This window comes from Dicentrarchus labrax, unplaced genomic scaffold (genome assembly GCF_905237075.1).
Source record: "Dicentrarchus labrax unplaced genomic scaffold, dlabrax2021, whole genome shotgun sequence".
Classification (NCBI taxonomy): Eukaryota; Metazoa; Chordata; class Actinopteri; family Moronidae; genus Dicentrarchus; species Dicentrarchus labrax.
In genome coordinates this window covers 7,756,634-7,885,363 of record NW_026136709.1, presented here as the reverse complement: position 1 = coordinate 7,885,363, position 128,730 = coordinate 7,756,634, and the positions used below count along the sequence as shown (strand labels likewise).

The following is a 128,730-nucleotide window of genomic DNA, read 5'->3' as shown; positions in this document are numbered from 1 at the left end:
CATTGCCTGCAATAATAATCAGCATTATAAAACAGTTAAAAATGAATCCTTTAATTTGCTGAAAGGCTTCCACCAAGTTGTCTTTAGCCACACACACTGAACACATTCTGCTCCTACTTTCTCTCGAGAGGGTACATAAAGAACCAGTCCTTCCTCCAAGGTCAACAGGTACCAGCGGCGAACTTGCTCCACAGCTGAAGTGAATATCAGTCTAAATGCACTAAAATAAACAACAGACTTGATAAAAGCATCTTTAACAGGAGTCACATGTATAGTTGATACTTGCAGCAGTTATATTAAGCTTGTGTCTGCGTTCAGTCTGTAAATAAATACTTGGGTGTGATGACACCCAGTGTCCCACACTCTTTTTCTTGGTGCATGATTTGAGATTCTTTGAGAGAGAGAGAGAGAGAGAGAGAGAGAGAGAGAGAGAGAGAGAGAGAGAGAGAGAGAGAGAGAGAGAGAGAGAGAGAGAGAGAGAGAGAGAGAGAGAGAGAGAGAGAGAGATTCATTTATGGCTGGCTGCATATTGCTGTATCCATTAAATATGTGTATATTCATCAGTTAGCTCTCTATGTATTGTAGTAGTTAGAGTTGTCAGTGGTGGAGTCTGCCATTCCTGCACAGGATTCAAATGGTGTGCACAAATTCAGGCCCAGAACATTTGCACCTTGCACATAATTTTTGCACATGCCCATATGTCATGTGATGAGACAACCCGGAAAAGCAGGACAGCTGGCCCCAAGAATATTGAAGAGGCACATGTGTGGCAGCACAAGCTGCAGCAATTTACAGAAAAGACAACATTTTCACAAAACCATCTAAAAAGGTATCCTGTCGCCAGGCATATTTATAGCAACTGAGTTTGCAATACAAATATAAATACCCAGGACATGGGTATATCTGAGTATAGTTGTTTGTACAGACAATAACCAAACCTTCTGCATCCTTGTTTCAGATGAATTGTGTTGATTCATGTTCTTTTTTATTCATGAATTTGAACTTTTCTAATTTCAGTTAGAGGTCCTAGTTTGACCTTAACAGCTAATGCTGTTTAACTGAAGCTTACACATCATTACCAATTAATGTTACAGTAGTTTCCAAAAGTACAAAATGTGTCACACTGAATTATTGCAAAATGTACATAAAGGCTCCTAGAATTTTCTATGTGTAAAAGTAATATTGCCTTAAGGCTCTGTTGGGACAACCAATGCAGAATATATATGGGATGTGACTTAACAATGTGGAAATGTGTTATCTAACTTTTAAGGCAACCTAAGGGAGAATTTAAAGAGACATTTTGGATAAATGAACTGAAACTGATTACTCTGTAGAATTTTAGACCTTCTGACTTGTGTTCAGGAAATGTCAACACAGTCAACATAGGTTGCTTCCACGTATCCAGGAGATGCTGGAATTCGTCCGTCCCCTGTGGTTTGTATACGGGACACTGGACCTCACACTGATCCACTCCAATTTGGCAGAGGAGATGAGCGAAACTATCACTCTGTATGGTAAAGTACTGTCTTGGTTACATTTCATTTGCCCCTCTGTTCCAATTGCATCAGCTCATCATGCCTTGTATTATTGAAGTGGGACTGGAAGGATTTTCCAGCATCATAAACCTTGTGTTACAGGATTTTCACTGCTGATACGACTAGTGCAGACAGGCAATACGCCATGCCATTTGCCTGAAATATCAATATCTACATGACTATCACATTTCTAATTTGGCATGTTAACTGCTTGAATATTTGGTTTGGTCCTGTGCATGTGTTGTGATTGTGGGGATGTATTGTTATGCGTGAGCTCAACACATTCCCCAGTGCATCTGGTTTAAATGCTAGATAAGTTTATTTTATTATTTATTTATTTTAGGCGCTGCTGGGAAGCTTCACATTCATTATTTATTTGGACTGTTTGTGCAATGCATAGAAATTACACTTTACAGTGAGCATGAGAGTTCAAATCTGGAGCACTGTACTGTCTCTACAGCCTTTTTCTCAGTTCCCTGCCTTTGCAAACTTTTTTTTAAAACCCTAACCCTTTTAGGCTGATTATAATCATTGTCACAGACCTTACATAAAACCTTACATAGACTAGAAAAGCATTCTGAGAGAGCAGACCTCTGCTAAGGCCAGTAGTCCAGTCCTCTATACAAAAATGCCCACCATTCACTCTAATTATGACCAGTTTGCACAAATCTGGAATTTCAGATTATTCTGGAAAAATCTCATCCCTGATTGCTTAGGTCTTATATACAGCAGGTACTTGTTTCACAGTGATCTTTGAGGCAGCTTTTGTGTTTTGTTGTATGTTTAGTCAAGGCCAAAATATTTATGAAATATAATATGTGTATCCTGTGATTGGGATCCATTCTAAAATTTTATGGGATCTTCCTTGATCCATGCTACACCCCATGTTTGATGGAAATTAAAAAAATAATGAAGAAATGTTAATTAACTTACCTTGCAAGTCACACAATTGTTGAATATCACATTAATACATGAATATCTTTTAGTCTTTATTGGGAGAATCATAAAATAAGATAATCAAAATAATGTGCTGATCTTTAACACAATATCAGCCAAGCTTTAAATACACTATAGCTGTATAAAATGTGTGGATGTGTCTTACTTCACACACAGCTGTAGCCATATTTGTTTATTCTTTACTTCCATACCGTAGCTCAAAGCATAGTGCACCATAGAGTTCTTTATATTATGTATACATACTCCTATTTCCCCATTTCCTCCTGTGTGGCAGCGGGATGATGGAGATGTGGGAGGCAGAGCTTCTATTTTGGGGTCTTAGAGGCAAAGCAAAGAGAGAGCTCGACTCACTCTTTCCCTCCTAACCTCAACTGGCAATCGTGCCATTCGCAGTGTGCCCATTCCCCAGTGTCCCCTGAAGCACCTCTAGATGTATTCAGCTCCCATTTGTCATTCCTGGGAATGTGGTGGCGTCAGCAGTTATGTCCCAACCTCCACTGATGGTACCACACCACCACTACGAGGAGTTTCAGCCCCGCCTGAGGTCACCCTACTCCCTTATTACAGTTTTATACCTTCACTGTGATGGATAATGATGTTGTTGCCCTATTTAGTCTGCAGTGGCAACCACGCTCACGCATCAATTGCTCATTTCAGTTGCATTATATGCTGGCTCTCTTCTTAAAGGTCTGTTAGCTACACTGGTGCATTTAATGCAAGGGAATTTGCTGAACAGAATTCATAAAAATAAAGATAAAAATGTAAAAACTGTTTTATGATAAGTGACTGATGCATGTAAACATAACTGAGTGAGATTGGTACAGTACGAGTGCAACTTATAAATAGTTTCACAGCAGACAAGCTTCAGGCTAACTGTAGCTTTATTTAGCATAGATGTTTTGCTACTGTATAAAAACTGTATGTTTGTGTTACCACCCCAAGTTGACCTATAGGAGAAGGGATTAACATAAAAATAAACTAATAAATAAACTGGGCTGTCTATGCAGTAGAAAGTTACAAATCTTCTTGAAAATGACCAGAGATAACAAAGAAAAAAGGCTGTGTTGTTCAAAAAGCTAAAAAAAACAAAAAAACAACCACAATGCACGGGGCTAGGCCGCTTCTATTGGATGAGCTTGACCAGAGCTTGCTGGATGTAGAAGTTATTAGAAAATGTCTGTTCAAAAACATTTTAGTCACAAAAGGTGTCTACTTGCATTGTTCCTGAGTGCAAGGACTCAATGAGGCAACATGACTAACTCTTTGTTTCATTGTCTTACAGAAGACTGGTGGACCTGGCACCCTCCTCTGCATCCTTCACACTCCTGAGGACGCGCACAGTGGGGCCCTCTATGTTGACACCAGTGAAAATCCTTCCATCTGATCAAGGACAATCTGTAAAAAATAAGTTTTCTAACAAACATTTATAAAATACTATAATATAAAATGGTCGGTTTTATATTTGAAAAAGTACAGTTAATGGACGAGTGTGTAGGATTCAGTGACATCTAGCGGTGAAATTGCAGATTTCAACCAACACAATGAATACACCTCGCCCTTCCAAGCATCTACTGTAGCCATGAAACTTACAAAAAAACAACAAAAAACCATCAGGAGCCAGTGTTTCTTTTGTCCACAATGGGCTAATGTAGAAACATGGCAGACTCTGGAAGAGAATCCGCTCTGTCTGTAAAGTAACGAAAACACAGCGCTTCCTATGTTCAGGTGATTATACACTAATAAAAACGAACCTATAAATATTATATTGTCTGCCATATTCTGCAGATAGAGCCCCCTAAATCTTACATTCTAGACCTTTTCCACCACAAGAACTCATTGTCTGTTTATAACTCATTAAATTCTGCTCACAAACAAGAGATACGATTTGTACGAAAGGATTTTTACATAATGAGGAATCCCATCAGCTGGTGAGAGAAGATGTTGAGGCCTCCAGTAACTTGTTGAGCAGCTAACGGCGGCCCTCATTTGAAACAATTTTGACAGCTTGGCTCTCGTCCCTCGTAGCTACAACGTTCACCTACGGAAACACAAAGGCCCAGTGGCAGCATACACTGACGACGATCTAATAAATTAAACTCAATTAATTACCATGTTTAGCATAATTCTGGAGTTTAACAAAGGTCTTTGTGGTAGATGTATACATTACAACAATTATTCATTTTGATGAGCAGGGATTATAAATGAGGCAATTAACACGCTGTCAGATTGGCGGGGAAAGAGCCTCGCTGCTCATTCTCTGAATCCTATTTTTTGCATGTAAACTTCAGACTTGAGTGCAGTGGCGGCGGCTGGTGTCAGGCTGTCAGATGGGGAGGGCTTTAGGGTCAGCTGGGCACTGGAGTGACCGGGACAGCAGTGGACAGTTGACCCCATCAAAACACAGAGCGGCTGAGTTAAAGTGGAGATGCTGCGTCCTTCCATCCACTCAGGTTAACCTGATTTAACTCAAACACACACACACACACACACACACACACACACACACACACACAAACACACACGGGATATTAAACCCCTCCTTTCGACACTTCACATGGACACAGACACACTGAAACATAGAAACAGAGACACACACACACACACACACACACACACACACACACACACACACACACACACACACACACACACACACACACACACACACACACACACACGCTGCCAGCGAGTTAAGTCCCCAGGCGAGAGCTGGGGCTGCAGAGAGGGGGAACACATTAGCCTAATAAGGGCCATCTGGTGGCCATTCATTAACTTGACCATCCTTGAAGTCCCCGACCCAAAATGTCATTTTTCACTTTGCTGAGGAATCCGTTAGGTGACAAGATGAACTTGGGCCAAATTGCCAAAGATGGAAAACGTGAGAGAATAAAGGAAGTCAGTGAGAGAGCAGAGACAGAGGTGGGATGTGAAGAGAGAAAGGGAAATAAGAGAGTGGGCTGACAGAGAGTGGGAGCATGAGTGAGGCAAGTTAATTACCTGATATTGTATACACTGTGGGCTGATCTGACGCATTAGTGACAGTGATCTACACATTAACTAATTCTTATAATCATAGACACCTATTCAACAACAAAAATTCCATTTTAAAAAAAATGTCAAAAGAGAAAATCTCATTACTTTATATTTCATGGGGGAAAGTACCAGTGAAAAAATACCTTAATAATATTCCTTTTCTTTTTCACGTCCTGCCCAAATGTCCATCAAGGCGCACAAAATGCTTCTTAAGGCAGTAGGATTAATGAAAAGACACTGTGACAGATACATATATAGTGCATTTCAGACCTTGACTGACACTCATTTACCATGATAAGTGATTCTTAAAAGCACGTACGCTCACACACACACACACGTGAGCTGCAAAGCCCTCCTACAACAGGGGGTCTGCACAGGTTTAATCAAGCTGTCTGATTAGACGTGTGCACGAAGAAGCACCTTTCTGTCTCATACCAAAACACTCCAAGGTCATATGCAAATGCTGCTACTATTTCTTACAGTCTTAACTTCTTTCAAGTGGTAATGTAAGTGAGCCGTAGTTTTTTTTTTTCTTATCCTTGGTGCTAAGAGGTCATTGCTGTTCTGTTTTCGCTCTGCAATTCTCAGAGATCAGTAGCAGGAGAATTAATGTGTTTTTATTTTAAACATTTACTGCTACATTCAAGGTTATTAAGAAAGAATGGAACCATTTCTGATATAGCAGTAGGACTGTTATACATTATTAGAGCATGATGGGAGCCCTTATGGCGGTAGAATGTTGCACATCTTCACACCCACCCACCTACTAATGTACATTGAGCAAACTCTAGCAGATGGAGCACTAAAAAAAGAAAAAAAAAAGTCCAGATGTGGTACGAGCGAGGTTGCAGTGACAACCTTTCATCAGCCTTGTTTCTAGTTGGAAGACAAACCTTGTCCTTTGAGGATATCCTTATGAAAAGGGTGCTGTGGATCATATAATATATAGCATCGTCAATGCTGATGTTCGCGTCGCTTCCAGTTAGGTTTATTCTTCTTCTTCATCGAAAGAAGAATTTACATACAGGTTCAACACTACTTTCAATACTGTATTGTTATGTTGTTGTGTACAATTAATGAGTGTGAGCTTCTGAATGTGTTCTTGGTACATCTTTGTCCGTGTTCTCAGTACTACATTCGATCTGTTTTCGCTTTCCTTTCCACAGCTCAAACAGACTTCCTTAGGACTCTTCCTGGATGCTCTTGACATCCTCAAAGCACCTTGAAACCTGGTTTGTTTTGCATTACCAGTCACATGGCATGGTGAAATGCAGGGTGGGAAATTATATTTTTAAAATATCCATCCACTGACAGATAAGTGTTCAAATTCTAAGTCTACTAGCCACTTTCACATTTTAGCAGCATTTGGCTGGTGGATGCTGCTAATTTCCCACCCTGATGTACAGGCTGTGCATGTGCACTGATACATTGATTAACAAGGTGTACATAGTTATAGTTAAAATCATTGCCTTTTGGGATTTTACAGCCACGCTAGCGGCTCTCCAAGCCAGTGAAATACAATGCTCACAGTGACAATGCTAACATGCCGATGTGCAGCAGGTGTAATGTTTACCATGGTCATCATCTTAGTGTAGCATAACATTTACAAATCAGCACACATTAATGTTACTAGTGTTAAAAAGGTATTTGGTCAAACTTTTGGACATTTACTTTTGACCTGATGGTGATGCTAGATAGAACGGAACAGTAGGGAAGTCTAGCGAATTATAATTCAAAGCCACTGGAACTACTGCGTAGCCAAAATGTTTGAAAGTTCTGTGGATTTTAAAATGGATTTTGTTTTTGGTGAAAAGAATAGTCTTGAATATCTTCAGCCGCTGAAGGAGGCCTTCAGTTGCAGTTTACTACCAATATGACTAAACCATTCATTGTTTAATATGCAGTAAGTGGTTAATTATGTGGAAAACTGTTCAGACCATTTCCACCACACAAGCTTATACAGTGGTTTTATAGTTGATTTAATTCTGGCACCGCTTTAAAACAGGAAACCGTAACTGTCATCATGGTGGGTTCAGATATATTTATATCTTCATCACTGAAGTCGCAGCAAACCAAAGCTGTGCAGAAGCCTTTAGAGCAAACATGCCCTGCATAATTATTTCACTCACACACCTGTTTGTGTCCTTGGGGATAAGTGAAAGCAAAAAAGGTATTTTCTAGTGCTCAGAGACATCTTCTTAATGAAGGTCTTCCTAGGCAACAATCTAGGTTACCAACTGCATTTGTTAATCAGTGCAAAGCAAATGAAGACGAGATTCTGAGCTGGTTGGACAGGAGTTTCAGGAAACAAAAATGTATTCAGTCATTATCCCTCTCTACTAAAGGCTTCAAATATACAATGTTTGAAGCTAAAAATGTCACTCTGGTGTCAATCCTTCTTGCACTGTCTCCAATCTTCTAAAATTGTTATTTTTAACATCTATATGGAACTATTTTACTCACTGTCTCTCAGCATTGTCCCACGTTCGTTTAAACTGTCGTGCTAGCACTGACGTGGCTTGCTCAAGGGCACTTTAATTTCAATAGATGAAAAACAAAAAGGGGGAGGTTTTCATTTACTTTCCCTGGTTGTAGCTGCTGAGCTGCCAACCAACACACTGTGCTATCCAAGCCCTGGAGGTTGCCCAGTGGTCCAATTGCCAGGCCGAAGGACTTTTAGCCATATTTGTCTCTTTACCATCCAATAAACGCCTTTTGTTTGAATGGCTGCCAGAGCCTTTGCTGAGATATTCCCATTAGTAGGGCTGGACCACAATACGGCTGATTATGCCATCCTTATTAAAGCTGCAGGGATGCCAGCAGTGGAGCAAACTGTATTTACAGCACCAGAGATGCTCTTTTGTTCTCCCAATAAAAGGGAAGATACAGGAATGCTGGCTAATGATGGCACAGATGACCATCTTGGCCCTCATTTGTAGTTAGCAGGCAGCACGAGGCATCACTCTCTCCCTCAGACATCCACCCTTTTACTCCCATCTCCCACTACATGGTGTACCTGCAGAAACATCAAAGATAGCAGGAATTAGCCTGTCCCTTTGAAGGTGAACAATGCTACAGTGATGGTAATTCTCTAACCTCCATCTCCTTTTCTTTAAAGTGAAAGAAACTTCAAATGAACATATCGCTATCTGTCAAGTGTGGCCTTATTTTTTCTCCTAAACAACCGAAGAAAACCCACAGTAAAGTAGAGGATTGTTGCACAGTCCTGTGACATCCATAGAGCTAAGACTGATGGGTTTTCTATCATTGACTGCTTTAATAGCACACTGAAAATCAGACAGACAACCTCTGTTATCTTTTCCTGCTGTGGGTTACAAAAGCTAAAGCTAAGTCTCACATGTCTGAAACGGTTTTTGCACATCAGATGTTTTGCCACAGGCATTGCACCAAATCAATTCTATTTCTGACGAGACAGCTGTCTCTGGTCTTATTAGTGCAAGACAGACTAAAAGTGAATAGAACTGCCTTTAAGAGAAGATATGCAAATGAATACCTGTTGCGACAACAAATTACTGTCAAAACAAATCTGCCCTCAGTGACAATAATATGGCAGAGATAACTTTCACTTACATCTGATTCATTTAATTAGCTGGTTATTATGCATGACAACGCTTCTGACAAAGAGAAGTTCACACTTAATTGTTAATGTGATTAATGCGATCAAAAGAAAACAAAGAGTTAAAATCGAAACAAGAAAAGCGTCACAGGATTGTTTTTGGGGCATGTGAGCTGTGTGATTTTTTTCTTTGACCCTGCGTTTGTTCAGTCTATCAGTATATCAGAGTGTATACACAGTGGTTGCACACGCTGTTTGTCCACAGCACGCTACATCTGTGGAAAACGGCCAATGTGTACTCAGATTGATACTATACACACACTGCAGGGGAAGAGCATGACACAGAAAACAAACAATCTGTTGCTTCAAATCTCAGCACTATTCTGTTCAGTCATTTGTTTTATTTTTGACTTTGACATGAGAATACAACTGAGTGGAGTGTGACTGGTTTGCTTCATTTGTTCTCGCAAAACCTCACAGTACACATCATTAAAGGGTGGCTGTACTGCTTCTAAATATGTAAATTCTAGCGACGTGCATTTCTCAGCCTGTAAATGGTATCAAGAAATGTGGAGCTCTCTCGTTTTTTTGTTGAAAATCCCATCATACTCTACAACACTGAAAACAACACACTCCAGAGCTCTGAGTTACTGTGACACATTGATGAAAAGGTCAATCTGTTGTGACTTCTGGGCTCTTTAAAGGCTCAGTCATGCTCCACCCACACAGGTGTCTCCACTTTAGCCTGATAAGACCTCTTTCCCAGACTGTGTGGGCATGTGCAGGCTGATGGACGTCTTCCTCACTCTCCTGTTGCACATGTTAAGGCAGGGGAACGTGCCCCTCTATATTGATGATTGTAAAGTCAAGTTCTGGCAGGTCTAATCAGCCAGAATAACTCTGAACACCTGTGACAGGGCTTTTAGAAACAGCAGTTTGGGCTGAACTCCTTTTCAGAGCTCACACAGGTGGCTGTGGTTAGCAGGAATGAGGGTAATTGGTTGGATGGACAATGTGCAACAAACACAGCAATAGGGAAATTATGGTGTCCAAATCTATGTTTATCATCCTCACAGACTAACGTAAACTATTATTTATGTCCTTCCTTATAAGAGTATTTAAAGTCACTCTGAACCTAAAGTTTTGCTTTAGACTGACAGTGTTGGTAGTGGTTATTTGATTGGTATGATATCTGTCTACTAAAACAATTAATAATAAAATGAATGATGTCTGAATTCCATTTTGCTGCTTCAGTTTCCGGGTCCTGGAATTGGGCACGCTGGCTCACTGTGATTGCCTACTGGGACACTGTGACTAGAACAGAGCCACTGTTAATGTTATGTGTTATTTGTGTTAACGTATGTTAATGTAAATAAAAGGCCTGTTCGAGATGATAATGCAATGGAGTGCAAATGTAGGCAACAATAACTTCAAAAGATCAAGGCTGTATCGGACACTTTGAAGTTTGGTTTTATTAACAGAGTAACTGTGTAGTCAGTGGTGACTTATCAGTCTGAGAGACTGAATACAGCCAGTATCATATCTTATGAACATTAGGAATATATTTCTTAAAAAATTAAGCAATACAAAACCGTTGCTAACACGTTGGGTATTTCATGTTGTGATTTTATTTACGTAGTTTGAGAGGCCAGCAAGTCTGCAGCGAGTCTGATCAGAGGATTTATATACATTATATATGATTGCATGCATGAGAATTCTACCTAATTGGATCTAACAGGGTGTAAACACTGCTTTGACTTCCTGTCGAGACGAGTGAAGGTTGCTGGAAACTGTCCAACTTGACTGCAGCCTTTAGTCACTGCCCCCTGCTGCTGCTGCTGCCTGCTTTTCTCCACCTTCCAAGCGAGGCGCAGTTCAGGCCTAATGTCTGCTGTGAAAGAGCCTTTTAGGGGTTGCACAAATACATAATGTTAGACAAACTTAAAATTGTTTAAAAGTTTGTTTAATATTATCACCATTGAATATTGTGTATTATCACCTATTATTTCTGAACACACTGACTACCTCTAAGCCCATACGTTTTTAAATGTCTTCATTCAAATGTATTCCCACTAAAGTGGTTTTAAGTGACTAAATATCTTAGTTGTATACAAATGAAAGACAGCCTTGTCCTTTTTGTGTTTTAGATTTGAATCACTATACAAAATATTTACAGCTACAAAACATCTATCACACAAATTGTATGGTCTCTTACCAATGTCTGCGGAGACGACTGAATGGCCCATATCAGGATCACTCTTCAAAAACGACCAAAAATGATTTACCTGTCTTATATCTCCAGGATTGCACAGTATTTACTATAATATCATATAATATCAAATGTTCCAGTCTTCATTAACTTATATATATTTTGTCCTTGTCAATATTTGTTGTCCACTTTGTATGCACAGCTATAGCATTTACCAAGGTTTCAGCAAGCATTGCTATCATCAATATGATTATATCACAATCCTACATTTGGCTGTGGTTCCCAGTTACAGGTGCACCGCTCCATGGCACAGGAAACAGTTGTCATTGCCACACTGTCACATCAAAACTGCACAACTCATGTATGGGTTCCCCTTCACTGCTGACTCTCCCTGGCATGAGAGCAGTGTTTGACATCCATCAGCCTTGTTGAGCCACCATGGAGTTTCACTCGTTACATTTCAAACATTCCCCACTCACAGCTGTAAAGTCGTCATGAGTGTCAAGGATTTTAAAGTACTGGGAAAAAGTCTGATCAAGCCTGAATCCCGATGGCTTAACTCTGTGCCACTGCACAATATTTTCACTTCAACAAGATGTCACCCCTTAGTCTCACTTCTCAGTCACTTTGTCTCCCATGTGTTGTCTCACTCTGCCGTTATAATGTGGCCAAGCACTGAGTAAACAGAAGCTCACAAGATAATGAAGAAATATTTCATTTGTTCAAGTCTGCACAGCTATGGCACTGCATACAGAAAAGAAATGTGTGTCTAAAGTTTGGGTTTTTTGAGTGAAGGACACAATACCACTTCCATAAAAGCACTATAACAAATACTGACTTTGTAAAGCTAAAAATGTAATATTTTGTTGAAAGTCTTCTCAGATTGTAGTTTTGTGGTGTTGGAGAATAGGATTGGTTTATATTGTGTAAGGCATAAATGTGTTTGTCACGATGTCTTGAATATGTATCAAAGTTTTGGAAACATCAATATAATGCTCTGAATATTTATTTTATATGACAATGAAAGGTTGTCTAACTTTAAGAATGTGCTGTGTTTCCAAACACCACAGGAGCTGACTATTTGACATTTCCCCCAAGAAAAAGGGACACACCAGTATGTTCGAGCCAGGTAAGAATCCTAGATGTATAACACTTAATCACCAGCAGAGAGACATATTACCCTGGTAACATCACTGTGGAAACTCTCAGGTGTCTTGCTCTCCAAAGGAATCTGTATCTTTGAAAAATGGAGCCTTGAAAGTATTCATTAGTTAGCCAAGCATTGAGATTACCCTGCTAATGCTAGTGTGATTTAAAAAGGAAAAATGTAGGCCAGAGAAAAAAAAAAAAACTTTTTGCCACCTCAAAAGAACCATTTCTAAAGGAAGAAAAAGGCATGAAAGTCAAACAGTTTCAGTAAAGCTCTATGGAGGCTTCTAGCTGAGTAGCAGCTTTAGCATCCGCTAATGGACATTCTGTATGTGGAGAAACCACTCAGTGGCCACTGTAGGAAAAAGAAACACTGATCAATAAGTGCTGTGTGTGGTTCAATAAGTGCATTGATCATCACACAAAACAAACACATCACAACCATAGCGGGAATAAGAGTGCTGGGGCAAGGTCAATACCTCTCAACCCGGTCTAATGTAAGTCTGCCTAAACTTGTTTTCACTTGCCCTCTCACAGTTAAATAACAGAAACAGAGTGTACACTAAAAGTTCATGCTCAACATGTGTGCTCTTGTTGAAAGATACTTTACTTTAATATTTATTATGTTCTATGATTATGACTGATTATTTAAGTAAATTGTCAAGAAAATGGAGTGAAAGAATTTTAGCAACCAAGAATAATGTCTCCTGCAGCAACTCCGTACATGGGTCAGCAGCTCTACTGACTGAGATAACTGGGCACCCAGGATACGATTCTTTTTATACACAATGCACAGTCCAGGCCCACGCCAAGGAAGAGTTTTCAGATTCCTCTACAATTCAGAAGTATTTGTGTGTCCCTCATGATATCTACAAATGGTAGTTTTTTAGAAAGTCCTGGATAGAAAACAGAAGGATGTGAGTCAGACGCTGTTGTCTGTAGAACTGTCTATATCACCATAGTCTTGAATTTATAGTAAAGTCCAGGTGAATCAGATTGTATGCCTTTAAAGTGGATATAATCAGTATTCTCATATTAACAATGGATCACATGACTACCTGTCTATGAAAGCTTATAGTGATGAACCCACAGATGTTTTCAATTAGACAGTTATAAAAACTAAAAACATAGTTAGCTACAGGCTAGTGAACCTAGTGGAGCATTTACAGGTTAAAGGGGCAGATATTTCCCAGCTGGAAGAGAAAAACAGAGTTTAAAGGGAGGCGAAGGGATGGCAGAAACACAACTCCAAATGAAGGCTAATGTCGCTACTTATTTGATAGATTGGTAAATATCTATCAAATAGGCTAGCGGTTGCCTATCAACTTGTTTGTACAGATTCTTTCAGCTGTCTCCAAGTGCTCAGACAAATTAGGTGATGCTTTCTTGCTGAGAGTGACATCACTTTCACAGTTATCTTAGTTTAGCATAAAGATTGATACAGGGTGCATACAGAAAGGAAACAGCTAGAAAAAGAAAAGCAAATCTGCCCACCAGCACCACTCTAAAGCTAAAATGATTAACACGTTATATCCTGTTAACTGTGTCTGGCCAAAAAATAGTTCAGCCTAACTTTTCTTAAAGGTCTAGTGTGCAACATTTAGGAGGATGAATATAAGATTCATAGGTATTTTTATATTAGTGAATAAATTACCTTTACGTTCACATTCAATTCAATTACATTCTATTTGTATAGCACCATGCCATAACATAAGTAATCTGAGGACATTTTTCAAATAGAGCAGGTATAGACTGTACACCACATAAAATAAAAGTTTTGTTTTCGTTACCTTCCTGTGTCTTCAGTGGTGCTATTTTCTGATGCTTTCTGACTGTAAAACAAAAGAATTCAAAGATGGTGGACGGATAAAATTCCCTAAAGACTGCTTGAGAACCGAGGACGCATTAGATGGCATTTTAACTCACTAGCAAGTGGGAAACGCCTCAAGATTCACTGCCGGAGTGCAGCATTAGGTTTACTATACAGAACTGGTATAAATAGACAGGGGAATGGACAGTGTTGCATCATCATTGATTGTTAAATGGCAACATCAAACACAGTCCACCTCAAAGTGTAAAGCTCTTGAGCCCACTTGAGCAAGTTCTAAGCTGTTTAGATATCCTACACAAATATAAATGTTTAAACTTTTGTCAATATGGATGCTAGACACTGTGGATCAGTTAGATTCTCCACAATTCAATTGTTCAGTTCATTTTACGGAAACTATCAACACCAAAGCATAATTCATTCAGACCGGCATTGTAAACAAAACAAGAGAGACAGAAAAAACACTAGAACTGGTCATAAAGTCCATATGGTCTGTGTCCATCCCTCCATTATTTATTATTCTTTAGTCCGTAAGGGTCCACCGATCAAAAGAACTAAAGGGTTTCAATAAAATTAATCCAAGTTGTATATATTCTAACGTGAAATCTGTTGCTCACTGTCTGTATGCTGGCTGCAGTAAAGCTTCAGCTGCCCTACAACGACATTTACGTTCAAGTGTCAAGTACGACCTGAAATTTACCGTAAGCTGTTTGTTGTCAAATTTGCTGAACAAAACTCAAGAGAAGCAGCACAGTTAGAGAGTATTTCCCTCTGTGCTGAGCAACAGTTTTGTGCAAAAGGAATTAAAAGCTTGCCCAAAATAGACCCCTGTCCCCAATAAATGCACAGGGAGTTCAGTGATTTAAGCAAATAAATGGGCTATTATTAAAAGTTTTCTACGGTATAAGAAGTCCTATACAAGTTTTGGGTTGTCTTACTGGATTTGACTCAAAAAAAATCTGATGAAGACGCTTGTCCCATTGAGCTACGGTGGCCTGTGAGAGACTCAAACAGTTTTAGTTCTCGCTAATTACAGCACAGACCCAAAGAAACATGCACTGCCTTCATCGTTGAAATACCTTTGTTGAGTCTATTATATTCCAGACTGTTTTTGCTACAGGGCAGAAATAAAAAATAACATACTCATTGCCCCTTTAAACACTTTTCACCAGTCATTCCTTTAAAGCACATTACAGGGGGGAAATAATCCAGTGGTGTTGGATGGTTTGCTCCGAGGTATTTCAGTGATGCTTCGTGGTCGGGTCAGCCAACAGCTGCTAGAGGTGAGCTATCTAGGATGAAGTCCTCTCCCCAAACGGCGTCAACTCTATTTTAATTCTCCACACAGCATGGTGCATTGACACCTGGGCTGAACACATGGTTAAAATTAGGGCCACTGTAGGGGACCTTGACAAACAAGTGACTTTGACTGAATTTATCACGGCGTCCCTGGAGTCCGACGCTTCTCTCACACACAGCAGTGGTCGAGGAAATAGAGTCTTGTTTTAGTTTGTGGTATCCATAAACAGTTTTACTTACATGTGATGCAAATATAAATACATAGCTGCATTCAAAAATTTTACTTCCCATCGGTCTTCTTGAGAAATGTATGCTAATATTGGCATTTTAATGATCCATAACAAATAAAACATCAAATAAAAGAGGCACTATTTCCAACTCTTTTTATTCAAACTACTCCTGAGCATTATAGTAGCAAAAATCAGACACATCAGTTGAATTAAATAAAATGTCAAAGAAATCAAATAAAATATTAAAGAAAAAAAGTTTTGCAAAGAAACCACAACACTTACAGCTAAATATCTAAAGTCAGTAAAATAAAAACTGTCTTTTTTTTTCATTTCATAAAGGTGCTACAGTACGCTGAAGATTTTTTCAAAATCTTAAGTTTTGGGTTTAATATGTTTTGGGGATTTGGATTTGGAGGTTCTGGATCAGACACAAGGAAGAATATGAAATATCTGAAGCAATTAATTTGGGATATAACAGAGAATATGCAGGGAAACAAAAATCTGTTAGGACGTTTTTCTGTCCTGTTATCACACCATAAAAAGCTGAGAAGACAGCAAACTCACAGTGGCACGCAGCATTTGAATGTGTTTATATTCCAGATCATGTGATCAGATTCATGTGTACGTGATGTTGCCTTTTATTTGTGAAACTAGTGCTAGGTACGTTACTGGGGGAAAAAAGTCTAGTTGTGATCTCAGTTGCTAAACGCTGTCCATTGAAAGGTACATATATAAAACACATATTAGCTATTAGCATAACAATCAATAGTCCTAAATTCTTGTACTTCCTCTGAGTCAAACTTTTAAAACAGCAAAAGGAGTCTGTTTAGCCGGAGCTGCAGTCTGAATATTTCAGGTTATGGATGAACTGTCGAGTATCTGACAAGACCCACTATATAAACTTTGAACACAGGCACTCCGGGAGACATCGATAGTTGTAAATATTTAATTCAGTGCCTCCGACAATGCATGCCACTGAAACAAATCTTTACCAGATTGAATTCAAGATAAATAGCACGGAAATATCACCAAAGCTGATACAGAGATTTTTATGCCATCGTTTTGTCAGGGTGGCCTTGTTGGGGGTTTCTGTTCCACAGATCGCATGTTAGTTTGTCTAATGTGTCAGCACTTCTGAAACAGCACCTCAGGTGTTTGTAGCATATGCAAATGTAAAATCAGATAACAATACAGTATGTAAAGGCACTTTAGGTACCTGGAGCATATCTAGAGAAATCATAAGCTAAGATTCCTTATAAGTAATATTTCATCTGACAGAAATTATTAGTTTTACACAGAGCTTTATGCATTTGGTTAATATTAACAGAAAACCAAAAAAGCTCCATATTACAGGAAAAGTTTCTGTTTTCTTAAAGCAAAGCTATTCTGAAGTTGTGACTGAAGTTCCTTTGCTAATTTGACTGTATTTTAATGAAATGTTGTACCCTCAGTATGCTGTGCAGCTGTAATAGGAAGGAAAAAGTAAACAAAATACTGTAAAAACATTTCAAGCTGGTTTATTGCAAAACATATGTTTCCCTGCTGTTATCTGAAAGTCGAATAATTAGTCCAAAGTCGTCTCATTAGTTGGGAAAATGTTAAACCAGTCACGATGACAAACATTACAGTTCTATCTACATTTTCTCAGTTTGATAATTAAGTTCTTCGTTTTTTAAAAGGATTTTTTGGGGGCATTTATTGTCTTTAATTGATAGTGATAGCTGAAGGGTGACAGGAAAGGGGGAGGGGCCCACAGCAAAGGGCCACAGGTCGGAGTCAAACCCGTGGCCACTGAAGCAAAGACTCAGCCTTGGTACATGGGGCACCAGCTCTACCAGGTGAGCTATACATTTGAGTTCTTAATTTGACACAAAGAACTTATTACTTACTTTTGTACCATACTTTCTACAGTATTAAAATACATTCCTGTATGACGGTTTATAGTTGAAAGGTAATGTATTATTTAAGAGATCTGTACTTTTCTAATAACATTTCCTGGAAAAAAATAGGCAAAATAGCGTTGACCTTGATGGAAAAGCTGCATTTGAACCCAAGTAGAGCTGAGACTATTCATTATTCATCTATTATTGGAAATTGGAATCTCTATATATTTAGAATTGTACGGACTAAATTACACTCTGGGTTACTCTGCAGCACTTAATTTGATTTCATTACTTGGAAATGTACCAAGTGAAGACTGTCTCTAGTTTCAGTATAATTGGTACCAAATTAAATAACTGTAGTTCTTTTGAGGAAATGTCTTTTAATTTTTAACTTTTTAATTACTGGGAATTTATTTAGAAATTATGGACCTGTGGATAAATTAATTAAATGTTTTGCATTTGGTTGGCAGATACTCAATATTAAAAGACTTGGATCAGGATCAGGGGTAAAACAAATAAATAAAAAAACTCAATCAATCCAAAAAAAAGTCTTAAATTCACATCCCAGCTCAAAAACAACGATGTACCTACCAGAACAAATGATCAACACAGTTTAATTTTTAAACTTTTATTCACTTAAATTCTCAAGTGTTAAAGCAAGAACAAAACATTTATAATGTCCTTTGGTGGGATTTTATTACACTTTATTAATACTGTATATGTAAACTGATATTCTTTGATGCCAGCACGTTGCCAATACAAAGGAAAATCAACTGCACAACTAAAAGTATTGTAAACAAATAAAATAAGTGAATGAAATAAATGGAAATCAAAAGGAAAAAAAAAACATAGACAACTGCTTCCGCATTTGGATGTCTTAAATAGATACATTAAAGATTGCCTTTTTTCAATCACAGTTCGGCAAAGATACAAAATGACTACATGACTCTTTTTTTTTGTTTGCTCTGTCGAGAAAAGAACTTGCAAATACACCGATGGTTTTCTATGCGCTTCTCATCTGCTCAGGTGAAAACTATCCTCCGACCATGATCGTAGGGAGCGTGGTGGCTCTAAGATAGAAAAAGAATCAGACAGCTTTACTGGAGTATCTTTTTTGGAAGGGAGGAGGGGGGGAGGGCAGGGGAAGAGGCTTCTTACACATGTGCATCACTAACATCGGACAAAAGAATCTTTCAACCAACAAGGGTTTACAGAGTAACGTTCACGAAAGCACAGGTCTGTGGCAGCATGGCGAGGGGATTGGGGACTGGAGGACGGAAAGGGAGGGAGGATGAACAGGAGGGAGGATGAGATAGAGCTTGAAGGAGAGACAGAAAGCTAGAGAGGGATCGACATGGGCAAGGTTTTTGTGTCACAAAGTGGCAGTCCGGACAGATTCCCTTCTATCCACAATGCACTGACAGCAAAGAATGCTTCCTGTGTTTTCTCCTCTTATTGTTTTGTCGTTGTATTGAAGTATAACGGTTATGTTTCAGAGGCCAGTCTTTGCCGTTCAGCGAGGGGGGACAGTTTCTTGGAGATTTCTTCGGCGTCAGTCCAGCCAACATTAACTCGCAGAAGCATCCCGGGGGGAATCGGCGGCCGCTGTTGGCTCGTGCGAGAGCTGATTGGTCGCAGCTGTTGTTGCCGTGGCAATAAGAGAGGGAGTGAACGAGTCTGTCATCTTCAGTTATCCCTTCTCAAACTGGAAGGAGCTCAAGTACCTGGTATGGCTTAGAAGGGGAGGGGGGTCTCATTGTTCTTTGCTCATTTTACTCTTATTATGCGCTCATAATATCTGGCATTTTTAGAAGTATATGTTTTTTTTCATTTCTATATATTCTTTGAAATTAAATGAAAAGTTTTTGCACTCATTTGTCTGGCACATTCCCTTTATCGTCAGCGCGAGTGTCCATTGAGTCTGGCGGCGGAGAAGCTCAGTACATTTCAGTCCAGAAAGCTCATGGTTGCTCTTTTTTAATGGTTGTTGATTATTTGAAAGGGGGGAATGGGGAGGTTAAGGTGGAGACGATGGGGAGTTTATCAACTCCCACCAGGTCATGGGTCTCTTTAGAGTGCGGCGGGCCAGCAGGAGGCCTCTCTCAGCAGCGCCGAGCCCAGCAGCAGCAGCAGCAGCAGCCTGGGGGAGGACGGAGGCGTCAGGGTGGCCTGGCCCGATTCGGCCCCTCCGCAGCCCCCCAGCTCCGACTCGCAGCGGGGCTTCTCACACAGCAGGCCCGAGTAGGTTGAGGGACAGTTGCAGCGGATGTTGTTGACACACACCCCGCCATTTTGGCAGCGCAGGAGCTCGTTGTCACACACCCGGGCTGCGGTGGGAGCAATGTAAAGACAGGAGAGAGGAATGAGAATCAGACATCAAGAGATTTTTGGGTGAGACTTTACTTGAAGTTTGCTGTGTGAAGCACATCGTAAAAGCTCTCATTATCACATGCCAGGATTTCATATCACTTAATTATCTACTCATTTTCCCCATTAAGATAGGATGAAAAAGATCCATGAGGAGAAATTTGGAAATCTCTCAGATCAAAAACTGACAAATGTTTTCTTCAAGTAAAGTGTTACCGCATTTTATTTCAGATTCCAAATTTAAGTCTTCTAGGAGTACTTTGACATTTTGGGAAACACAGTTATTACAATTCTTAGCTTTCTTTCTGCAAGCTAGATAAGAAGATCCATACCACTCTCATGCCTTATAACTCTTTTGTTTAATCTGTGCAAAATCCGAAGTGTAAAGATGACCAGTAACTTCCTGTATTCTCTGCGTGTGCCTGGTCACTTCTCCAAGTTACAGAAGGCACATAAAACCCCCGTAAAATGGCAAATTTCATACACTAATCGGCTTTTGCCTCCATCTTCATATCTACTGTACAGATGAGAAAAAGAGCGCTATCAATCTCTTTGCAATAAAGCAAATTAACATGTTTCCCAAAATGTAGAACTGTTGCTTCATCATTTCAATATGCAATTTACTTGATAAAAGTCCTTGTACTTAGTTCCACTAGTAAGTAACATATACTCTGCAGTGTATGCATCATAATTACATCAGGTAGAATTTGCATATATCATGTTATTAATTATTATTAATTAAATATTAATGTTAATTTAAAAAGTATACATTTGTAGTTAAACACACACAATGTGTAGTGATTTCTACATGTGGCGCCCCCACTGGTAGTATCAAAAAAGACATGTATTTTATGCCATCACAATAATTGTGGTAAAATATGGTATAATAACATAAGAAATATACATGTAGTGGCTTTTTACCATTCCTAGTTTAACAAACTTTGGATAATTTAAACTTCCCTTTGCGACACCTTACATACATTCACAGTTCATAGTGCACATAGCTTTCTTCCTTTAAAAAAAAAATTCACATGCTCCTATAATAATATAACATGCATTTGAACAAAAAAAACAAGGCCAAAACACCCTTTATAGATACCTGCCAACCAGTTTCTACTCATCTTTTGTATATAAACGTAATTATTCTGTCTGTAGTGTGAGCAAATTCCTGTTTAATCATTTCCATTTCTGTAATAACAAAGTTAATTAAAGCCCTGTCCTTTCAGCAATGTTGCTGCAAAGAAATCCACAGTTTCCTCAAAGCCTGAAAGGCTTTCCCCCAAACAGCAGTGACTTTAGACAAACTGAACGTCAGGTGAAAATTGGTGTATATTTAGAGCTGGGACACCGAGGCCACTCTATTCCCAGTGGAGGCAAGCTGTCAAGCAAGCTGGAGGCAAACAAAGCAGCGCCGCACAAACTAATAAACCAACAGAGACAAATAAACAGTGATAAACACAGGGGCCACTTCTGCCCATTTCAGTCCTTTATGGGAGTGGAAAACAATGTGGTGAGCAATCTATGAACTCTATGGGACATAAATATCACAATAACAAATATCAGGCCCCTCTCCTAATACTCAGGATTGGATGCATGCTGTCTCTCAGGAATAGCCAAATAGGGCTTTGATGGGAGGCTTGTTAAGAAACATTGACTCCGCGAATCCTATTTGTGCCACTGTTTTGTTGGAGAAAAGGGAGCTGCTGTTTGGCTCAGTAAGTTTTGCTTCTGGCCACAGCTCACCAATTACTATGCACAACCAGATCCAAATAAGACATCTGAACACTATCTTTGTCTTTTTTTCTCCAACTGACATCTCATGACCAATTCAACCACTCAGCAGAAACTAAAGTAATGAGTCAATATATAAACTACAACCTGTGTTTCTTTCTTTGGAAAAGCCTTTGTTCACTTGGTTCTCTCCTCATGATGAGCCTGCTAAACTTGGTAACAAAAATGTCTCCTCCAAGATGACAAGGAAGAGTAATCAAGTGTATTAATTAAAGAATCATGTTATTCCCCGAGAGGCCTTGATATGATCAGTACACGGGAGAGTCTCCTTTAATTAGACAATGACCTTTCATCTTGTCCATCTTATCCTTGCTTTCATTATAAAATTCTAACATATTGTGCATTTCTAAGGACAATCAAAGTGGTTTCCTGTTTCTTGTGTTACAAAATGTATCATAAAAATACTTGCAGTTATGTGCAAGACAGCATTGTGTGTGGACTCCCAGGGTCAACTGTATGCAACAGGCTAGAGCATGAGGGATCTGAAATACTTATGCTATGCAAAGAAATATAAAAGGATGGTATTCTTCCACTGCCCTTCAAAATAAAACATATTGAATGCAAAAAGAACTTTGTGCTAACAGCATGTCATATGAATTGCACTATGTTTGATTTCCACATGCTTATTTCCTATTTGGAAAACAATACAACCCCTGACTTGTTTATTGAAGTCAACATAGTAAGTAACTTTCAGCAATGATAGTGGTCCATACTGTTGGATAATAACAATAAAGTTCGTTGAACAGTGTAAGAGATTAGCTCAATTCACTTACTGCTAGCTTGAGCTGGGAGCCAACAAACAATATAACTCAAGCAAGTCAAACAAGTGCAAAATGTCAGTGAATATGAATTCAGTTGAGTTGGTTTAGAAATAAATTATGGCTAACAATAGCTATGTGGGATGGCTGACTGCTAATAGCTATCATCAGCAGCAGGGATATTCTCCTCAGATTGCATTTAGCCTCAATTTAACTGGTTCCCTGACTCCAGAAAGTAGGCTAAGCCCAAACACAGCAACATGCGAATTGGGCGAAATTACTTATTTATTTTTGAACTGGAAAGACAGAAAGATATTTTTAAAGACATGGGTCATTCAGAAATGAAAATGTTGTCATTTTGCAGCCCTTGTTATCTTGGTAATGTTTACCTCTAGATACTGAGAGTGAATTTTGAGGTGAAACCACAACTTTAAAAATGAATCCTGCATGATGCTCGACACTGCATAGCAAATGTTCATTTGACTTCAAAGGAAAGTTCGGGTAATGGCCGACCCCTGCCGTCAAAGTGCTTCATTGGCTGCCAATTAAGCAATGCTAATGGCCAAAATGAAACAGACGTATTGATGTTTAAAAAGAACATCAATAACAAGTTTGTTAAAGATTTATAGCAGAGTCAATGTAGAGAGAGCAAAACCTAAGGGCACATAAAGTAACAGCGTAGGGCATTATGGGTTATAAGCTGATCCATGGGCTATATGTTTTAGTACACCAAAAGCTAGTGTTCTGAAGATGAGTGAAAAATCAGGTTGAAAGCCTGAAACTGGGGAATTATTCTCTGTACCTCTATCTCTCTTCAATCTCTCACATTAACCATTTCTCCGCATGTAAACAGAGCCAGCACAGGCAGTAAATGACAAGATTTGTAGCGTTTGCTTTTGATATGAGTGATAATATTTAGAGAGGGGACTGATGAACTAGGTGTGCCTGTCTGGGACTATGATGTGTTTGACGAGAGATTTGAGTTTTTAATTGCATTCTTCTGTCTGCATGGAGATAAGAGTCATGTCCATGCACATAAATACTGCAGTAGCGGGGAAAAGCAAAGAAGGTTGAGACTGCAAAGTTTTCAAACTATTTCAGTGGTGGAATAACTCGGCATTAGTAGTTCCTTGGGCGGGCATTATTTTAGTTTAAGCTGTTTGTGGAAAACATATTGTGCAGCCTATGTGAGAACAAATTCACCTTAAAAAATTTGTATTTTCCACTTTGGACCCATTTGCTTTTAAAGTTCTTTTTCTAATTCCCATGGAAAACTGGCTTTTTAAAGTTACTGCTAGAGCAGTGAAGGATTTCTTTCAGCTACTAAAACATTAACAATACACAAAGAAATCCATACTAGAGGCAGAAATACTCATTTCTCCATGGTAGCCTCAGTAGACCAGAATGCAATGCAGTCAGGGCTTTCATCTTTGCAGGTTGTCAGTATAGTAGAGTGTAAAACCCAGTGCACTCTTCACCAGGGCCAAATGAAACACCACACCGTCCTTCTTCCTTTTCTCTTCCTGACATTACTGTCACACTAACACTCTTGCTTTGGGTTTCCCTGAAAGGCATTCTGGTAAATGTGGTAAGAAATGTTTACAGAAATAGACACAGATTGAGGGAAGGAACACCAAGAGAATAAATTCTGAATTAATTACAAAAGAACACATATAACTCGTGTAAATAGAGAAAGAACATTCCAAGTTGGATTTTTACACTCATTTTCATCTGTTGCAGCACTTAAACCTCTAAAGTCTAATTATAGGAAGAGTAAAAAGTTTGAGGCATGCTGATTTAGAAATTTTGAGAAACATACAAATAGTTCACGCAATAATGTTTATTTGATTTTCTAATCGCTGCTTCACAGCTAATCTGACAAATAAAACTGCTGATCCATTCTGTGCTCTGTCTCGCTGTATGTAACTTCCCATCTGTTTGTCTATTTCTTTTTTCGTTGTTACTTGTTTTACATTTAATTACTGCTGTTGTACAGCTCAGCATTCTCAGCATTTCACCAAGTAATGCCGCAGAGTTTATATATGCATTCATGATAAGATGACACGAGATGTGAGCTGTCCCAACTTATGCCTTCACTCCTTTCTTTTGTGTAAAAATGGATTTGTATCCATACTTACAGTGTGTATTCACACTATACACACTGAATATATTAGTCAAAAACAGTGCATTTTTAATGAACATCGATTTGTGCCAGGAACTACTAAAATAAACCGATTCCTTTACACCAACTTTAAATCATAATGCACTTGACTTTAACTTTTAAACACTTTTATTTAAATGTTGCAGACTAACAAAGGCCAAATAATAAATAAATAATATTATTTCTAACATTTTAGTGTCAAGATGCATATACTGCATTCTGTATTCCAGGATAATGCAAAGAAATTTTCAGATGCTTTAGAAGCCAATCACATTGATATTTGATTTTGAGTGAGAAATCCTCACTGCGGTTGATGCTGATATATTTTATCAAGCCAAATTCTTAATTTTCATTACAAAGTGTTTGCATTTACTCTTTAATGAAGCCCTTTTTTTCTCAAACTTGTAGACAAAGCACAGCAAGAGGTGTAGCTGCAGTACATTGTGGTTTATTGTGGCTGCTCTCAGAGAAGAAAACTCTGATCTCTTTGGCTCCTTGATGATAGATTTCTCCTGTTGAACACCAGGCAGCTCCTGCAAAAGGCCTTTGTGCTGATATTTTTAGGGACTGATATCACAACCTCTCATTTACCAGTTTAGATGATAGATCAATAAACAATTGTTCAACATTATATTGATTATACATTGTGTATATGTAATGTGGTATTGGATATTTGAAATGCGTCGCCTGTGAAGACAGCGCATTACAGCATCTCTGTGTTCTAAGCCTTTAAAGCCTGCGCACATTTAAACATATTCACTTTCATATTCAAGTGGCTTCTCATTCTTTCAGAGCTGAAATATTTTCAGAATAGTCTGTATAAGGGTGGATTTAGTTCATGTTTGTCCAGTTATCTTAAGAAATATACACCACACAAACTGGCTCCAGCAACAGATACATTTCACAAATAGCTGCCTGATTTAAATGTTAAAGTTCATTTGCATTTCAACATTGAAAAATCTAATAGAAAAATTATAGTAGCCCTTCATTTTCTGTATTCTGTACAAATCAATGTATTGAAAATACATGACAATTTTTTTCTGCAAATTAGGTGGTTCCTCCTCTTTACATTCTTCCTGATTATATTTAGAAAGAAAAAGGGCCAATTTTCCCTTAATAGACACTATCTCTCTCTACTTGAATAATTAATCACAAAACAGATGAAGCTGTCATTTATTTTTTCTTTAGGTTTCTGCATTTATTGTGCTGTGCCTGAGTTGGGTGTTTTCATATGACTGGTCACATTCACAGACGTCTGAGTGGATCAGAAAATATTACATAAAATATGTCATAGGCAGCAGACAATCCAGCAACAATCTCTGACATTCTTCATGATAATACTATAGTCTGCTTACACTGGCTATCACCTAACATCCACAGGAAGAAACAGAGGCCTCCGTTTAGAAATTAATCCCTCAAAATCAGTGTTCAGGCACCTTATTTAGGAAGCCTTTGTTAACCAGAAAAGAGATTAATGTGGAGTTACAAATGGATGTTTAATCTTTGTTACAAACAGTGATATAGAGACGGGTCAGGGTTGGTCAATGCCAATTAGCAGCAATTATTAGCTGGTCTGACAATAAGTCAAATAAGAGAGCTAAATCATCTGTGCCCAAATTACACGTGCAGTAGTAAAAGAACTATGCAGCATAAACACCGTTTGCAATGGTGGTGCGTATCTCCTAGTTAGAGTTCTTCCTTTACTGTCAAAGAGTTGAAATCCTTCATCATGTGGTGTGTACCCTGTGACAGCTACCTTCTGTAGGTTTGTCACTGAAGTTTGAGTTGAAAAAAAAAAAAAAACAATGAAAAATTGGTGACATTTGAAAAAAAAAAGACTATACGAGGCATGCATTGCAAAATGACCTGGGGGGAAATATAAACGGTCGACAGTAATAAATGGGCTAGAACTGAAAATGACCTGCATTCTCTTTTTAATAAATGTTAGTGTTGGATGACATTGTCCTGCTGTGGACTGGCGAGGGGGTGATGGCTACTCAAACAGATCATAGGCAGCCTGTCAAGCAGTCAATATTGACTCAGCTGTTGTTTTGTTGGTGTGCGACATGGCTGAATAACTGAGTTACTGAGCAGCATGCATCCTGCCATGCCATTGCCTTTTTCTCCGTTTGAGCCATATATTGTAGCGCGCCTGCTGATATGACATTGTTAATGCAGCCGCAGCAAGTGTGAAACGCATGTTCAGTTAGTCAGTCAAATGGCTTAGTATATTGGGTTAGCTCGTGTTATGGTTTAGGTCTGTATTTGTCAGGGCAATTGGGCAGTCCTGCGCATGTGCAGCACATTCTTCTAGCCAAAGCTCAGGAATCACACAGAGAGAAGAGAAATCAGATAGATAGCAGAGAGAGACAGAGCTGAGGGGGAGAACAGTCGGGAGCTGCGTGGTTAGGTTTGCGGTTCTACTTACATTTGCAGCCATCGTCCCACAAATAGCCGGGTAGACACTCCTGACACTTAGGCCCTGTAGTGCCCTCCTTACATATACAAAATCCTGTGCCATTACAGCGATCACTGACTGAGCCAAAGGGATTACAATTACACTCTGGAAAAACAAGACACAAACATACACACAGGCTGGAAACAGGGTGGTTGCTTTGACTTCCTGGCACACATCTAGGATTTTGACAGTGCGGACCACATTCCTCGAGCTCAATTATAAGCTCAACTATTACAACAAGGCGCTTGATTATTTTTAACTGGTAAAAAATGTGATTAGATTTAAAGACTCATACAGAAAAAAATGCTACCATTTCAACTGTAATGGAGACAGAATGAGAAAAGAATGAAGTTGATTATAGATGCATGAACACTTTGTATTCGTTACAGCATATTTGTAATTATTTAAACATTTATTTTACTGTTATATAGGTATACAACGTGCAATGAGCAAATATGCAAAGCATTATCAGTAGCTTTGACTTAAGATGAACAAAGTGGGCTAATCTGCACATGCTTTTCAAAAATCTGATTCATTCATTCGCGTAGAGATAGAGAAAGATGGAACGAGGAGACAAAGAATGTGATGAGTAGGTACCAGATGGATAATGGCATGAAAAGACAGAGTCAATGTTCAGGTTTTAGAGGAATGAAAGTACATTGAAATGGGCATTGTCGTAATATGTTCTTTAATTCTCTCTAAATATCAACTGATGCAACTTAATGTTATCCTTCTCAGGAATTGTCTAAGATTTTGGCATCGGATGCCTCTGTACCATTAACAGAAGAGAGTGGTCATTAGTCACACTTAGATTTGAAATTACTTTTTAAAAAAAACCTTCCCTGTGATAAAAACAACTTGTCAAGTCTCCAGTGTCCTACGCTCAACTGACCTTCCAGCTGTCCACAGCGACTGGAGCACTCTGCAGTCAAAGTGACACCTATTTTGACAGTCCCTGACCATCAACATTGCACCTTCTGTGGCTGTGCTGGCTGCACGTGGCTGCACCCGAGTCACATCCGTGGGTCAGGCAAGAGGAGAGAGGTGACGGCAAGTGACAAACGGGGGGGTCAGTAAGAGGGAGGCAGGGTGACGCCGAGTTTGGCACGAGGTAATGCCTCGGTGCCTCTTAACGCCTTGTGACGGTTTTCAGCTGCTACTCCTGAGGCCATTTCATGTATATGACATATGCACTTGCGTGGCACCTCTGACTGGCGGTGTGACTTCACTGCGACATTTCTCTAAGAACTCTTGTTGCTTGTCAGACTCCCCCCTCAGGACTCACAAATGCACCTGGCACTGAGTGCTGTGAACTCACACTCCACATGCTAGCTAAAGAATCCAATAGGGAACCAAGCTATTGCCTTAGGAACTATGTGAAATGCAATTTTCACACATTTTTACTCATAAGAAAAACAGATGATGCAGTGTATGAATGCCTGCATAAGGTTCATGGACAAAAAAACAGAAACATCAGATGAAAATGGTCTTTTAACTTTTATTTATTGATCAAATTTAAGAAAATCACTATTAAGCAACTCACTAAATAGTAAAATAACACATTATGATTTTGACATTTTTATAAGCAAATATGCTTGTTAGTTTTCTTGCAGAGAGTTCAATGAGAAAATGAATACCACTCTCATGTTTGGATGTTAAATATGTAGCTGGATCACAGCGAAAGTTAGCTTAGCTTAGCATAAAGACATAAAATCAGAGTAGCCTGGCTCTGCACCAAGGTAAGAATATCCTGAAGTCTTCACTGGTTGCCTGGCAACCTCTGGTGACAACAAAGCTCCAATATAGTCCTGATCATAACCCCTGGGAAACACTTTGTTTTTTGTAGGGCTAGATATAACGTGGTAATCTGTGAGCTCTAGAGGTGCGAGTTGGCAGATTTTGTTAACTTTGGACAGAGCCAGGCTAGCTGCCCCCTCTGTTTCCAGTCTTTGTGCTAAGCTAAGCTAACCAGCTTCATATTTGCCCTATGAGAGTGGAATCAATCTTCTCTAGGGTGTGTCCCAAATATCAAACTCCTCCTGTACTATGGCAGGGGAAGTTGAGAGAATATTACAAAAATAAAACTGCCTTATTTAGTTAATTAGTATTGGGCTTTAAGATGTTTATTTTTTATATTTTAGGTGTTTCTATTCATTTGTCCATATGCTATATTCTATATCTACCTGCATATCAGCTTTCTAACTTTAAATGAATGCATGAAGCTGTCAGTTAGAAACCAACTGTAACATAGCCTCCTCCATTAACAAATACAAGCTAGAAACTAGAAACTAACCATAATACTGTGTCAACCCTGAACAAGTCTGCATATATTCAAACCATACCTGAAGGGAGTGACTGAAAATCACTGAATCACTGAAGCAACAAGCTCGTGTGTGTCTGACTAAAGCTGAATATCTAACATCCTCCGTAAAAACACTCATTCTGACAAGGAGGTTAATGAGTAACACCATTGTGCGAAAGCAGAAGAAGCAAAAGAGGAAGATGTGGAGACGACTGATAGACATGGAGGCAGGAGGGTGTACGGGTGATGAAGCGGACGGGGGTGAAAGGTGACACTTTCTCTGGTGACGAGTCAAAGACAGGAGGTGAGGCAAGGAAAGTGTTTGTGTGAAAGCAGGGCCGGGTGGGGGACTAACCTATGCACACATTTTCATCGTCCAGTTCAGCTGAGGCATTGCGGTAGTAGCCCAGCTTGCATAGCTGGCAGTGCTGGCCTCTAGTGTTGTGCTTACAGCTCACGCAAATGACGGTGTTTAGCAGCTCGATGTAGCTGCATCGGTTGGAGTGGCCGAAGCATTCGCAGTCTTGCAAAGAGAGAGGAAGTGTAAAGGGAAGAGAACAGAGAAAGAGAGAAAAGGAAAGAGAAAGAGACGCGGTAGGAAGTGTTGGAATTGTTTCTGTTGCTGCGAGTGCTACGGCGGAGGGGTTAGCAAGAATTTGAGCGAGGCGCCATGGCATGCGAGGTTAAAAATGGAGACTGCGTTGTGAGGGAGGAGAAGGAGGTGTTAGGGAGGACATGAGAGGGAGGGTAACTCATGATTAGTCTGGCATGGGCACAGCCAGAGTTAGAAAAAGACATCACATAAAAAAAAGCACGGCGTTAGTAGGACTCAAAGAGGTCACATCACTTCAAGCACACCACAACATGAGGCGAGGAAGGCTCCAAAATGATGGCACAGAGACACGGTCACATCGGGAACACCACACAGCGTAAGGCAGGTCAAACCATGAATGAAATGGATCTTTCAACTCAGGGAATGGAGTGGGGGAGTTTTGAAATTGTTGTCTAATTGATCTCTTGAGTTTCATGGTCAATCTGGGTTGAGGTAACGAGCCAGAACTTTTAATGCCGCTTCATATCACAACCCTCTGTAATGAAATGGATGATGAATTCCAAATCTGAGAACCCCCTTAACTCATCCAACAAACAATTCTAAAGAGGCCGGATAGTTGTTTTTAAAGGCTAATTACATCCCAACTTTTAAAGTCAATAAGGCAAGTGAGCGTATGGTGAGTTGCAGCTGGGAGAGAGTGTGTCATTGCCTGCTATGCAGTGTTATGTCATGCTAAATTAGATATTTGGAACTGTAGCTGGACTGAAAAACCTCATGCTGCAGTCTATGATACTCACTGGCAGCCCTGGCCTTAGGGGTGCAGGATGGGAGGGGGCAGCCCTAGCTCAGCTCTCTCTGAGTGAGGATCAGTCTGCCACGCTGAGTGACCACTGACACCATGTGTCACAGCGCAGACAGATGTGACCCTTAAGCCTCACTGGCAGCCGCTTGGACAGAAAGCCCACTTACGGATCCAGAATAGGGGGGAGGTTGTGGATGGGGCTTTCGTCCAAGGGATTGTGGTTATTAAGGATCTGTATTGAGGTCAGGTCTCCCTGTCCGGCCACTAACAACCCGACAAGGCTTGGAAATGAAGGAGCAGCAAGTCCAGTCCACTCTACCTTTCACCTAAAGGAGAAAGTCTTGTCTGAGCGTAAGCTAAGATCCTCTACATTAGATGGCTCAGTCTCGCAGACATACTCTCAGAAGACAAATAATCTCTCATTTTCAGAAATAGGCTAAGGTCATAAATCATGCACGCACAGGGAATAAAAAGTCTTGAGTCTTGGAAACACGTTCCCCAAAAATAGTTGTAGTCTCAAGCACCCACTGTATTTGCACTGAAAAGGATATGATTCCAAGGGACTTTTATAGTGTTTAGAAACGATTCCATAGACGAATGAATCCTCAATGTGCCCTGTGCAGTGAAAGCCATCAGTCCAGCACTGAGCTGGAGATATGGATACAGAGGACTCTAGCATTGGGTTAGTGCTGCAAGGGTTAGGGGGCTTATAGTTAAACAGAAACATCAGTTCAGACAGTGAAAAGGCTTGGGAGTCATCTGGGGGGCAATGTATGAATTCCAGAGCTCCTACCTCGCTTGCTGTTTGCAACGTGGACAGAAGGGGCAGTGGACAATGCAACTTGAGGAGCTACTAGACAAATTAAAAGAAGAAACAAACAAAAACAAAAAAAAACATGATATTGCAATTAAACAATAAACATGTAATGTCAGAGAATTAAGAGTACTGAGCATCGTGCTTAATAATAAATGTAACAGTAAAATAATAAAGGAACATACGCAATAATGATGAATGATGGCATTGGGAAATTAGGAGTGACATTGCCAAGTGAAGTTGGCTGCATGTAGCAGCATCTGTTACAAATGCTTAAGATGGCGAACAATCCTAATATTATGGTCCTTCTTTTATGCTTCATTTCATTAACAAGTGCTTTGTATAATTCAAAAGCCTCTGTGTATGTTTCCCCAGACAGAAACTATCCCCTGACAAACTACTCCCCACCTCAGTGGAGGCAAGCCAAGAATTTTCACCTTATAAATTTGTGCACAGGAGCGTGGATAAGGAAACTGGCTAGCAGTGAACACATCAATCCCTTGATTCCTTTCCGGTCATAAAACAAACAGTGGGAAAAAGAAATAATAGGCCCAGCCTCTGCCATTGTACTGGGTGACATAAGCCCCTGACACATACACTATGTGCGCTTGGCTGCAGTCATGGAAACACAGAGCTGAGGGGTTGTGTGCTAGTTGTTTGCGAGGTGGCTGCACATCACATCTTCACGATGGATTAAACTAAGATGAGCCTAACATCAATCTGCATAAAAAAACCCACCATGAAACCTCTTCTGCTTTTCTTCCTGATGCGCTAAGATGGGACCGAGAATCCCTGGAAGCTCTGTGCCTAATTAAAATCGAGTGTGTGTGTGTGTATCAATGTACAGTGCACTCATTGAGTGTTTGAGTGGATAATGTACGTCACTGCAGCATGTTGCAACATGAGTGCTCCATGAATACACAAGCTTCCACTGAAGGAACCGAAGCCCTTTATCATGAGCAAGATTTGTCAGGAAAATAATAATAATAAAAGATTGGGAGAGGGGAAGATACTACCCACAAATACTCTTAGCTACCAAAGAGTCCTTTTTGCTCACTATACAAACACCCCTAGGTAAATGGATTAGTGAAAAAAACATAGTTGTTGCATATTCTTAGATGCCTACCTTCTTTTCGGTTAGCGACACCTAGGGATGAGACATTCGGCCGAACTGCGTGCAATTGAGAGAAACCAGGAGTTATTCATGTGCACTTGTGTGATGTACTTCACAGATAGTCTAAAGGGGGGACTACGTGGTGGTGGACACACACAACTGGGGACACGAACATGTCCAGCATGACTCAAATCTGTAAATCAGGAAACAGCAAATACAATGGGGCAGGGCTGACATGGACGAGCAAAGAGAATGCATCCAAAGACCCATTAAGGTCATTGGAGAGACGTTGTATGTAATTTGTGTGACTTGCTGTTTATGTGTATGTTTATGGCAATGGCAATGATGAGTGGAAAACTGAAGAAAAAAGATAAAAGCGTCTCAAAGTTAGTATTTAAGTCATGATTTATGCAAGCGGGCCTAAACTATGTATAGCAAATTAAGAAGTTAGGGAGCATTTTGTTTAATTCATCACATCGACTATGTAATCAATATCTAATTACAGTGTATTTCTGGTGGAAGAATAACAATGAATAAATAATGGCAGGTGTTGGGACTTGGAATGACGGACTGCTGTGGGTAGCATAACCTCATAATTACATACAAGTCGGTATTTCCGTGTCAGGGAAATACTTTGCGGTTGGAAATGGAGAGGACTCAAGCACAGGGAGGAATACGGATAAGTTTCCTCATCGTGCCCCTATATCTCTTCACTTGATCTTTCTGTCCTTTTGCTATTGACTCCATGAATCATGCAATCTTGGGTAATTAACGTCCAGTGGTGTCTTGGCAAGAAGCCCATTTCCCTAACAATGTGTGAATAGAGAATATGAGTTCTGTTTGTAAGGCCAAATCATTTTAAAAATGCATTTTTTACACACGCAATAATACCTTTTTTATTGATTTGGAATAAATCATAATATTAAATTTTAGCCTGGCGGCTCTACACACTGTGACAATCACTTTTAAACCCCCCTAACATTACCAGTCATTGATTTCCAAACAGCTTGAACAAAAGACTATCATGCAAGTATCTCCTGTCTCATCCTTGTCTTTATTTTATTTATTTTAATCTCCCCCAAAAAATGTTCACAATTGATCCTGCTTTGGGGATTCTGGCATCAGTGATGACTGCGACATCTCCTGTGGGTTAAAATTGCTTGAGTCACTCAATGAGAGGCTCTTTTAAAATGACAGGTTAACAAATAAAGGGCACACAACATCACCACTCAAACTCAAGTCTCATCTCTTCAAGTCAAGTGCCTTGTTTTTTTCATCTGAGTTTACAACCTGGTGGTGAAGCTGTTTGCTTAAAAGCAAAACTCACTTGCGAGGACATGAACAATAAATTTATGCATCAACACAAAGAATGCCTTATTTAAGAAAGAAATCAAACACACATAAGAAAACCGCACTGTCCGGCTCTATAATATCTAATTGGTAAAGTAAGTTAATTTTTAATTATTCTGTGTTGGCAATTGACTGAATGTAACACACATCTGGGTTCCATTAATTATTTTGTTATGGGGAATATTCAGGTAAGGCGAGCTAAATGAGTGGTGACGGATTTTAATCAATGCCATACCCATAATGAAATGCAATCTTGCAGAGCCAGAATTGTTTTTTAAAATATTAATTTCATTTTAATGGTCCGCATTAGGCAATTCTGCCTGGCTTAATAAACTTGAAATAGAATTGAGAAAAGTCAATAAGGAATTCAATTACCTTCAAAAACAACATGAAAAGTGTTGTGTTTTCTCTCCCCACCCACAGTAGCCTTATAGTCTGCTTAACAACCTCAAGGACATCCTAACCTTTTTTGGTCCACTCTATTCTAACTTTATTAATAAGGCAGACATTAAATTGGTTTGTGTTTGCACTGAAAACAGCTTCATCCTCTTCAGTGTTCAGTTTGGTTTTTAGGGTTCTGTAGGAGTGCTGCTGTGACGAGACAGCCATTCGTGAGAACTCTAAATCCCTGAGGGCCAATCTGGATGAGAAGTGAAGACTTTGGTTTGTCAGAGTGTCCTTTCTACATCACCCGGCCCCCCAAACACACACTCACACACGCAACCACACAGTTATCAGCATGCACACTCTCCCCGTAAAGGATTTGAGGACAGCCTTTGGACATGGTCTGGCCTGGCATTAGGATGGGACAGAAAGAGGACTGATGTGAATATGTATGCATGTATATACAGCATATATGAAGAGCATGCACACACACACTGAACTCCCGGCAGGCCGTGCATGGAGTGGAAGCATAATTTCTACGGTGTGAGGAGGTGGTGAGGGAGGCAAGCAGTGGAAGATTGGGAGTGGGGAGGTTTGGTCTTCTTGGCCACATGTCCATTTCTGACTCATGACATAGCATCAGACTTTACAACCAGCATTGACTTTGTGCATAAGCCACCGCTCTAAAGCCTGATTAAAAACCACCTGGGAATAATCTGCTTTCACCCTGTGTCTCACACAGCACGTTTTGGAAAACTTGCCCAGTGATCGTCTTAGCCCTTAAATGATGAAAACAAGTGTGCATGTGTCATCCATGTGTTCCTTGGTGCATATAACTTGGCTTGGTAACACTTGGGCATTAGCACTAGATCTTGAGTGAAAGTAAGCCACTGGTATTATACTGAAACTGAAAACCAGCACTTACAACAGAGCTTAAAAAAATAGTAATTATTAATTGCATTGCTGAGAGTTGGATGGTACCATCTTCATGTATGTCCTTTAAACGTGAAGTTAAAACCAGGAGACAGTTAGCTTAGCTTAGCATAAAGACTTAAAGCAGGGGAAAACAACTAGCCTGGCCCCTTTTTACACTGCAGTTTTTATATTGACTAAACAATATTGTGTTTATTAGTGAGCTTTAAAGGTGTTGATTTTTTAACCTTTGGGCAGAGCCAGAGTAGCCACTTTTCCTAAACTTTTCCTTTAAGCTAAATTGTAATTAATTTGCCATATATTGATCTGACAGTGCTGTGTATAGGGGGATTGGTAAGATTTACTCAAAATGAAAGGACACTGACTTTACAATGTATCTTTTTTCAATTTCATGAAAGCCAATAACAATGTCTTACTACTAAAGGTCAGTTGTCTTACTTTGGATGAAGGTAATCGACTTCATCACTCATTCCGGTGTATGCTAAAGTGTTAGCATGGAGCACCAGAGCCAACAATATTGCAGCTACAGTATAAATGACTTCTACTTTCTGTTGTTTTCATCATCATTTAACAGGTAAGTTGATCACTGGGGCCAATTTATCAAAAACTTGCATGCCTGTTTCACTCTCAGCCAGGATCAGACAGGGAGGGGCAATTAGCTAATCAATCTGCTGCCCCAGGAACAGAGGGTACTCTCTAAGAACAGAGCAATGGGAAAAAAAGATTAAGGAGAATTGAGCCAGGCTGTGAATGCACTTTGACTTGTTCAATACAGTCCTATGGTTCCTGCATCACACAGCCTTCCAGGCAGCGGTAACTTGAGACGTGGCACCTCTCTTCTTCCTCCCTCTCCCGAGGGGCTACTGGTTGACGAAGATAATACCAGCTGAGGTGGTTGCGGCTTATATTAAAATGACCTCCTGTGACTTTATACTGCCAGAGAGGTCTTGGCACTTTAATAAAGTCTAGATGCCATTTATTTATAATGCATGGGAGAGAGGAAAAAAAACAAATGACATTCTGCATGCAGAGCCAGGCAAGTGTTATCTGGTTGAGTTGAGTCTGGATAAAGTAAATTAATATGCCCACATCATGACAATATAGCCCCTAGCTATAGCTTATCTTTCTTCCCAAAAAAAAGTTAGTCAACAGTTATTGGGTGATCCTTTGTAGGAAGATTAGAATCAGAAATGAACACTTGGCACCAAGTTCAGGGTTGTATGGTGAAGGTTGGCACAGTAGACAAAGCAAAGCATCAAGCATTCATATAGTTCCTTTGTAACTGTTTACTTACTAACTGGACCAATGTTATTAGGAATACCTGCAAGAGAGAAAGAGAAAAAGAACAACTTAAATTATGGCATAAAATTGACTTTAAGGTGACACTAGAAGTATATTGTCAGTCCTGCCATCTTCCCTCACAGTTGATTGAGTTCGCACCCTAATACTCATGATTCATCTTAATGAGCTGTATACAATTTAGATGCCACATAGACTGGGACGGAAGTGGCAGCTAGTCTTCCCTGTGATTTGAAAGCTGCTGTATGTTTAGCCTCACGAGTCTTGGGTTTCTTCTTCTTTCTTCTTCGTCCATTATTTCTACTTTAAGAACCCTGTTGTTGGTAGTGCCAGAAAAGGTCATTGCTGCCCTCTCCCACAGCAAAGGATACACACCTGAAAATGTCCCAATATCACTGAAAAAACAATTTCAGCAAACTCAATGGTCAGAGACTGTAATACTTTATTTATTTTAAAGTTGAGAAAGTTGCATATTTTTTTAAGACGCTTCTCAGCACATATTTGCATTGCCAGAGATGCATAAGACAGAATTCTCATGCACATAGACACACAATCATACACAGCATATCAAAGGACATCATAGATGGAAAACTCTGCCTCTGACGCCAAAGGAGGACATGTCTTATCCTGCTGCCTGCCTGTCCATCCCTCCATCACACATTCCCTTGTGCCAGACAGCCACTGAGCAGATAATACAGTCTGTCTCATCCCCATGGTGACCAGATCTCTCCCACACCAGGACATTGCCAGGCTGGGGATCTGAGGAGATTGAGACGTTCATAGACTTCTTGTGCCGATCATTTTGCCATCTGAACCAACCACAGATATCTTGTTTTGGGTATTAATTAGGACTGTGAATATAAATATATGTGTGTGTGTGGCTGCTTCAGACACCTTGAAGCACAGACAACGTTAGAAAGCACTTTGCCATTTTTCTCAGTTTGTATCTGTATTCTTCAAAGGCACTTGAACACACTGGCTGTGTATTTTTGGTCGGCATTCATTTTCAGAGGAATTTGCTTTCAGGACATTGATGCCAGCTCCACTTTTTCTAATCATCCGTTTGAACAGAGGCCCACCCCCCCTTACGCTCTACCCCCTGCCCTCAATAACGCAGTCTGCCCACAAAAACAAACAACCTCTTCGCCATGGGAAGAGGAAGCATGCTGGGCAATAGGAGAAATGAGCCCACGTAAAACTGGAAAAGAAGAAATGAAATAAAAATGGTGCTTTCTTCCTCTCTGGCTCACATCTCTCCCATCATCCGCTCACCACCACACCTACGGGTGAGGAAGCTGAGGAGGCAAGAAGGCATCTGTGCAGGATTTTTGGGTGGGGGCCTTTCATCTAATGGAGCCGTCACAAAATATCTCCAAGTGCTCAGGGGAAACATGAGGATTTCCTGAGTGTGTGCATGTGCTTGTGTACATGGACTTTGATCAAACTCCTGTCATTCAATCACTCTTCCTCTGATCTCTGCCTGCTAGCTGTATTTAGGAGCCAAATCTGTGACCTGTCTGAGAGCTGTGAAGTGCAGGAGGCTATGCTGACATATGGAGGCGGAGTGTAATGGATGTCAAACCTCAAGGGGGTGGGCAGATGCTAACCAGGAGACAGGAAGGACAAGGGGAAGGACAATCAGAATCACAATCACCGTATTCACAAAGTACAGTTGTATTTGGCTGTGTCCAAATACAACTGGAGTGTCCAAATACGATGATAAAACAAAGCAGTAAAAACGGTAGTATGGAAACTAGATATCAATGTAATAGTAGAGTAATAATAGAGTTTGATTATTGAGGATTTTGAAATTTAATATCAATTATCATCAATTATCAATTATATTATTAGACTACAGCTGCCTGTAGATGAAACTTTGATATTGGTAATTTGAACAATTTCTTTCTGGGTGGACAAGCATCTGAACCAACCGGAAATTCAGACTAAAACAATTTATTATAAATATTACGCATTGATTTCACAGAACAGCTCTGTGACATTGCCTTGGTGGCACTCTTTTGGTCCGTCTTCCAATCCTGGATGCAATCAGGAGTTTAGGATCACATTAGCGGCTTTTTCCTGTTCTGGATTGGGTTTTTACACTATAGGAACCCCAGCCAACATTATCCGTGATAATGTCACGTTTAGTAAACCTTGTGGTTAGTCCTCATCCTAAAAGCCCTAGTAAAAACACATGTATGTAGCCATCATATTTGATCATGTAAAAAAACATTAAATAATTCAACCAACTCACTGGCTAATGGCAGCTTTATCCTGCCAGCGACAGTTCGCGTAGAAATGCGAAGCCTGCTTTTGTCTACCACTGTCTGAAATCAAGGACCAATTGTTTCCAAAATTAGTGGTAAGTGGTAAATCTGTCCCAGTAGTATTATTATAAACTGCATAATGTGCTGAGAGAGAACAGAAAGCTTGACGGGAATAAGCACCAGTAACTAGAGAGGGCAGGACTTTGCAAACAGCATATTATGTATCTATTATTAATTATATATTATAATTATGTAATATGTAAAACAGTAAAATGTGTAACCAATCAATCTGGATTATTATATCAGATATGGACACGATTATCATCTACTAACACTTGGGCTACTGCAAACTCTATTTATGCACACACTGCCGATCCAAACATGCACTATACAAGGTTCCTCCAGTTACTCACAAAGTCAAAAATGTGAGACTGCAAGTGTTTTAGCTCTGTAACTGAACTGTAAAAGGTGAAAAAAACACAATAACGCAGTGCTAAAAAGGGCCTGGTAAAGTAGCTGACAGAGCAATAATACATAAGCGCTATCTACATCTAGTCTGGAAGATTAGCAGGGGACTCACTACATTAAATGGAAAGGGTTATAAATATAAAACCAGAGAGAGAGAGAGAGAGAGAGAGAGAGAGAGAGAGAGAGAGAGAGAGAGAGAGGTGACTTGCTGTTGTTATTGTAAGTTCAAACTGTAAGTTCACAGTTTGAGAGGAGAGAATATTCTTCATCACAGTGTTTGGAGAAAATATTCAGAAAGTGCTGCACTGTACCAACTGCATATGCCTGTTTGTCTTCAGCTAAATGTCAAAAACACATTAGCAATGTTGCTGTTACTTGAGTCCACACGCTTCCAGTACATGTTATGAACAAGACATTTATTTACACATAAAATACTTTCTGCATAAAAACTATCTAGCTTATGATGCCTTAATAAACTCCTCTATTTATGATACATTACACTTTCCTACACAGTTATGTTAATATAATGTGCTTTTGACGTGCATCACGTTCTAGTCATTTTGACTACTCAGACAATTTGTCTAGTTCGGGGCCAAATAACCTTTTCCTCCAGGTCATGATTTGGAACTCCAATGGCCTGTCAGTGCAATTATTCGCCACTTTATGAACAACCTGTGGGGTTAGAGCAGATGTCCAGGATCCCATGTCGGGTCATTCGATTAATTTACAATCACCGTCATTTCCAATCCCCTTCACCTGCCTGGGCCCGCCATTACAGGGCACGGCTGCAATCTAATTTTGTCCTATCGCACAGGAAGAGCATTAGGAGCTGCTTATGTTGACGGTGTGCTCCATTGATTTTTATGAGTTGTGCAGGGATCATGGTTGCGAGTCGCTGGGTGGTGAACATGATCTCTGAGGGGTGTGTGCGATTCACTGAACATGATCCGTGTGCATGTGGGTCGGCACATGCGACAGAGCACACACACGCGCACACACAGACACAGAAATGTGGGCATTAAAATACAGTAGTGAGCCTAAGTCATGTGGGACATCAACTGATTTACAATAAATCTCATTTCACAGCGCAGTGTGGTTACAAGTCCCAGTGCTTGTTGTTCATCCTTCACTGGTTCAGTTCCAGTTATGTTGTCAACCATCCAAGACCATTACTGTAACCTTGCTAATGGATTATCAGAAAGCAATAATAAAATGTTCTCTCATGGATCTAGGAGCTTCAAATCTCTGGCATACATCCTATTTTGTCACTAAGCAAGCTGTCAAATATCGGACATAAAATTTGCCATAGCTTATGGTTCCTCGATTCTACTGTTAAGAGCACATTCAGTTGTTGGTGTGGAAGTATGATTGTGTGCCTTTTGTTTTTTGCGTGTGTGTGACTCTGGGTGTCATTACATTGTTTCTGTCAGTATCCATTCTGCTTTGACCTTCGATGTGTCTCACCTGTTTACCTTGGCACTACCTGGACTGCTCTGGAAAGGGGCTTATCTACTGAATTTCCACCGCAGGCAAAGTTGGTAATTACTTTCTCTGGCTGCCATCGTTTTATAGCAATCCATCATTATCTGGAGCTCTTTGGCTATATAGAGCCCAGTGATGGTGACAGGCATTGCTAACTGGTTAGTAGCGGAAAGGCTGCCAAAACACAAGCACACGGCATGCTGACTTGATTGAATTCCTCAGGAGCAAAATTACGGCTTGCCTCGCCGGAGTGCCCGGCTCGCTTGCTCGCTCTCAATGTGTACATCTGAATTGAAGGTGGCAAGTCTTAAAGTGCCCAGGAGCCAAGTTGGAAGAAGCACAGTTTAAGATTTTAGGGATGAGGTGTACGTCGGTGGTGGCAGCAATGTGGGAAGGAGTTAAAAAAAAAAAAAAAAAATCTGGAGATGGAAGAAACAAATATTTGAAAGAAAGATTACCGTCACAGCTGCACAGAGCTGAGATGTGGAAAAGACAGAGTAAACAAGCTCGGTCTCTGGGGTGGTTGGGGGTGTTGTGGGGGAGAGAGAGAGAAAGAGAGAGAGAATGCGAGCATGAAACAAAATCAAGAGATGGAGCGAGAACAGGCGGAGGCAGAAGAAGAAGAAGAAGAAGAAAAAGAAGAAGAAAAAGGTGGTGGGGAGGTAGGGCAGCAGGAGCAACAGAATGAGAGGATGCAAAACAACAGGCGATGAGTTTAACGGAGAAAAAAAGAAAGAGAATGGCGCTAAAATGGAAATTCAAATAGCTCCAGAAAAAATAATAAAAGCCTAAATGAGTGTGGTGCTGCGTGTGTGAGAGAGAGAAGGTGGAAGTGAAGCTATGTGTGCAGAGCATGTGTGTGTTTATGTGTGAAGATGAATAAACACATGGCACTAATTGAATACACAGTATAGCTGTGAGCCTGATGAAAAACACTCCCATTTTACACAGATCAGTCTGTCTCACCAGCCTCACCGTATTAAGATTTAAAGAGCAATGACACTCAAATTAAATGCCTTCTTTTTATCAGGCTTTTCAAAAGCATCAAGCATTCATTTTGTCGACATTCTAGATGGAACACATTTATTGGCCCATGTGTAATGTGATTACAGTAGTGCTTTATTGGAGCATCATTAGTAAAGTAATCTGATTACACTAATGCATTAGTTACTCATGTGCTACCCAGGGCTCAATAAAACATGCTTTCTCAACTGGTGGGTCACAACCACTCATTCTAAAAAAAATCAGCTTTAATGTCTGACTTTTATTTTGACAGAAACGCGTCCACAAATGTCTGTTATGTGTTTTGCAGTTAAGCCGTGTGAAGTTAATTTTATTAATATTCATAGGTATCAGCAGCACACTGTTGTGATGTTAATACTCAGTTTATTATTAGAATCATGTGTACTGATTGCAGGGATGAATTAATCTGTGTATATATATTTTTTTAAAATATTTTGTGTGTATACTAGCTGTATTACTACTCTAAGTGTGTGTGTGTGTGTGTGTGTGTGTGTGTGTGTGTGTGTGTGTGTGTGTGTGTGTATAATGCCAGTCATGGCAGTGTGAGTTTATGTGTTAGTATGCAAGGCATTCGAATCTAACAACACCTTCTCTGAATGCAGTGATGAAAATATGTCTATATTTTATGTTAAGAAAAGGTCCTGATGACATCGTATATGTGTTTGCTAGCCTATTTGGAATTTAATGACCAGGGGAAAATTTGTGTGCCGAGGTGAGACCAGTTGAGAACCACTACATTAAACCATTTCATGCATTTTTAAGATGGTTTTGTGCAAACCATACAAATTCCAGTCAAACCACTGAATCTCTGTCACTGACATAATATAAGGAACGTGTCTCAGAAACCCAATATAAGGAACACGTCTCAGAGACCCAATATAAGGAACGCGTCTCAGAGACCCAATATAAGGAACGCGTCTCAGAGACCCATATACAGTAATAGTTGTTTGTGTTCCCTAACAAAAGAATGAGATTTATTCTACAGTGGCATTATCCGCTCCTGTGGGACTTGTGTTGCCATTGAAATATGTATAGAACCCTACTTCCTCTGCACAAGAGAGAGCATTAATCAGACAAATCTAAATGTATGTATGTGTGCAAATAAGTACGAGGCACCCTGTGTGTATGTTTTGTCACATTTCCATGATCAGCACCTCCCAGTTGGATGAGAGGACTAATAATAAGACTGTAGCATCTGGCAGCTCTGCATTAATGTACACTAATTAGAGAACAAGAGCAATGCAATTTGTAAGTAATATAAATTAATATTTGTGGCTGGTGTGACTGTCAGCTCAAGATATGATAGCACTTCTTTTCATTTTCATCCGGGACCATGAAATGCAGGGTTTTCAGTCAGACAGCGGAGGGCTAATGTTGATCTTGTCTCCAGGCAGGGGATGAATCATTACAGTGAAATCCACTGCGTGTCCAGGCCTTTAACTGCTTTGATCAAAGGAGATCCATAAACTTTAGCTGGCTTCAGCTAAATCTGAACAAGGGTCTCTTAATCCTGCCCTGACAAGGAAATCTATTCAGCTGCAAATGGAACAAATGAAGACTTAATGTCTAAAAAGTTTCTGAAATTGGGAGAAATTTTAATTTTACTGGATATTATTATTTGCAAAATTAAAAAAAATGAAGGCCACATTTTCAGTACTACACAGTTCAAATAGATGGACATATTTGGATTAAAGGACATTTCAAGTGTCAAAATACTGGCACCAAAAACAGCCAAACATCATACAACAAGAAACTCTTCTGTTCAGCCCTAAACAAACTATTTAGATTATGTACATCATGTACAACTGTGCAATCATTATAACAAAATAATGACAGCAACGGATTGGAACGCAACACTTGAACATTTACAAGGCTGTCACCATGCAGCAAGGTCATCCTCCTCTTATACAACTTCACTGCTTATGTCACCATGTAAAAAACAGGTCATGACCTTCAACAGCTTCTCTCTTTCTGTTCCCACAATCTCTCAGCTTGTCTTTCACTGGTGATCATTTTCTACATTACCCTGGATGGATCTAATTGGATGAATGACTATAAAGTTGATCATCTGCAGTGGGATTTGGGATCACTGCAGTTAATAAACTGGTTAAGCAGTTTTAAATGACGAAGCTCCCGTCTCCTGGATTAGCTGACTGATGATTTCAGATGTCACCCAAGACGTACATTTGTTTTTGGAAGGAAAATGCATTTATTTTCTTTCTTGCCTAGAGATAGATGAAAAGATCAATGACACTCTCTGTACACTAAATATTAATCTACAGCCAGGAGACTTGGCTTAGCATAAAGACAGGAGCCGAGATTTCTTGGAGTTTGGTACAACTCCCGGGAAAGAAAGAGCACAGGACATAATCCTCCTTAAAACAACAACATGTCCTTTTTACACAAACAAGAATGAAATCTAAATTAGTGAGCTTTAGAGGCTTTTTTTTAATTTTGGACAGAGCCAGGTTAGCTGTTTCCCCCATTCTTTCTTGTCGCCTAATATTTAGCATACATAGACTGTGGTGGTATCTTTCCTACTCTCAACTTGTTTTGTATTTGATGCTTTAAGATTAGGTATATGCATGCAGTCTCATTGCTTTCCGGTATCTGTATGTTTGTGCGTGTAATAGTTTGATGGGTTGAAGCTACTTGAAAACTTTGTGGAGATTTCCGACTGATCCCATAGACACCCAGTATATCTTCTTTAACCATAGACACTGCAAGCAGGCACACAGGATGCAAAAAAATAAAAATAAAAAATCTCCAAATCCAGTTATTTATTTAAAGTGCATTTAAGGATTTTCCTCCTTTAATAAAACATTCAGGATACATTTTTAGTGTTTGAAATCAACTTTTCAGAGGCCACCCATTACTGCCGCCCTCCACCGCCGGCTCCTATCTCCCTCAGCATCCTCAGCCCTGCAGTGAAATGAACTGCCATGGTTAATTCTCAAACTGATCCCTCTCCTTCTGTCTCCACAGAGGGAGGAAGCGAGAATGAGTGAGGCTGAGAGACGAGTGAGGGCGGGTGGGAGACATAGATGGAGAGAGGGAAAGCGAGAGAGACAGAGCCACCCCAGAAGGCTGAGTTAGCTGTGACAGAGAGTGATGCCCACTTCCCCTCCCTCTATCTTCGCCATCCTTTTCTTTCATCATCACTTTTTAAATCCTGTTCTTCTTCCTTGTGCCATTGTAAGACGAAATATCAGCCCCCCCATCCCCTCCGCGGATGATGATTCATCGATCCTGTTATCGCATCAGACGACTTGATGGGCATAGTAAAAAGAAATTAAATCTTAATTAAATTTTCATCTTTGACAAATTTGTCTCCGAAGAGCTGCCATATGCTCACTGGGTTCGAGGGAAAACACTGAGGGAAGGAGACTTTTGGAATTGGTGTTGAATGGGCTTGAAAATTACAAAAATCACAAGGTGCATTTTTCTGTCAGCCTTGTGCATTTTTTTTTCTATTCAGGAGGGATAGCCTTGCATTCCTATAGATTTTTCACAGCGTTATTACATTATGGATTTTTTCCCCTCCAAGACAAAGTATAATAATGCACTTTATACTAAGACTGTTTTTCATCACTTGCAGGGCAAAGGGAGTGTGTATGTGTTTGTGTAGTAGTTATGAATGTTTGTGCGTGAATGCTTTGAGGAGGGTGCATGGAGGTCTGGATGAGCACCTGTGTGTGTGTCTGTGTGTATGTCACCTTTTTTAATAATGTGCTGTCAATCTGGGCTCTGGGAACGGCCATTTCACAAACCCTCCCTAAGTCTCATAACACGGATCCTCTGGGAGGGAGAATAAGTCATCAGCCGGTGGCCGAGAGTCCTCGAGCGCCGTCGTGAAAGGCAGAAATCACAACGGATGCAATAAGGGGACAGGGCGGGATAAAACTTGGGCTTTCAAATTAATGCCAGCTCACTCAAACTTATAGCACTGCCGCTCATCACGCTCTGCTGGCTCAGCTGATGTATGGCAGGCAAACTGGCCCGGACAGGGGTAGGATGACGTTGACAATTTTTATGTCTGTTCAGAGTTCATCTATTAATGAATTCATTCATTTATTAACTGACAACTTATCTGCCCCCTAGTGGCCATTAACAGTCATTGCAAATGTTTACACACACAAGGCATTGGACCTGGATCATAGTTTAGCTCCTCACTTCAGTGCCACTAAACTACTGTACGTAGGGACTACTGTGTGACACTGTGTCCTTGTTTTGTTCATACCCCAGGAAGAGCAGCTGTTGCTTTTGTCTGCTGGGGATCCAAATAAATAATAAACAGCAAGAGTGTGGGTATGTGCAGTAGAGAGAACCTAGAGGAAATAGAGAATATGATATATCCTAATTTTGCATGGCTTGTAAAAAGGCAAGTTTATCTGTATAGCCCAACAATGGGCTTCATTCAAGACAATTTTTAAATGCTTATAGTACATTTTACTCTCCTCTGGGTTTATTCATGTTCAGGATTGCTAACTCTTTAAATTACTCAAAGTTGTGCTAAATTGCTCGTTTCAACTTGATGAAAGCCACCTGTTCACAAGTAGGTGTGCATTCTAGAGATTTAAACATATCTCATAAGGGTTCCTTCCCCTCTCTATTCATACGAGTGGTTCTTATGGGCCTGTTAAACCCAGTGAGACAAAGGTTCCCACCACAGCCTTGGCTCCAGAACAAGACAGTGAAAAATTCCTCACATGCCATGACGTCATCACAAGACATTAGACAAAAAGGAGCTGGCCCACTTTCTTCAGCTCAAGCAGGAGTAAATAATTGGTTCTATCCTACATTGCAGCTGCAGCTGGAGAACATTATTTATTAACTCTAATACATTTAGTGTATTAGTAAAGCAAAGTGTGTCCCTACATTAACAGGCACTTAAAAATAATAATAATGCAAGATTGCACAGTCAGCTGCTAGTTAGAATGAATGGATACATGGACTCATGACAATAAGCCACTATAACTCCACACAGGTGTACTATAGGTTTATTGTAGACCATTGTGTCGCTACAGTTTTATTAATAACATCCCCTTTGTACATGCCATTTTTCATACAAAGACTTTGTCAAGAGTGGATGTCAAAAATCTGGAAAAAAGTGGGAAAGCTTTCTGCTGGTAGGCATTTCTAAATCATGTGTTGTTACTGCCAGGAGCAACGGCTGGCATAAGGCCACTTATTTTTAACCTAAACTTCTGAAATCCCAAGGAATTTGCAGATGACACAGCCTTTTTTTTATATTTAATGAACAAGAAAGCAGCACAAAAAAGTCTAATCTAAAATCTAATAGCATGGATGGTCCATGGTGAAATAATGAACAATCACATATAATAATTTCTGTTCATTAATATCTCCTAAACGCTGTTCTCAGTTACTACAGCTGAGGCAAAAGTTTCATCAAAGCAGTGTTTATTTCATAAGATCTAAAGTGAACTCAAATCCTGACCCTGCACACTCAGTTTGTTCACACACAGACGAGAGAGCGTGCCTGGTCTTTTTCTTTCGAACCACTGACTTGATGTTGTGGGTGTTTTGTAAAGGATAGGAAGACGGTAACGAAGAGTGAAGTCAGACACAGGGCATCTGCTGCTGTAACTGCTGCTTACTCTTGTTTTGACACGGGGGTCAGGTAGACAAATCAGTTCCTCACAGATAAACCTACTACACCTACTGTATGTGCTGTTTTTCAGTCCGCCGATTCAACTCATAAACTATGCTCAGAGATTAAATTCTGCGAATAATTTTGATGTATTTAGAGGCTCTGCTTTTAAGAGTGTGATTTCACTATGTAGGCTTATTGCCTGCCAACAACCGCTTTAGCAAAGTTTGTCATGAATTTGCAGATTGTTTGTGTGATTTATTTGTTGATTCCAGCTACTTTTGAGAAGATTTTCATGTCAAAATATCCTTATTTCATCAACCCTAGTCACAGCTTTGTGATACGTCAGAGGGGCTGAGATGTTTTTTAATCTCTTCTGTTAAATTACATTCTGGTCTTTGGTTTGGACACATTTGTTTCCACAGGACATGACAAATCAAATACACAAAAAGTTGTATGGTCCCCACTGTATTCCCTTCTCTGCCTTTTATCTCATTGAAGCATCTTTAATTGCTTCACATTGCTTTGAAACCTCAATATATCACCATTAATGTGGTGACTGTCAGAACTCTCTAAGATGACACACAGGATACTGCTAATTGGGATTCAGCTTTTATCATTTGTCTGTGTGGATGCCTTTGTTATTTTGATTCACACGTTCATGGGAAATCTCCATTATTGTGTCCAGCACTTGTATTTTTGTCTATACTGTGAGGTGACCCATCCTTTTAATTACTCAACATGTCTGTGGTGTGTGTCTGCGTGTACTCACAGATATTAGCCGTGCCCTTGGGGATGGGCAGGTAGGAGCCAGCACTCCATGCTCTCCCCTGGTAATTCCTCTTACAGCGGCCACAGTCAGGCCCGGTGGTGTTGTGTTCACACTCGCAGCTCAACTTCTCTTTGTCATACACACAGCTGTTGGCGTGAAGGTTGCACTTGCACCTGTCACAGAGGGAGAAGGGTGGTCGGAGGATGGGGGGAGGGAAGGAGGAAGGGAGGGGGTGGAGTTGAAAGAGGACAACCACGTCAACATGAGTGAATTTTTCCAGCACTGAATGATACAACAGCCAGCTCTTATTGTGCTGGACAATGCGGCTGAAGGGCAGCGTGTCCTTGACTAGTGGTGGCACTGGAACACAGTCAGAACGACTAAAACAGTTGCTTCCTTAACTTCAAGAGGAGCTGGTTCAAAAAGAGTCAGGCAATTGCACGAACAAATCTGGCATCATTATTTCCTCCCCTTTCTTTCTCCCTCCCCCCTCCGCTCGGGACGGTAGCTCAGTTTTAATTGTCCCACTGGAGGATGCATAATTGCGGTAAGGTCACAGTCGATTGGCGAGGGAAGATCAGGAGGGAGAGAGGGACAAAGAGGTGCAAGGGGGAGGTTGAGGAAAACAAGCCAAGTTAAATTGTGGAACAAGCACTGGGAGAATGAAGGCAGCGAGGCTTGGAGCTCTGCAAGGCGATGAATGGCCCAGAGTTAGCCAGAGGGCAGCATGGAGCAACAGCACGGCTATGTTCGCTATGACAAATGAATATGAGATGAGATCTCAGAAGCATATTTTCAGTTTGGAAAGAGGGGGTCCCTAAAGGTGCACTAAATCCTCACTCACATCCTGCTCACCAGAATCTTCATTTAACAATAAACTCAGCAAATTCATTTTCTGTTGCTGCTAGATGAGCATTGAGGGGATATATACCTGTTAAATTAATTTATGATCCTCATGCAGCATAAAGTACTCTGAGGAAAATAGAGAACTTTGAATTGCTAGACTGCTTCTTGAAAAACTTTGCAATAGAGAAAAACATGACTGAGTGACTCCGCAAAGGTCGTGATGAAGCTTTGTGACAATGCATTTCAACAGTCCAATGGTTTTTTATAAACTTTATTTAACATCAGAAATAGGAGAATCTTCTTAGCCCATAAACAGAGGAACTGAATCTTCCTTTTTTAATAAAAAAATTAAATTTAAAAAAATCTACATTTCTTCATCTTGTTTGTACGGTAGCTGTCTGCCTTAATTGTGATCAAAATATATCAAACTTCTGTTCCTTTTCACAGTGTTTCACATATTTTGTCGACCCATTGTCTATTTCCTGCCATAGTGGTGTACTAATAGAGAGTTTAGAAAAGAACTGGACTCCAATTACTGCTTTACATCTAATACTGAAATGTGATTGGACGTACTCGTCAAACATCAGCAAGAGGATGCTTGATTGTAAAAGTCAACCTAACAGTTTCCAAAGCATGAGTCACCCTGATCCAGTCCCAATGCCAGCACTGGCTAAAACTTTAAATAAAGACTGGAAATCAGACTTCCAACAGGCATGACTCATCGTAGATTAATGGAGCCGTGGCTATGTTTGTATATTTGATGGAGAAAATGCTGAGAGGCAGACACAATTGTAGTATTCAAGCATGTCTCCTTCCTTTGTGCCTTTTAATTTAGCTATTTTTATTCATATATTTTTGCTAAGACCCAGGTAGAAGCATCTTTCTATTCGTTTCTACGGTAGAGAAAACGAGGCGGAGGGAAAGGTGTTGAGGAGGGAGATGACACAGATAGACACAGATAGGCTCCACAGTTGTGCTCACTAACGTCTTAGTGAGACACTCCGGTGACAGCTGGCCTGTTTCACCCTGCCCATTCTGCTTTACCACAGCTTAGCTTGATCCTTGAATAAATATAATAATTTAGAGGAAAAGCACAGTCTTAAATCACTGACCAGTCCTTGACCCTGATACGGAACGTTTCTGCTATTTGCCCCAAATTCAAGGGCTGGCTTGGGTTGTGGTCTATGTTTTAGATCCTGTTCTCGGTAGATTCACAAAAAAAAGAGGCTATTATGTCATCTTCCACTTGCTCCACTATGCCTGTCTAAAGTAGAAATGCCCAAAGGAATAATAATTTCAAATTTTCTGTTATCATTATTATTATTACATTAATATTTCTCTGTTTAGTATTAAATAACCTTGTCATAATAACTTTCCTGAATAGACTTCTGATCCATACAAACCCTATATAAATCCTATCCAGAGGGCAGGCAAACCCACAATTGATATCACATGTAGACCTCTTCAGACTCACACACAGATTGGTGAGTGCCAAAAGTGCTGCGACCTTGCCAGAAGTAGCCCAATACTGTTCAAGGATATTTGGGCCTTGTTAACTATCCCGAATGTGTTTCCTGTGTTCCAGATTAGTACAGTGCAGTGCTGACTGTACTGTATATTTACTGAAAGTGGTTGAAATTTGTAGTTAAGTATTTAGGCCATGTTTGCGATGTATAAGTGGGCCACTTTAGCCTCACACCAAGATTAGCCAGTGCTTACTGTGCCATTTCCTTGCCCAAACTGGCCCAAATATGTTTTAAGATAAGTGGGCCATGTTTGCTGCATCACATTAGGGCCACTTTCGTATTACACCCAGATAAGCATTTGTCGACTGTACCACATCTTTGCCAAAGATGGCCCACATTAGTTTTGTGATATTTGGGCCACATTCACCACTTACCACATCACATTCAGATCACACATTTGGGCCACTTCAGGCTCTCATCCATGCCGGATCATTGCCAGAAGTGGCCCACATGCTATCTGGGTTGAATCTGATATGGAAGCCTGCTCATTTTAAAGACCACCACAAACAACCTACAAAACAATTAAGCTTCTAATGAGCCGCCTTCCGTAATAGGGCAAATTGGAGATATAGCAAAGCACTTTGTAACACAGAGAGAGCTTTTAAAAATGAGCAAAGTTAGATTATTTGACTCCATATTACCGTCCATAACGTTACAAAAGCATACGACAACAATGTGTAGTACGGTTGGACAGATGAATCATCCTCCTAATAAAAGATTGATGAGTATGTTTCTCCACAAATGAAAAAGACATCAACAAACTTTGACTGAGTTTTCCTCGTGACTGTGGCTGAGCCAATGCAAATGCACATGTTGCTGGCACAAGAGTACAAGTAGCATGACATCTGCACATCACCACCATGTCATCGCCCTATGGGCCACCCTACATTAGCCTGGTTCTGCAATGTAGGTTTTTTTTAAAACTCCCTAATCGTTTTTACCCAGTTTTAGCAACACAAACTGTGAGATCATCCTCACTCTGTGTCTTGTGTGAAGCATTTAGATAATATAATAATATAGTACTGACCATAGAGCTCACTAGTTCAGATTTAGTGTTGAGCAGTAAGGGGTTAGGTAAGTGGGTTCCAGTAATGTTTCATATGATGACTAATCGACTATTGGCTTTATCTAATGACTACTAGTCGACTAGGAAAGTCTTGAGTCGGGGGGAGCCCTACTGTTGATAGTCAGTAAATACCTCCAACATGTAGACTGGCTGCTTGTAAAACCACAATAACTCATTTTCTATTTATTCATGTTTTAAAAAGCCAACAGAATACATGCCTCAAAAAAAAAAAAATGTAATGAGTAAAGCAACAAATTATGGATCAGGCGTAGCCAATTAACATACATTCTGTGAATAACTAGCCCAAGTTGTAAGGTAAAAGAGGGAGCACTCTTTAGCAACACTACGAACACGGGTGCACTAAGTTTTTGCAATTTAACAGCACCAACAGAGGTAAATCAACTTAAGTTGCCAGAATCTCCCTGTTAAACATTTCATGCATATGATATTTTTCAAGCTTCTCAACATATTAGTTCTGATTTGGGGCATGCAGCATTTGGAGTGTGTAGCTCAAAATTGATAAGGTGTTCACAGAAGACTATACCTGTTGTTTGATAATGTCAGATACTTTTGTAATCAGAATTTCATATCTTATGCTGTCCATCTCATTTTCAGGGGCATAGCTACGGGATGTGAATAGTTATTAGGATGACACTCAACACTGTATAAACTGTATATTTGCCTTCTGAGCCAACAGAAGCTGATACTATGAGTTTTAATGTTGAAAGATGACCCTACACGTAAATGATTAGGGAATTTGAAAGGATTCAATAAAATGGATTCAATAAAAATACTTTCCCCATCCCAATAATAATATTACACTTAGTAATTGGTTTGACATTCACAGCTGCTTTCTGTTGCCTTATCTAGGTAATGAACCTCACATGTGCAACTGTAGTATTTCTAAAGAAATCTTTTTCCTTTCACAACCACCTGTTAAGAGCCTCTCATGGAGTCCACTTTAAGCTGTTTGACTGACATTCTTTTGTAAAACTGGAAAAATCTTCAGCAGCTATTATAGTAATATCCAGTGGACACTGAGATCAAGTGGGATTGATTGTGAAAAAGTGGTTTGAGTTGAGTCAGCATCCATTAGTAGCTAAAATCAAGAATGAAGTCCTTCACAGACCTGTTCAATGTGCCTTCTTTCCTCATCTGTAACATATAAGTCTGCCTTGTTAATGTACATATGTGTGTGCGTGTGTGTCTCTGTGTGTGTAAGATGAGTGGGTAAGGGATGTGGTGTTAAACGACTTCACATAGAGCCCTTTCTGGTTTAACCTTCAGCTTCTTTTAACCTCGCCAACATTTTAATCAGCATCCAGAAATGATAGCGCCGCCGGCATAATCATGGAGACCGCCAGTGAAGCCCTGAGGGTCTCATACCCACCAGTGCTGTTGTGCTGCCAATCAGCAGTGGCTCCTGCATGTGGATACCAGGGGAGGCTGGCTCACCGCTGCACCAGCAACAACAGCTTCAAAGAAGGAGCCAAGTAAACGTGTATTTAACAGCCTTTTAATAGCAAATTTCCTCCAGGGTTCCCCATGCGGACAGTGCTGTGTCTACATATTCTATTGGGCCTGCTTCACTTTGAAGGCTCTGTGGGTTTCCTCCTAACTTTCCATCAGTCTTTGTATCATTCTTCATCATTCATTCTTCATCATTTATTCTTCACATCTCTCTTCTGCATCCAGCTATTAGCCTGTCATTTTAACTGCTCTAGTATCTCCTATTAATAAATATTCATGGACCTAAGGCATCTTTGTTTTTGTGTGGTTCTCTCAAAGTGATATTGCTCGAGGCATTATTGAGTGTGCCAGCTACCGCCTGTGAGCTAAAGGTCCTGATATGTATTCATAAAATTACCCATGAGGCTGTGAGCTCAAATTGCTAGACTGGCAAAAAAAAAAAAAAAAAAAGGGAGAAAAAAAAACCTTGACTGAAGTTTTGATTCCATTTTGTATGAGAGAAAGCGGCAAACATATTTGTATATCTGACTAGAGTTTAAAGTTCTCCTTGAAATGTGGGAGACAGAAGATATTGTTGGGTGCAAATTTATTATATTTCTTTATCCTGGTGGAAATGCGAGCAGTGCAGCCCGTTGAGACTTAGCTTACCTGGAGCAGTGTGTCTATGACCTCTGCAGTAATGGGATTCTGATTGACACCGTGGGTGCAGACGACATATTGCGCCTTCCCACTGATGATGCTGGCAACAACAAACAAAAACAAAGCAACCCAATGCCCTGTTTCTCAGACAAAATGCCCTTTTCCTTTCTATCACTTCAGACATTATCTACATAATTTCATTCAGCCAAGTTCATTCCCAGACATTGCTTCATTTTGCTCATTGCGGCTTCAAAGCCAAAAGTATCAGCCAGTAATTAATAATAATTATCCGCAATCCAAGCCTACAACATCCCTGACGCACAAAGCTGCTGATCCCAACAAATTGAGCAGACTAAACATGGTCCTTAAGTGGGTTAACTAAGTGAAGCAATTAAATTTCAATCTAACGCCCAGGTGTTTTCATACGCAAGCCAATTGGGTCAAACACGGTTAATAAACGCTTTTTTTTTTTTTTAAAGCTCGTGTCTGCATCCAGTGTCTGCTGTGTCGGCTGACAACACACCAGGGGTTGCGAGGGGCGGGCAGCGGGGTGGGGGAGGTGGCGAGGGGCGGGCGCTTCAGAGAACACTCCGGCTTAATTATGTGTGATGAAAATGAAATAGAAACACAGGAGTGGCTGATAAAAAGGCCTTGAGGTGTATGTGTATGTGTGTGCGCAGGTGATTTGTTGTCATCGGTGGTATGGATAATTGCACAACACACGCACAGAATGAAATTTACTGTACAATATATTTGTACCACCTGATCTCCCCAAACACACACACACACGCACACGCACACGCACACGCACACGCACACGCACACGCACACACACACACCTCTACAGAGACATACACCACTCTTCCCCATTGACATGTAGTTTGCAGCTGCCGTCTGTATTGGCTTAAAACAGATCAGCCTGCCTGCTAACGTGTTACCTGCTAATTGCCTCCTCTCCCTCTGTACCCCCCGGCCTGCAGTGCATTGTGGGAAGTGGAAGGAGTGAAATCTCAGCACCAGCTCTCCTGGGATTGACCTGAGCCCCCAACCTCCCCCTAATTATATCCTTCTTCTCCATCCCTCCTTCTCCTCTCACTAGAGAGTGGGCAGTTAGAGAAAAGTGGAGGCTGTGGTGAAAAAATCATGACACATTCTCTGTATCACTCCTCTCTTAAATGTCAATTTTTGTTTCAATTTGTTGGCATGAACATATACCTTTACAGAGCCTGCATGAAGAGATATTATAGGCCTATTCAGTATACATACAGATTTCAATGTATGTGACACAATTCTGCACAGCTTAAATGAGAAGTAACAAATATAGTTGGTACATTAGCTCAGGTACTGTTTGAACACACTGTTAGACTTCAGTTTGACTTTTACATAGAATACGCTGGCATACCCTTGTGAGTATTTAGTAATCATATGAGAACATCTCCATCATTTGTAACTTCCACATTTTGGTCTTGTGAATGTGCTTATGACAGCTAGTACTTGAGGTCAAAGAAAAAGCAAGAAAGATCACTAAGAGCGGCCAGGCTGCGCAGATGGGGTATGTGTATTTTTTAAATTTGTATTTTTAAACAGATGCAGGGTCAGCCCTATCACATTCAGTCCTGTTTTATTCATTCTCCTAGTTGGCGAGCAGAGAGAGACACACAAGAGAGAAAGACGCTGCAGGAGCTGGTTCCAGGCCAGAAAGGGCAGCGCTGGGAAACAGTTTCCATTACCTCTGCAACATACAATAACAAATTACTTCATGCAGAGGAGTTAAGTCTAAGAAGCTACAGTCACAACTGGGTAGCTGCACTGCCTGACCGTGCTCATATTTGCAACAGTACATATTGGAAAAGTGATATGCTTAAGTAGCCAATTAAGCCTTGGAGTGGCACACACAGTGGTGACCCAGCTGCTGAACTATGCCAGCTAGCTTAAAAACTGCAGCACTTTAAATTATTTTAATGATTGTTTTTGTGAGCTGATGAATGGTTCTCGTTCCTGTTGTATTGTCCTCAAAATAATTCATAATGAATCTAAAATATAACAAGATCTTGCCAAACTAAAATGGCATGACAATAACTGTCTATCTTAGCAGTTCTACTGCGTCTCCGGTTCCCTGCATTGAGGTAAATGTGCCGCCTGCCTGCATCAATCCGTCCGGGCCATCCATCTATCGAATCCTCAGCATTACTAATGTATGGAGTTGGACATGCTATCCAAGCAAGAGTCAATCAAGAGGTCTTTACTGCCTGTGACATGCCAAGCCAGTTCAATAGAATCGACATGCTGGGCCTCACTGATACTGCTCTCAGCTAAAGACTATTGGCCGTGGATCCGGCAACACAAAGTGCACTGCGAAGGAGTGAGAGAGCTCCATCACTGGAGGATTGTGGCACACAGATTCAAGGCGAGGCCAGGTGGAGAGGTGATATTAAGCGATCTTGTCATTTCATAAGCGACATCACTGATTGGAGCCCTTAAAGGAAGTAACTCCCCAAAGATCTTGCAGCATTGATCGGTTTGGGTCGGTAGCTAGTCCGCAGATTGCAAGAGGTTAGACTGCATTTGACCTCTCTTCTGTGTGTGTGTGTGTGTGTGTGTGTGTGTGTGTGTGTGTGTGTGTGTGTGTGTGTGTGTGTGTGTGTGTGTGTGTGTGTGTGTGTGTGTGTGTTAGTGTGTGTGTGTGTGAGGAGAGAGAATGTGTGAATGCGCACAGAAAGAAAGAGAGCATGGGTAATGTTGGAGCATAAAACATCTGCCTCATACACAGCCACACATTTTCACAATAATAATCTAATATTTTTGCACAAATCGGTCTGTTTTGTACTCAGTATCACCAATTAATTTAATCATTTTTAATCATAGAGAAAAGAAAAGATTTATTAGTGGTGTCACTATTATATGTCAAGCGATCTCAAGCAGTGAAATAACACCATGACATTAACTGAATAACAGGAAACGTAGTAAAAAGATAAAAATGCCTTCTGTTATTTTGTTGCTTCTTGCTAATGCCAGTAGCCATTAAACTTTGGCAACCCTCATCCTTGTTACATAATCCCAATGTCTGGGGCAGACATATCCCATGGCTACGCCCACCAGGGGCCAGAATCTGAGACCAGGGTAGGGACCAAAGAGCAGGTGTAATTACAGTAAATGCTGGCAGTTTCCCAGCTAGCAGAGGGGTTAACTCTTAAACCCCGGGCGAGGGTCATTAATAACTCGGGTAGTAACCGTGTTCACTGTTGTGTTGAAAACGTGAGCCCTTGATAGACCAGAGGGGGCAATGTTTCCACTAAATTAAATGAGAGGCTGCATAGCCTCCTGCTGAAATTGGAAGGAGATGTAAAAAACTGCTCAAAGATGTGTGTAGGTGTGTGTGTGTGTGTGTGTGTGTGTGTGTGTGTGTGTGTGTGTGTGTGTGTGTGTGTGTGTGTGAGAGAGAGAGAGAGAGAGAGAGAGAGAGAGAGAGAGAGAGAGAGAGAGAGAGAAGACAGATGAGCGAGAAGAAGTGGGTTTGTGTGTTTACACATCTTAATTTATTTGTGGCAAATTCTTTGGTTCTTATTAGTCAGAAATAATGTGTCTATACTTAATATGGGTTCATCCAAATGTTTGTGTAGGTAAATGAAAGAAAATCAGTGCCACTATAAACAGCATGTTGGTTTAATGTAAAAAGTACTGGAGGTCATTCCTACACTATGTAAGTCCCCAAAACAGGAGGGAAAAATGGAAATCAATACAAATGATCACAATAGATTTATTGTTGCAGCAGGAGAACTGTATTTATGAATTAACATCTGGGAAAAGCAGGTGCAAAATTTGTGGCATAGTTATTTTATTGAGTAGCCAGAGAATAAGAGATAGAGAAGAGATTTATAAACAGAGAGGAATAAAAGGAAAAGATTAGAGAAGACATTTCAGTACCAGCTATATTATAATATAGTCTGTTAAATTGACAGAAACAGAGAATATCCCTGCAAGGTAAAAGAGACACATTAAGTGCACTTAATGGGAGCTGTCCATTCAGCACCACAAACCGCAACACAAGCCAACAGACCAACAGTACATTTATGGTCAAATTTAAGTTAATTTAGTTATTTAAATTTTTGAAATCTAATTTCAAGGAGGTCCTCAGACAAGCCTTTAATGAGCATATTTTATAATATATTTAAAATGAACCAAACTTTTTACCTGCTCAAAATTGTTTTTTTTTTTTTAAATACAAGTGATGGATTATTTTTACAAATGGTCATTAAAATTGATTTATCACTGCAGACTAACCGCTGCAGCAGGAGAATTGTATTTAATGTATTTGTATTTAACATCTGGGAAAAGCATGTGTAAAATGTGTGGGATATATTTGTTTTATTGGGCATAGAGATGCTGTTCTCATCATTAACACTTCAGTACCAGCTATATTGCAATAAAATCAAGTTAAGTGACAGAAACAAAGAATACTGCAGCAAAGAATAAGATGAAGTGCAATTTACAGGAACAGTCTGTTCAACACCACAACACAAGCCAAAAGAGGAGTAAAAGCAGTCTGATCTGTCGTTTTACAGCAGATATTTTGTCAAATCAGGGACACGAACATTTGCAGCCTAAAATATGTTTGAAAATGTAGGAATCACACGAAAATTCTATATAATTTTTTTTTGTTCAAGGAGTCTTTTTAATTAAATCACTGACCTTTTTGTGGAGTGCTGACAGCCATATTTAAGTAATCCACTCACCAGCCTTCCTTCTTGCACGAAGCATGTGTCATTAAAATTCCAAAATATGCTTTTAAGCAGAGCTTTTTCTTTTGCTCAATTTCTTTACAAAAAGTCACTATATATGTCTTAAGGTTGCAGTCCTTAAAATTGTCATCATATCAAACCCAATTTTTGATACTATTTTGGCTGCCATGTTTCCTGCTATAGACATCAAATATATCAACACATATTATTCTGTTTATCTCTGTTTACAGTAGTAATGCAATGTCCTTGGCAGAGTCTGCCATTCCCACACTGGATTCAAATGGCATGCATATGCACCAGGGATTCATAGAAAATGACACATGCATGTACCAGATTCAGAAGACAACAGTAACACTGGACTCAATATGTCGTATGACATAATTCATTCGACTCTTGAGGTAATTTGTGGACAGTTCAGTAAGTCAAACCTAATGAACTTTGCCCAGACTGTCTAATCACCATCATCTAGCATTACAATCACCATCATCTCCGTCATCACCACAAATCACCATTGAGTCATCGTGCTCCAGTAAGTTACATTACCTTGCTAGAGGAGCAAAGGTCTGGAAAATTCAATACAGCACTTTTCCTTTGTTTGATTGTTATTCTTCTCCTCTTTTGTCAGTTGCAGCTCTATTGTATGCTCCTGTTCTGCTTGAAGGCTAAAGCACCGCCGGATGGCCATACATAATGAGCGCCTGAATTCATTGTTCTCTGCAAAAGATAACTCGCTCAGAATCGCTTTTCATGACTCAATGATCCCATTATCAAGCTGTTTTTATTCATCACTCCCTGTCGTCTTCAGATCAGAATCAAATATCTTGCTTGGGGAGGTTACCACATCAACTCTGTCATTGCATGTGTGTATTTGTGTGCATACGAGGTGAATTAGACAAATAGAAACAGTATGATGACGCTGTCAACACTTCTCCCTCTGTTAGAAATTCTCTATCTGCTTCAGCTCATGAGTGGGAAATACTGCCATATGGTGTTTTCTTCACTGACGAGGCTCTCTTCTCATGTCACCCATGCCGATATGGCTAGCTCAGTGGGATGTCTGACTGCTGAGACGATGGCCAATTCTTTTTGGTATTTATGATTATGCACTACTTAACAACTCATTACCACTTTCTTTCACCTAAGTCAAGGTGAGCCCTGTAGTTACACTTGAACTTTTGAGTTGTATTAGCAGTTAGCAGCTGTATTACATAGTTATGAGTTTATACTGTAGCTAAGAACTCTTCTAGGAACATCTTTTTTTGCCTAATATATTCTTAATCTACTGTATTGCTTAACAAGAAACCCTATTTCCAGACAAGAACGTCAATATTGGACAATCCCGCAAAAGCCAGGATTATTAACGTTTTTCTTTCTTCCTTTTGTTTTATTTTTTTATTTGTAGAAATCATATGGTTAGGGTTTTGGAAAGATTGTGGTTATAGTAAATAAACTGTTAAAAAAAGGTTGGGTACACATTTGGTTAAACTTACAATACCAGAGATTTTTGGACACTTCGTGGTAGCTGAAAGAACTGTACACATTATATTAAAATATCATCACCCTTTAAGTTTATATAGTGAACTTGTTAGCAAACGGTTTACAGATTTAGCAATCCAATATCAATATCTGGTTCTTTAGCTGCTAAATGCTCCACTGTGTTCACCCACTTTGTCTGTTTGCTGTTTTCTGCTGAGCAGGTAGCGTACAGTTAGAGGTGGGCGATATATATCGTTTGCGATAATATCGTCATTGTTGTTTTGACGATGTGCAAATTTCCATTATCGAGTATTTAAATTACTTCGACAAAAACAATGAAACGCCCGCGGAAACTCCTCACATCCATTAATACACGGTGCAGCAGCGCTCTCTACAGCATGGCAGGATTCAGTCACACAACTAGTGGGCCTACGTGATCACATGACATGATCACGTGACCTCTCGCTAGCATCCTCCTTGCAACAGTTTAGCAGCGCGTTGTGATGATAGAGAGAAAATGCAAACACCTCCAGTCCCTGAAGTTACCGGTACTTCAGATGATTTAGTGCCGAGACGTGGGTCCTATGGGCTTCAGCGTTCAGAGCGCTAAGCGCCTTCAGCGGTAAAAAGATGTCAGCGGAGACGGTTTTTTTTAGCGCAGCGCTCAGAGCGCTTCAAGTTGAAATCTGTTCAACTTTTAACACCGCTGGGCACTCGGAAAATGAGTTTTTGAGCTCTCTCAGCGCTGTAAACGCGTTTGGTGGACACAAGTCCAGCTCAGACAATTCTAATCACATTTTAAAGGATATCGACTGATTATCGTTATCGCCAAAATCCCAAAAAATATTGAGATATTATTTTTTGCCCATATCGCCCACCCCTACGTACAGTAGGTATTAAAAGCTTTTTCACTGAACATAAAAGAGTGAACAGTGAACTAAAACAGGGGGGAACTACAAAATCAAGAGATTATTCTGTGTGGGTTTGTCATTACAAGTGACAGCTGTTACTATAAACAATACTGATTATAATGGCTTTAAGGTTAGGGATAGATAATTGCTACAGTTAATAAAAAATGTTAACTGTAAATCTGTGATGGGAGATATAAATCTACCTCCCCAATGTCCTCACCCTTACTGTTTCCCTCACTAAAGGGCACACTACTTCCTGTGTTGGCACTGAATATTTGCATTGGACCTAAGTAGTGAGGTGTGAAATCATCCAATATGGAGAGAATTCCTAGCAATACTGGGCTGAAACAGGAGGAGGTTGAATTTCAGTGCAAATGGAGCCAAAGTTTTCAGAGCTGCTGGCAAATGGTGGAATGGACAATGCAAAAATGACTTTTAACATGTTCATATTAAGGTAACACAAAGAGCAAGATCTTCTTCTATCATAAAGCAACAGTGATCAGTAACATTGGCACTGTAGAGACTGTCAATTCTCTCTGGCATGTGATTTTATGTGTGATAAATACAATTAAATATGAAGGAATATATTAGTTTAAAATGGTATACATGATGCTTATTCAAATGAAATTCTTCCAATTATCTTTCACTAAAACTGTATTTAGTGTTTTATGTTTTTCCAGATGGCACCGACTATGCAAGTGTTGCCAACATCTCCCCCAATCTCTACCAGTTACCGAATCATCAGTGTGGTGGTGGGGGCTGCAAGTGAAGGAGAGGTCAATGAGGAGATTAGTCATGAAACCCTGACAGGAGGGCCCATTATGAGGGCGGCTGTAGCCGACAAAGACGGGGGGGAAGACATGCCGAAAAAGGCCTCTCCATTAATAAAATGGGTCACCACATGAATGTTGAATGTGCTCTGTCGACAGTGAAGAAGAGAAAAATGCCTCCAATATGGCTGGTTTCTGCGCCCGAGACCCCTTTCTGGCACAATAGAGGAAAATTGGCTTCCCTAACTTGGAGAAAAAAAAGGCTTTATGAGAAATCAGATCGGAAAATGGCTCATTGAGATTGTCATGGTTTTAATCTAACTCCATGGTAAACAGTTGGTGATTAATCATTTGGTTTGTATGGGGGCATTAATGTATGGTTCATGACAGGAATCAAAGATGCTGCCTGCATTATCTGTAGATGTGTGTGTGTGTGTGTGTGTGTGTGTGTGTGTGTGTGTGTGTGTGTGTGTGTGTGTGTGTGTGTGTGTGTGTGTGCGTATGTGGAGGAGGATTTCTGATTGAATTCCTGCTGAACTAGATTTGGATTTATGGAATAAAATATGGGATGGATATTGCCTGGAGGATATGCACACACATGAGATTCCATAAACACAACACACAAACCTAGCCTGAGATGCAGAAATACTGTATATGATGCCACCACATCCCATATTTAGCAGTGAAGGGCGAGTTGTCTCGTCATGCGGAGCATATCTCACCCAGCTGTGCAGTCTTCCAGTCAAAGACATAGATCCAATTTGTTGGAGCCTGTGCTGGTTACTAATCATTGTAAACCTATTGAGAGAGAAATCAATGCACAGAATATAAGATGTGCATTATCAGCAATGCAGCACTCAATAAGAAAACCAGTGTATCAAGTTGAAGAGTAAACTTCAGCTTCTGAAGTGAGAAATGAATGTTTCTTCATCCCTGAGAACGGGAAAGGGATTTGTTGAGGCGACGCGCCTCCTGTCCTCTGCTCTGCTGATAAAATCTTCATGTCACTTGTAGCTTTGCTCCTCATATCTCTGGCCTTGGTCGATTCCTCTGGCCTGTGATAAATAGTAAGGGATTGGCTTGTACACCTTCTGTGGGTTCAATGTCAGTGACATGGTGGCTTATCACTTGATTTTATTTGTACATAAGGCTTTCAGTGTTCTTGATTTTATCTCACAACTGAGCTGTTCTGTACCATTTATACTGTGCCAGGATATATTTTTTTATGTTCTTCATCACTGGGAAACACCGGCATCAGTTGCACGTTGACATTTTTTTTTTTACCCTGTGGAGTTTCTGAAAATTAATGGCGCCATGGAGTGATGTTTTTATGAGTTTTTTTAATTTTACACTATTCTGCTAAATAACAGTTAACATAGCGCTTACAAAGGCAATGAGGGAAAACACTGCAAGCTAGTAAATAATGCACGTCGTCATGTCACCATCCACTTTAAGAACGTAACGTAAAGAAGAAACTACAGTGGCCACGAAACACACTAAAACACAAATGCACTTAGCCAATATTTGGTTTGTCCGTTCTGGGCTACTGTAGAAATATGGCGGTTCAACATGGCAGCATCCATAGAAGCCAACCTGTGGAGTTTGTAGGTATGAAAGGCTCATTCTAAGGTAACAAAAAACACAACAATTCTTATTTTCAGATGATTATACACCCTTTCTGTCAATAGATCCTCCTTAATCTTACACACTGGAGCTTTAAGATAGCTGTTAATTTAGAGCTTTGAGAAGTTACAACTTACTACTGCTAGTATTAGAAAAATAATTGTATTTATTTATTTAAAATGAAAAAAAAAAATCTTTTACTTGTAGATGCAAAATGTATCTCAAAACCAACCGATCTGGGAACCACAGCAATCTGCTTCTAAAGTCACCATGGATTTTAAAAGTTTGCCACTTTCACCTTCCCTCACACAAATTACGCCTACAGAGGCAGCCTCCTTTATAAATGCTGCTTCAGCTGCAACAACTTCATTCAGACAGTAAACAACTGAAAGCAAACACTCTGCTGTTTGTGTTATGAATAATAAAAAATTAAATATCATGGGCCTCATGAAAGTACAATAGGTTTAAGCTGGATTGTCTTTGGAAAGGGGCAATTCAGCAAACAGAGACTAAGCAGTCAAAATCTATCCTTCTTTCATCCTGCCATTTGTATGTGAGAGTGGTAGGCAGCATGGGGAGAGACAGAGGAGGTTTAAAGGCAGTGAGAAGAAAAAGAAAAGGTTGTTTATACATGGAAATAGTCTAGGACTTAAAAGTCCACCTTAGCACTCACACTCATATTCACCTTCTGAAGACACGCAGGATAAATAAAATGTGCTACTCTGACAGATACTCTTTAACACTGAGAATAAACTTTTTGTTTGTTGTAACAAAACATTCAAAATTCAAGTGAATTCAAATATTCCTCTCATAACTACAGAACACTGCACAACTTGTTTTGCTTCACAAAGAATTTCATTTTCATTGGATCCATGTTTTTCCTTTTTTACTTTTATCCACATTGTGCTTGGTCTGATCATGTGATAGTTTTCCAGCTTCTAAATACCTGGAAGTAGCAGTAGTACAAAATCACACTAACATGGCACCCAATGTACAGTATGACAATTGGTGTAGAACATTAAATGCTTATTTTCTCTAACTTCCTTACATGTGCTTTTTATGCCTTAATGTCAGGTAAGATTAAATTCTTAAGATCTATTTTTCACATAAAGTGCACTGGATCTTAAACAGGCATGCAAATTTGAAGTATAGGAATAGGTTGAAAATGCAATATATTGTGTCACATTTCAGAAGTGTGTAACTACAAACGTCTTTCAGGAAATAATGTGCTAATCTTTGTATGATATGATCACTCTAATTCAAACAGACCATTTGATGTAGGAGTTACAGGTTATGAACAATTCAAACTGTGGCCAACAGATAATATGCTGCAGCTGTAAGATTATTTTAAACATAACGTTAATGTAGTTTTTGCTATATTTTGGTCTGATGGCCAATCACACCAAAGGATGTCAATGCAATGACTTCATATCAACTATTTATTCGATTGTTCAATACGGTGGTAATACCGTAGTATGGCGGCGCCACTGTAGTATTACAAGATCAGTCTAGCTGTACTAGTAGATATGTGATGATCATAAGATTAAGAGCTAACATGCTGATGTTTAGCAATGCTAACCGTGGCCACAACAGTTTATACTGTTAGTATGCTAATATCAAATACAGATGCGAGCGGTGTTCAGTTAGTTACAATCTGAAATTTCACCATTAGATGCCACTAAATCCTACACACTGGCCCTTTAAGAGATTACAACTCATGCTGCGGGGAACACCGAGGCCTGGCCATGGCAATCCATCCAACAGACATTTTGCTCAAAACTCCAAATTTCAACCTCATGGTGAAAGAGTAGAGTAAAATTCAGGGGATTACCAAACTCATTAGGATTCATTGTCTAGACACTACAGACATCTGAACCAAATTCCATGACAATCCATTCAAAAGTGACCACAGTGGTGGACCGACTGGCTGGCAACGCCATCCACAGAGCAACACTGCTGCAAGGGCTAAAAATGTAGCCAATCTCATTAATGAGAGCTAATTAAGCATCTGAACCAAGGCTTGATTGACAGCAAAAAAGTCGGCACGCAGAATATGTTTGTCTCACCATCCAGGAATGTGCCTATTTTCGAACCATAAAGGACACAGACGTGGCAACGATGGTCCAATGTTGCCAGCAGCCATATGCAGATGACTGTGCACAGGCAGCTGTGGCCTCTAGATATGGTGCACTGTGCTCCACTGCTGCCAATGCGACGCACCTCAAAATCTGCCTCCGCCTATCGCATTTTTCAAATCCGCCCTCTCCTCATATTGTTTCTTTTTTACCTTCACGGTTCACATGTGTATTGCTTGGGGAGGATTTTGCAGCTGGGAATATCCAATTAATTGGATAGGGGGGCCAGTTTCTATATTAATACCACCTCACACAGAAACACACCCACTACAGCTGGCTCTAGATGGGTACATGTTTGAGTAAATGATTGTGAATGGTAAATGCTCGACACAAGTAAACGACTGAAACACATTCCACATTATTGCTCTCATTATCTACATTAACAAGCATTTAAAAAGTGAGAATTCAAAGCAGCTGCATGAGGACAACAATGGGGGCTGCAGGTGGCTTTGTGTTGAGACCGGTTAAAATTCTACAAGGACAAATGGAACTAATAAATCATATTCTGATTTATTTCATATTTTGTCTTTGCCAACTTGCCCTCGCTTCTCTGCAGCTGGAGGTTAGTCCCAAAAACTTTAGGGTGCTCTGTTGTCCTAACACCCTTCCTCGTGCATCCTTTTCAAAGCCTTATCAAGCAGGTACTTCCACAGCATACAAACAGGGTGAGTAAAAAGTTTCTGCCCCGACTGATAAAAATTTCTTTTGAGCTCCGCAACCTGGCAGACTCAACCAGGGAGGGCGTCAGCTAGAGACAAACCGAGGGAGGAGGATCAAAAGCAGAGAGGTGGAGAAATGGCCTGGACAGAAGTCAGTAGCGACAGGTGATGTACAGTAGGTGATGATGGAAGGAAGAAGAAAGAGATAAAGGGAACGGAGAGGCAGCTGTGGCTGTTTGGTAGTGTCTGGGGCAGCGACTGACTGGCTAATTGAGTTGTGTCAGTAACAAGATGCAAGGAGATAAAGTGAGGTCAAGTGTCATACTGAGATAAATGAAGTCTCATAATAGGTCAAAACCAGAACAACGCCCCAATGACGTCAACCAAGGTCTCAAGTGTCTATTCAGAACAATGGTAGTCCTTTAGCTGCCAGGTGGGGCACTGATGGTTCTCAGTCTTCATCAGGAGTTTAATTTAACCCACTTATTCTACTGTAGATTTATTTGAATCCAGTCAAAGCGGAATCAGATTTTTCTTGAGCGGTAACCACGAACCTTCAATAGGAAGAGTGATGAGATTTCAGTTGAAAACCAGAGGTCACCAGTTAATAAACCATCCTACGCTTCCTCTCCCGGCGGAACCACCAGTGTAGGAAGGCAGCTCACAGCTTCAAACTGAACTGACTTAAAACACGGAGGAGATAAATAAAAGAAACATTTCCCTGCACACTTTGAAGTGAGAAGGAGGATAAACAAGAGCAGGGAGGGGAGAAGGCAAGCGTAGGTCGGAGGATAGGCTCAGGCCACGGAACAATTTAATTTTAGAATGTGTGTTTGTTATCTAATCACACCATTCACAAAAAGCACTGTATCACTGCAATACAGTATAAAGCAAAAAGAAAAATGATACAAAAAGAAGATCTGTATGTGCTAAAAAGCAGTGGTGGATATTTAGTCAAGTACTTTACCTAAGTACAAATTTTGAGGTACTTCTACTTTACATTAGTATTTCCATTTAAGGCTATTTTATACTTCTACTCCACTACTTTCATGAAGGAAATCTTTTGCTTTTTACATCCCTAAATTTATCTGACTACTATTTATACGATTTTTTAATTAAAGAAACATGATAACTTAAAATAGTGGCTTTTCTGTTTATTTTCTAATTGTGGCCCCCTGTAATAGTTATGATGTCTACAAGTTTTTTGCAGTGCCATCGAAATTTCAGCTCTAAACTTCTAAGCTGGCTTTATTTAAATAACTGTTAGAGGCCCAGAGAGGTTAAATTATCTGATATTTCCCTAAAGATTTGTTTTGTGTAAAATATTTTTCTTCTTCTTTTCTACTCCATTAATCATCAATACTCAGTCGTTCACAAACTGTGGCATACATTACTGCGTATTTATTAGCATATATTGTATATATATTATTATTACTATAATGTACATAGGCTCTTATTATATTTCCAATTCTTATTTTTATTTAATTTATTTTACTAATATGTATATACCTAGATATATATATATATATATATATATATATATATATATATATATATATATATTACCTAGGTTGGTAACCACTGAACTCCCTTACATAATTGAAAGAAGTTAAAACTAGCTCTACCTCGACCAGCTACAACAGTAAAATGCTATTTATGCACTGACACCTCGGTAGTATTATTACAGTGAATAATAATAATGTCATACATACTAGGGCCAGTACTTTTAATTGGCAAGTACATGTTGCTGATAATACTTTTGTACTTTTACTTAAGTAGGGTTTTGATTTCAGCACTTTAACTTGTCATTTATAATGTTTGCATTGTGGTATTGCTATGGGTAAGGACTTCTTCCAACATTGCTCACCAGTTGGTTAATGGGCAATCTGCTGCATTGCTTTACTGCACAAAGTGGAATTAATTTACGGCACAAAACTGTACAAAGAATGGTCTGTGCCTGGTCTGGTAAACGCAATATCACCTTTGCATGAGCTGGAACAGTGTATGGAAATAGTGCCAATGTGGTGACAGATTGATAAATCGGAGCAGAATAAATTTGGGTGTATGATTACAACCACTTAACAGCTTTGGCCTTTGAGTGGCAACCACATCACTACTTCCTGTATTTGCTCTTTGATGAGTCACCCCTGGATGCTCCACTTCCATTCTACAGTAAATATGACAGAGACACATACATTAGACAATTTGACTTATAGCCTCATTGACATTTGAAATACCTCACTTAACTCATTTCTGCTGAACTAACAAAAGACTGTGGGTCATTTGATTACAGCCATAAAACTAACATGTGGCGTGGATGTTAACAGATGGTCCAAGTTATCTGGACCAATCGTTTGGCCTGTCCCACAAACGCGGCATTCTCCCACACAATGAGTAATGCAGACTGCTGATTAAAAAAAAGGCTGAAATGCAGAGCACAGCGGAAGGTAAATAGATGCTTATGGTGGCACAGAGAGAGAGAGAGAGAGAGAGAGAGAGAGAGAGAGAGAGAGAGAGAGAGAGCAGACGGAGAGAGACTAAGGAGGGTAGACAAGTGGAATGACTTATTCAAGAGGGAAGTGGGCAGGAAGAAACATGAAATTAGCACAAATAGATTATCTGTCGACTACAGGCAGGCCTAAGAGCAAGCCAAGCACTGTGGAGGGAGAGCAAGAGAAAAAAAAAAGCAGATTGACTTCTTGTTTGTTCCTCCCTTAGGAGAGATCCGATAGAGCCATCACTCACCAAATTGCTGATCTGTAGTTGAAACAGCTGTATCAAAAGCACACATGCACTCAACACCACAGCAATTACATTGTACCAATAGTTTGACCCATGCACTGTGTGGGAGTAAACTGTCTAATCTTTATATTTTTTTGTATGCCTCAGATGAAAGCTTTGCTTTAGCGTACTATATTAAAACTATCATATACGTACTATGATAAAAAAGTAGTAGTAGTATTAGTAGCAGTAGTACTAGTAGCAGTAGTAGTAGTAGGAATCCTTAAGGTAATAGTTTGATATTTTGGGAAATATGCTTATTTGCTTTCTTGCCAAGGGTTGGCTGAGAGGACTGATACCACTTTCATGTCTGTATACTAAAATAGGGAAAGCGTAAAAACATGTTGCATGGTGCTCTCAGCCAAGAAATAGTCCATAACCCCTCTGTTAAGATAAGTTAACTGGCTGCTGCATGAGAGTGGTATCAATCTTCTCAGCTCGGCAAGTAAGTGAATTAAGCGTATTACTCAAAATCTCAAGCTATTCTTTTACGTAATGATAATCCATTCCCAATGATAACATAATTTGGTGTATTCTACTTATCGCAGAGGTGCAGGGCTCTTATTGCACAAAATGCAATTAAACAAAATGTATTGTGCCAAAAAGCTCAAATCCTTTGAGTGGGAATGATGACTCAAGCGTGAAGGCATGGTGACATATATTACATTCTGTGGGCGGTGGCAATGGGCATAGCAACATGATTGCTACAGATAGATTTCATACCGATTTTAGTACATATTTCAAACAATTTTCAGATATGATTCAATACATTTTGAGAATTTATCTCTTTAACAAATCAGATTGATTTTACATTTGGCAAGCACTCGCAAATGTTCTAAAAATTAGAATTCGAAATTTCTGCATTTTTTGCTGATAAAAAGTTAATAAAAACTAAAAGAGCATTGGACCCTTGTAACACTGTCAGACTCGCAATGGACAGTTTAAATTAATGCAGCAGAACAAACTGATATTTTTATTTCTTGGATTCTTCTTTGCAAAGCATATGAGTTTGGTTGCAGTTTTGTGTGTGTAATGCTAGTGGCTAATGAAGCATCGGGCCACCAGCCTCAAGCAGAGATGAGGAGCTGGCTACAGAGGTCTTCTTTCTAACTCCATACCCCTAGGATTTTCTATTATTTTTAAGCATGTAGTCTTCTAATAAAAAGAAAAATGTAAGAAAAAAGTTTGTTAGTGTTTCACTGTGAAGACATAGGACTTTTTCTCTGGGTTGGTCGCACCCTAAAGGATTTCAAGAGACATAATATAGTAGTTGAGCCCACTCTTCACTTTGTTTAACATCCAAATTATCTTTCCAAAAGTTTTGAATTGCCAAAGTTGTACTTCATGTGAGCTCATCCCTAGCAGGCTGGGTGTTGTTGACGGCAATATCCTGAGATTTTGGGGTTCTTCATCAGTGTGGGGATTCACAGTCAGTGAACAAGACTCTCTTTCCATGAGTCTGATGGGGAATCTAGACCAGAAAAAGGTTGGTGCATCTAATAACCAATTCGACCCTTCAAGTGAATTACCTGTCTACCCTGCAGTCAAAGTGACTGTGAACCGTTGAGGTTGTTTCTGACCTTCCCTGATAATGTCCTGCAGCATACATATGCTTTGGAAATTGAATCACAACTCTCACAGGTCCAAGGCTAAATTGAGAAAACAAACTTTCCTTTCCCTATCTTCTGTCTTGCTGTATGCAAACAGGGTAGAAACAAGCTGAAAATTTAGTTCATGGTATGGGGCTTACATCATCTTTTATACACTGAGAGCTGAAAACAGGTTTGGAACTAATAGCACAAGTCTGTTGCCAGATTAGGAGGTTATCCTTTGGCCTATAAAAAGGATTGTCGTGACTTAAAAGTAGTGCCAAAAATCCTTCAGTTTCTGATATTAGGTGTATTCTTTGGTTTGTGGTGGGTAGTGTTTTTCGTGGGTATGTAGTTAGAGTTTATCCCTTGAGTGGTGGTACAGAAATGAAGTGGGGCTGAGTCTTCCTCTACAATTCAAGGCAGGGACCCAGAGCCCCTTCAGAGACAAGACTACTCTGCACAGGAGAAATAGAGCGAGAGAGAGAGAGAGAGAGAGAGAGAGAGAGAGAGAGAGAGAGAGACAGGGGACAGAGCCCGAAAGAGAGAAAACGAGAGCCAGAAAGAGATCCTTTAGTAGCCTGAATCTTCTCCAGCTTTAATTACACTGTATTGATCACAGGCGGGAGGGAGGAAGAGGAGAGGGAGACTGAGCGAAGAGGGAGAGACGGTTGGCCAAATTGTAGGCTGTAGTTACTGTAAAGTATGTAAAAAAAAAAAAGAGGCAGAGCAATTATACCAAAGTCATACAGTAGATAATTAGAAAATCCTCCCAACTCTCCACACTTTCTCCTTTCACATACCCATTTAGCACTGCTGATACAATAAAGCAGTCAGGGTGTCAAATTCATTTAAGTCACCGGGCAGCATGCATTGTTCTCATCCATCTCACAGCTCCATGCTCGGTTTGATTTGAAATTCTTGACATTGATTTTTTTCTCCCCAGTGCCTTTGGTTCGGTCCTTCCTTGTAATCAACCATAATAGAATGGTCATGCATGACACTTCTGCTTTCCCTGTAACAACTTTAGCTACATGTTACAGATGCAAAGAGGTCTACTTTGGCAAAGTTGTGCTTCTTTCCTTCCTTTTCTATCTTTTCTAGGTTGACCTACTTTGGCAAAGAGCTTAGGTTCCTTTCTTTGTTTCTCACACTGTTGTGGCATGGGCAGAAAATCTGCAAGCTCTCCTACTGTATTTCCCTCCACACCCTCTCTCCTCACTCCTGATCCAAGCATATGGCAACTGGGTCCAGCAGTGAAATATGCCAGACTCAACCTCACTGCCCCTGCAAAATCGCTCCCGCCGAGTCTCACAGAACTGTATTCTGGGGGTTAAGGAGCTTATGTCTCGTATACGACGCATGGAGAAAGGGGCTGAGCAGTGATTCGCCATGGGAGGGGGAGAAGGAGAGTGAAGCCTCTCTGTGTTGAGTGTATCTCATTATGGCTGAACTGTGGGTTACCTTTGGTAAACAGTGGGGAACATTTCTCAGGCGAGCGTCACTCTAAAAGCAGCAGGCTGGTAAACGACGGCGGCCCGATGGTGGCGCACAGCCATTGCTCATATCTACAGCCCCACAGGGATGTATGAGTTCGGTCATGATTAGTCAGATAGAATAAATAATCTGCGCTTATGACAGCCCCCTTCATTTCAGTGGGTGTTGAATGGATGCCCCGTCCAACTCTTTTGTGTTAGTAAATTCCCTCCAGTTATTTTTGCTGAATGACCTTCTCAATCATGAGAAAAGTCAAAAATTCAATTTCTGAGAGAGGCATTCATTATCATAGCCCCTTGTGCTCAAGGGTACCTGCCCATTTACAGTGAGAACGATGTGTAGTATGGCTGTACTCCATTTTAATGGTGTACTAAGGAAATCATCATATTAGAGATTCATTAAGTAGCTTGAAGGTTAGTTGAAAAAACATTTGACAATATTAAGCTAAATAGTGTCACAGCAAATATTATTACAGTATGACTATGTATTAGTCAGTGTAGTGTGAGAATGACAATAACAGAGGTCTTTTTTTAATTTATTATTATTACCTGATGTGAATCCTCACATTGAGATTTGTTTTTTCACACAACCACATTGGTTAAAGAAACTGATGTTTGTTGCAACTGTAAAGGACACTACTGATGTTTCTATTTGTAGTCTAGTCTAGTCTATCTTCAGGCCAAGGCATGCTGTGACACAACCACTGAGCCAGTCTTGCAGCCTGACTGTACTCTTGTACCCATATCTTTGGATTGTTGTGATGTTCCGCCACTCTGCACAAGCCTGTCATGTGTGAAAAGCAAAACAAGAGCAATTAAATCTTCATTCCTTCACCCCTACAACCATATTCACATCTGTTAAATTGAAAAAGCACCCTGTGTAAAACAGCTCCACTTAAGTCTATGCCCCAGTGACTCTTGTAGTAGCGTCAAGAAGCAGGGGAAGCTTTTGTCGGCCTTTCCGTAACAGTATTATGCCGTCTTGTTTTCGTGTTATATGACCCTCTGTGGATTCTGTAAATCAAACACTAATTACAACGTGCAGTGACCTGACGGCTGAAATGCTACCTCTAATGTCTTCCACGGGCTAATAGACAGCTGAGTGAATTTGGCCTCCAAAATAGAGTGCTTCAGCAAGCCGTAAGCAGCTTGGTTAATTAAGACATGCTGACAACCGGCGAACTCTGAACATCATTATGGATCCGCTGCCTAATTGGAAAGAAAGGTAACGGTAAACGCATTTTTCTTCACTATTGGGTAGTTGCACTGTTTTTGCAATACAACCACAGAAAAACCACTGAGGTATGAGCCTATAGAATCATCAGTACATTATCAGTCCACCCATAGCTGGATTAACCTGATAGGGCACTCCAGGGCAAACATTTCTTTATTTTTTCTTTATTTAGTTTATTGGTGCAAATTCCCTTACAAATTAGGAATTGATTGAATTACCAAAACAAACTGACATGCACACTTCTGGGGTCCCTAGAGGTTTGGGGCCTTGGGGCACTTGTCCCCTTTTTCCAGCTGGTAATCCAGTTTCGAGTCCACCACATGGCATGTGTACAGAAGAATTCAGGTCTTACCTGCCCTGGACTTTGATGTCAGAGATGGCATAGAAGTATCTCGACAGGTTGTTCTCGTCCACTGTTGTAGCTCCAGTAGCAGGCCGGAGCAGGCGGATTCTCAGGTCTGTGATGGTAAAGAAGTCCCGCAGGTTCTTGGTAGTGTCCAGTTGGCCATATAGCGAGGCCATGTTGTGGAGTCGGGGCCCAGCAAACAGCGCAAACCGGTCCTTTATCTCAAAACGCACTGTTTTATCATACTTCCACACATAACCTCGTGAGTAGTCCTCAGTGCAGATGATGTCCAGCAGGGTGTCCTGACTGAGATCCTGCACCGTCTTGGGCTCCATGGTAAAGGCGTCTAGGCAGTCAGTGGCATAGAACTGGTAGGGCTGCCAGCTTCGTCCATAATCCAGAGACTTTTCTAGGACCATCTGTTCAGGCCGGCCTGACTCAAAGGTGAGGATGATGTCGTCAGTCAGCTCAATGGTCTTGTTCCAAGATAGCGTGATGTTGACCAGGAGGGCCTTTGGATACTTCTTCCAAGACGTGGACTGCCAGAATGTTGTGGGGTTACGGCCCTCGATGTCGAACATGAGCTCCGGAGGATGGGCCAGTTCCTCTGTGGTGGCATCACATTCATTATTACACATGTAGGGGTTCTCCTACATAGAGAGAGAGCAGAGAAAACCAAATAGAGAAGGATAAAAATGAGTTAGTCTTAGCGCTGTATCTCTCATATACCACCATGTCATTAGCAGAGCAATTTAGAGAATTGTGAAGCCTTAAGCCTCACATGAAACTAAAGCTGAATCACAGAGTGTGTCATGTGCACACGCATGCTCTGCTAGGTGTAGTATGCAGTCATCGTGAATATTTGAAGGTACATAGCTTTATGTTGCACATTTATCTCTCAAGAGTCTGTCAACACCTCTGCTAACTGTTTAATCGCAGTGTATCCCTTTCTCACTACACCAAGTCACAATGCTGGAATTGCAATAGTGTGGATCAGGTGGGAAGAAAACCAATTCATTGGTCAACAGATTAGAAGAAAAAAGATTTATATTTTGACTGAGCTCTCAAGCATCTTGGGTTGCTCTTGCACCTTTTCCTTTTTTTTCCCAACTTGATTCATTAACACATTCACTCATCAGAACACCTGACATCACCTAAATGTGTTGAACCATTTAATAATTTCCATCAGAACTTCGTTAATAAAGGGCTAATAGGTGTCTATTTTTTGTCTTTCATGTCTAAATTTCACTTTTGGTTTCAGAGTTTCTTTGCAAGCTTTAAATTCATCACACCCCTTGCTTGAAAGAGGTCTTTCTAAAAACATTTGTCCGATTTACCACAAATCATTACCAGGCGATGTTCTCTCCGTGCTCCCCGGGGGCTCCATCTAGCTGTCAGGGGGAGGAGGCACTCCTCCAAGAGGACCTTTCAAGTGCTACAAGCTCCAATTTATCAGGACAAGATAATCCACTACTTGATTAGGTGGGAGATGTCACCCTGTGCATGTGCCTGTGTGTGTGTGTGCAGAAGTGAGTGTGGCAATGTGGTGAGGAAACAGGGAGAGGAGCAGGCTTCTGATGTAAGACAGTCTAATGAAGCGGCGAGGCAGAGATCGAGTAAGTTAGAGGGAGAAACAGCTCCATTCGGCTAATAAGCTTTGCAAGTTTTTCCCTGTCCTCCAAGGCAAGGTGACAATGAAACAGGGCTCTGTCAGGCCTTCTGACTGTTGGAGGGCCCCATTAATATCCTGTCTGGACCATCCCCTACAGGCTTCTCCCAGCACTGGACAGTGGTGGCTGGGAGGAGACGTAGGAGGAAGAAGGCAGACTGGCAGTGGAAAATTCCACTTGGGTTTTAGTGTACCATTTCATGGTGGGAGGTTAGGTGTGCCATTAACTACAGCATCTGGTGCACCGTGTATCCACAGACAGATGTGTAATAACTCATATGCGACAGTTATGCCTGCTTAGGGTGTGGACATTCTCTAAAAAACACACTTGGCATGCAGGATGGCTGACTGTGTTGCTGTGGCTTGTTGGAAATGCACATTCATCGAGGGAGACCTAAAACTGTTATTCAGTGACAGTCGAGTGCTCTGCTTGGAGCACGGGTGTAGATTTTGAGAAGAACATGCTTTCTTGATCCTGTTAATTAATTAATTAATTAATTATACTTTATGTCTACTGTGTTGTTCAATCTACAGTAACTGAACAACACAGAAATTCTCAAATGCACTTTTGTGATTAGATGGCGCCCTTTTATGCCTAAAGTCCTTTTAAATGTTGTAAGGAAGTTTTAGATTTTTAATTAAATCTCTGCACTGAAATCAAGTTTTCAGTTACACAATATTCTATTTTTATTTTAGGAGCAATTATCTCTTCACCCTTGACCAAAGAATGGTGGTACCCAGATCTTTTACTTAAGTTGCTCTTTAAATTTTTCTTTTAATTACTATTTATATTTAACAGCTCCTGGAAATCTTTGTTGACCTTAAGTGGCTGAACTTCTCACCTCACTACAGTGATGCACAGGAGGACTCCAGGACCCTGTGTCATTACTGATGAGTGTGGTTATGGGTTCAGAAGACCACAACCATCAGCAATACTAAGTGTGGTCAGAAATGAAACGGACTCTGACAAACAGAGAGGGTAGAAAAACACTGTTTTCAGCCTGGCAATAAGTCATTCTTTAAGTGTAAGTACAGAAGTATTGTCAGGAAAAATGACATATGGTATCAAAGGTAAAAGTACTCAAGTGTATATTACACTGTCAGTATTATACTATTGTAAAACATATTATTGGTTTATTATTATATTATATTATGGATTAAATTATATTACTGATGCATACATTCTGGAGGAACATTTTAAAGCACAAAGTTATGATATAGCTAATTTAAATCACTCTTTACATTTAATACATAATCTTAATAAATTGATCATACTGTTCACAGTTTTATATGATTTTATAAATGTAATGGAATTGAAGTATGAAGTAGCAGAACAAGTAAAGGACCACAAAATTGCACCTATAAGCACAGTTCTTAAGTAAATGTGCTTAGTTCTTAATATAGCCTCTACCTTTGGCTCAAAGAGTAAGAGTAAGCAAACACTACTTAGGGTGTCTTTATGTGAGCGATTGTATTATGTCTGAGGTTAAGCTTTTTGTTCCTTTACGTCTAAATCAGTCAGATCCAGTGATCAGCTATTACTGCAACACCCACACACACACACTCACACTCACACTGCCATCCTCACCAGCACATCTCTGTAATCAGACAAAGATGTATCCCTATCGATCCCTGTGGCCGAGCAGCTGAAAATCTGCTGCGTGTAGCACCTGGCAACCTTGGCCAGTCGTCCAACGCTCCCCCGAACACACAGGTTAAAAACCTTTCATTACTGTCTCCTCCGCTTCTCGCCCAACGACAAAATACTGCCTTTATGAAGATCAATAACCTCACCGGTCATCCCGGAGAAGAGAAAGGGGATAAAATGCTGAGTATATAACCTCATGAAAATCAATGGCAGCTTTCTGTGTTTTACTGTAGGGCACCATTGAAGGCTCTGTTAGCCGATTAATGGTTTGGGACGCATTAAAATAATTGACAGCGTCCGGCACTGCAGCATTTCTGTAATTACAAAAGATGTTTCTATTAATCTCAGTCTGATGATAAGTGGCCAGGATGGTGGGGGGGATGGGGGCAGCCATCACAGATTACAAAGCCAGCGCAGAGGTTGCTGAGGCGGATAAGTCACGCTAAATTGGCGCTAATAGAGATGCCGTTGACCCACCCAAAACACAGCAGCTTAATCCGATTATTAGCATTGTGATGCAGTGAGATAGTGTGAGAGAGCAAGTGCGTGTGAGTGCAGGTGGGTGTTCATGTGCAGCAACATGTCTGTGGTTGTGGGTGGATTTCACAAATTATCAAGAAGCTACTCTAAATTCATTTGGCGTTGTCCCCATTATTGTCAAACTGTTCAGGCTAATTTTACCAGCCGACTAGAGGAATAAAAATCAACAAAGCAGCAACGTAGAGGATAATGAATTAGACTAATTCCATTCAGTTGCACTCCACAGACCAGCGTTATTTGTAGTGTTTAGTTCGCAGGGAAGTGTTTTCCCTTGCTTTGTAATTGAACTCATACATTTATCAATCATGGGATTATTTTTGGCCTGCATTTTTCAGTTTTTAGATGTTTCATTGTGCCTCTGCAACTGCTACAGTGTAATGAACAATGATCAATCATCTTAACAATTATCACCTGAACTTTATCCACTGAGAAATTATTCTTACGTTTATGCAAATTCTCACATTTTTATGATTTATTACTTGACTTGAATATGTGAATAACTACTGTACATTCCTGGTAACATGCTGCACTGACTCTCCACCCCCCCACCCCCTGCTCCATTCATATGCATTTTCTCATTGTGGCTCTACAAGAAGTGTTTTATGTTTTAACCTTTACCCTAACAAAAAACACTAAGAACAAACCTTTAAGTAAAGTCTTTCTGACAAAGGGAATATTTGAATATTTGTGTACGTTTTTTAATGGTATTTGCGCCAAAAATCTGAGACAGACGTCAAGGTTGGTATGCATAAAAAGTAGATATCATTATTACACACAGAAAAAAAGTGTAGAAGAGATTGATTATAGAGGTTTTGATTGTGTCTAGTTTTAAAATAAGATATGACCGTGGTGGTTGACAGCCTTGGCCCAGCCACAACGTAACCGCTGATGGAGGATGGGACTTGGGGGAATATAAATTTACTAACTGCTGACAAGCCATCTAGATAGATGGGCTCCCACCAATCAAACAAATCCGTTTGTGTGACAGATGTCTTGCACTTGTAACCCAGATAGCAAATTGATTCCACCCTCCATTTTTCCCTCTTTCAACCTCTTCTTCTTTTAAGCTAATACATTTTATTTCAAAAGAGATCAGTTTGCAACCTTGAGAGAAATAAATCAAGTGGTCTTGTATTTGACTTGAAAACCTTTTTAGTAAAAGGAAATGATTCTTAAAGTATTGACATGCAAAGTGCAGGTAATACTTGTTTAAATGAACAATTTTACTTATGTTTTAGCTACTGTATTTATCAGCTGTTAACCTCCTAACCTTGCAGAAAATATTGGAGCAGGACTTGAAGTGCATTTTAGATAAAAGTGCAATGAGATCAAGATTCAGACTAACAAAGTCCCTACAATCAGTACTGGCCTTCTTTACAGTTTGGTCAACAAAGTGAAAATGAATGAAACCTTTAAACTATGAGTTTATAAATAAGCGTCATTATTAATAATCCAACACAACTGTCTGCATACTCTCCATCAAAGGCAATTATCATAATGCAAAATAAAATGTTAAGACAACACTAAATCCCTCTGGTCTTGATGAATATTACCAGACTGGACTCAACAACAAGATTTCTGTGGCTCTCTTACAATATAGATATTTTAAACAAGACACGCTGTTCCCTACTTTGCGGATGCAACCCCAATCCCATATTCTACTTTATGATACTGACATTGATATTGTCATTTACAATATAAAATCAGTTGTCAGTTAAGCTTCAAGCACTGACTATTGGTAGACGGTGCATGGTGAAAACATCCTCATAACAAATTCTCCAATATGACCTTAGTTCAATTCAATTCAATCCAATTCAATTTTATTTGTATAGCGTCAATTCATAACAGAAGTTATCTCAGGACACTTTTCAAATAGAGCAGGTCTAGACCGAACTCTTTAAAACAGAGACCCAACAGTACCACCATGAGCAAGCACTGGGCGACAAGGGCAAGGAAAAACTGCCTGTTAAAAGGCAGAAACCTAGGCCAGATCCTCCGGCTTTGGTGGGTGGTCGTCTGTCTCGACCAGTTGGGGTGAGAGAGAGAGAGAGAGAGAGACAGAGAGAGAGAGAGCGAGAGACAGACAGACAGACAGGTGCACAGCAACAACAGTATTGGCAATGGCAATCTAGCAGGACCATGGCAGGAGGCTCCACCAGGATCGACAAGAACCTGCGAGACGATGTCTGATGTCAAAAGCCAAACAATGTGCTCTGCCACTAATATTGTTCCTTCTGATTAAGCTACATGATCTGTAGGCAATATTATGTTTTTTCAGATGTAATTTGGACCCACACAGTGCTACAGTAAAAACAGACCAGCATCCATCCAAACAACAAACACACAAACTCACATGCAATCCTGTATTTACTGTCACTGTAGCACATAAGAGAGACAAAGACAGATGGAGAGTGATTGGAAGAGTTTAACACTAAACACATATCAATACTAGAGCCTGGGAACTCCTAATGAGAGAAACAAATAGCTTCCTCGCCACATGCTCGAGCCTTTGCAGGTTTGGTAAGAAACACTGTCCACATTTTGTAAGAAATAAATCAAAATCATTTCCAAGTCCCACCCCTTTTGCTTTGCATCTTCAACTTCTGTCTTTAAAGATTAAATTGTCTATTAGGAGAGTTATCTTTATTTCCACAGAGGTTAAAAACACATTAAGATTGAGGATCACATGCTGCATTTAGATGTCAATAAGTCATTACAACATTCATTTACAGGAGACTCTCTCACAAAGGGATAATGCTTCGTGGCACAAAACAGGAAGAGAGTGCTTCCAGTAAAAGATGGAAATAAAATGTTTCAGTTATAATTATACCTGACGAAAACAGGCAATAACATAGACCCAAATATCCCATGATAGCAAGATCGTATTGGTCTACCATCGTCTCAAAAAAAAATAAAATAAACTTGACTCATTGGTGAATGAAAAGTGCAACACAGTTCAGTTTGACATAAACCCATAAAGTACCATAATCTCTGTTACATATACTATTACAACTTTGTACCACGCGTGTGAGTATTGGAGAATTTCTCCTACCTTCTCCCCAGAAATGCATAATCTCTTTTCTTACATCTATCTATTTCTCTTCCATGCTCCTAACTCTCTTTCCTCAGCAAGGTGTGTGTGTGTAGGTGGGTGTGTGTGTAGGTGTGTGTGTGTGTGTGTGTAAGATGGGGGGATGGGGGGTTAAAGCTATCCCTGCTGCATTAATGAGGCCTTGTGTTCCACGATAGATTTCTTCATCCCCGACTCAGGGGCTTGATTGAAGCAGTGCTCTCCCACTTTCCAAACCTCTCTCTCTCTCTCTCTCTCTCCAGTCATGCCATCACCTTTCCTGGATTCTCTCTCTCTCTCTCTCTCTCTCTCTCTCTCCCCCCCCCACCCCATGGTGATGGGTGGTACAGACAGAAAGAGGGGCTTAACCTGGACGTGGAATGAATATTGGATGCCAGTGTGACAGATTACAGTGGTAATAGACACCCAGGCCAAATCCTCACAAGGATTACAATCATATTTTCAAATGGCTCAGGGTCGGCCGGAGGTCGACCGGCCTGGACCAAAAGGCGCAAAAGGAATGGGTTGGAAGATTAAACCCATGATACACGATCCTCATCTTTACATTAATATATTAGTTTTGAATTAATTGATTAGTCACTTGACAGAAAATTGACAACAACTTTAATTAATTGTATCAAGGACACACCCACACAAACACGCAGATATACAAAGAGTATTGGTGCTCCACCAACCCTCAGCAGCTTGTAGACAGTAGACTGACAGTTCAAAGGGTCTACCGGATGAAATATGCTGTTTTGTGGCACCAGTGGGGGAAATTCAAAAGTGATCTAAGGCAACGAGCTGCAGCGTCCAACCACCATAAGCACCACAGTGCGGGCTGTCCGGTCGACTGAGGAGAGGATACGAGGCGAGACGATGTGTAAACGTCCTCATGTTGCGTTCATCGCAGCAATTTAGAAGATTCATGAGCCTTAAAACAATAGTGGGGAAAGTCTTCAGCACACAGCCTCTGCACATTCAGAGGATATAAAAACTATTTTATATTCCATTACCTTTTATATGGCAATGCAAGCCCCACCGAGTGCTACTGCGTTACGGTTTGGTATCCGCTGATTAAGAGATGGTATATTTGTGAGAGCAAGGCAAGTACATCCATCAAATGTTGTTTGATGACTGTAAATATAAATGCCTTTAATACAGGCAGTTAACTTGACAGGTTAATGGTACAGCACAGAACACTGCCACAGTTACCTCAGTTAAAGAAACTTATTCATGCAGCACAACATGAACAATTCACTACATCCTTATGCGTGCAACCATACAGTTTTATTTGAGCAAAAATAAGTTGTGATATATGGAAAGACGTCATGATCCAAATGTAAAAGAAGTGAAAAGGTAATGATGTCTGGCAGCATAAAAATGAATCGCTAACCACAGACAGTGCATCACCTCACAATACAATAACTTGTTTGAGTAGAGTGGCAACAGCAGTTCATTAGAACAATAGGTTCTGAGCGTAGACATAAATTAGCCAAAATGTAGAAGCCATAGATTACAATTTAGATCAGGAGTTCCCTGTCTTTTTTGTCTGATGAGCTGAAACAGCCCAGTCACTGTACAGAAGATCCATATCTGTGAAAAATATTTAAAGAATACCTGGTGGTAGTGGCAGTGTATTAAAATGGAAAGAGAGAAAGTATGTACCAGTTCAAATTAAAACCTAATCCTTTATTCAAATCTACAAGAGAAAAATGGAGCATTATTAATTTACAAGTAACTTAACCAAAACTTTTTACTTTTTCATTTTTCTGTTTGAGTTCTCTCTGGAACTGGTCATTTGGATCATTTTTATTCTTGCCATATAGAATTGTGACTCATACAGAGAGAAGTTAACTGCTCAGAATCCAGGTGTACTGTAGATTAGGTTCTTTGCAGTTTCAAATAAAAATCATATCATATATTTCAGACCACTACATCGCTGCCCTCACCAGATCAGGAATGGATCACTGTTATTTTCAAGTGTCATTCATCTTTTATTAAGATGACATTTCCACAGTGAGCCAATACACCAGGGCATAATCGATCTGCTGGCTGCTGCAATGCTACATCTCTCAATCAAAGTGTCCTGTCAGATAACATGAAGACTTTGGAATTTTTCATTATATATTAAGACTTGAAAAGAAGACTAGCCTGTAGCCATCATCACCCCTTATCTTTTAGCTGAGAAATCCCTCAAGAGTTGACATCGCAGCAGAGGCTATCGCTACTGTTGAATCCCCCATTGCCATTCCTTTCCCTCTCACCATCTCTCCATCCATGGGTATTTTTAAATGGTATAAATGCTACATATCCTGTATAGAAGCCCTCCAGAGAGACATGGATCACTGTCACCTTGACCAAGCTAAGAGGCTAACCCCAGCGCAGGGAGCTGCCCTGGCTTCTTCCCCACGGATACAAACCCCCGACCTGCTTGCAACAATAAGGCTGCCTTACAAATTAGTGCTAGGGCATTTGCTGTCCTCATGCCAGAGGGGAAAGACGTATAACACAAAGGAATATTTGAGCAGAAAGAAAGGGCACTGACGTCAATAATTGTTAGTATGACAAGATGTGGGACCAACCATGCCTTAGCCTTAGTAAGTCCACTTTTTGATTTTGTCATTAGACATTAGAAAGTGCAACATGCTGTGGTAAAAACTGAAAATACTACAATGTTTCAAAAAATTACTTTTTTGGTGTGCACCATATAATTCATAAAGAAACAAGTGTAACATATTATAATCATAAGATCTCGACTCCAGATGCAAAGATATCCTTTGATCTTGATTGGGAAATTACTCTGTTGCAGCTATAAATATCGCAGGGTTCACTGAAATCTAACTCAAATACAACCATATGCAATGAAAATGGAACATAAAGAATAAAAAAAATCAATGCAAGCAATAAAAAAAGAACTATTATAGTGTAATTATGCTTGCTGTCCTGTTCCTGTTTGACGTTGCTCATTTTAACTTGTTTTCTGCACCTCCTAGTGGTGAAGCATCTTTCATCATTCTCATGTGACCCTGTCAGAATCACAGAGACATTCAAACACATATTGATGTCTGTGCACCATCCATCTGTTCCTGCTCACATCCAGTGCCATGGGTGCTGAGTTGGTTTATTTTCATCACACCTACTTTTCTACATGAATATTTTTAAATAATGTGTTAATTTTGTATTAAGATTAGCTTATCTGTTCAATTTTAGAATAATCAGAAATGCACTTTGTATTTCTCTTTTCAGTTTAATCCTTTAATAAATCCATAGACTGAAGAACATCTGTCTCTGACGCTGGGGAGAGAAAGGCTGTCATAGCACACACACTGGCTGATTTGGTACAACACCTTTGTGTCTCCCTCAGGATAAATTATAACATGTTTGGTGATTATTTCATTTTTCATCTAGAGCCAACCTCAGCTCAAAATTTAATTTACTTTAGTTTGAGAGCCTTAGCCGTACTTTAGTTCTGAGTAAAAAAATTGTGAGTTACCAAGACTAAGACAATGGTATATACTTAACCTGCTATCAGCAGGTTAGCATTGTCATTAGCTATGTTGGCAGTACAGCTTTAAAGCATGGCTGTAGACTCTGGCAGCCTGCCTACACCTGTTTTGTTCACAGTCTAAGTTACAAACATTCACAAGTGTATATAAGCAGGTTTGGAACTTCAGGTTAAATACATAGGCTCTGGTAGACACTAAGGTTCCTGGTGAGAAAAAGAGAATATTGGGACCATGTTGCTATGGGTGGGTTTAGTGACTGTAATAAAAATCAGGCCTGTTGACTGTTTTCCTTTAACTGATATTTGATTCCCCTGCAAATGACTGCTCTGACCTTCAGGTCAATAGAGAGATACCAGTAGGCTATTGGTTTTTGGACAGATGCCACAGTTTCTAGGTTCTGATTGGCAGCGTGGAGAAACACAGAACACTTTTTCCTCATAAACCCCCAAAAAACGAGCAGTGATGAAAATAAATGCTACCGGGAGAAATCTCCTCATCAACTTCTCATTTGGTCTGCTGCCATTGAAGAATAAGTCTAGCACCGTGGCGTCCATCACACAATCTTTGCTCTGAAAACTCTTACAGTCATATAAGTGCCATTACATTTCACTCCTAGCAATGCCTTTTCAATCAAGCCCCCGTCATCAAGCTTCACCCCTCATTAGTGGCTCTACATGTCGCAGTGGGTACATGGAGAATCTATTCCCGTTAATGAGCGCTTCTGTGACTTGGTCAGCAGCGGGCAGAGCAGGGGGTAAATTTAGCACCTTCTAATTATCTCAAAGGGGTCCACAGGATGAGGTCTGGGAGCTGGTGTCAAAAAAATCCAATCAGTCATCATCTTCCGGATTCACAAGATTTTTATTTTATTTTCTCTGGTCTTTAGGGTCTCTTATTTTATTTATTTTTTAAAGTCTGAGCTTTTAAGAGATGATTAAAATCAATATTGTGTTAAAGCTCGGCCTTCGCAGTGTGGATATTTAACTGTGCAGAGCGTAGTTGGGATTCAGCTCCAGGCCTCTCTGTCAGATCACTGAAGGTCTATTTAGTCATTCTACAGGGAGACTTTCTTCTCTTTTTTTCAACCCTTTATTCTTCTTTCTCTGTCTCCTTCCCTCCCCTCCATTTTTTCTTACCACTGAATCTGAGAAAATGATTGGCAGATGACTCCTGGGAAAAAGAAGCTCGGGCCTTTTCCTCTCTCCGAGCTCTGAGGATCACGACACTCAAACGCACTGACAGGCAACGTGGGCGCACTCACACACACACACACAATAATTTTAAAGGCAAGTCACACAAAACCCTTAAGAAAAATAAGGACAAATACACACACATTGACTTGGCACTATTCCTATGATCCATGACAGCTTAGTGTATTTAGAATAAATGAAATTCCAAAACTTGGCCAAGAATGAACTTTTTGGATGTCTTTTTCTCAGATTTTATATATTTTTTAAGCGTAATAACCCAGAGTTATCCGCATTTGTAACCATAGAAAATAATGTGTTCCCTTGCAGTCATCACTTCAACCTTTTGCCAAGGGATTTTTAAAAGAAATGGTGGCATCAATGTAACAACATGACAAGTTCTTCCTTTAGTTTAAAGCTATAGAAAGCACTTATGAACAGTCAAAGGCAACAAATTCCTGTGAATAACTGAATAACCTGTAATTCTCCGTCATCATACATCATCAAAAAGGAGTCAAAGGAACTCTCAGCACTACCAGCAACAATGCACAAAAGCAAGAGGACGCACTTGATGCTCTTTGGAAACTCGTCACACTCTTCCCCTTCATCACCTGTCAGGCTAAAAAAAAGGCAGCAGTCCACAAAATAAAAACCAAAGGAAGACTCTAATAGCGTGCAGCCAGCAACAATGAAACACAAGTGGATCCACTTGATTCCACGACAATAACTTCAAGCATCCGCCGCCATCGTAATCACAATCCTCAAAAGGGAGTCAAGGGTGCTCTGCCAGCTGATTGTCTCTGAGCTCTTGATGAGACGCCATTATAAAAGATGAGAGCAAAGTGAGGGGTAAAAAAAAAAACATACAGAAAAGGAAATCAAAAACTTTAACAGGGCCAGAGGGAAATACTACACTAATCAACTCCACTCTGCTGAAATTATAGATGAATTAAGTACTCTGTTAGTGATTAATTAAACCAAGAGATTCAAACTAATGAGACCACACAGAGCAGTGTGTGTGTGTGTGTGTGTGTGTGTGTGTGTGTGTGTGTGTGTGTGTGTGTGTGTGTGTGTGGTGGGGTGGCCTGTAAAATTTCTTGTGTACATTTCTGGCACCAAACACAGCCGAAGCACACTGGTTTAAAAACCCACTTTAAGGGGGGATTAGATACGGTGGTTGATTTTGTGATCGCCGCACACAGGCTGTGCTCATTAAGTAGCCAACAGATAGGCTGAAAAAAGGTGAAATAAAGGAATATGTGCAAATGGTCTTGGGCTGGAGGGAAGAGAACCTCTTAGTTTACACTCATAGGACAATAAAAATGTATACAGTAAATTAAGATCCCACATTTATTTTCATATTTTGCCTATAAAAAGGGAGCAAGGGCTCACTTAGGACGTTACTTGTGCACTTAGCAGCAGTAAGCATTCATCTGTTGGGTGTTTGTGTGATGTAAGGGGTTTATTGCTGGGGAGAAGAAGGTGGAGAAAGAGCAGGAGAAAAAGAAGGATGGTTACTGTACTTGCATGTGGTTGGTTTTATATGCTGCCATCTGTATGTTTATTTGACAAAAAAAACATATTTTTATCTGTATTCAGATTTATGCCAGAAGTGGGCGAAGCATCAGAAGTTGTCAGACATTAGACTTGTGACATGACTCTGTCACATGATCTTGACAGCTCATTTTCTGTGTTAGAGTTATTATTTTTACTGCCATTCACATTCCATATAACATATCCAGTCAAGCTGAGCTGACAAAACGTCTCATCCTCCTTTTTCAATGAAAGTTGAATGTTTATAATTGGATGAGGCCCAGATGAATGTAAAGTTCTTTGAAGTGCCGATGAAAAGAATCCAAACTAAAACATATAGAACCAAAAACATGTCTTAATAGCCCATTGTGTCATGTTACATAATTTTAAAGCCAAGCAGGTTGCATACGGGAGGATGTCCATAAAATAAAGATGGTATAAAGTGTATGAAAGAGAGAACTATAGAAGAAAGTCGGAAAATCTTGTGTGACCATTTTGCATGAAATTTCGGGATGGTCCGTAACTTCAGTCTATCTAGTCAATCTACTGTCACAGTACCAGGCTTCAATATGTGATTCTGAGGTAAAGATAACAGCTTGTGCAACATTTTGGCACATTTGCATCCGGAAAAGTCATACTGCTTTATGGTTATACTAGGAGATCCTGTTCTACTGTCTTGACAGACACCAGAATAAAATCAGAATGGCTTCTTCAAGGGTGTTTTTTTCATAGTTGGTGACTCTGGGGAAACGGCGTGATGAACATCATTTGGTTTTTTATTATTTCACAGCAAAAAGAAGTAAAATCAAAATAAACATTAAGAATTGTCATATTCCAGGAAAATGTTCTTGCTGTTCTGGGAATGTAGTAACATGATCAGCACTTTCCATTGCATTTTCCAGATTTTAATATGGATACAGTAACTAGAAAAGTGTCTTCTTACAGTGAACAGTATAGTATGATCTGGGACAAAGAATAAAGTAGTATCCCCTGGATCTACCTTTTGCTGTTTGTACAAGTGTTAGAAGTAGGTTTTTGTAGACTGGGTTTGTAAAATGAAAGAACAGTGCTGACTGCAGGTTCCCATGTCCTATTTTAGTGCTTGACTATTTATGAACTTCTACAGAGATGTGTGCAATCAAAACTGAATTTGTGCAACCGCAGTGAGATTTTACCTTACATTTTAAATTCCATGGATGGTTTGCTCATTAAGGAAAATCTTTGTGCCAACATTTGAATTTAATTATACAGGCCATAAAGAGGAGGAGCATTTTCATTGAGGCTGCCACTTTTGTTGGTCTCTAGATATGAGATCACTACATGTACAATGCGGCATCAAGAGCCATGTACACATTTGCAAGTCAGCCATGAAGTAGTGGGTACAACCAGAGGGAGTCACTAATTGTTTTTCATTCAATAGCATTGGATTGGCACCTGGGGCCTCATTTATCAATCATGTATGCAATTATTTCTTTGCACAGAATCTGATTTATCAATTTCTTCTTGTGCGCCCATGTAGAACCACTCCTGACGATGCGTACCAACAAACCCTTGGTGGTGCACAGGTGTAATCGCAGGTAAACAATTCCGAAATTACAGACACACAACTCCCAATACTACTGTCAACCATGTAAGCATGAAAAATTAAATTGTCAGTAATAAAGATGTGTATTTCCATTTTTATTTGAAAAACAAGGTAATCACTTCTCTCAGGGCGAATTTATTCTTTAATGCCTCTATTTCTTTTCTCTATTGTTCCTCTAGTAATGCATCACTGAGCAGCTCTGGTTCCAAGAGATTTGGAGGATCTATTAATGACCTTCAATTGCAATCAATCTGCATTGATAACAAACTCTAACACACTGGTACCATTGTTTCTTTTTATTGATTTAACTAAGTGACATCATTTGTCTCCTTACTGTACATTTATTTATTTATTTTTGGACAAGCCACTTGTGAAAGGGTTTCATTCAGACAGTATATATATAAACAGCAAGGTTTTTTAATTCCCAGACCCTCTGTCTAGAATCACTGTTTCACAACTCAAGGTGCTTTTCCCATTCGTTCTCACCCCTGACTTTCTCTTCAGCTATTCTGTACGACCCCGACTAGACTTTTTTGCCTGTGACTGACAACAATAACAATGCATAGTGAAACTAGGGTGCAGCGCCTGTGTTTCCAGCCCCAACAATATCTCAAACCCCTACTTGATAAGCAGAAAAAGATCTCTCTCTCTCTTACTCCTGTACGTGCCTCTCCCTGTCTCCCCTCTACCACCTCTTCCTTTACTTCTCTTCTCTGAAAGTTGATTTCATCTGACGTGACAGAGTTGTGGAAGCCATGGGCGGAGGTGTTACAAATGCTCTGTCACCGCGCTAAACATGGCAGGAAGCAAACGCCTCGACAGCTCTCGGATGTAACTTGGGAAATCGGCAACGATGCTCTGCCTCGCCACCGCCTGTTTGACTTCAGCCTTTATCTCTCATTTCAACTACACCGGCAAACTGCTCTGTGCCTACCCTGTTCAGCTGGCCTAGTTTTGATACTGGCAAGGGAGAACGTGCTGGCGGGGAAGCGGTGGCAAGAAAAAGGGAGGGGAAAGGCGAGTGCTGGATGCCGAAGGGGAAAATTCTTGGTTCCAATGATGCATACATAAAGTAAACACAGTTAAACAGGCCTTTTGTCTAGAGTAAAACACTAAAACACCATCTACAAACAAGACACATTATCAGAACAGAAAGCAAATAACAGATTTGGATGATGCAACGGGGGATCGACAATGTCAATACCACTCAAACTGGCGTTTCATTTCAACGTAAATAAGGTGTCACTGAAGCTGTCGTGGAAAAAAAAAAGTTAAAGCATATCACTGCGGCGTATCAAACTTCCACCTTTCCTCTGACTCAACAGTATCGGCAGAAATGAGGGCTGGCTGTAATTCAGCCTTCCTTATAGATCTAATCTCTGTGGCATTATCACACCACTGCCTGGATTTGAAAAATATCTGTGTGAGGCAGTGTGTGTGTAAATATGCTCGGGTGTGTGTATGCATATCAGTTGTAATTCAAATTTTAGTTCGGACAATGTTTTAACTTCAGTTGTAGGATTAAATGATTCCCTGATGAACAAACAAAGAAAGTTGATCTTGTGTATGAGGAGCTGTATAGAATTTAATTCAGACTTTAACTCTCATAATAGTATTAACCACACACACAGACGTTATGTCCATATGGTGCTTTATACATTTGATATCATCTAATTTGGAGAAAATTAGAAATGTAATGCAAGTTTAGCGGAAAATGTGTCTGTTATTGTAGATCCTGGAAACTTTACAGCACTCTTATAAAGATCTTGTCCTCAATGTAAAAGGGGTTCTATCAATGTCTCCAAATGAATCAACAAAATACGTTGTTTGTCCATGCCCTCTAGAACGACACATTGTGGCACATTTCCTCATCTGACGATTGTATCAATAGGGTGACATAATTTCTTTGTGCCTTCCAAAATGGTCTCAAATTACTGTAAAAAAAAAACATTAATTATGTTATTTGGTTGAGTTAAGGCACAAATGTGACTTGGTTACATTTCGGGAAAGATCATGGTTTGGGTTAAGATAAGTCCTTTGTGTGGTTAGACTTCCTCACTCTATAATGTCGCCTTACTTCCTCCTCTGATCCTGTTATAATTACTACAGTGGTGTGAGGGCTTTATCTCTGTAACACACACGCATATGTTTGTGTACCTTTGGTCAGGGGCAGTTTTTCATAGTTTGGCCCCTGCCCCTTAGCTTCAATTAAGGGAAATGTTAGTGATATAATAAACAATAATACTTTACACAATGGTTTGCTTCCAGCTTTGTGGCAACAGTTTTAGGAAGGCCCTTTCCTGTTTCAAAATGACAATGCCCCAATGCTGAAAGCTAGGTCCATAAATGGCTTTCTGAGTTTGGTGCAGAAGAACTTGACTGACATGCACAGGTTCAGGCTGAAGGGTATGATCACATTACGGTCATGGTTTTTATGTGGGTAATAAAAAAATATTCATCAGAGTGATAACTAACTGTACAATGTATGAGAACATCGCTTCAGTTTATAGCCTGGCAGTGTGGCAACATTCTAAATATGGTCACGAAACACTGGGGGGAAAAAAGGAGGAACATGAAACACTAGGAAAAAATGAAGAAGAACTCTCTCTGCAGTGTATCAGGGTTTCTTTTGGCTGAAAGTTAACAAAGATGAACTCTGACCAATGAGTCTGCTGGAACCGGCTGAAGATCGTACCGAAACAAGAAACACGTTTGAATTCATTTGTTTTGCAAGCTTCCTTAGAAGTAGATGGGAGACGTAATGAATATTTCTCGGAACGATGTGTAATGTGACCATACTGTTATCGTCCAACATCACTGTCCAACCTCACTCACGCTCTTGTGACTGAATGGAAGCAAATCCCTGCAGCCAGGTTCCAAAATCAGGTGGAAAGCCTTCCCAGACAAGTGAGAAGAGTTAAGACTGTTGTAGCAGCATATTAATGCCAATGGTTTTGGAATAGGATATTAAAAAAATCAAGAAACGGCTGATTACTTTCAACAAAGAGAGAGCCCAGACAGTCTGACTTCCTAGGTGTGTCAATATAGCACTCGATTAGGCAACATTCTCTTTGTTGCATCTTCTGCATCAACAAATGTTTCCCAGGTACTTAAGACTTTCAAACACGGATTATTGAATCATTCTTGTCTTTCAGCAATTAGCAATTAGTGATACAAAATAGCGAAATGAACATTCATTGCCAAAAAATGTTAGACATAATTTTGTGGATTAGAGTAATATTACAACCTGAGTACACAAGGCTACTTGCACAGACACACACAGTGAAAGCAGTCTTGTTTCACTGGCTCTACACTGTGAATGTGTGTGTGTGTGTGTGTGTGTGTGTGTCTGCCTGTAGTTCCAGGCTGAAAACCCTTGGAGAGAGTCTGTTGGCAGCGATACCGAACAGCCTTGCCAAACCTCCTCCCGGTTTTAACTTCTTAATGGGAATATGACAGCCAATCTACCTGAATTAATAAACCTCCTAAATATCAATAAACTCCTGAAAACAAGCTGTGCTGCTGTGTGGAAATTTAACATAATTGGAAATTGTAACTGTCAATTTAACTTACAAACAACCGGTTCTACTGCCATACTGTTACTGCCACAGTACAGTTAACAACATGGTCTTAAATTTGGTGACGCTCTATGTCTGACCAATTGTTTTTAATTTTATTCATTTGTGTATTTAAGTACTGGCAAAAGAGTCTGACATCCAAGATTTCCAAGTGGGCAAAAATATGTTATTTTATATACTATTTTGGCTAACAATGAAACCTTTCAAGAGAAGGCATGCGGTAAAGTTTGCAGTGTGAGTTTTCTTCTTAAGCTTTCTTGAATAGAGGACGAGAATCTTTGGATGGGCGTTGATTGTGCCCTGACCTCGGACTTGAGCTCTGTAGAAAAAAATTCCAGCCATGTAACAAAGTGTACTTTCATGTGGGAGGAATAAAGGCTACTGTGTACAGGTGGCGTATAGTTCATCTTCAATGTATTGTCAAGGCCTTGAAGTCCAGTGTAAACATGTTCTGCACTTTGTACATGAGATATGAAAACAAACACAAAAGATTATTCACCTTGAGCACAACACGCCTATTGAAAGGATGAGGACGAGCCAATGCTGAGCAGAGGCACGTATTTGTAGATTGTTACATCATCAGTGTAAAGCTTTATATACAATTGTAGCTGTACTGGGAAAAATGTGGTCTGCACAACTATTTTCAAAACTGATTCAGGCACTCCCTAACCATTAGTAGTCTAATTATGTCCGAAAAATATATAGAATGTAAATATACCTTTGCAAACATATAATACAATAGAATTTCTTCCAAATTACAAAAGATTATTAGTACATTGTTGGCATTTTTTTCTCTCTCAGTTTGGCTTGTAGTGCTGAAACAGGTCGAAGAACAGTTTGGATTCTGAAGGCTCTCCAGTGAGAGATGTGTGGTTCAGATAGGTCACAAAAGGTTGCGTATTTGTGTTCCGGAGGAATTCAGATGTGGAGGGAAAAAAAGACAGATAAAGGCATGGAAAGAGCAAGTAAGACAGTGAGAGGTGAGCTTCATAGTTGTGTGATTTTATGCATACTGCTTCTGCAGTTGTGAGGTTGTGGATGCGTACATGGCAGCTTCGAAAGTGGGGTTGACGCACTGGTACTTTTCTGAAATTCTGCTAAAACAGAAGTTAACATCGTTGTGTAAAAGCCTATAAGAGTATAAAAGTAAAAAATGTAGAAGCTTTTAGCTTTTGATACTTGGAAACAAAAGAAAGAGACAGAGACAAGGAGAGAGATGGACAGGAGTGCTCCTGAGAAATCCTGGTGTGTTTACCTCAACCTGAATCCCCTCACAGCAGGATGTCTCTACCAGGGGAGGGTAATAGGAAGGGTGTGATCAGCAAGAAGCCAGGCCGGATCTCAATAATTCAGGCTGGTCTGCTTCTTCTTTCAGCTTGTTTCAACACAATTCAGCTTCAAAATGCTCAACTTTGGCTTGTGTATTTTCCCATCACAAGACAAGGTGAATTACTGTATGCCCTGTTAGACTTTACTCCAACCAAAGTCACAGGTCATGGCTACTGTTACAACTCAAATACTGCAGGCCTGGTTGGGGGTAATCGAAGAAGAGAGTGATTATGGGTTGGCACGCCTCAGCCCTCCAGCTCTGTCAGCCGGTTAAATATAATTGTTTGTTGCTTTCAGAACATTAGCTGATTACTCCACAGGCTCCACTTATGCTGTGTTTTATGGCCGACAATAAGCCTAAATCATTGCCATAATGCTGGTGTAATTCAACGTAATGACTGTTTTGCAAGTTCACATTCAGCTGAGGTATGATACTTCCCAGCGAGTATTTTGATGCTGAACAGACACTGATTTGACACACTGTCCCATGGTCAAAAATTCATACTTTATAGTTTTTCTTAAAGCTGGGGAATGCAAAACTAAAACCTGTCTTACTGACTTACAACTAGGTCTTTAAATAAAATCTTATAAAATTCATGCTTTTGGCTGAAATTGAATACCATTCAAGGCACTTTGTACAGTGTACTACAAATGCAATTAAGTACTATGAGTATCTACCAGACAAATCCAAACTGAAACACTGAGAACTTCAATATTTGCGGCAGCAAAATACAGCAAATGGCAAATCAAACTGCCTGTCAATTCTCAGCAACATGAACAAAACTCGCTCTATGCCTGGTTGCAGTCCCTGAGGGTGTATTTTCCTTTTACAGAAGAGGAAAAACAAAGACCATTGTGAGAATATCCACTTCCTAATTTGAAAAGCAAACTAAACAGTGAACACGGCTCACTTGATGACAGCTGTCAGTGTGACAAGAGGTATTACCAGGTGGGATTTAAATTGTTATGCTGGAGGCAGCCAGGCAGTGTCCAAAAGGGATTTGAAAAGACAAGATTTGGGGGGAGGGAGGGATGTTTAGTGGCTGTCACTCAAACATATATCGTAGTTCTACCAGCCCTTTATGTAAAAGTTTGTGTGCTGAATATTCATAAGCAATAAGTCATAACGGCCCTGAAAAGTGGTAAAAACCAGAACTACGCCACAAGCAATTATATAACAAAGGTAAACACTGGTTCAGTGTACAGTAGCTGAAAACAGGGCAAGTTTTAATTTTTTACTGTAATTTCTTTAGGGAGCAGCAATGGCAGTTAGAGAGGAAAGATTAGATAAATGCACATTGAAGTGCAAAGTCAAGTAACATGGATCTCCTATGAAAATAATGTCAGTCTTGCTCTAAAAAGTCCTTTATGCTTTCAACAGGAAGTTGCAGGATCCCAGTACGCTCTCAACTCTCAGATGCTCGAGCTTCCCAAAACACATCACAACAGAACACTCAAATCAGTTGTTGTGAAGTGGAAACGATGAATTCCACATTTTATAGCCTAAGTCAGCTTTTAACAGGACTGGAGAGAGGAAGTTAAAGCAATCAGATAATGAGCTGCGTCAGTGAACCAAGGTGTGAGAACCCTTTTTAAAGAAGCCCAATGTGCTTCAGATCCACATTGTTATTCTGATCCACAGAGGTCAGACAGCAGTTGTATCTAAAAGGACATTTGGATTTTCCAATTAGTTATCTCACTCTTAATATGCATGTTACCAAGACAACACGGGTATAGCTGCTATGGACAAAAACAAATATTTATATAAATTTGAACAATGTTGAAAGCTTTCAAACCATCTGTACTACAACTGTGCACTGTGTGTAAGTGTCCTGTCTTGCCTGTTTTTAGCAGAACATTAACTGTAAATAAAATTATTCACCGACAAATGAAGTTAGCAATAACTTTCATTGAGCCCTGAGTAGCGTCTGCAGGTATTTCTTTCAGTTTTCATACAGCTCCAACAACCTTTACCAACAAGGTAGGGCAGCCGTATGTCGCCTTAGAGGCAAGGCAGGAAAAGTCCTACGAAGCCCTCGCAGCTGCTCACTGCTTCGAGTACATGGTAATAACTGATAGCGACTCAGGTGGCAGGCCAGTAAGAGGACACTGTTCAGAGGGACTTTAGTAAGAAGATTAATCTGAAACGCTAAAAGTGAGGGGGACCTTTAATATAGAAGAGACCAGCTCCTTTTTTAAACCAGTCGCTCTTATTAAGTCAAAGATCAATTTAAATAAATCTGTGGTTTCACTGCTGGAGAAGGTAAGTAACTAATGGCATGATGCTGAGTGTTCACTGACCCCTTTGTCCAGCAATATAAGACACTGAATTACCATAATGGGATTGAATTATCTCAGTTATGCACACTTTATACAAGCTAAAAGGCTGCCTAACAAGGGTAAGCACTGGTGAGGCAAAAGCCTGTGAGCACCGTCAGCCATATGCCAGCCTCCGCCTACACTTCCCAGCAGGCACTGCCCTCTTCTTGCAGACCTGTTTGCTGACTGCTGCCAACATTTCACTGGCAGAAATCTTCTGCAAGACATACACCCAGTCAGCACAACAGTCTAACACCTTTACTTCAGGAGCCAGGCTCCCTTTATCTCACTATGCACTGATCTACAATAAGGCCGTAGATTAAACAGCATCTCTCACATAATCGTTCTAGCGCTATAATAATATAAAGTGCTTAAGATTCGAGATTAAAGTACTTACATAATCAAAACAATTAGACCAGCCTATTACAGGCTAATATTCTTAATCACCATGTGAAACTGTCCTCCATGAACAATGCTTTAACATCCTTACAGTTTCCATCCCTTGCAGGATTTAGCTTCTTTTTCTTCTCTCTTGAGTGCTTTCCCATTGATAATCTATCTCAAATAGGTTCTCACATTGAGCATGTACAGCATACAAAGTCAATATGGTGCTCTGCAAGAATTGTCACTTCGGAAACAGAGCAGCCCTACAACTTGCGACAAAGACGATTCAGAGGTGAAATCCAGTAGGCTGGCGCAGCGAGCGGCTTACCCTGTGTTCTTATCTCTTGGCAGAGCAAAGCTGAGTCGCTCAGTGCCACATGGCACCCGGATACACAGCGAGACACAGTCACACACACCAACACATATATAGACACACGTTGGCTCTTGTGATATGTTCCTCAAAAGCACTTCCGCAGGTTCAAAAGAGTCAGTAGCAATGAATCAGGAACTTGAGCCAGGTTTTGCTCGGTGATATCATTAACACCAGGGTAAAGCTGAAAATATGGTTGTTTCCTATTGGTTTTGTCATCTGATCTAAAATTGGATGTGTTTACTCTTTGTAAACTCATACATAATCTGCATCATGATGAACAAAGTACATTTTTTAAATTATTCAAAAATTCTAGTGATGGTGGCAGCCAAGCAGGAGAGGAAGGGGAGCTGTGACTGATTTAACTTACAAGAATAACTGGTAAAGCTATTACCTGGGTTTAAAATGAAGGGGTAAAATGTTTTTCTGCTGCAAATGCTACTCAGTGTGTATATATGTATATTTATATACCTGTATGTAGATTTTTAGCTTTACTTCATTGCACACAGTTCTACACAATGACAATGATAACATGCTTATGCAACATTCACCCTTTTTACCATCATATTTTATCAAGTTAGCATCCTAACTCTTCTATCTTTATTAAACTTGAGGTAGGTATACTTGTCTGTAATGTATTGCCAGTGTCAGCTTGCTGGTAGTGGGTCAGGGGATCATCAAAGTCTGTCGGAAACCATCAATGTCTAAAAATGTAATGGCAATTCATGTTGGATTTCAGGTCTGGACCAAAATGGTGGACAGAACCACATCGCTAGCATGATTAAAGATACAGACATCATATGTTATTTAGAAATTTGATAACTATATCATTAAAACTATATTATCTTGTAGTTGGATATACTATATAAAAAATATTCCAGGTTTAAAAGCAAAAGCTGTGTGGTAAAATTATGGTGTTTAGTGGGATGCTTTGTTGACCTTCCATTGACGAAAAAACTACAGCCTCAAACAGCAACAACATTGGTTTCACCCTCCACAGTGGCTAAAAGTCTTGCCATCAGTCAGACAGGCAGCTGAGAGGTAGTGGCAGGGCTGAATGGGCTCCAACTTCAATTGCACACCAGAGGGAGTATTTAGAGGAGGAGGGGGAAGTACATTAGGGGAGCTAATTAGGATTATTAGCAGGATGTATTTTATTCAGCTGGGACTAAAACAAATTGCTTAGTCAGTGTAGAGCAAAATTGAAAATGAGTACAGAAATACTGACAGCCATAGCGCACTTTTTTTTAAACCAGTATGTGTTGTGGCAAGCAGGGTTGTTACATGGTGGGATTCAGTGACATCAGTGATCTCATGTGTTTTGTGAAGTGTAATGAGCAGCGCAAACACAACATTAAATGATTTTGTATGATTAACACCGCTCATCGCAGTCCCTTTTCATGGTCGGACATTTTGACATGCCAAAGCAGGAAAAGCACAGGTGTACATAAAAATATTAACAATGCTCCGTTCTATTAAGTATCCCAGTGAAGCATGTCAGTGTGCATTTACAGTACCACACTTAGATGGAATGCAGCTAATTAATATTATTAATTCCACCTGACTGAGAATTCTCTGCCATGTAATTTCATCAAAGAGAGCTAATCGCCTCAGTACTGCTGAAGCCTACAAAATTGTGTCAATATATATATATATTTTTTTTTAAATGAATACTTCCGAAGGTTTAGAAAATTTACTTAATCACTTTATTGCTGAGAGTTATGCCGAGTTCATACTACAAGATTTTAGCCCAGATTTTTTTAGTTTTGGTAGATGACATACAAACGCCCCCAGATCAGAGGCTAATTGGCGCTGGCTCCCGTGATAGCGATAGCCAATGGCACGCGGATGCCCGAAAAATATCTAGCAGGCTAAATATCTGGTCGTGTCGGGGAGCCATGCAAAATAAATACAAATGTATGCTTGTTTCCATCCACTACTGTAATGTAATTATTCAGCGTTGGTTCATCAAGATTAGCAGTAGGTGGCTCCAATTCACCAGTCGGAAGAGAAGAGGAGGGCGCAAAAAGATGATGTAGAGGACAATTTGCACCTCAAATGTTTAAAAAAAAAGCAGAAAACGGGATGGAAATATGACATTTCATTTTGTTGTGAGGAGGTTCCATCAGATCTGTATGGAGCGATCATGATCATATAGATCAATGGGAGCAACAAAGACGCTGTCAGGGTAGAAACAGTTGATCAGTCATGTCTCGAAAAGTGCAAAAAACGTTGCAGTTTCCATTAACCTTTTCTAATGCAATACTTCTTTTGTTTTTACACTTTGGTTTTTATACAGATTAAACAAAAAAAAAAGGTAGAACGTATTAGCTCAGTGAGCTTTAGATGTGAAACTTGGCTGGTTTTGTCACCTTTGTTACGGACCCAAGGTTGCCGTTTCCCTGTTTCCAGTATTTATACTGAGCTACACTAACAAGCTGCAGGCAGTAACCTCATATTTGCTGTACAGACATAAGAGTTGTATCAATCTTATCATTTAATTGTCACCAAGAAAACAAAGATGCATATTTCCCAAAAGGTCAAACTATTGCTTTAATAAAAGACTACTATACTGTATATAAATGACATGCTAGTGTATCCCTTAGCGGCTGATAAAAAAAAAGAGATATTGTCTAACCTGGCATTAAGTGAATATCAGCAATGTAGGTTAACTCAGACACATCACCATACACAGCAAGTCAGTGTTGGCAGACAGTTACTATTTAAGTACAAAGTCACATAAAGACAATGGAAACTTAAGATGGTCTGATAGTTAAGATATAATGCCAGGGCAGGTTAAAGATAAATGTGTCATCCATAAAAGTCAGATATTCACATACATGTAATTGTCTGCTTCTCAGTGTTTCTCTCATATTCTCTAAAGCAGTAAGGGTGATGGCAATACAGCAAGCCAGCTAATAATACGAGTAGAAGAAAGCCCTTGATGAGATCCAAGGGAATTCAGGCGAGGACGGGGTAGCAGACTCATATCAAACGCCAACGCTCCCTGCTACAGCGTCTGCAGCTTGGCGTATCGCCCTTGTGTTTATGGTGGGGGAATAGTCTGAAGCCATGCTGAATATCGTTGAAAGAGAGACTTCAACGTGACAACAATGTGTGTCCCAGAGTAACAGCTAATGCCTGGCACCTCGAACTAAATCATTTTATTTAGAGCCTCTGATGTGCAGACAGAGGGGATGTAAAATGCATTTCCACGCCAAGCCTCTCAATCGCTAGCTGTCCTTGCGAACATAATGAACAGATTACCGTTTGCACCCTTGTCACACGATGCTTCTCTGACAAGTGCCTGGCACCTTGTGGGACATGTTTTCAACCCATGTCCTCTCATTCCAGAAAGTAAGGTCTGAAAAAAAGGGACTACAGCTAGTTTAGCAACCACAGGAAATAAAACAACTTGCTAATTAGAGGAGCAATGGACTGAGGCAGACAGTACTGCCTGAGTGGATGACTTGGGAGAAGGAGAGGTTGAAATGCCAAGTGTCTATGTCCCAGCACCCTTACACCCAATTTACCAATTACTCTCTGTCCTGACTCGGGTTAATAAAATGCTAACCATCTCAATATCCATGACGGCTTTTTGCTAACTACCTCCCCTCTAGTTAAATTCAGTTTCTCTTGTCCTTTTCTCTCCCATAGAAGAGACACTGTAACTCCTGCCTTGGCTTAATCAAGAGGATTGCTTATTAAGGAAAAGCTCTCGGGTACTTCCTAAATTGGGGTGAGGACAGTCTCGCCAGTGCAATAACTGCAGATTTATGTCAGAATTAGGTGTAAATAGCTGCACTGGTTATTCCCCTTCTTTAATTAAGCAAGCACATTTTCCAGGCCTTCGTCTTGTGCGTTGACTGCTCCGGTTCCCTCTGCTGGGCAGATGCTAGCTTACAAAGCAACTCAGCCATGTGTAGGACAGTGCACAGAGGAGCCATTTTAGTGCTCTTCAAAAGTTCCAATGGCTGAAATTCTCAGTAACAGTTCTTATATTTCTGTCATTTTTGGAATGTATACCACTGAATGGGTTTGGTAGGAAAGTTTCTAGCAGAAATGTCACTCTTTTTTACGTGTTTTGTTGTCTGCTGTCTTTTTGAACTAGTAATCCAGCCTGTTTGCTACTATCAAGGAGTAGTCATCCAAAATGATACATGGCAGCAAATGTCAAATTACTTCTCAGTGTCAGATCAAGCTGAGCGCACAGCAAAATGAAAATGTTCTCCGAGAGTGTAATATCACTTTAAAAGACTGCCGACTCTGTACTTTGAAGACAATTCCATCTGTGGCCTCTCATCTCCCTGAGTTCTATTTTTGATGCTCCAAAAAGGTGCAAGTCCCAACAAACTTTACACTTTCTCTTAGCTGCGGCTGTACCCATATCTAGCAGGGAGACAAATACTTTAAGATGAGCAGCATAAAAATGCTCTTACGCAGTTCATGAGGGGGTACTCAGCATTCAGATTCAGCATTCAATTTCCATCACTGATAGCGTTGCTATTGATTCAGAGTTTGCCCTATGCTCGGTATGGGCCAGACACAACAGATCTTAGGGTTTGGGAGCTGTCAGTCAAGGTAATCCGGGAGTCTTTTTCGAAGCCTGTCAGGGTGAACCGTACAGCCTCACATTTCCCTCAAACAAGGAGGGAGACAGAATGGGCCTAAAAGCTGTCTGAGAGGAAAGGAATGCTCCTCAGAGGAAAGACAGTGAGACCAAACAGCCAAGAAAAACATTAAACTTGTTTGAACGTGGCATCCATTTAAAATATTCTCCTTTATTTATCTGAGTTAAATAAGCACTAATTAATGCTTTGAGTCAACAACAATAAATAGTGTTAAGTATTAGGTCATACCCCATTTTGCCTTTAAAACTTAATTATTTGAGATCTCTGTTTGCAATTGGTCTTGTTGGCTAGCATTTTCAAAAGCTGTGTTTATTCTGCAGCTGAAAGTGTAACACTTAATGTGTCCCATTCTGCTGATGTAGATCTGATGATTTCCAGTAAGTCTGAAATTCAAAAAGCTGCAACTGCATTTTTCACTTCCAATCAGGATGACATGGATATGTCATACAAAACTGATCCCAAGGCATGCGGCCTACATGCGACTTGTAATTGAACGCTGCATTCTGAATTTGTAGCGTTGCCATGACACAGTGGGTAAAATGTTGCTCACCCGAGACAACGATCATAACACTGGTAAAATGGTAGCATTGCAGTTCGGGTGAACCCAGTAGTGTTAAGAAAGCAAGATAGGAGAAATTCAGGCAGAATTCGAAGGCACCAACTAGCACATGTCGTTGTTCTGAACATCATTGTTTTCATGATCATAGCATTCACTTTAGTAAGGTATAGACAGTAGGTTACCGCCTAAAATAGATGTGAACAGTCATCTAAAAAAGGTGAGGTATGAGAAGCAGTTTAGAATTTATGAAAGGCTGTGGTGTGGATGTAGATACAGACCCAAATAGAAACAGACAGAGGCACACACACACACACACGCACACGCACACCGCTTACACCAGTCACACACAAAAGGTATTTATTGTGCTGATAAGGGACGGGAGGCCCTGCTGCTTTGAAATGCTGAGTAGAGCAAGGAGAGCGTCTGCCACGGCTGTGGGAGCATCTGACCTCCCACCATGGATAAAAATGAGGAATGGGATCACTGGGATTGCTTCATTCAGAACACTCCTACTTATCTGCTGCAATTAACATTAAAAGCCCCCCCAACTCAAATAAATGAAAACATGAGTGCTTCTAAATATGAATGCCACCGTATGCCATGCTTTGCGCTCTGTAAGCTTGTCTGTATTGGCCTGTGTGTGTGTGTGTGTGTGTGTGTGTGTGTGTGCTTGCCATTTGTTATCCGCGTCCCAAAGAGGGAAGGGGATATTGTGAAAATCAGTGTTCAAGCAAGTGAGATTTCTGAGGGGAAATCCACCCCAGAGGTTCAAAGAGCAATTAAAAGTCAACGTATCTCTCCAGCAGCCCAATACTGTATCTCCATCTATTCTCAGAGCCTCGTGCACAGAGGTGGAAGGAGTACAGGGGGGATGATGGGATGGGGCGAAGGGGGGTTCCAGACCATCATTTTCCATGAGTGATGAACTGTGAAATGCAACAAAAGCCCCCATTACAGTAAGAGGGATTTAGGGCCCACGGAGCAATAGAAAAGAAAAGGGGGTAAAAATGCTTTCGTCAAATAAAATACATGAGAGAACGAAAAAAATCTCCATGTCATAGAAATCAAACCGTGAAGGCCTGCGTGCTTGGTTCATATTATGCACAGGGCTTCAAATCCAGTGAGCATTTAACAGTGAGACAATGTGATATTTCTGGGTGACTCGTAGTCAATAGCAAGAGCCTTTAAGATATTCTGAGCTAAAATCTGAGCTATGAGAGATCATTCCTTCCTTGACTTATATTCAATACTAATTTTCTGGGAATTCATCATGTCAGTATCTGGAAACCAAAGCTGAGTGAGAGAGAAATATGTTTTTGTTTCCCAAAATGAAACATTAGCCCTTCTCCTATATCGACTTCATCCTCATACGTGCAAGAGAATATTTTGCACTTTCACAGTCTAACATAGTTTTACATCTAAATACAGAAAAAAAAGGATAGAGATTTTCTATTCTTCAACTTCTCCAAAACTTTATGGCAAAGGAGGAAATGTTTTGCTCCAAACTTTGAAAAAAAAAAAAAAGTCAACAGAAAACCCTGTGGGAAGCTGGAGTCAAGGAGGCCCCCTGTTATCTTGTTATGGCAGAGTAAACGGTGAGGCAACACTGAACGCCTTGATGGAGCCCAGATAGACGAGTCACACACTCACAACACAACACAGCATCACAAAGCAACACCTGATGTTGCATACCAACTTTTTACTAACTTCACTTTCACAAACTTTTCTCCCAGGGAGTAAACATTTCCTCCTGTTTGCACTTTTTTAAAACAATACTCCCTCATTTCCATTCAACCATAAACTATATCACATAATAAGGATGAGGTGATAAGGAAGATAATGGTGGAAACGGTAGTGATCATATTAAAGGGGGTAATGCTGCTTTGGGGATGATAATAGTATAGAAAATAGGCAGGTAACTGGTTATTACTGTAAGCTAATTAGCTGAATGTGCAAACAACTACATATTACATCAGAGCAGATAAACCAAGCCACAAGGAAGAGCACAGAGCTATAATGTGACATAGTGGCCAAAACATGCAATTACAACTCACTTGATCAACACTGGCCCCAAATTTAGGTATATTTTTTAGCGAAATGACTCGTTTTATTATCAGAATTTGATTAATTCAGTCGTATAACAAGTCAAGAGCCACAGTGAAGGACTAAACCGGAAGTTAGCGAGCTTAGCCGGCGGAGCATGCATAATAGTGGGCCATTTCTTCCCAAACAGCATGCACAGTATCAATCAACCAGTTAATTTCTTTACAGCAGGAAGTAGCTTTTTTGGCTTTATGCGTCATGGAGCAACTTTCATGGGAAAGAATGGAGCTGTGCCTCCAAAGCTGTATCCAATTCTCCTTTATCGTCCATGAGATAAACACATTGTTTCAACCAGTGGTTAGCTGACTAAGACAAGAGTGCAATAAAGCCATTTTATGTTTTACTAAAGTCACTAATATTATAAACAACCCGAAGTTGACAAAAACATGATCCACATCAACTACATACCTGAACTACTGTACATACCTGATCACACTAGTGATCCAGTGATTATCATCATTTTCTGGATGCTCAGAAGACAGTTGCGTGATTTGATGGTGATAAACTTTCTATTGTTGTAATTTTGCTGTCATCTATTTGCTTGTATTTCATTACGAGTTCTCTGTTGGGACATTCAACATTCAACATCAAAAATGATGAATGCGATAGAATAATATGTAAGGCTAGATGTTTCCTCACACTTTCTCAGACTACGGACAATGCAAGGCTGGGCCACAACATGCCCATAACAGAAAGTGTGGGATTTTCTGCCAACACCTGTTTAATGGACTTCTCTTGAGCCTGGCCCGGGCTGGCTGACAAGTCTGTGTTTGTGTTGGCGCTTGAAGACCTGGAAGAATGAGTGGTTGGAGGAAATAAGAAAATGATAAAAATTCAGACAGTGCCCGACACTCATGCAAAGTTTATGGCACAGGATGGGTTGGAGAGAATATGATGAGATCCTCCTGTGACCGTGGTGTGTATAACCTTCACATTGGGCAGATAGATACAGTCTGACAGTTCTGTGCCGTGTTAGACAATATTCAACCTATTCTCACTGCACTGGTAATGTTTCAGCTGAATGTATCAAGCTACAAAATGAAAGCTTGTGGTGCAGCTGGGTTCAGATTAGGGGAGCTATCCCTAAAGAGCAGGCTGAGTAAGAACTAGTGATTATAACTAGGATCAAAAAAAGATAGAGAGTGTTTGACAACTATTATTCATGTTTAAGTTTTAAGTTAGGTCATTTAGTACACCATTTGATATTACAACACTACAATGTGTTCCTATGGACTATAATTTATCAAAATGTCTGATGTATTGTATGTGATCAGCCTGTATTATGCTTTAATTATATTCATAATTTTCATTCACGGTAGGCTATGTACGTAGCTACTGTATGTACGCCATTACACACCCCTCAACCTGTACCACAGTAGGAGCTGAGGAGCTTCCACACACACGTCACCTTCAGACGTAGCCCAGGGAAGGAGAGCAACCCCCACACCCAGGTGGTTGAGGTATATTATATATATCTTTTTTCTCTCACATTACACCCCACCTTTCCCACTGACAATAGCTTTTGTTTTAATTATTGCGAGCAGTGTCAGATTTGCAGATGGTTTCCCATAATATTTTGTATAGTGTCCTGTAGTCATTTGTCTGTAGGCATATTGATCTGTTGTGGCAGGAAGGTTTGGACCGAGACAGCCTCACTAGCATGAACAAAATATAGTTCAAATGCAGCTTTCAAGCCATGGCAGCACAAAAAAAAAATGTGGTTTTGACATGAGTAATGACTCTGTGCTGTCAGTGTAGTTATACTGATGATTACAGTAGCCTACATTTTTTAACTATGCCGTCAAATTGTCTCACAAATAAAAGATCCAAGTGCTGTCAGATGCTGCAGAGGTGATTTACAGTGATGAAAGGGCATTAGGAAGTCTTTTGCACAAAAAGGCCAAAGAATACCAGCATAGTCCTGCTCTGTGCACCGGTATTGGCATTGTGACTGTTAGAATGGCAGGTCACGTGACACACATACTCTGTTCCTGCAGCATGATATAGATTCATTAGCGGTTGCATCATTGCATTGTTAAATACTACAGTTTATTTTATGGCTTTAATGGTGATGAAAAGTGCTCTACCAATATCGAGAGTGTAAGGAGGGTGCGTATTACCTTAACTTCAAATTGAAACTATTTGTTGAGGGTTGATTGGACTCATTCAATTCACATAAAAAAGACACAGAATTCCCTTGAGCAGAGATTAAGATCGTGTATGAACAATTCAGTCAAATCGTAAAATGCTTCCTGTTGGTGAATTATGCAGGAATAATAACTCCAGCCTTGTTTGGCCAGATAGTTATCAGCAATCAAACAAAGAACAATGCCACAGGAATTTATGAAGTGCACACGTCTTTCCTTTCAGCTTGTTTTGGTTCATATCCTGTGCCTCTGTCACGAATTTCAATAAACCTTTGATTTGGTTTGGTCAGGCAAAGATGAGAGAAGACAAATAAAACAGATCAAGTTGACTTAATCCTCTGATGTTGAACAGTTCTATTGAGAGAGTAATTAGTTTTTCAGTGCTGTTTAATTGCTACCTCATTCCTGGAATCTGACCTTTTTAAAAATCAGCAGGTCTGAAAAGACGCCTTTGTGCTCGTTTTTTTTTTTGCAATCTTGCTCCTTCACAATAAAGCCAATGGAAACAAGTTTGTGGGAAAGAATGTCACTGACAATACTGTAGCCCAGTAAAAAAAAAAAAAGCTGCCATCTCTTTTCTCTCACTCTCTACTCCTCTAACCCTTGCACTGACTGTTAAAATATGAAATGAGACATATTGCTGCTGACAGCACACTCGTTTCTCAAGGAAATGTCAGTGTGGAGCCTGTTGAGAGGCAGCACAGTGTGGGGTGAGCGGGGTGCAGGGGAGTTAAAGCACTTTGTCTGTCTGAAACCTTTAATCAGGATCAGTTTAGCAAAAAGGTCAGATTTGTACATCACAATGTAAATCCATGGAAGTCCACAGCATCCTCTCACTTTTTTGACTGACACACCTAGAAAAGTCCCTGTATGGAGCTTGAGTTGGTTTTTGGATATTAGCCGTGGAGACAGCAAAAGCACATTAAAAATGTTGTGGCTCCACAGTATATTACCATCATGACTGCTGCTTGTGTGCTGGGAATTTTTTAAAGGGATAATGAACATCGCACCATCTTATAACAGACGTTCATGCAAATTTTATACAAAACCTAGAGTTCTCTCATAGAGAAGTGAGTAGCACTATTAGCATCTCAGCCTGATTTAAACTGGAACGTACCATATGCTTAGGTGGGCACAGGGGTGAGTTAAAAAGATCCAAGTATTAAAAACCTGAACAATAACAAAAAGAAGATAAAGACTTAATCTTAAACATTTTTGGCATCTTAATTTAGCTATAAGCTCACACAAGGGCGCACAGGAGCACAGGCAATTTGATGGGGTCAGTTATTTTTTAAGAGTTTAACCATTCCTTCACTTCACAGTGCCCAGTCACTGCTGAGGGACTATAACAAAGCACGTGCTTTCATCACTTAATGAACAGATGATCAGAAACACCACCTTCAGAACAAACAAGACGCCTCACATCTGATCTTCACCACTGTATTTTTAACCTTAACAGTTCACAGCCTTGTCTGAAAAAATAAAAATAAATGAGCTTGTGTTCTGTTTGTTAATATTAACTGCTTAAGTGGCAAAACACAGGGCTGAAATTAATTATAGCACTTAAAAAAACCTGATCTTGTTGAGCCTAAAACAGAGGGAAATAGCTCTTTCAATTACCAGCTGTTAAATTGTTCTGTAACAGTATACAGCACCAAACATCAACCATATACATATACTATAGGCCTACTTATTAACCTATAGGGTTTTCTGCATATTCAGTAGGAATACAAACAAATAATAATTTCCACATTAAAACCTTTTACCTCATTAAAAATTCTAAAATATTCTGATGTGCTTATTTTTTGCACTGGTGGCTTCACATTTCATACATAAACTTCTTAACTATTTGTGATGGCACAAAACCTGCTTGTAAGCCCCGCCCCTTAAAAATCTGATATTCACCGAGCACAGAGAAACTTTCCACTTTCAGCAGATGAATGTGAAAAAATCCTTCTAGTGTCAAACTCTGCACATACATCATTCTGCACAGTGCAAATCAAACATCACACTGTAGGAACAAGAATGAAAACATATTTTTGAAAATATAAATATGTTCCATAGTACAGCTTTACTGGAAAAAATAAATACCACATCCATTATAGCTCTACTGCTCATCCAGCATTTCTGATGGTTAAAAGGGCAAGAAGTCCACAATGCTTAAATCAGTGCATTATATTACTTTTAGCGAAGCAGAGCAATAAAGACAAACTATTAGTGAGCTGCCTCCTCTTATCATGGCACAGCTTTAATGACCTTTCATTAGGGTTAAAATGGGGAAAAAAGCCACATGCAGCACCACCTTTTTAATAATCCCCTTTGTTTCCTCATTTAGACTTGATTGGCTATGAAATGCACCGGCCTGCCGGGACTCAGGTTTCAGCATTCATCAGCATTTCCTGGTTGTAAATTGATGGCACAAATAGAGACATACAGTACTTGCACAGGAATGCATAAGGACATCCACACACACACACACACGGTTTTCAGTATAAATTATGGAGTTACACCTAGAAAGGGGGTCTTCTATGTTTAATGCCATGTGCATCAAAGAAGAACCAGCACATGCAAGGTTATGCTGGTTGATAAGTTGTGTGTTAGAGCAAGTGAGTGGATGTTACTTCAGTTTAAACCTCTGCAGCAGAGTAGATAAAACCTTCTAAATATGGTACAGGAGCCAGACTTACAGTAGAGAAAGCACAATTACTACTCAGTTTAATCTAGCCAGCACAAACTTATCTAAATGCAACAGAATTATTTGCATTTACAATTTTGTAACTTGTTTTTGTTTTCAAGGTTGGCAGTTTCAGGACACACAATAAGTCTTTTTGGACACGTTCATTAATGAAAATCAGCTTCTTCTGCAGTAATACATCATTTTTGTATGAAGTCAAAGCTGTTCTCCTGAAACCTCCACAAACTCAATCATCAACTGGTTGGGGCTCTGCGACCTGTCCAGGCTCTTAAAGGCCAGTCTGAGTCTAACTGGAGGGGACAGTGAAATCTCATATGATGGCAGATTTGTGCGCCAGAGTTCAGTGAATGCCAGCTTATTGCTATCGAAAAGGTCACTGGGCTAGAAGGAGAATAAAAAGTCTTTACTGGGGAGAGTGGCGTGTGTGTTTGTGTGTGTGTGCGTGTGTGTGTGTGTGTGTGTGTGTGTGTGTGTGTTGTTGGGGGGTTTGAAGGCCGCAACCTGAGATAACCATGCTCATATAAGCACCACGCCCTCAAGCCCTGCTGCATCTCTCTCTGTGTCTCTCTCTCTCTCTCTCTCTCTCTCTCCTTTCGTCAGGCTTTGGTGTCTGTTACCTTCAGCACTCCAGGAAGTAGACGCAAGGCTTTAAAATACACCCGCCTCTATGAGCGCAAAATCAATTACCAGAGAGATGAAATTCTCCGATAACACGGCCTAATGATAATTGCCCCGAATCTGGAATGATCTGACTCATGATACAAACCACTATTGGCATTGCAGCAGCGTATTGGCAGCCAGAGTAGCTGGAATATCAATGATAATTGTTCTGATGTTGATTTGGAGCCACGTTACTGCCTGGGGTAAACATAAACCAATTGCAGTGAATTGGACTCTATGGTAAGCGGCAGGGGTCATATTTCACTGATGTTTGTGTGATTTGTGATGAGTACAGCAGAAAGAGGAAATGGTTATGTGGGAGTTAACCACTGCCTGTTTAATTGAAGCACTCCTATCACATTGACTGCTGGAGACATGTGGGCGACAGCGCGGCGCAAAACTCCTGCTAATTCAATAAGAAATCATCAGACTGTTGAAAGGCAGGCAATAATAATAATAATAAACTCAGTTTCAACTGTGCGTCCAGAAATAGAACGGCTCCACAGAAGCATTAAACACGGATGACCGCTGTTCATCCAGGATTCATCCACAGTCGCGGCAAAGCAAATACAAGACACACTTCAGGTTCAATGTCGATCAATCGGAGGTCACGAGGGCCACCCAGGGGAAGATCGGAGGGTGACCCCATTTTGACGGTGACCTCCCAGATATGGCATCTTACCCCCTCGACCCCCCCACCCCCAAATCCCCTTTGCCTTCAACCAACCTTGGTTGTATCACGGGTGTCAGCATTTTTCAAAAGTGCCTGAGAGATGTCGGGCTGAATAATGTGTCCTATGAATAAAACACATTAGCTACAAAACATGTTGAATTATTCACATTTCAGAGCCTCCATCCCGCCCCACGCAGTAGATATTAGTTCTTCAGTCACCGTATGCTTTGCACATAGTCCTCAGAGCCTCTGTCTCCCCCATGTTCACTCCCGCTCGCTCCTCTCTTGATCATTCGCTCACTGTCTTTGTCATCTGTATTTTGTTAATCCCTCTCTGTTCCTCTGTGCCTCCTCTCAGCTGACTTTCTGCTGATGGCGACTGTCTATTTATACTCCTCAAGTTACTACTTTCCTGGAACATCTCACTATTTATCAAAAGAGCTCTTGAAGCTGTTGAGGAGTGCATTTGTTCTGAGAGAATCTTTGATGACTTGGTAACACACGATGGCCCAAAATGGATTTATCATTTAGCGTTAATCTGAGGCGACCAGCTGAGAGTTTCAAAGTGTAAAGGACCCGGAATAAGGAGGAGGGCGGGTTGCTAATTAAATACTTGACCTAATATGCATCTCATTTTATTTTCAGCTCCACCAGGAATTTGTGATTTTTATGATTGCAATGTAATTTGCAGAATCAACAGCACCACATGAACTTCAAAGGGTAAACCAATCAACCAATCAATGCTTTTTATTGTGCTGTTTAAATATAAAACCCCTCTTATCGCACAAAACACCACTTTTAAATCATCATGATTTTATTAATGTGCAACAATGTGGAACCCGTTATCAACAAGTCGATGGTGGCAAATTTGTTCAGTAATTAAACAACCAAATGAAACAGAAAAAATCTTCATTATTTCAAAAGTCCCCTTGAAGTCTAGGGTTTTTGGTCAAAAAACAACAAAGTAAAACACCATAAGAAAATTAGTGCAATCCTTACACTTAAGTTATTTGGATTACTTCTTGAATTCACACAGCACAATAATGACTTAACCTGTTGCCAGTTCATAAACGCTTCTTTTGAAAACAAATCTATTTTTTGCAATAAGTATTACATTATATTTCTGGTTTGTTTGGAAAGAAGACAAAGAGTCTACAGGCAGGCTCCTGTGAGGCTTCACTCGAACACAGCGGCATTTTGTGCTAAACGCTAACGCTAGCCTGCTAACATACTCATAGTGACGATGATAACATGCATGTATAATGTTTACCCTGTTCACCATCTTAGTTTCGTACAATGGTTCCCAAACTTTTTCCGACTCCTAATAAAAAAGGGATTCAAGTTTAATTTTAGTGAAATAAAGGTCAGCACGATAGCATCAGCAAACTCTTATTTCCTCTAGCTATGCCCCAGTTTGAGCACTGGTTTAGTGTGTTAGAAGTATGGGAATGTCATTAGTTTTGCAGGTATTTGGTCATAAAATAGAGTGAAATTTTGACCTGATGATTGCATGGAGGAAAGGTTAAGTGATCACCAAAGATATTACAATTCATCCTGATGGCGACATGATTGTTTGTACCAAATTTCTTGGCAATCAACAGTTGTCCAGACATTTCACTGAAAAACACAAATGTCAACCAAACATGGTGCAAGAGGAAAAATGTGGATATTATCAAAGTCATAAGGATTCCTCCGCTGGAAACCATGAATGACTACACAAAATCTCTTAGCAATCCATCCAACAGCTGTAGTAATAAAGTCTGGACCAAAGTGGACTGACGAACCAACTGACAGACCGACATTGCTATCCATAAAGCGATACTGCTAGCGCAGAGTCACTGACAACCACTGTGGCTGAAGTTGATCACCAGAAAATCTGACAGACAGATAGATTAATTTCTCACAGGAAGGAAAATATGCTAAATGAAAAGCAACAGTCCCCAAGGCCAAATGTGTCACTAGATTCCCGAAATAAACATTTTAAGGGTGAAAATTACCATATACACCATTAACGAATGCTGACACTGAATATTGTTATGTTGGGCCACTGTGTTTAAGAGTTAAAGAGGCAAAGAAATGAACACTTACAGTACTGCATGGGCAAAGGTGTTGCTAAACATAAGAAAACCAAAAAAAACTTGTGTGTATTGGTGCTTAAAATAGTGCTCCACTTAAGTTTTTATACATGCTGTTGTATTTTTAGTCCACCTGTGCACTATTTCACCCAGAGATTGTTTGAATTTTTAGGCCACTCACTCATCCAACTTTGCTAAAACTACATTGACGCAACAGAAAAGCTGCGCCGGGACGCGCTGAGGGAACTGTATTTTTATGCGACTCTGATGTGTATGGGGGATGAGGTGAGTATGTGTGTTTTCATTGGTAAAGTCACATTACACAGTGTTTTTTGCAAGTAAGCAGCATCAACAGCACATCAGACAGTGTTTGCAGTGCACACCGAGAAGCAGCTCTGTGAACAGCAGAACATGACGTCAATGGGCACAAACCTCTATTTCTTCAGCCACAGAAACATATCTGAGTCACACAGGCTTTGAAAGTGTCTGTCACGGCTGCGAGGTCAGAACAAGCCGAGTAGATACACGATACACAGACACAGATAAGAAAGCTGCCTTGGTTTTTTTTTTTACTAGGCGTACAATTTTTTTTTTTTAAAGGAAGACTCCTGAGTTTTCATCAAGACTGAAGCTATCGTAATGTCACCCGTTAGTTTGTGGAGAACGATTTTGAAGCCTCGAGCTTGGCATTTTGGCCATCGCCATGACGGTAAGATGGAGCCTGTCTGAGCCAGTGAAGGTGACGTACTCATTGGTTGCGCAGTTTTGACTCGTCCGTAGCAGGAAACAATGGTGGCTCGCCTGGTCCCGAACAATCTCGTATTACAGATAAACAGTTCACTAAAATATGTTTCTGAAATGATTTTAAGTGAGAAATAGGCAACGCAGTAAAATAATATAGCGTCGTATTTGATCAGCACTGCCTAGTTTGACAGTTTAATCTGAGTTTGGTGCACTGAGCTGAACAGACTCACTGAGAATGACCTGTCAATCATAAGGTAACCACGCCCAAAAGCATACACAACTTTATCGTCTACTTTACTCTAAATTGGACCATAGTTTACTAAATGCACATCATAATGTATTGAAGAAAACGTGAAACAAGCAATCAAGACCATGAACTCATTAGGAAACTGTTTACTGAGCTCATAAATCAAGTGGGAATTCAGCTCATTCTCTATTAGAGTGAATGGTATTGATGTGTTATTGCAGCCAATGGCACTCCCCCAACTAGTCTTTACATAGAATGCAGGTTTAAGACACTTAACATCGCATTGGCTTCACTTTTCAGACCCGGAGGCTCTGTCCATTATATATACTGTCAATGGTTTTCATCACTTTTGGCATGTACTTACCAGGGCACAGTATGTCTCTGGAGGGTCTCCACAGGTGATGTTGGGGGGGTCCAGAGTAACCTTCAGGTACTGGGTCATGTCTGCTGCTTCTGGCTGGCAGGCCATGTAGTCCCAGGTCAAACCTTCGTCTGAGTAAACCTGGGACTTACACACATCGTAGTGGCCCCATGCTGCAGGGTAGTGCTGTACTGCTGCCTGGCAAACACCGGTCCACAGCGCCTGCAGCGTCAATGCAAAATGGAAACGCATGACTGGTCCTCTCTCAGCTCCTTCTTAAGGAGGTGTGTAAACAAGGGATCCCTCTTCTACTTCCACTTACTACAACTCACTCAACTGGAGTGAGGAGGCATGCCAAACTCCCCTCAGGTGGAGCGAGGGTTGGTTTAGGAGTGTCTTGTTGTTTTTCTTTACTATTTCTGTCTCTTTCAGGTTTCTGGAGTGGGGAATAACTACGAGGGATGGGGCGGTTACCAGCCCATTGAGAAGATAAGAGGAGAGGATTGAGGGAGGGAGGAGGATGGTGGTGGAGAAGGAGGAGGAAGAGGGGGGAGGCGAGTAGGAGATAGCCCTCTGACACGCTGATAGGAAGATGAGTGACAGGTCTCCTCAGCTCGCCTGGCTGTCAATCATGGTCCTCTTCCTGCGTGGCGATCTGGCACTGTGGAGAAACGAGAAACAGAAGAAGGGGAGGATGAGTATACCTCCCGTTTGGGAATAGAATTTGACAGTGAGAGAACATTATCTGGCACCATGGCATGGTCGAAAGGTGTATGTGTGAATAGTAAGTTGGGTGGGTGCTACATAGGGGTGCCATGTTGGTGTTTGTTGTCCATCAAAACACAGAAAATCAGTAAGTGAGGCCATCAGGGTAAATTGGATCCTGTTGCTTTCACACCAAACCCTCATCTCACTCAGCAGTATCAAGCCTATAGTGTTACAGCTTACCCCATCTCCTCCCCCCCCACACACACACACTGCTCACACACCTCTAACAGCAAGAGCTGGAATGACAGAGAATCAAAAGAGATTTTTAAAAAAAGATGAAGAAAAATGATTTATGCAATCATGGTCATCTAGAACCGAAGATATTTTGATTTCTAATTTCACTTGATCTGACGGTGCTGTGGGAATTATGTATGATTAATTCAATTTATACATAATGTTGTAATCTGAATGTAAATTAAAGTTTACTAATTCCATGACGAGAAAGATGACACTAAAACTGTCTGTGGAGCAGTATTACAACAACACTATTGTTTTAGCCAGCAGAAACTAATTTTCCTGTGTCCATAATATATTGGGGGGGGGGACACATACCCCAGTATATCAATACAGACATAAATACATTTTAAAAAGCTATTATGTAACTGGAAACCATGCACCAACATCCAATATAGTAATAATTAGAAAATCTAATCATAAACATAACTAAACGTAACAAATTGCCATTATTATTACTGCCTGTTAGGGTGTCGTTTACTGCAGTTCTGTGTGTGGTTTGTCCATGTGGTGTTGCCACAGTGGAAGCAGTTGCTCGACTGCTGTGAGTAGTTACGATCAATGTCAAACACCGCATAGTCCCTCTATTTTATTACTTTCCAGTGTATTAAAACAACAACTAGAATATGAGTTTTACAAAGGCAATTGCCACTGTCTATTGTGATAGTGTTAGGGAAATTATGATTTTATGAACGGTTATCGTCTTAAAATGTTACGCTAAATTCCTTCCAGCATACATTCCGTGCATTAGCTAGCGAACCAGAAGGGTCCTTCTGCAGTCTCGCTAATAGACTGATGTTCATCAAGAAATAGTTCAAACATAGAAAATCGAAAACTAAATGGCAGGAAATTAGTTTTCAATAAAAACCCTCGCCATAACCACAGCGTTTTGGGAGTAGAAAGACCATTTAGCAGTGAATAAATGTGTCAATGTCTGAAATGGTCGGGAAAAAAAAACCTACATCAGCTATATCAAATTATGAGACTTACTGTTTTAAAAAATCTAGGTTACTTAATAATAAAAGCCCGCTAACAATGTTTTATTGTTTAAATGTCTGTTCCAGCTTGTATTAATGGCCTACCATCACTCAAAAATATTATAGTGCTATCATGGAGGACTGTTGTCAGTGATCCACCAGGGACTCATGGAGGATTTTTATGACAGTGCTGTCGTCAGTGGGTAAAAGCAACTTGTAGCTGTGGAGTAATTAGTATGGTGATTTTATTTGAAATGCCATTAAGAAAAGTGTCAAACATTGGAAATAACAAATCAAAGATATTTCCCATTTACTTTAGTTAGCACCTGATTCATTGTACTTCAACTTTAACTTCGCAAAGAGTTGCCTATTTACACATCCAGCAGTTATGAAGACATTCATTTAAAGTCATGTTTCTGTCCACCTGGTGATTCAAAGTCCAATATTTACTCTCCACCAACTCCTGAGAGAAATATCTGGCTCTTTAGCTGCGAAATGCTCTACTGTGTTCACCAGCTAGTTGCCAACTCTGTTCGTCAACTGGTAGTGTACAGCCACAGTGTTTGTAGGAAACAGCTGCCTGCTTCGTCACTACAAACAACACCTCATCTGATTCACAGTTAATATGAAAATATTGATTATAGCAGCTTTAATTCACTCTTTACCACTTTTTAACACATGAAAATACCACCACAGTATTACTTAACCATAATAAATTGGCCACGCTTACTTGATATAGTCCCACTATGAAATTTAGGATAAAAACTGTATAATATATAGTAATATATGTCAACATGAATATCTGGTGACTTGTGCTGCTTTCAAGTTTCTTCACTTAAGTGGTGGAGCTGTCCATAGCAGGAGCCACTGCACTATATCACATACAGTGATTTACTTCCCAGGCTACGTGGCATCCATTTATATCTGCCAACCATTGTGGACTGTGGCCTCACTTTTCCTTTTGTCTAAAGTTTTTGTATTAAAACCTATTTAAACATAGCTCAGGGTTTTAAACATTTAACCCCGTCCCTGCTGTGCTTTTTTTCTCCTGCTGCTCCTTCTCATTGTTTCACTGTTTTTTAGGAAATGTTCTGTCTTTGTTTTGTCATTTAATAGACCTATTTGAGTATTTTAAATTGGGCCGTCTACAATGTGTGTACATCATGAAGTCGCTCTAGCCAGAAACACAACAGTGAGCCGGTTGGCTGAGCCCATGGACATAGGCATATGTGTTCAGGTATGTGTGCTTTATCCCCCTCAAATAGCAGCCTGACTGCAGGTGATTGATGGAGACCAGAGTCAGTGGTCGGAGACAGGAGGGGCAGACTGGTAGACATTTTAGTGCTGCTTAATCAGTCAGCAGAATCAGTGTGCGTGCACTGACCAATAAATACACCTTCCAGTCAATAGTGATCAGCTGGTAGCTACAGCGTATACAGTATGTTATTGACACACATTTAGCTAATTATATCAGATTTTCATTTATAATGATTACAATTAGATTAGAATAATTTAGATTAGACACTGAGAAACAGAAGTGTTAAATAAAAAAAAGAATAGTTATCAGGAAAACAAAACTAAATTGGATTATATTAACATACCACATGCAGATTACTGTAGAGATGTATTAAAGTCTTGTTTTCACGAAAAAATGTGCAGAGAAGCAGCACTCTCAGTCGAGCACAAGCTGCGACAGAATGACGAGGTGACATATGTGTAATGTGAGAGTGTGAGAAAGAGAATGTGTGAAAAATAATTTACTGTATATACATTTAACAGGCTACCTAAAGCCAGAAGATGTGTTAAAACAACTACACACCTTTCAGATGATTCACTTCATTACAGAGACAGTGATAAGATATACAGATATGGAGATTTGATGTACAGATGAAAGGTCTCTATTGGAAAACCACAATGTGAAGGCACATGTGCAACTATTTCTATATTTATAGGAATGTAGTAATATATTTATTTGCCTCTTCAAAATGTAAACTGTACCAAAGTATAGTAGATCTAGTCGCTGCATCTGTGTCAGATATTTCCACACTGCGCCATTCAGGGCCATTTCAATCTGATGGGATGCAAATCATCGTTTTAAAGAACAGCTAAGGTCTTGGAGCAAAGGCTTAGTATACAAATATGTACTATAGAAATCAGCAAATGCGCACGAAGGAAAACATCCTTTAATGCTGTTGATATAGGGAGAAGGTATTCAAAAACATGACATGTTAATTTGAAAAATATTGGAACAGCAAACAAATCTTGCAAATTGCCCCTTATGGTAGTATATGCTCTGTTTAAAGAAAAAATAATTCTAGTGCAAAATAAAGATCCATCACATCAGTAGAAATAAGCATAATCCACAAATATGGTTGGAAACTGGGATTCATTTTTGCACGATGATTGTGAACGACAATGTAAAATCCAAAAAAATACACGAGTGAGCATTGCAAGTCAGGGGACGGAGGAAGGAGAAAGAGGTTAGGTTAAGGGGAGAACGAAATGAAGCACCTTAAATGTAAAATGTAAGAATGTCAATGGGGGAGATGTCAGCAGGTGAGGAAGCAGCCAATTATCCAGAGGAACTCTTGGCACCGGGCTCCCTGTTCCCATTAAGAGACATAATATTACCGTGTTAAGGAGGAGACTAAAGAGATGGCTGGGAAGTGTCTGTGTGCGCGTGTAAAAGTGTGAGTGAGCTTCATGTGCAACCTCTGGATAAAGAGAGGTTCAAGTCATGGGTAATGAGACAACAAGTGCTGGCGAGCCTTCAATAACAAGCAACAGAGATCACAAAAGCGGGGTCATTATCACTGTGCCATCCTGGACACAGCAATCCCTTCCTCTCATTACTCCCTGCTTATAACCCTCCGTCGCCCCAAGGAGATGAGGTGAGGGAGAGAAAAGGAGAGCAGATGGAAGAAGTGTGGATGTGCATTTTAAGTGAGAAAAAGGTTTATTTTAGGGCAGGTCGCTTCCTCCAGCCATCGATCAAGGTCTGAGGACATCAGAGGAGGCATGCTCACAGGAAGTCTGAAATTCTTCCATGTACAGGAATATATATTGCGCAGTAGGCACAGAGCGAGGAACACTTGCAGTAGCAGTGGGAGGTCGCTGAGTGTGAAGGAGGAGGTGGCTGCCAGAAAAATTATTTCTATTGTATTAAATTTTGAAAATAAAATGTTTTTTATGAATAGAAATTCTTACACTGTACATGAATATAGTCTCAACATATTCATCTAGCACCTTTCATCAATGACATTACTGCAGTTTTACCAAAAAATAAATATATGTGAAAAAGTCAGATTTGAAAAATAGAGATTTAAAAGTGTTAAACCTATAAAAATAACCTTTAATATATATATATATATATATACTCTGCTTTAAATACAATTTGTGATGATATGTTTTTATTCTACAAAAATGTTCAATTACTTTTTAAAAATCTGTTAAAAAATCTTAAAATGACATCTATGCTTTCTCCCTCTTTTAAAATGCAGTCTCTGAATATGCTAATATTTCTTAATTGCAAAAGTTTAACTACAGGACACAAGACTAAATTAACTACTGATCTCATTGTGCCTTCATTGGAGGCATCAAGTTTACACATGACGCTTGCATAAGCTGTGCCACGATTGGCTTCCGCGTTGGTTGTGATGTCACAAAATCACACTCGTACATACACGTGTTGAACTGAGATTTAAGGTGAGCACGGAGAAACGTTCCCCCTCCAGCCGACGAATGTGAAAACAAACTCTGCACACATGTATCATCCTGCACAGTGAAGGCCAAACATCCATGGGAAGTAACAATAGGCAAAACACATTTTTGAGTGGAGGGGGACTTTAAAAGAATCTGAAAAAAAGATGAAAAAAGCAGAAATAAAAAAATGAAATATAAAACAAAGAGGGAAATAAATTTATTTTTTAAATGCACTTACAAAAGGATGATGCATGTGCTTATTAAACAATAAAAATAAAGTAAAATTATCTTTATTATTATTTTTATAAAATATTGCCAGTCTCGTGGTCATCTAAATCATTTTTTCCACTCTTCAAAGAATATTGAAGAAACTGGATGTCTGTATGTTCTTCTGCTTAAAAATGATCAGATAAAAAAAAAGCCACATAAATACTCGCAAAACGGGTTAAAAATATCAGCCACTGGCAGCTCAGATATAGCAACATGGGCGTTCATATACAATACTAGTAAACCACATACAGTAGACCAGCTTGTGAAGCGTGCACTCACAGCCTGCTCCAAACGACAGGGGACTGTAGGTACCAACCTGCCAGCGCTGGAGACGGCAAGCTCGGTTTTATATTTAAACACATGAATCTTTCACAAGGCCCGGCCGACCCAGGAGAGGGTTTGTTTGGCTGGCGAGTTCATCACACCCACCCAAACAGCCACCCATGTACCCAACCACTCGCCTGTCTCTGGGGCTGAGAAACAGCCCTTGGTGTCCGCTTCCCTTTCGTCCCCGGGGCCGCTCGAGCATTACTGAGTGTTCCTCCAAATCACAAGGGAAATGTTACATGCATGTCCCCGGAGCCGCTCTTTACTACTAGCGGGAGTCACTTGTAAATCATGCATTTCATCAAATATACAAATGAAGGAGAACATCCTTCACATTATAATCTCAGGTGTACGTGGCATCCAGGGTAATTCACTTCTTATTCAAACTAGATTTGGAACTATATCAGAGGCATCTTAAGCAAACTGTAAAATCACAGCTTTATATTTCCTATTGGCAAATAAACACTCCATTTGTAGACTCTGACCCACAGGATTTTTTTCCAGCTTCTGTCCCCAACCACTTCCTCTCCCATCCATCCACTTTTCAATGTTTGCCCATATTGATCATTTTCTTTTGTTGACCAGTGGTTTGTGTGGGTTCAGCATTTCCTCCTGCTGCTAGCTGTGTGGTGCCAACATTCTCAGCTGCTCCATGCTGCATTTCCAGTCGTTCCCTGATCAAAAACCCAGGACACGCTACAGAGAATTGTCAGGTCATAATCGCTCACGGATCTCCTACGGTGGCCCACAGGGGGCAGTACCTACACACCTGCCTGACTAATTGTCCCAAAATTTTAAAAATGTCCACTTTAGCTCTAAAGGGTGTGCTCAGCCCAGAGTAAGGTGGAATAATTACAAGGTTACCACTGATGTCCGAGCTATTTCCCCCCCCTTTCATTTTTAATTTCACGCATTTTATGCACTTTCAAGGGCAATTTCTGCCCCTGCTTCTGTCCTGTCTATACCTACTTTCATCTTTTCTGGCTCTACCTGTTTCATATTCCCCACCAGTGCCTTACTAAAAGAGAAACAAGAGCGCAGGAGAGAGAAGGGCAGAAAGACAGGAGGGCAGACAGTCAGAAACAGATGAAAGATAGATAAAGATAGAAGCTGGCCTGGCTTCAGAAAAAAAAAGCCTCCTGCCTGCTCTCTGTGCTTCACTCACCAGATTTCTCTGCCTGCCTTTCCAGAATCCGTAATCTTGCCTGTTAACAACCTGCCAATAGAGCCTCTGTCCTCATGAATAAACATATGGAGAGTGGAGCATGGCCCCGCAAACATGACAGCCAGCGTTACTGTGGAACAGCGAGCACGCCTATAACGCTTCCCTGGGGCTTGCCTCTGAGTCAGCCCATCACTTAGCGCTCTTTTCCACTTCTTAAAACGTTGCCGCCTTCAATCGGCAGACTTATGATCTTTTAATAATGACGACAGGTAGCAAAAGGGTGGCGTGCTGACAGCTGGTTAAGTGACTGTGTTGGGGATGGGTGGTCTCAGAAGGAATCAAAGCTGTGGCTCTGCACTAGGGTTAGACAAATAGTTTGCCTGTTACACTTTGGCAAAACTGGGATTGTAGTGAGACTTGTTTTCCACCTCAGATATGATAAATTATTACCTGGGTGTGAAACCTGCATGCAATAGCCCAACAATTTGATCCATAACAAGTGTCTTAGCCTAAGAGAATTTCATCCGTTAAGAGTTTCTGATGTTTGAGAGGCTTTTTCCACCCTCACAAGAAACTGAAAAATGAAAAACAAAGATTCAGGAGACTCACTGAAAAGGCTATATTAGTGCTGGCTATCAAAAAGCCATGGTTGAACCCTGCTGAAGTAATCATTCCTTTAACAGGACGCGGCTGCAGCCTCTTCTCAAATCCAGCATGTGCTGGAGCCACACAGGTCAGGCCTCTGAAGGCAAGCAAGTCCCTGCTGAACTGCTGAAGACGTGCTTCACTTTCCTCCACCAGCTGCATTTGCCACAATTCTCTATCACTCCCTCTGTCTCTTCTAACTTCATCCACCCCCCCATCCCTACCTCCCCCCTGCCCTGGGCTGCTGAAGCTGCTCACATGCACTCTGTGTGTGCGAGAGCAGCACTTTTGACAGGGTGACTGTAGTGAGGCTGCCCCAAGTCGAGCTGAACACCCTCGGGCGTCAGTTACTCCAGCGCCACATACACAGCAGTGTGCGGGGCACCCAATGAGACATTGAGACAGGATCACGCCTCCACCAACACTCCCTCCCTCCCTCCCTCCCTATGCCTCTCCTCGCCACCAAGCATGCTTCTCTTTGCGACACAGGAACACCTTATGCATTATTAAAGACACTTTTCCTAAAAGGCTGCTAGCACATTATTCTGCAACCACAGTGACATGTCTGGATACTCAAAATGTCCACTTTAGCTCTAAAGAATGTGTTCGCCCAGGTAGTTCTCAAATGCCGGAAATATAAGCAGGAATAGAAAAACAGTTTAAAGCGACAGCTGCAAAAAACCACACAGAAAATACGTCTCATTATTACCTGTCATTAATTCACTGGATGAGTGAAACTGACTCATAATAAACACAATTACTAGCCCATAAAATTAAATATTGACTGTGACTAGGAGTTGCGACCTGAACTCTACACAGAACATAGTCTTAGCCCTGAACCCTGGGGAAATCATGTTTTATAATAATAGTTATCAGCAAAAAAATTATTGTCAGCTATTATCCAATACAAGGCCATGGTAAAATCATGTGGGTCTTGCACATTATGACTATAAATAATAGCATAGCTAAAGAGCATGCCTGCCAGAGTACTGTGTACAAAATATGAGCCGTAAGTCAAACTGACTGGGCTGTAAAGCATAACAGGGCATTAGAATCAAACAGGCTTGAATGAAATGAGAAGCTAATGCATGTGTACACAGTATGTACCAAAACAAAGCTAACTGTAATAGGCTGCTCATATAATGACGTATCAAAGGTAGGCCAATTGGCTGCCACCCGACTCCAATGTAATTATGCGTGATAGACAGGCAGCGATGAGGTAATAAGCTCCACAAGGGGGCGCCTCTGAAAATGACCTGAAGGAATGGCGTTAAGTTTTGGATGCGTTCAAGGTCGCCTCATTTGTAAATATTAAACTGTCTTCCGTTGTGGCTCAGAGAGTCTGAAAAGTTGTTTATGCGGTTCGGAAAGAATAAGAGCCGAAACTCCGCGCACCCCCCCCCCCCCTCCCTCCTTACCCAGTCATTATAGCAGATGAATGCAGCCAAGTAACTTCCAACGATATAACAGCCAGCTACTTTCACGCAGCAGCGTAGAGCACCAACGCTTCAACGCACAGAAAGTAAAGTTTACAAGCAAAAGGAAGAACTTACATTTCTTGAATGCCCCTCTCCAACGGGAGGTACTCCCTGTCCCCTCGCTCTTTAACGCCGTTCAACAAGTTCAGAGCAGCAGAGTGAACATGAATGAAGAATGAAGCTCTTTAAGACGCGCTCCTTAACGGGAATGTGATGAGTACGCACGTCAGTCTCTGAGGAATCGCTGTGCGCACCATCTCTCACTTTAGTTTTGGCGACCGAGGTTGGTTGGGGTTTGGGGGGGTGGGGGGAGAAAACGATCAAGAGGAGGATTTTCCTGCCACTTCAAAACAAATGACTGATCACCGTCCTGAGGGCTCGGTCAGCACCGCGCCTGGTGGAAACGGGAGGATTTCTGAGCAGGAGCCCCGGTGCCAAAGTGTCCATCATCCTCTCCCCAAGTGTCATTCCATCACGGCGTCAATCTGAGGCACAGTGATGTCCGCAGAAAAGAAAACCCCCCACTACTGCAAAAGAAACTTTGACCCTCTGGCGTGCGTCCCTCCTGTGTGTTTTCGCCCTGTTTATAATTCCTTCATTTCCAAAGACTCCTGCGTGCGGATCTCTGCGCGGATCTCGTCCCCCCACTGTCTCTCCTCTCTCTCTCTCTCTCTCTCTCTCTCTCTCTCTCTCTCTCTCTCTCTCTCTCTCCCCCCCCTTCTCCCTGGCTCTGAATAGGTTTCAGCCACTCAACAGGGACATGAATCACACCAATTAGACTCGGCGGCTGAGAATATCCACCCGCATCAACGCATCTTCTCCTGGACGTTTCCCCGGCACGGCGCAGCATCCACCGCCCAGACGGAGATGACGGGGAAGATAATGCGCTCCGAGGCTCTATTAGATGAGACGCACACTCAGCTTGTTTCCCCCCACGCACACCTATGGTTTCGCTCCCCCACCCCTCCAGCCTGTCTCCACCTCGCCTTCAATCCCCCCCCACCCACCCACCCACATCCATACACACACACACACACACACACACACACACACACACGCACGCACACACAGCATCCTCTTTCGGGACCCGTTAGAAACTCAGGAGGGAGGAGGATCGCCTGCAGTTGAACCTCATCTGGTGGAGTTCACCCGAGTCGCCTGATCGCGTTAAATTATCCAACAAATGCGGGCGTTAATGGTCTCAAAGGAATGCTTGCATCCGGGTAAAATAGAGGAAGGAAATATCAGAGTCCCACTTTATTACTGGACAGCTAACCAACAATTAAAAAAAAATAAGATATTTGAGTAAAAGTGTTAATGCATTAGTGTTTCTGTTCACACAGATGCCCAAAAATGAAATGCGATATTCTAGTGCCTAATTCCATGAATTGCTAATCGTTAAGTGAAGCTGAGAAACTACTTAAATTATTTGTAGGCTATCAATTCAGAATGGTGCGTAATTGTTCCAAAAAGTGATTTAACTCTATTGTGTTAATACAAAAGGAGCGTGCACTGGGTTTAGGGTAGTCTTACTATCCTTGCCTCGTCCAATAAGTCGTTTTAACTCCAAATAGTTGTAAATTACTCCTATTACTTCTAATAGGAAGAAGGCGCCACTCCAGCTCGAAGGTTAAGGTGCCGTTTAAAAAGCGTTCAACTGACCGCGGATAATGGGCAATAAATGAGTAAATATAGGAGAATGGAGTCTCGCACTTATTATAATTTAACATCAGAACTCTGTGTTTAAAATCCGTGTTTTTTCAGGATAAACTGGATGACTGACTTGAGGCGACGTGGCTTAAAATCATTTCTGCTTCATCTGTACCCTGCAATGAAACTGCTAACGAGCGCATAGTACATTTTATCAAGCCCGGGGAGCGCGCAGTCTTCTCACACCTTAATTGATTCGCACAAAGGGTGAGAGGAGGGAGAGAGGGGGGGTGTTAGATGCAGTCGGGTCATGACACTTGCCGCACAGGTTAACCCCGCAGCAGGCTGACAAGTGTGCCGATGCTCACAGTCTGTCTGCAGCCTCTATAGGCCCAGACAGGCCCTGAGCAACCCCGCACATATCACTCTAACCTGTGTTGGTACTTCTAACATTTAATGGAATAAGAAAGAAAGAAAGAAAGAAAGAAAGAAAGAAAGCCAGACCTTATAGAAAATGTGCGCGCAAAGTCTTCTTTTTCCCAGACAAAGGTGGCTTGACAAGATGAGATAAAGGTAAAATATGAATGGTTTTCGAGCGTGAGAGGTTTTTTTAATCGATGTCAGGGATCATGTGTGTTATTATCTGCACAGAGCATGACTGCTCGGTTTCAACAGACTTAGATGTGGAAATTCAGTGCTCATGTCTCCTCGGTTCTGTGCGCCCACAGCCCGTCCGTGTGTCCTTTATAGCCTCACATATACAGGTGAGTTGAGCACAGAATTGTAAGAACAAAAGCAGTTTAGTCTAAGAAACAAGACAGCGCTTTCCCTTGCAGTTTCTACAGAGCACAATATTCAAGCTACTCGTGGTTTCTTTTTTTGGTTATCGCACCAGACGTGTCGACTCTGTTGATGAGAACATTTCAAAGCATGGAAAAGGCAAGGTAGTGAAGGAAAGCAGGCAAAGATAAGCTTGAAAAATAGCACATGTTCTCAAAATAGTCGGCTTACTTTCTCTAATCACGACGCACAATTTTGGCCACCCACTCGGTGCGCGTCGTAGCGAAGCTTCAAAAGTTTACGCGCCCGGGCATTCGCTTGGAGATTAATGAAATCTAAAGAAATTGGCAGTCTGAGGCTCTCACCTTGGTCTTCAATGCTTCATACCGTCGAGGACAACCAGTCATGTCGCCTGTTGCAGCCAAATAAATCCGCTTTAAAACGGGACATCTTAACCCGGCGCAGGAACGGGAGAGTCGCCGTGTAGAAGCGACCAGCTTGTCTCCGCCGCTCCCGGGGAATGGAGGAGAGCTCCCGGTACACCAGCGCAACGTCACTTAGAGCCGGACACACAGGTGGTGACTACAGGAGAAAATCCTCCAAGCCAAATGTAACGATAAAAAAAATAAAAAAAAGTTGATTAAAATAAGGCAGCTGATAAAAATAAGAATCCAAGTGGCTGCTTAGAAAGAGCCTCGGAGACAGCAGAGTGACCAGACTCGTTGCTCGGACACAATGAGGCGGTGAGCTTTTGACAGCTGACTTTCACCTCAAGTTTATTTCTCTGCTGAAGCCTGTGAGCCGCAACTGAGCGCAGCCATGAACAGAAACACACTGCTGCAAATAGCCTGTTTTATCAGTTGTAGGGTTATGGATTTATTAGTTTCTTTCTTAAATGTTGACCACTGACACACTTTACTGTGACATGTCACTGAGATCCAAGCCAAATGTGATCATCAGCTGCAGGAATTTGTGGGAACAATTCAGGATTGCTTTATTGCATGAAGGGAAATTGCTTTATTGCGAAAAAACCAATGGGAAAGAAGTGGTGGTGAAATGACTTCCAGATTGTGTAAAACCACCTCCCTGAGACACAGAAAGCACAGAGGGTTAATGGTACATTTTGAGCAGCTGCTGCCAGATATAGGCTGCCACTCTCCTCAATCATGGTCGTTTAGAGTCAATATTCAAAGGTAATAACATAGCAATGTTTAAAACTGCGCTTTTGAAAGTTACATGAAGAAACTGCTGACTTTTATCAATGTCCATCTGCAACAAAGGAGCTGGAACATTGGCAGATTTCAGTGTACTGTAGCCTGTAATGGACTAAACATTACCACAATGGAGGGTTTAAGCCAGGGAATCAGTGGAGGAATCCAACAGAAACATGCAGTGAAGAGGTAATGTAGCTGATAGTCTTTGCAACTGGCTTTTTTTAAAATAGAAAATATGCCAGATGTCTCATTTGTCCCTTATTTTGAGCAGTTACAGCAAAAATGAGCCAGTAAGTAAGTTTTGAAAGCTAGAAATCTCAATATCAAGCCAACATAAGTTGAATCACTGGTATTGACAGATATAAAGTACAGGGATATGGTCATTATGGTGTATGGGCCAGTTCAGATCTTAGTTAGCTCATCTTTAACGTTATTTGTGACAGAGTGGAAAGGTTAAGGATATAGTGCCGACTATCTCAGCTGTAGAGACAACTCTTCACGCAGCTGCCTCTCTCCTTCTCTCTCCTCTGTGAGCCCAAGGGCAGCTTGCCTGACATGAACCTCTTTTTCTATTTCACTCAGCTACAAGAAAGAGGAGTGCACAGTGGAAAGATACCAAGGAGCACATTTAATTCCCACTTATTGACTCAATACAATGACACCGTATAATATGTTCACTCACAATACATTTCTGAAGCCCGTCTGCAGACTGTTAAGCTTAAGCTTTCTGTCTTTCCTTCAAGGCCTTAAAAACACTAAGCCCATGCACACTGGGTTTGCACAGGGACTCTGTAAATGAAGCCTGGCACCATTTAAAGGCTTCACCAGTAGGTATCCTGTGTATATTAATGTGTTATAGTCAGACTGTGTCACACTAGATGTGCTAGAGGTCAGTGAGGAGATTGTGTTTGAATGTGGAGGATTATTATTATTCACAGATACACACACACACACACACACACACACACACACACACACACACACACCTAGACACGTGTCTTCAAATCCATCAGTGGGTTCAATAGATGGCTCTTTACTTGAGAGACCAATAATCACGTGGCCCTATGTTCCGATAGCCCACCTCCACCCTTGTTGTGTGTTGTTAAGTTTCTCTTTTTTTCATTCTTGTCATATTGCATGATGGTTATTAGAAAATTGATGGGTAAAGCTGCCTTTGCACATCCCTGTCTGGCGGACGCCAGGCACAGAGGTATTGGATTTTTACGCCTGTTCAATGGAGGGTAATGTTGCCTTCATCCGGAGGAGTGTGTTTGTTGGTAGAGGGGGCGGAGGGAGAAAAAGGGAAGGGGGCAGGTTATTCATAAAGAAATATTGTATTTAAGCTTGTGCTCGATACACTTTTATGTGGTAAAATACAGCTGTGTCATCAACCTAAATCTGAGAGTGCACCGGGGCTGAGACAGACAAATGCAAAGGCAAATCTGCAGAACAGACAGTAGTGGAAGAAGTATGCTTTACTAGAGTAAAAGTATAAATACAACAATGTAGAAATACTCTATTACTCTACTCTATTACAAAATGTGAGTATAAAGTGGAAACTGTACTTAAAGTATTATAGAGTATTATTACTGATACATATAAATGAGCAATATTATAATATTTACTATGAGAAGAAGTATTTACACAAATAAAAAATATACTGTAATATAATATGTCTGGTTGTATTAGACCATTGGAAGAAATCAGATCAGACAGTGAGACTCTGATCTGGTTATTGTATCTATATATGGTTTCTTAGTGTAATCTCAGTGAAAGCTTCACTACATTGTGATATATATATATATATATATATATATATATAGTATATATATACATATATATATAGCCTACATATATATATAGCCTACATATATATATATATATATATATATATATATATATATATATATATATATACAGCCTACAGATATATATATACATATATATATATATATATCAGTATCATGATATACACTATTAGTGAAATAATATCTTATCCATATGGTGCTCCTGATTGATGAATGTGTAAGAAGCAGTTTAACGTTACAGCTGGTCAAATTAAAACTAACTGGAACTAATTTATATGTTATAAAGTAGTTAAATCTATTAAATGTTGTATGTCAAATCTTAATCTACAAAATAACTAGTAACTTAAAGATCTCGTCCAGACATGTATTAAGACATACAGT

The 128,730-nt window shown here is 40.3% G+C and overlaps 1 protein-coding gene across 10 annotated transcripts; it reads right to left on the bottom strand.

Annotated features, from left to right (window-relative positions):
• Positions 1-18,312: 18,312 nt before the first annotated feature.
• ntng1a (netrin g1a) lies at positions 18,313-126,020 on the bottom strand. Of its 10 annotated transcripts, none has more exons than XM_051411150.1 (9): positions 122,973-123,835; positions 113,335-113,992; positions 73,722-74,365; positions 48,410-48,582; positions 36,782-36,808; positions 32,833-32,877; positions 31,686-31,745; positions 27,206-27,340; positions 18,313-20,027 (listed from the first exon to the last, which is right to left on the bottom strand). In XM_051411150.1, exons 2-9 carry the CDS (start codon positions 113,581-113,583, stop codon positions 19,771-19,773), a joined length of 1,590 nt encoding a protein of 529 aa, XP_051267110.1. In that variant the 5' UTR covers positions 113,584-113,992; positions 122,973-123,835; the 3' UTR covers positions 18,313-19,770. The 10 variants fall into 10 exon arrangements, with proteins under 10 accessions (XP_051267110.1, XP_051267111.1, XP_051267108.1 ...); XM_051411151.1 differs by having other exon boundaries at positions 31,686-31,742; XM_051411148.1 differs by lacking the exons at positions 31,686-31,745; positions 32,833-32,877; positions 122,973-123,835 and adding exons at positions 29,893-30,060; positions 125,693-126,020.
• Positions 126,021-128,730: the final 2,710 nt, after the last annotated feature.

What these genes read in the sequence shown, in the direction of transcription:
- ntng1a (XM_051411148.1), bottom strand. Translation starts at nt 113,583, where the DNA reads ATGCGTTTCCATTTTGCATTGACGCTGCAGGCGCTGTGGACCGGTGTT. An exon ending in CAAGGGCACGGCTAATATCT is followed by an intron (nt 36,809 to 48,409) that starts GTGAGTACACGC and finishes TCTCTCTTGCAG; the next exon opens with GTATTCCTAATAACATTGGT. An exon ending in CGATGAAAATGTGTGCATAG is followed by an intron (nt 27,341 to 29,892) that starts GTTAGTCCCCCA and finishes TTGTTTTTCCAG; the next exon opens with AGTGTAATTGTAATCCCTTT.